This window comes from Brassica rapa, chromosome A09, assembly GCF_000309985.2.
Source record: "Brassica rapa cultivar Chiifu-401-42 chromosome A09, CAAS_Brap_v3.01, whole genome shotgun sequence".
NCBI classification, from domain to species: domain Eukaryota; kingdom Viridiplantae; phylum Streptophyta; class Magnoliopsida; order Brassicales; family Brassicaceae; genus Brassica; species Brassica rapa.
This window is the reverse complement of record NC_024803.2, coordinates 7,700,766-7,801,708: the sequence shown is the minus strand read 5'-3', so window position 1 is coordinate 7,801,708 and position 100,943 is coordinate 7,700,766. Positions and strand designations below refer to the sequence as shown.

The following is a 100,943-nucleotide window of genomic DNA, read 5'->3' as shown; positions in this document are numbered from 1 at the left end:
AAAAAGTGTTAAAAGCTGCGCTGTGATATCCAATGTCATCAAGCTCGGGTTATGCAGCGGAGTTAATCATAGTAGATAGCAAAAGAGTATGTAAAAGATAAATTAATTATAACTAGGGGTGTGTCCGCGCTACGCGCGGGAGGTCGTGCTTTAGTTTTATTTCATTTATGCTATAATTTTATTTCATGCAAATGTTTTATTTTAGTGCTTGTTAAAATTTTGGTTTGCTTAATTGGTGCTTACATAGTTATCTAATATAATATAATATAGATATTTTATTTGTTATATATTTGGTGGTTAGATAGTAATTAAATATATAAATCCCATTGTAAAGGTATAAGTGGTATAAGTGATTCTGATGGGTTGTTAAGAAACAAAGAAAGATCCAATGGTGACAATGTATCTGGATGTAGAAGATGGAGGCCATAGTTAAATTAGGGGTATGACTGGTTCTCCCGCTACCATCCGCAAATGCAGATTTTATGATTGGTAGCGGTTGTTGGCGTTTTGTAACAATCATTTAAATCGTTCTAAACCACTTCAAACCGCCCTAAATCTCATAAATTCAAAGCTCGTTTCAGCTAGCGTTTGTAGTTGCTGACGGTTGCAGAAGGATAATTTTTTTTTTCTAAAAACCAATATACATGCAAAAATAAAAATATGCAATAAAAATTTTAAATTGGAATGATAAAAATACTAAAATATATCTATTATATTTTAATTTAATATTATAAAATTTTAAAATAAAAATGTTTTCTATAATTTTAAAAAATTTAAAACTATAACTTTCTAAATATAGTTTTTATGTTTATTATAATATTATGATTTTTGATATTTTTATAATTATATAAAATGTAAATATTGTTAATTTATTATTTAACCACTGCCGCAAAACCAGTCGTACAAATCTTTTACAACCGTTAGAAACTACAACTATCTGCATCCGTAAACTCCCGTAACTGCAACCAGTGCGTTTGAACGAATCAGGCACTAAGTATTAGTTGGCTATTTGTGTTATTAGGTGCATTTTGGAACTAATTTTATGTTATGCAAACGTTATAAAGTACAGTTTTCTATTTTCCATTATTTAAATTTGTGCATGTCAAAGAAACTTTTATTATCAAGGAGGGTGTTTTGTTTGACGGTTGTCTATGTTTAAAAATCTTGGGCTAATGTGACGATATCTGAAGTATATAAATGTTCCATTATTTTGCTTGTATGGGAGCGTAGATTTTATTTAAGATTTTACTGTTTATGAAAGATATTTTTGGAGCTTAATTGGTGCTTATATATTTATTTAATATAATATAATATATATTATTGTTTATATAATCTGTGCTTAAATATTATTTAAATACGAAAAAACCATTGTTCAGAAATTAATGGATCTAGTGGGCATAATTTATTTGGAAGGAGATAAAGGAGGGCTATAATTAAAGGAAGAGTTAGTAAAGCAATTTTCTATGAGAAGCCCAAGGATTTGAGGCCCAGTTAATGTATTTCTCTGTTTGGCTCCCTTTGTGTGGTTAAACGACATTGACGATGGAGTGGAGAAGAGTATTTTGGAAACACGAAACAAAGCCAATCAAGACAGAGAAAGCTATAGCTTGATGGAGTTCTTGATTCTTCAGAGTTCTGGTGTTTGAAGGAGTAAACCCAGTATGTGATTTTTCTAGAAAAGAGAAAATAATATATTAAAGAGTAGAAGAATTTGGGATGCTTGTTGTTGGCTCAGGTGGTTTCGAGGAGTTGGAGCTGTTGGAGAGGCCGTGGGAAGGGAAAAAGACGACAGCGGTATTAGAAGAGGTTTGGACGGAGCTGGTTGTGATGAGCATGTAAGCCGTCCAATCTAAGTTCACCGACGCCAATTTGCTTGCTGAGTTCATCCCCTGCCCCGTCCTCTGCTTGCAGGAGGTAGTAAATAATTAGGACAGCGGCGTTGAAGACAAAGAAACCTGGATCTGGGCCTACCATCCCAAAACCCTTGGGTATTGAAAATATATAACCCCAACAAATGTTAAGTTATGCTTATATCGCAGAGCCCAAAACGACACATACACAAAACAAATGTCAAAGCCTAATGCATACAACCGTAAAGAAGAGAAGACACAGGAAAAGTGTGCTGACGTGTCGCGATTTGCCCTTCCTTCCTTGCTGACGTGGACGCACGAGGAGAGAGGCAAGTCAACTTTATTATATAAGACTAGGGATTAACCCGGCTACGCCTGGACATTTTTATTTTTTTTCTAATTTAAGTTGTTAAATTATTTATATTTAGGTTATGATATATATTTATATAAATGTTAAGATGCATGTCATAATTAAAATTTATTTTTAAATTTTAACACGTTAAATTAACATATTTTTTACTATTTAAATATTTTTTGTAATTTTGTTGGCTATCTAGTTATCATATTTAGCAAAACTATCTGTTGAGTGTTAACAAAAATGTTTTAGATATTAAATTAAACTGTTGAGTATTTTCGGATCGACCACATGCTCAACAATCAATCGATCCTTGGCCAGGTAAGTACAATTTTAGCAAAAATATCTTTGATTTTCAGATATTAAGTATATAACTATTCTTTTTTAATTGTATTTTTTGATTAAATTATTGTATTATAATGTTTATGTAAATATTGTGTTGTCCGTATACTTAACCTAGATGATATTGATGTTTAACAATTTATTGTTTTCTGGAAATAGAAAATAATGATATATCAAAACGTATCTAATACTTGTTAAATGATAGTATAATGTAAATTATATCCATTATTTGAAAATAACCATTTGTTGTTTTTTATTTTTTTTTTAAATCAGAAATTTTTTTTATTTAAAAACATTATTCATATATAATATAATAGTTTAAGTTTGGAAGATTAATCTATATATATAAATTATGTATATTTTTTAAAAAATAATTTAAGATATTATATATTGAGTAACTGAGTAAAAGCTGAATTTCTTATCTTGAAAATAAAATATTTATATTTTTGTCTTCATGTTATACTCACCAATCCATCATTGATATTTATAACTCAGTATGTTTTTAAAATAACTTAGTTTTAAGTAATAAACAAATTTAATAATTAAATTCATCACCTATAATGTTATATAAACTATATTTGAAAACTCTTTAAAATTATATTTTAAGCATAATATTACTATTATTTAATTTAAGTTATTTTAAGCATAATATATGCTAAACCAACTTAAATTATATTTACAATAGGACCATCCTAAACGTGTTAATAAACCAAAAACAATACTAAACCAACATGAACCAATACCTGATTCGGCGTGGAAGGAAGTGTTTCGGGATAAATGCTTGAATGGTTATTAACTGTAATAGTTTGATCATGAAATAGTTAGTATGAATATTAACAATAAAATGATGGATTAGATTAATTTAAATTTGTAAGAATACCTTTGAGTCTATGAAAAGCAATTCAATTCCCATGAATAAGTTTGGCTTTTGGAAGTTGCGGGTTTCCCAACAATGAATCCACCTAACAAAAAGTTCGTTGTTATAAAAAATCTCCTTCAAAGTCATTAAAGGTTTTTGGGACGGCAATAGTTGATGGTGGAACCATTTTTTTGCTCGAGTGCTTTGAAGTTTTCCTTGATAGTATGAGGTTGATGTTGATGGAATAATGAGTTTTGTATGGACTTTCTTGACTCCCTCTGTTTCAAAATACATGAAGTTTTAGGTTGGGACACAAATATTAAAACACTTGTTTTTTATCTAAAAGGTATCACTAAAATATAAATTAAAAATTATTCAACCAATCACAAAACATACTACAAAATATAATTGGTTACACAGTTTTTGATAAAGTTAAAAGATACCTTGAAATATGAAAACATCATCTATTTTGAAACATCAAAAACTCTCTAAAACATTATCTATTTTGAAACGGAGGGAGTACATTTTAATTTTTTTTTGTTTAATGTGGTATTTTCATTTTTATATAACTTACTACCATTTTAAGATATATGTACCTTTAAGATAGATGTTTAAATCTTAATGTATTTTTTCCATTTTTTTAAAATGTTTATTTCCATTTCTTATATTTTTTATTTACGTAATATCTATATTTTATATTTTAAAATAGATATTTAAATCTTAATGTACTTTTTCCTTTTTTTTTAAATTGTGTATTTACTTATATTATATATTTTACATTTTAAGATAGATGTTTAATGCTTAATGAACTTTTTCCATTTTTTAAAAAAAATTGTGTATTTACTTATTATTATATATATAATTCATATATTATAGATTTACATATTTACTTATTATATATTTTCCTGTATATGTATTTTCATTTCTTGTACTTTTTATTTACTTAATATCTCTATTTTACTTTTTAAGATAGATATTTAAATCTTAATGTACGTTTTCCATTTTTTTAAATTGTATATTTCTATTTGTTATACTTTCTATTTACGTAATATCTATATTTTAAATTTTAAGATATATTTTTAAATCTTAATGTAATGTTCCTTTTTTTTAATTGGGTATTTACTTATATTATATATTTAATTTTTATTTATATTGTGTATTTCTATTTCTTATACTTTCTATTTACTAACAATTTTATATTTTAAGATAGATTTACATTTTAAGATAGATGTTTAAATACTAATGTACTTTTTCTATTTTTTTAAATTGTATATTTCTTTTTCTTATACTTTCTATTTGCGTAATATCTATATTTTATATTTTAAGATAGATGTTTAAATCTTAATATAATTTTTTTCCATTGTTTTTAAGTTGTGTATTTCTTTTTCTTATACTTTCTATTTACTTCATATCTATATTTTACATTTTAAGATAGATGTTTAATATTTAATGTACTCTTTCCATTTTTTTTAAATTGTGCATTTACTTATTATTGTATATATAATTCGTATATTTATATATTTATAATATTTACTTATTATTTATTTTTCTATATATTGTGTATTTCTCTTTCTTATACTTTATATTTTATTAATATCTATTTTTTATATTTTAAGATAGATGTTTAAATATGAATGTATTTTTTCATTTTTAATGTAAAACGACAATGTTTTAAAGAAGAACTTGGACAAATAGTCAAATAGTTATATTTATGTTTTTTTTTCTTTTTTTTATAAAATGGTAATGTTACATTATGGAGATAAACTGTTTTTTTTTTAGTGAAAAATAGTAATTTTACATATGTTTAATGTAGTTTTTCCATTTTTTTCATGTTGTATGTTTACATATTATTGTTATTTTTAAATGTAAAATGGTAATCTTACATATGTTTAATGTAGTATTTCCTTTTTTTATGTTGTATGTTTACATATTATTTATTATTTTCAAAATTATATATAATGTTTTTTTTACAAAATAGTAATGTTACATTATGGAGATAAGATGTCTTTTTTTTAGTGAAAAATGGTAGTCTTACATATGTTTAATGTAGTTTTTCTATTTTTTATGTTGAAAGTTTACATATTATTTATTTAAAATAAAAATGTAAAATGGTAATCGTACATATGTTTAATGTAGTATTTCCATTTTTTATGTTGTATGTTTACATATATTTATTATTTTCCAAATTATATATAATGTTTTTTTTTTTATGAAACGGTAATGTTATATTATGGAGATAAGTCGTATCTTACATATGTTTAATGTAATATTTTCATTTTTTATATTGTATGTTTACATATTATTTATTATTTTCAAAATTATATATAATGTTGTTTTTACAAAATAGTAATGTTACATTATGGAGATAAGATGTCTTTTTTTAGTGAAAAATGGTAGTCTTACATATGTTTAATGTAGTTTTTCCATTTTTTTATGCTGTATGTTTACATATTATTTATAATTTTCGAAAATTAGTAATATTAAAATGTAAAACTATATTTTATGCCACGTGTCATCTTTCGGGAGAAGTTTTTTTTGCTGATGTGGACGCTCTATGGAGCCTCAAAAGGTCCCTTTTATTAGTAAGGATTTTTATGTTGTATGTTTACATATATTTATTATTTTCCAAATTATATATAATGTTTTTTTTTTATGAAACGGTAATGTTATATTATGGAGATAAGTCGTATCTTACATATGTTTAATGCAATATTTTCATTTTTTATATTGTATGTTTACATATTATTTATTATTTTCAAAATTATATATAATGTTGTTTTTACAAAATAGTAATGTTACATTATGGAGATAAGATGTCTTTTTTTTAGTGAAAAATGGTAGTCTTACATATGTTTAATGTAGTTTTTCCATTTTTTTTATGCTGTATGTTTACATATTATTTACAATTTTCGAAAATTAGTAATATTAAAATGTAAAACTATATTTTATGCCACGTGTCATCTTTCGGGAGAAGAGGATTTTTGCTGATGTGGACGCTCTATGGAGCCTCAAAAGGTCCCTTTTATTAGTAAGGATTTGAAACGTATCAACCTCAACTTCTTCTTCCTTTATTGATCAATACACACAAACATCAAAATGATTCAAAATCAAAAAAGAAACATGGTTTTCTTTTCTTTGGATCTTAAGAGCACAACAACACATGACAAATATAAAAGCAAATACAAATTATTTCAATCCAAAATCATCAAATGTGTTCACAAATTGACAAGCGCAAACACCAAAGCTGCCATCGTAATAACAATTCTCCCAAATATTTTGTTTCCTGTCACAAAAAAAAAAAAAATTAAAAAAAATATCATAAACATCATATAAAAAAAGAGAAAAAGACTAGGATAGCACCAAACCAAGTTTATGTTCACAAAGTAGCACTCAAGGTTCAAAGTCACAAAAATAGGTTTTATTAAAGAGGTAAATATACACTTATACCCCTTGGGTTAATTAATCCAAACCTTAGGGTTTAGAGTTAAGGGGTGGGGTTTTGGAATTAGAGTTTAAAATTTTATAAAAAAAAATATTAAAATAAAAAATAAAAATTTTAAAAACAGTTTTAAAAAGTATTTTTAAATTATAAAAAGAAAATTTGAAAAAAAAAATAAAAAAAAAATAATTTCGAAAAAAAAAAATTGTAAAAATTTTGAATCTGAAAACATATAATCTGAAACTATAAAAAAAAATCTTTTTTTCATTTTTTTAATTTTTATTTTATTTATTTTTATTTATTTTTGTTTGTTTATTTAATTTTAAACCAAGGATATTAGAGATATTTTACCCTTTAATGAATGTTATTTTTGTGACTTTCTACTTCTAGTGCTATTTTTGAGACATAAACTTCAAAAGGTGCTATTATTGACAATTGCCCTATAAAAAATAGGATAATCACCTTTAATAACGTTAGAAAACGACCCGCTAAGACTTGGAACGTCCTGTGGCCGCGTGAAAACCAGCGGCGGTGGTGGCGGTTGTGATAAAGTAGGAGGCGGGGAAAATAGAGCCGGTGACGGTGGAGGAGGCGGAGGCGATGGAGACAACGGTGGCGGTGATGACAAAGCAGAGGTTTGATACCTCAAAAGACATTTAGGAGTAAAGATCAGAGCCGAGCTTGGCGAACCGCAGCAAGTTGAAACTCTTAAGAGCGCAAATCTGAGACAAACGGTACAGTTAAACCGATCAAGACCAGGGCTACACTGAACCAATGACTCAAACTCATAAGAGCCCTCTGCTTGCGTCACACGTTCTTGATCTTCCACGAAATAAGGAACCAAAGATGACGAAGATACGTTGAGAATCAGTTGGTTGAATTTATCAGCTAGTGTTTCATTGAACGTATCCGAGTTTGGAGCGGAGCGAAGAGAGTAAAGAACGATGCTTGGTCTGACCTCAAGAACAGAGAAGAAGGAAACATTAGCGTACCGAACCATGCACTCTTCGTAGTATATGACCGCTGCTTTGTTAAGACTACAGTTTGTAGCGATCTCGACTGTAGCGGTTTGGACGCAGTCTGAGCAAGACGCTGCGGTGGTGTCTCCTCTACAGAGGAACATGCCATGGACTTTGTTGGGACTGCGACCGACTGTGGCGTTAGAATAGGTTCCGAGGGATGAACTGTCGCGGAGAGAGGAGAGTAAAAGGTCTCGGTTTGCTTGGTATGAACTGGTTTGTGTGAAGTTGTCGGAAGGGTTGCAGAAAGTAACCATGTGTTCGGGTTGTGACACGGTTTGGTGAGAGATCAGAGAGAGGATGAAGAAGAAAATCAGAGGAGTTGAGAGTGTAATTATGATTCTTGCCATTTTATTTGTGTGTGTGTGTGTGTGTTCTAAACAGAGATGATAGACAGACTTTATAGTAGAAAGAAGAGTTTTTGCTTGTTGAATTTATTCAAAATAATTACTAAATAAAGATGGTGTACTAATTATTCAGAGGAAGAATGTGCATGAAATATTATTGTTTCTATCAATGATTGGTGGATATCTTCACCAATTCAAAACCATCAAGTTGACACATTTGTTTAGTTAGTCAAATGTAGTAGAACAGAGACTTAGTCCTGCGATTTAGAAGACAAGCATTTGTTTACTGATCTTATACGAATTCAGAGAAAAAAAACTATTATCTAAATAATTATTGTAAACTTCCCACCATTGGTTTTTCTATTCATTCAAAATAATATCAAAATGATAATGTTGTAACAATCCAGAGAGAGAACAAGTAAAGTATGAAATCATCAGATGAAGAACAAAAAATCATTATGTCAACGCATTTGTTAACTTGGGTGTCTGAAAACCAAAAACAGAGGGTTAGGAATGGAGACTGTAGTAATGATTGATCCCACATTTTTTGTGTGTGTGTTCTTTGTTGTTTAAAAACAGAGGAGATAAATAGAATCTATGGTAGAAGGAAAAAGAGGTTTTAAGTTGTTGCATCTTTCGGGTCTATGTAACAAGGCACAAGCGGAGGGTTCCCTAAAAGGAATTAGTATAGCTCGAGGGAGTCCTCGACTAAACCACCTCCTCTTTGCCGATGATACAATGTTCTTTGTAAGAGCAAACAAGGAAAGCAGCGAAGCACTCGTGAGAGTCCTTAAATTATACGAAGAAGCATCTGGTCAATCAATAAATACCGAGAAGTCTGCAGTTACTTTTTCGCACCTGACCCCTTTGACGCTGCGTGCCACGGTCAAAGAGACCCTCTCGATTCAGAAGGAAGGCGGCACTGGCAAGTACCTCGGCCTACCTGAGCTCTTTGGAAGGAAAAAACGCGATCTGTTCTCATCTATTATTGACAGAATCCAACAAAAGGCAGCAGGATGGTCCAATAGATTCCTATCTACAGCTGGTAAGATGACGATGCTTAAAAGTGTACTCACTCCAATCCCGTCATTTGCAATGACGTGCTTTCAGCTCCCGGTCTCGCTGTGCATGAGAATTCAAGCAGCCTTGACCAGATTCTGGTGGGACAACATCGATGGCACCAACAAGATGGCATGGATAGCATGGTCAAAGATGATCCTCCCGAAAGATCAAGGAGGGCTAGACTTTCGTGATATTCAAAGCATCAATGATGCGTTCCTAACGAAACTCAGCTGGAGACTGATTCGTAACCCGACGAACCTGCTTGGGAGAACTTTACTTGGAAAATATTGCCCCTCGGGTGATTTCCTTACCTGTCCGGTAAGCAGCGCATGCTCTCACGGCTGGAGAGGCATTATGGTAGGCCGCGACTTAATAGTTGAAAACTCCGGTTGGGCTGTGGGAAATGGAGAATGCTTAAATGTATGGGAGTCTCCATGGCTTAGTCTCACAGCACAAGAGAGACCTATGGGCCCTGCCCCTGAAGCTCTTGTCAATCTCTCAGTTGCAGACTTGTTCTTACCGGAGAAAAGGGAATGGAACCTGGACCTGATACAACAAGTGCTCCCTTTTGAGGAACATAAGATTAGAATGTTGAAACCAAGTCTGATGGGTGCTCCGGACAAGCTTATGTGGCTTCTCTCTGAGTCTGGAGAATACACCACCAAAACTGGATACGCTGCTACAATCCCAAAGCACACTGATATCACTCTCATCCCGCAAGAAATCCTGGATTTCAACTGGAGAAAGAGTGTCTGGAACCTTCACACTGCCCCAAAAATCAAACTCTTCATTTGGAAACTGTTTCACAGAGCCTTGCCGGTTGGCGAGCAACTAAGAGCGCGACAGATTAAGGTAGATGGGAAGTGTAAACTATGTGGATTACCTGAGACGATTGACCATCTGTTCTTGCATTGTTCTTTTGCCAAACGTGTCTGGGCGTTGGTACCGGTTTGGCCAAGTATTGAATTTGCTGGAACCGCAGAGTTAAGGAGCGAATGGATTTGCATGTTGACTCGTCAGGCGCTCCCGCCGACGGGTATCGCAACAGGATCTCTAGCTCCATGGATCTTATGGCAGCTCTGGAAGGCAAGGAATAGCCTAGTGTTTAATGATAAAGGGTTCAATGCCACGGAAGTAATCACGCTGGCTTCAGCGGCTGCTAGAGAATGGAACCAAAGTCAAGCTCAAACCCTGACGAAGCAGAAGCACCCTCCAGTACGAGCATCTCTTCCGGAAGACTGTGTGGTTGTGAGGTCGGACGCAGCTTGGAACGAAGCTAAGAAAGTTGCAGGCCTCGGGTGGATCATTAAGTCGCAAAACAGAGCCTCTGTTTTCTCTGAGCCAGCTAGGTTCGTTGGATCTCCGCTGGTTGCGGAAGGTATGGCGTTAAGAGAAGCAGTTTTAAAATGTCGAGATCTTGGACTCCCAAGGCTCCGCTGTGAATCTGACTGTGCTCAACTTATCAAGGCTTTGACCTCGGATCAATCTTTCTCGGAACTCTACGGCATTGTGGAGGATATCAAGTCTGTTAGTTTTTCTTTTGATTTCATCTCTTTTGCTTGGATCTCGCGTGAGTTTAATAGGGAAGCAGATGAATTGGCAAAGAAGAAGCTGTCTTCTGAACTTGTATTAATGGCCACAACAAACTTTGGCTAACTTTTTAAATGCAATGAATGTGTTTCAAAAAAAAAAAAAAAAAAAAAAAAAAAAAAGTTGTTGCATCTTTAGTTAGTTAGCTACCCTTGTTTCCCTTTATGTAATCTTCCTACTTCAAAAAAAATCTTCCTACTTCAAACTCTTCATAACTTTTAATGTACATGAGAGTCGGAGATGTATGTGTCACGTCCCTCAAGTGTAGCTAGCTGCATAACGAGGACATAACGATGTCGAAGTTCTTTGTTGTTTACTAAAACACAGGCAGGAGAAGGAAAAAATTACAGTAGAAGGAAAAAGAGCTTTTTATTGACAAACTCAAAATACTTGATGTTTGACGAGACTTGTTTACATCCATGATTAGCTGAAAATCATAAAGTTGGGACGAGACTTGGTTTATGACTCTTTAAGGAAAAACAAAGACCTTAAGAACTAGCACAAGATAAAAGACACAACTTTGATGCAGAGCGAGGAGTAATTACTGCAGACTCATGGCCGCGAATGGAACACTTAAACCATGAACGGGAGGATAGGCTTGAGCTGCTGGAGTTATACCTTGAGCTCCAAGATTTGGTGTCCCAAACATCATAGGATAAGAAGGCTGAGCTGCTGGAGTTGTTGTAGCTTGAGTAACACCAAACATCGTAGGATAGGGCTGAACTGCTGGAGTTGCTGTTGTACCTTGAGCTCCCAGATTTGGTGTTCCAAACATCGTAGGATGCTGAACTGCTGGAGCTGTTGCTGAACCTTGAGCAGCTAGATTTTGTGTTCCAAACATCATCGGATAGGGCTGAGCTGCTGGAGTTGTTGTAATACCTTGAGCAGCAAGATTGTGTGTCCCAAACATCATAGGATAGGCTTGAACTGCTGGAGTTGTTGCTGTACCTTGAGCAGCTAGATTTGGTGTTCCAAACATCATAGGATAGAGCTGAACTGCTGGAGTTGCTGTTGCACCTTGAGGAGTAAATTTTGTACCAAATATCACAGCATAGGCTTGGACCGTTGGAGCAGTTGTTGCACCATAAGCTGCAATATTTGGTGTGCCAAACAGCAAAGGACAAGAACCATAGGTAGAATAGAACAACCCGGGAAGAGATGCTGCAGCTGATGGAGGATTTGTGGAGGTACCGTTCAAGCCCACGTGACCAGAAGGAGAGGAGCTACTCGTGGCTCCACACGCTGTGCATCCAAATGCTGGGGAAGAAACAGCAGCGGGTTCATGGGGTCTCTGAACAGAAGTGGGGAAGGTGTAGCCAAAAGGAAAACAAGTCATGTCTCCGTGCGGTTGAACAACAGTTCTCATCTGAGGACGACGATGAGGTATGCTTGGAGAAGCAAATAACGACGGTGATACCGTTGGTGAGGAAAAGGGAGATGTATGAGCAGCAGGAAACCAGCCAAACCCACCTGGAACATGAGAGTAGTCAATTAGAGAAACATCTAAAACAGAAAATGCTATACACTATGCATTAAAGATTTGAGTAGCGAGTTAGTTAGTGAGTTACCTTTGTCTCCCTTTTTGTAATCTTCCCACCTCAGTTCTTCATGACTTTTATGTCCATGTGAGTTGGAAGCAGATATGGACATCACCAGCTTGGCTGGACCTCCAGAAGAGTCAAAATCTGGTGTAGGTGCATAACGAGGATACCTACTACCTTGTTCAGTTTCTACACCAGTCCAAGATGGACTACGACCAGACACTGGTATAGTAGTTTGTGGGTTTGGTCCAAAAAGGTTAGAGGGATGTCTACCACCAAACGCTGGATGCAAATAGCTTCCGAATGGATTTTTTGGTGGAGAGACACCAACATCAGGTCTGGCAAAAGTAGGAGCTTGCATTGGCCCTAATGTAGATGGTCCGGAAGGAGCAACTGATGTAAAAGCAGGAGCAAACTGGAATGTGGTTGGTGAAGAAGAACTGTGAACTGGAGGAGATGAAGTTGAGGATGGAGCAGTGGTGGATGTAGTGGTTGTGCCTAGAGCTTGCACTGGTGCCGAACTAACCGATGTAACAGGAGGTGCGAAACTGAATGGTGAAGAACCGTTAACAGCGGAGGTGGAAGATGCACCGAATAAAGATGATCTGTGAGTAGCAAATGCACCAAAACCAAAAGCAGTGCCTTGCGTTGAACCGGAAGCTTGTGCTGGTTCGGAACTAACCGGTGTAACAGCAGGTGGGGACTTGGAGATGGTAGAGTCATCACACTGCGCTGGTTCAGGATTAACCGGTGTGGTGACAGGAGGAGGAGCGAGTGGAGTCTCTGTTTCGGAACTTTGGTCTGACGTGGAACCAAGAGCTTGCACTGGTCCGGAACTAACAGGAACTGGAGTAACGGATGAGACAATCACATTGCTCGGTTCGGTTTCTTGAGTATTGGACATGCATAAAGTCCGATGCTGGACACACGTGTCGCAACCGCATAGCACTGGCTCAGAGACATCAATCCTCATTCTTGCTTCTCGATCTTCAAACTGATAACCAACAAAGACGAAAATTATATTAAAACCAATCAACAGATCAGAAACAGTCTTATACAAAAAAAAAACTCAGAACCCTAATTACTTGCAACAGAGGCAACACAGATCGAATAAAGAAAAACTCAGAAACCCTAATTACGAAAAAAAAAAATCATCATCTAACCTAAACCCAAATCAAAGATCAGAACTTTAATTACGAATAAAAATCCATCAGTATTCACAAAATCAAAACTTTTTGGCGGAAAAGAAATCAAATTAAGAGATGGATAGATAAAGGGGCACTTACTTTGGTAACGATTCGGATTCTGAGAAACTGAAATCAAGCTTTAGGGTTTGTAGAGAGACTCTGTAAAGGGATGAGATGAAGAGGGATCTCTCTCTCTGCTTTCAGTTTATATAGGTGATGATTTCGTGATTTCCCCACGTCGCTTGTACGCTTTCTTAACTTTTTTTTTTTTTTTTCGTTCTTTCTTTCAGGCGTTGATTTCACGCCGGACGTTTCTTATAATCTTTCTTTTTTAATTTATTTGAAATAATAGCTAAATTAAGTGTCTAGTGGACTTGGGCCTTTGTGTGTTTGTTAATTATGGGCCTTACGGGCTGAACCTCCATCCAGTACTGAATAATAATGAAATGTTGTTTAATAAGATATTCGTTGTTTTAAAATAGATAATATTTTACTATTTTATATTATTTTTAACTTTATTGAAAACTGTGTAACCAATTAGTTTTGCAGTCATTTTTATAATTGGTTAAACGATTTTTAAATTATATTTTCAAAATTATTTTCTTAATTATTGAAAACTGTGTAACTTTCTTAATCTTTGTACATCAAGGTAAAACATTATTTTCCCGCCAAAACCGAAAAAATGTATTTTCCCGCCAAAACCAGAAAAAACGTATCTTTCCGCCAAAACCGGAAAAACGCATTTTCCCGCCAAAACCGGAAAACTGAATTTTCCCGCCAAAACCGGAAAAATGTATTTTCCCGCCAAAACGCTCCTTCACATTTACCATTTCTTCTCCTTACCTCTTGTTTTTTTTTGTGCTCAATTTTAATCTTTGTTTCATTAATACATTTGGTACAAAGCATTTAACCTCACCACACCAGAAATTATACCATATATACAATAATGTAGTTTAGTATCACTCTGGATCACTAAGTGGATCCAGTGCTACCTAATGCACACTATTGTATTTTCGACCATAGTGAAAGTGACTTCATCCCACTGCTCGGACATCTTTTAGACTCCTAATTTAACATTGTTAAACACAAAAGAACAATAACACTCGACCGATTCCTAATTCTAAGCAACCTATGGTCTTCTAATGATCCGAGTGTAGTATGTGTACCAAAGGTGTCATCACCAAAGGCACGTTTCGACCAAGCCTCATATACGCCACCAAAGACCTATAAAAGAAAGAGGACAAGTCAAGAATAGGGGATCTGATTTTCTCCATAACTAAACTATAGTCTCAATACATTCACTCTCTTGTCTTCATATACCCTTTGTAGTCATCGTTTACTCTCTATATTTTCATCAATAAAACATCTATTTTCCATAGTTGATCATAGCCCAAGCTTTCCCTTTTTAGATAACTCTTTTAACAAATCACCGAAAACTTACATTTCAACATTTTGGCACTAAAGAGAGAGGGAGATTCAGCATATAAAGTAAGCATTTGTAACTTGGGTGTCTGAAAAACAAAAAAATACAGAGGATTAGGAATGAAGAGTGTACAAATGATTCATGCCACATTTTTGTGTGTTCTTTGTTGTTTAACAAAACAGAGGAGATAAGAGAACATGTGGTAGAAGGAAAAGAGTTTTTTCTTCTTTTAAGTGTTGAATCTTTAGTTAGTCAACTATCTTTGTTTCCTTTTTATGTAATCTTCCTACTTCAAACGCTCCTTAACTTTTATGTCCATGAGAGTTGGAAGCAGATATATGTGTTACGTCCTCTCCAGTGTAGCTGCATAACGAGGACATATACTACCTTGTTCATATACAACCACCGAAGCTAAAGGATATGTGGAAGTGTTACTGCACTTTCTTGGACAGTAGCTTGCGTTGACAAGAAAATAGGTTCATGGATAATTATTTTCTCGGATTTCATTATACTTTTTTTTTGTTCAACTTCATGAAAAAAAAATCCTTCGTTAAAACCATTGTTTGTAGCAATCTCGATTGTTCGAACAAGATATGGTGTTGATGTCTCATTTACATAACATCTCATGGACTGACTGAACCGGGACTAAGAAAGATTGTGCAGCGGTTGGGATAGATCAGAGAATAGAGTTTTGCAGTTTGTTTTTGTTAAGTTTCTCAGTATGCATTGCAACATGTGTTCATGTTGAGGCATGGCTTAGTGAGAGATAACAAAGAATATGATTCTTGCCATTTTGTTCTTTTTTGTTTTATTAAAACAGAGGAGAAAGAAAAATTGCAGTTAGAAGGAAAAGGAGCTTTTATTGATAAACTCAAAATAATGATGTTTTTAAGAGACTTGTTTACATCCATGATTAGCTGAATCTTTAATTGGAAAAAAAAAATCATAAAGTTGGACGACACTTGATTTGTGACTCTTAAGCAAAACAAAGACCTAAGAACTAAAAGATAAAAGACACAACTTCGATGCAGAGCGATGAGCGATTACTGCAGACTCATGGCGCCGAATGGGAGAAGAGTCAAACCATGAACGGGACAGGCTTGAGCTGCTGGAGTTATACCTTGAGCTCCAAGATTCGGTGTTCCAAACATAATAATAGGATAGGGCTGAACTGCTGGAGTTGTTGTTGTACCTTGAGCAGCAAGACTTGGTGTTCCAAACATCGTAGGATAGGGCTGAGCTGCTGGAGTTGTTGTAGTAGCTTGAGCAGCAAGACTTGGTGTTCCAAACATAGTAAGATAAGACTGAGCTGCTGTCGTACCTTGAGCAGCAAGACTTGGTGTTCCAAACATAGTAGGATAAGGCTGAGCTGCTGTTGTACCTTGAGCAGCAAGATTTGGTGTTCCAAACATGGTAGGATAGGCTTGAACTGATGGAGTTGCTGTTGTACCTTGAGAAGTAAAATTTGGTGCTCCAAACATAATAGCATAGGCTGGGACTGGTGGAGTTGCTGTTGTACCATAAGCTGAAAGATTTGGTGTTGCAAACAGCAAAGGAAAAGAACCATAGGTGGAAAAGAACAACCCGGGAAGAGATGTCGCGGCTGATGGAGGATTTGTAGCAACATTAAAGCCCAAGTGACTAAAAGGAGAGGAGCTACTCGTGGCTCCACACGCTGTGCATCCAGATGCTGGGGAAGAAACACCAACGAGTTCATGTGGGCTCTGGAAAGCAGTAGGGGTGTTGTAGCCAAAAGGAAAACTACTCATGTCTCCGTGCGGTTGAACAATAGTTCTCATCTGAGGACGTCGATGAGGTATGCTTGGAAGAGCAAATAGCGACGGTGAATGATCAAACCCACCTGCAACATGAGAGTAGTCAATTAGAGAGAGATCTAAAACAGAAAATATGCTATTAAACATTTGAGTAGAGAGTTACCTTTGTCTCCATTTCTGTAATCTTCCCACCTCGATTCTTTACGAGGTTTGTGAGCATGAGGAGGAAACGACCCAACCGCACCTGCAACATGAGATTAGTCAATTACAGAGAGATCCAAAACAGAAAAAGCTATAATCAAATTATGTATATAAAGATTTGAGTTAGTGAGAGTAACCTTTTTTGTCTCCGTTTTTGTAATCTTCCCACCTCAACTCTTCATGACTTTTATGTCCATGTGAGTTGGAAGCAGATATGGACATCACCAGCTTGGCTGGACCTCCAGAAGAGTCAAAATCTGGTGTAGGTGCATAACGAGGATACTTACTACCTTGTTCAGTTCCACCATCAGACAGTAGTGTAGTAGTTTGTGGGTTTGGTCCAAAGGGACCTCTGGGCAAGTAATCAACACTAAATCCTGGGAATGGATCTTTTGGGGTAGTCCTTGAAGCGCAAACTCCAAAGTTATGTGTTGGTCCAAACGGTGAAGAAACGATTTGAGAGAGACCAGGTCTGGCTAAACCACCACCACCACCAGGGTAGCTAAACGGTGGAGGAAAAGCAGAAGCAGTGTTGGGTGCACTAGCTTGGACAGGAGCTTGCACTGATCCCCAGGGAGTAACTAATGAAGCTAAAGTTGAGGAAGTGGAAGCGGTTGAACTAAAAGGAGGAGCTTGCACTGGTGGTTCCCATCTAGATAGTCTAGAACCGACAAGGTTGGTGACAGAAGCTTGGCTTGACGAGGAGGATATAGATGGTCCGGAAGCAGGAAAGGGAGATGGAAAACCAATAAAAGGACCTGGCAATGAACCGGTGGGAACAAGATCTCGCGCTGGTTGGGAACTAACAACAGGAGGGAAACTGAATATGGTTTGAACTGGAGATGATTTCGAGGATGCATCGCCATGAGCATCATCAACAGACTGCGCTAGTTCAGGAGGAGGAGGAGCGAGTGGTGGAGTCTCTGTTCCGGAACTCTGATCTGAGGTGGAACCAAGAGCTTCAAATAGTCCGGAACTAACAAGAACCGATAAGCCATTCACTTTGCTCGGTTCGGTTTCTTGAGTAATGAAAGTGCGATGCTGGACACACGTGTCGCAACCGCATCGCTCTGGCTCAGAAACACCAATCTTCATTCTTGATCTTCAAACTGATAACAAAGACGAAATACATTAATGGATATTTTCAAACGTCAAGAGATTATCTATAGTCGACGAAAGCGTGCAAAACACGGATCTTAAAAAATAAGAACCCTAATTATGAAGCGAGAATTATCATCTAACAGAATCAAAGTGTTAAAAGACATAAAGAACCTTCGTCAAGTAATAGATAGAAAGAAGAACTTACTGAAGCAAACGATTTCGATTTTGAGAAACTGAAATTATAAAAGCTTTAGGTTTCAGTTTATGTAGGTAATGATTTCCTGATTTCTCACGTCGCTTATACGCTTCCTCTTAGATTTTTTTCTTTTTACAGGCGTTGTCTTCAAGCTGGATAGTATTTGATTTGGATTACCTTAAATTATTTGGACTCTTCTTTTCGGTATCTTCATATGTTTGTTACTTATGGGCCTTGCAGACTCAACCTCTGTCAATTAAATTTGTTGAATACTAATGAATACTTAATTTTTTAGGATCTAAAACAAAATAAATAAAGGTGTATTTAAAGTCTTGTTTGCATTTGTATTTCATGTATATATCTATTCTTAAAATAACTCTCATGATATCTAAGTTTCTCATGTATTGACTATTGACAATCTTATAAATTTCTATGTTGTTTATCATTAACATGTCTATATTATTGCTTATATAGAAACTGATTTTTGGATCAAATACTTTTTTGCTACATTTTCTTTACCAATATACATTTTGGATAGAATATCAAATTTCAATTAGTTAGTCAAATACAAAATGTAATTGTTTTAATTCAGCTCTCTCCTTATACAAAATTTTACAAGTATTTGTTTAATTTTGAACACATGGTGGTTATTTAAAAGACATATTTAGGTAATTATTATGTTCTTTCGGGTTATTCAGATAGTTTAAATATTCTAGATAAAAATATTCAAATCTTTTTGGATAGTTCAGATTATAACTAGTATTTTTGAAAATATTTGGTAATCTATAAATTATATAATTAATATTTGTGGGTACATCTATCTATACTATTATTTTGCGAAGTAAATTTTAGCAATAGAGCTCTCACATTAAAAGTTAGAGCGGTCAATATCTATATTACCCTTGATGAATTTATATATTAATTAACTATATAATCAAAAACGAATTTCTATTAATAATATTATTATTAATTTTTAAAAAGATAATTCATATATATTTTGTTGTTATCTTAAAACATATTTTTAATTATAAAATTTAAAACCCTTAATGAATTTTATATATAATTAATTACATACTTAAAAACGAATTTTTTTTATAATATTAGATGTTTTTAAATAAGATAATTCTTATATATTGTGTTGTTATCTTAATTTTTTTTTCAATTTTAAAAGTTAGGATAATAACATATAAACAATTCATAATTAAATATTAATCAACTAAATTTGTGTAAAGATATTTTTTACAATATTTCTAATATGTGACTGTTTTCTTTTAAAATTTTTATAATATATTTTAATTATTTACAATATATAATTTAATTAATTGTTTCGTCATATATATATATATATATATATAATTTGATGTTTGATTTACTTTTTGAAAACATAAATAATAAGTTATTTTTTAATTAATAAAAAAACTAAAAAAAAAAGTTAATCTAATAAATATTTGTAAAATGATTAAGTCCGCGTGTACGGGCAAAACACCTAGTAAACTATATTTTGGATACCTATTCGAGTTTTAGTTCCGTTTTGGTTCGGTTACGAATTTATATCTATGATGGTCTGGTCTCAAATTTGGTTAATTTGGATTTTGGTTCGCGCGTAATATACACGGGCTTTTACCAATCGAGATTGTGCTAATTTTTGCAAAGGTCCCATGCACAAGTGCAATTATCATAATTGTGCAAGTGTACCCGGAAGCCGGAAATCATAATTGTTGCTTAAAACTTCCTCCACGCATAATCAAATCTTAAAACGTTGGTTTTAAAATTCGTTTGCTTCTGGTTACCTTTTGCATTGGAATTTTATACACCAAAATAGTTCAAATTTGCCTCTTTGTTTGTCAACAATGTTTTCACATCATGGTCCACCGCTGTTTTTTTCAATCAAATTCACAGTTCACATAATTGCTACATAAGTAAATTAAAAATTGGTTATGTGTCTTCGAAACTCTTTTTAATATTAAAGTTTAATAAAACTATGTCAAAAAGATAAAGAAAACTAGACTGAGTTTAATTAAAATTCAGCAGTATTATATAAGACACTGGAGTGATATGAGATTCACAATTCCTCTATTTCAAATTAGAAAGAATCATTTAAAAGTTTTCGCACAAATAAAAAAGTACTAATGTTTTATTAATACAGATTTGATTTCAAAGCAAGTATGCATAACAATATCCTTGCTCTATAAGCTGAATTGACATGGACTAAGTTTAAATTTAGGTAAACGACTACATAGAGGATAGAAAAACAACAGTCTCTAAAGCGATACATATTATGAAACGGGTGATAGTGAGAGTATAAAAATTTGAAACAAACCGACTTCTTTGAGTCATAGAGGACAAAATAAGTACAAACATTTGTGCTGCTAACGTTCTAAACTTTTACTAATTCCATCTGCACTTGTATCACAGATTCTGGCTTTATAATTTTATTATAGGTATAGGTATAGTGTAGCTATATATGCACATAAGGAAGGAGGACGAAGATATTACGTTCTGATATGTTTTTAGACCCTTGAAATTGGAGAGAAAGTGACATTAGGCATGAAAGACGAAATGACTTCTTCGTTGATATCTCTGTTTACCGGAGTTGCCATGTCAATAAGCTCTCTAAGCGAACTGCATCTAGACAAAGAGTTGCTTCTTTCTCCTCTTGATACTTCAGTTCTGTGCAGCTCAGCCACACATACAGAGAATGCTTGTAAAGCTGAGAGCTTTGCATGGAAGTTTACCTCGTAATGACCTTCTCTGATGAATGCCATTGTCATTGCCATTGTCATCTCCTTCTCTCCCTGAAACATATTAGGAATAAAGTATTCCACATCAAGAATTTAAGAAAACATTATAATATATAAATAGTTATGGCCGATTCACTTATCACCAATTAATTTTTAGTTGGAAGTCCATCATAAAACCCGAATCTAACATCAGTTATTGTATATTTCAAGATCAAGAAAGACAAGTTGAATCATACTTTGTTTAAAAAAATCTTACCTCAATGAAAAGTTCCAGACCGTGGTGCTTGTTGATTAGTTCTAGTTCTTCTAAGACAAAAAGGTGACAACCCATGTCCCATCCGCTACAATCACACCCTCCACCTGATCTCCATCTATGCAGTATCGGTGTAGGACATGAGTTTTCAGCATCAGGCAAACCGTGGTTTCCTGTTGGAACTATAACTTTCATCTCACGTCTAGAGAGTTTACTGTTAGAAGAAGAGTCTCGAATAACAATTGCTGCAACCTCTAGACCTGGATGTAAATCCGTGGCCGGCCAAGGATCAGATGATGTTGCACTGTTCTCTGAATGTTTTGAGAAACTACGAGTCAATCCTCTGCTGAAACTGTTCTGCCTTTGAATATGCTTTGAGCCATCAGATACACTGTCATGCTTGGAACCACTTCTCCGTGCACGTGCAATGTCAAAAAGAACAAACTCTGACACGGTTGATTCCACAGGATCTTCGTATGGTTCTTCTTCTGCCTCTAAGGAGATTTGAGTTGAAACTTGCATCTGTCCTATAAGTGAAGATTCTATACCTGAAACATTCAACTTCTGCTCACTGTGGTTCCTGCTGCTTCTACCACCAATGTAGCGAAACGAATAGACGAACCTAGAGTCGTCATTATCATCCATCCATGTCCTGGCCATATACACATCACCCGGGTGGTCTAGGGAGAAGGTGAAAACAGGCATCCCAAGTTCATATTGTATACTGAGATGGGCATGTAGATGAACAGGTGAAGAAGACTTGTTTCTTGAGAGTGTTTCTACTCCACTGACCTTGATTTCGCCTGACTTTGGTATCAGTGGGTTTCGGTTTGAAAATGGATTAGACATTTTCTTGATACGGCTAAACCAGCTTGAAGAAGAAGACTGGTTGTTGCTTGGCTTTGAAGATTGCATAAAGGGGAGTTGCATCCTAGCAGAGAATGACTTTTGCAATTTCGGTTCCATGTTTCTATCTGGCCCTAAAGGCTTAGCTGATCGTTGTTGCTGTTGTTGTTGTTGTCTCCCGTTTGTGTTGAACCGTACCCCAAAGAAACCACTAGAAGAATATTGCTCCACAGAGAACTTTTCAGCATCTGATATATTTCTTCTTCTGCTTCTTCCCTGATTGAAGAAACCGTGACTCTCCTTTGTCTTGCTTCCAAGTTTTGTAGGTCTCGGTGGAATGGTCTTGCAAGAGGAGTTGAGGACCTGATGAAACATAAACTCATCCTCTTCCCCTGGCTTTTGGGAGTTGAAGAAATCACGTAGAGTAGGAATAACGTTTTCAGAACACTGTGCCATCTTTGCTGCTTTGGTAGAACTAACAAACCTCTATTACCATCAGACAAGGCCAAAACTTCTGCAGAGAATTTGATTTAAAGCATCAATCAGTATTGTAATGCCAGTTCCATGACGAAAACTAGAAGCCTTTGATCATCATGATACATAAGAGAAGAGATTCAAGAATGCAGCAAACATATAAAGAAGACGAATATAATGAAATGGGCCAAGACAATGATCACTTACCAATCACTCCTTCAAAATGATGGAAGAGCTAATGAGGATGAATAATCTGACTGCAACTTCTTGAGGAAACTATCACTGTTCATGAACCTTTTACTGAGAGAAGTTAAAATTGCAAATCTTGATAGATAAGTCAAGATTCAGCTACGCTCCTACAAGATCTAAAGGGTCAAGTAGCATAGGAATCAAGTAGTTGTGAATGTAATGAAAGCAACGGACAAAAGCTGTCTCAAAAATTATTTAAGAAAGACAGTTTTGGTTTCACTTGCATTCTAAGCCAATCATAGAAAGGGTGTGCTAAAAGACACAATCAAATACCAATTGATGGTTTCAGAGTAGTGTTCTTGAAGAGTAGTACCAAAAAAGCAGATGCAATCAGTAGCACAACTAAAAGCAAAAGGAGAAACAATATCCTGAGCAGAGGAGCCTCTGTAACTCTATTAAATTAAAAAAAAACAACTTTTCTGTGCATTCTTTCAAATATTTTCTATTAGAGATAAATAACAAGAGAACTTGTGTGATGTGTTTTTATAGATTTTAGCTACAGAACACCTCTAAGTTAATCCACCTCAGGTGTTTTTAAGTTAATCCACCTATGACTTCACTTTTCATTGCTACAGAACTTTTGGCTTTAATTTTTCCTTTTATCTCTCTCAAGGTAAGCAAGAGCATGGATTCCTCTGCACACAGCTATTCTACATGGTGCTTGAGATTATTAAATCTGTCATTAAGAGAAAGAATGGCAATTAAGCATCCAAGGGTCCATAGCTCAGTGGTAGAGCATTCCACAAGACTATTTAGCTTCTTATGGTGACTATTGATGCTTGTGGGGGCACAGAAACAAGAACATCTCTGCTCTGATACGCAAAATTCAAAAGATCATCCAAAGTCAAAAATACAAAGTTTACATACAAGTTATTTATTTATTACAAAACATTGATTACAAATCATAAAAACCATCAAAGCAAATCCACAATCACACCATTCCCAATCCATAATCAAATCTCCATCACAGATTCAAAAAAAGAGTCCAATTCGCGGTACAAGACCAAATGAATGCATCGTCCAGTATTTGAAAAAGAAAAAAAAGGGAACTACGAAACTGACCAATGATGATAATGATGAGGATGCACACGATATGAGAGCCTGTGTAGTGGCTCATATCTACTCTTATGAGGATGATGGTGGGTTTTGATCATATTCTGCAAAGCCTATGAGCTGTTTCGTCTTTTTTGTTTTTGTTATCACCATCATCATAGAGCGTTTCTTTTGCTTTCGAGCATTGATCCGTCTTTAAGAGCAGCGTGAGCTTCGTTCTCTTGTCCTAGAGCTGAGAGAGCTACAGCTTGAAGATAAGATGCGATATGCCAAGCAGGAGATATCACTTGGGCTTGCATTGCATCGTTCAATGCCTCTTGGGGCATATCATTCATCAGGTGACACAGACTTCTCCTTGCATACACAGTTGGTGAAACCATTGTCCCGCCCTCTATAAACTGTCAAAAGCAAAAAAAAAAATTAGCATCAAAAATTGTGATAGAATTGCCTATGATTTGCTCACTAACTTTTATCTGACAACATCAAAACATTCACCTGAGAATAGCATTCGGCAGCATTTGCAAAGTCTTTGTGCCTGAAAGCAACATCACCCTTTTTCTTGAAGTTCAGCGAGTCTTGCATCTGGTTGGTCCACATCTGGAACGAAAGCTGAACATTTTGCACAAAACAAAAACGTAATCAGATTACAATAAGAAACAAGGATTACAGTCTTGCCAAGGACTTGCAATGAGACAGTTACGAGTGTTAAGAAAGGAACCTCTGTGGCTGCTCCCTCATCATCTTTATATCCAAGTTTTTCAACAATCTCATGTATGGCAGTTAGATCAGTTCTTAGGCATGCTTCTCCAAGTGGTGAAAGAGGCGTTGTTGAGGCACTGCTTGGTATTCCCATCAGTTGATGTGAAGGAGTCTTTTACATGATTAAATGCACAAAACATATCAGCCAGACGATACAAGAGCTTGAGAAAGATAAAATAGAAGTGGTTGTAGCCTTTGTAGGAAAGTACCTCAAGGTCCTTCTGGAGAGGAATCATTGCAGTGACTAGAGATTTAGGGTTAGGCCGTTCTCGAGGCTCATACTGCAAGCATCTAGAAGCTAACCGTACCAGTTCAGTCCCGTCATCACTTGAAAATTGACCCTCCAAACATGAATCGATCAACATTTGAATGTTCCTGTCCCGTATGAGATCCAGCGCCTACAAATACAGAGAACAAGTGAAGTTTTAGTTAGAAAGATACACTCTTCTTTGAACAGACCTAACAGACATTCAGAAATAATTGTGGTAGAGAGTGACTGGTTTGATATCTTAAAGCATAAGGCTTACATGGCTTGGAGGAATGTGTTTTCCACTAAGAAGATCAAGCAACAGAGTTCCATAACTGTACATCACACTTTCTGGTGTCACGCGACCTTTAGAAACAAACATACGAAAAAAACTATTATGTAAAGAACAAAACTTCGTCATAGTCCAAATAAAGAAAGCTGGTACGCAAGTGTTCAAGTATTACCTGTTCTGAGATACTCGGGAGGAGTGAAAGCAAGGTTGGTACTATAACTCTTACCATCTCTACTGTTTTTCATCAGACCAAAGCAAGAAAGCCTTGGATTCGAGTCCTAAAACAAATAAAAACACCCATATGCTGAATCTTACATGCACAAATCAACAAGAACAGAAGTAAAAAACCTTTAACTTACATCATCAAAGAGAACTCTATAAGCATTAAGGTCATGGTAGAGTGAACGCCCTTTGCCGGTACAATATTCCAAAGCTTGAGCAATATGTAAAGCTACTCTTAGTCTCATTGCCCACTTCATCGGCTGTGACTCCCCTGAAACATATCAATAGTTAGAGACAACACAAGCTTGATGTAACCATACATAAGAAGGGAGCTTATATCTTTCTTACAGTGGAAAAGATGCTTAGCCAAGGTTTCATTAGGCATAAACTCAGCAACAAGAAGTCTCTCTTCACCTTCATAGCAACATCCAAGCAGATTCGCCATCCTATAGTTCCTTAACTGACCAACAGCTTTAGCTTCCTCCTATTGAAAATAAAGAAACCATAGAGATTCATAAGCCAAGAACTTTAAGAAATGCAAAAAAGGTAAGAGCTTTAAGATGGTTACCAGAAACTGACGAGAATCAGGCCAGGCTTTCCTGTTAAACCTTTTGACAGCAATACGTCTTTGGTTATCAAGCTTCCCTTTGTAGACAACATTAGGAGCTTTCTCACCATGCTCTGACACTATATTCTCTGTAGCAAAGCCTGATGTAGCGTTCCTTAGCGTCTCGATAGAGAATTCACGAAACTGAGGCAGATCGTTCCCTTCACCAATCCTATCATCACCACCTGAGAAGAAAAAAAAAAAGCAAATCCACGAGTTCAAAACAACAAAAGGGAGGAAAAATAGATCAAAGCTATTAAAGTGTTACCTAAGGCTGTGAGTCCACGATTGGATTCAGGTGGCTCTGAAAGGCAACAGAATGAACATAGCTTGGAAATTTCACAACCCATTTCAGTGTTTCAGTCAAACCATACAAAACCGCGTTGAATTTATAAAACAGATCAGACAAAACCCAATTGGTGATGTTCAGGGTCAAGATCGGTGAGAACTGAAGTAAAGCAGAGAAGAAGAAGAATAAATGCGAAAAAGGATGAAATGAGGAATCGAGAGACGCTCGTGTGGGTGTTTAGCTCGAGAGAGAAAGCTCAAGAACCTAAACTTTCTATCCTTTTTGTGGGAAGACAAAAGCAGACAACTTTGCCAGAAAGTTTTAAGAATTATAAGTTTTATTTATTTTTTATTTTGTGTGTGTTTTGGGGCTAATAAGTGTAAGAGAGAAACAGCAAAGCAAGCACAGGCCTCTCTCCTCACCAAGTCAACTCCACCAATGGGTCCGAATAAAACATAAGAACCAACTCATTTTTGCTATCATACACACCTTTAACAACCATTAATTTTTTTCAATTTCTTTCTTTTGTACGTTTTTTTCTTTTTAGCTTGTCAAAAAATGAATATATGCTTACATTTTATTTATATAAGAGTACTTTCTATATATATAGTTCATTCTACTCTTTTTTGACAAATATATATAGTTCATTCTAGCTCATATATTTCGACAAAAATATGGATTACACAACAGAAATATCACGCTGACAAGAACGATGTTGGTTACCTTAACCAACCAAAAACTTGCTCACATTTATTTCAATAAATAGCAATTATATTTAAGTTGGAGCTTGTAGACTAGAGACCAACATTTTTGCATCATAGGCTTTCAGAAAAAAAAAACATTTTTGCATTATCGATGTCGAATGGTTTATAAGACTGACCTAAGGGCTAATAACAAAATCCCTCTATATTTTCACAAATATATTATTATAATTATTTTTGTTATTCATAAATATTGTGATTTAAATTTATTATGCTGCATAATACTTTTAGAAGTCAGAACATTAGAGATTGCGTAGCAATGGTTTGTTGATGAGTTTTTCAACTAAAATTAATACTAAAATATTATAAAAAGAATAATTTATCAACTAAAAATAATACTATAATATTTTAAAAGGAGGAGAGAGGAAGATAAAACATGAGAAACGTATGGTCTTTGAGAAATGTTTACAGTTTTTAGAGACTAAAGTTTCATGTGTCATTTTGTGATTAATTTTTTGTTTTTTCATTTTAAATTTTAATTTCATAATAAATTTATATTAGTATTAAATGATTGAGGTATTATCTAGAGAAACTATACCACTAATGATGTTGTTAGCATTGGTAAATTTTCAATAAGAGTATCTTATCATTTACAAGTAGAAAATATAATAAAGAAGAGAGAATGTATCATCTAATAGACTCTAAAAAGTTGTTATAAAAATTCTCAACATATAGCAACTTCCAATCTCATTTTTTTAAAATACTAAATTATATTGGTGAAACCATAAGCTTTTCATTAATAATGATGCTTTTAGCCTCTCACTAGATCCGATGTCCGCGCTACGCGCGGAAAATGTTTGATGTTTAATGGTTTATGATAAAAAAGGGTGAAAATATATATATATATATATATATATTTTTGTTGGTCAGTTTAACTAACTTTTCATGGTGAGTCAAGGAAAAATAACTAATTGTACATGGAAAACTTTTTTGTATCCATAACTAATTATATATTATTTAAAAATTATTTAAAGCTTTTCTTTGATTTTTGAACAATATATTTAATGTTATTAGAATACTTAGCAAATTATAAAGTTTAACAATATTTTGGCTCTACACACAACCAAAATCAGTCGGGTAAGGTACACACATAAATATATGAACATAAATATAGATACACACATTTTTTTAATTAGAACAACATACAAATGCGAACAATACATATTTTAGTTAATAAATTATATTGTATGTTTTTCTTAAGTTGGATTAATCTTTGTGAATACTAATACAAACACGACGCCTATATACTACAAAAACTATGGTTTTATTTTCTCAACAATTGTAAACACAACCTTTATTTATCATACCAAAGCCAATGATCCCTTCGCTCTAATTCATTGGCTTCGTTCCCTCCATATATTGACTTAACGCTCCTTCTTTCTCACTCACTTCATCACATTCCTACTACAAATTTTCAGAGGCAGAAAGCACAAAAGAAACTATTCATTTTATGTTATTTGGTGGAACTCTATTTAAAAGACTTTATAAGCTGTCTTTTTAAAAAAATATAATCGTAAAGGTTTGTGCAAATAAACAATACAGAAACAACGAATAATATTTATACTTTATAAGGCCCTCTACATGTTTACATAAGCCTTTATAAGCATTGTTTATATTAAGTCTATGTTAATTTGCATGTAAATAAATAAAACATGGACGAAAGTCAATATCATTTAGTAATGATCAGTGATAAACATAAGTTCAAAAATAAGCAAAAGGTAAATAAAATCAAAATAGTCCAGAGCCAAGATAGCTCAAATGTTGAAAGCCAAAGTATGAAAATAAAACACAAAATAGTCTTTAAATAAAATGAAAACCAGTACTTAATCCGCAACATATTCTCCCAACATGTGAGAGTATAACTGGAGATCTAATTGCCAGACTTAGCACGTTTGGCTTCACCTGATTCAACCATTTCAGAACCTCTCTTCACCCTCCCATCCACAGGTTCCTCAGAGACAGTTTCTACCAAAGCTTTTACAGGTTCAGGAACATCAAGAGGGAGTACTTTTGTGACAGTCAGAGTGTGTATCTCGCCTTTAATATTGCGATCTGATACCTTGACAATGAACCTGTATGTCCGTCCGATGGTATCAACCAAGGTCTGTGGCACCGGGATTAAGTGATCATCGCCCATGCTCTCATTGGCCTATCATAAATTGGAATAGTTGTTAGAATAAATATACTAAGCTGTATTGACATAGAGGTTAGTAATCACCTCAAAGTAGCTCTCAACCAACTCAGATGCTTGTTTCCCAGTCAGCTCACGCCCAGCTTCACCAAGGATAACAAAAACCGCATGGTCATTGTTGTCATAAACAGACAGCTTTGTGAGGTACCTGCCATGGAAGAATATTAAAAGAATGCACAAAAGTATGACTGAAATATAAACTATGATACTTACTGTGGAACACCATCTACTTCATGTTTTCCACATTTCTTGCACATGAGTGATGTAGGCCCTTTGATTGCCTTAGTATGGCACACACCGCAGCCAATATAATACCAAGGAGAACCGTGGAAAACAGCATCAACAGTTGCTGTGCACTCAAACCAAGTAACCTGCCACAATGAAAATACTTCCATCACAATTCATCAGCAGGTACATTTTTAAACTGAGTCTTCTTGGTTACTTGAGTGTTTAGACAGAAATTCGAAATAAAGATGATGACTACTGCAAAGAACATGTTGAGATCAATATAAATGGATGAGACTTTACGCAGAATGGATGAGTCTTCTAGACAAATGAAATCATATACGGACATGTCAACAAAAAATAGAACTGGGAAAAGAAGTCTCAAACATACATCCCACACCAACCAAATAACCTTCTCATAATGCATTTGTAAAACGTGGGAAATATATTACCTTTGCTGCTTCCTGCTTGATATAGGAGAATAGCTCCCCTATCGTCATTGTTTCAGTCTTTGTGACCACATTTGCATCAACCCTATTAGCCACATCTAAATTTGAGTCCAACCTGAAGAAAATGTGAAACCAAAATGTAGTTAGACTGAAATTACACATTCAATTTCAACCAGAGGAATACCTACCAAGTGACATAATCACGGGTTGGTTGAACATCAAAGTCCAAAAACACCCGAGAGGATGACATTGAAGCAAGAGCAAGAGCACCTGTTGCATAACCTTTGTTAGTCATAAAATAACTATAAACCATTAAAAGACATTCAGTATGCTAACCTCCAAAACGTTTTGGGTTGACAGTGGTTACTAAAATAACCCTTGGAGTGCTTCCATGTGACTTGAATTTGGCACAAAAGTCTGCTGCAGCCTGGTCCCATAGGTAGAGCTTCATCACTGGTCCACTACAATTAAAATAAACCCAAGTGATTAGAGAAATAGTATACTAATAGATCTAAGACACTGTGAATGACTTACTCATGAGTTTGAACATGGAGCAAAACCCGCCGGGTCGAAGCTATTTCCTCTTCGTCAAGCACCACACTGTCATTCAGTGTCTGCCCATTCACCAGTTTCAAGTGCCCAACATAATCTGCAATAACAAATAATAGAAACTAATGCTGATTAGCTTTACTTAGACAAACATATTTATAACCAAAATCTCATCAGTATAACCAAAATCTCATCATATACTGCAACAGAATAAAAAAAAAGAACTTGGTACTCCACATCTAAAACTGACAATCAATACTTATAACCCAAAATCTCGGATGCTACCAAATAATTCTCTATCTACTAAATAAAAATAAAACATGATACTCTACAACTAAAATATACAAATTTACTTATATATACAGAGCCACAGATGTTACCAAATAGTACTTTATCTATTTAAATCTGAGGATATGCTAAATACAACTTAAATATTTAAGATCAAATCAAACAGTTATCAAAATCAATGTGAAGTCGATGAGTCTTACCGTAAAGATCACCTTTGAGGTCACATGCTGCCTCAAACTCTTCGTAACTATGGAAACGGAACCGATCATCAGGGAAATTAACCCGACTGTCCTCAAGATCAGAGAGAACAGAGTTCGAAGTGAAACTGATGACTACCCTAGGCTCAGCAACCCGGTACATGACTTTGCTGTTTGATCCGAAACACTTATTCAGTCTGTAGACAGATCCTGCTTTCATGTGTGGCAAGTAGGTATCAATCCTTGCTGATGGGATGAAACCTTGGATAACAGTTCTCTGTCAAACATGTAAAAACAACGATCAATTGAGTAAATATCAAGACCGTAAGAATATATAAACTTTTTAAAAAATTTCAGATCGAACCTGTTCATCAATGAGGAGCATCTCTAGACCAATAAGTGTTTTTGTAAGCACATTTCGAGCCTCCCAGAAATGGATGAGCCGAAACCTTAACTCCCCTTCTTGTATGCCAAATGAGACGTCTCTAAAAAACAACACCTTATCAACCTTGGCGGAGGAGCGAACCTGAAACAAAGGGAGCACAGAGAGGTTTTGATTAGACGCTGTAATGTGAGACAATTCGCATAGGTTTAAAGGGAAGACGTCTGCTAAAAGGCGAATGTGAAAAGAAAGCCAAAAAAAGAAATCGTATGCTCTCCCTTCCGCACGGACATCACCACTGACCAGAGAAAACTCGCAGTGATAGAGAGAGAGAGAGAGAGAGAGAGAGAGAGAGAGAGAGAGAGAGAGAGAGAGAGAGAGAGAGGTTTTGATATCAAGAACGAATTAGACGAAGAACAGTAGAAGAAAAACATCACCTTATCAACCTTGACGGAGGAGACGGCGGTTGATCCGCTTGGTTGGATCGGTACAGCGGAGGAGACAGCGGGCATAACCTTATGGACCTTGGCGGAGGAGACGGCCTTTTTACCGGTTGGTTGATCCAGAACGGTGGAGGAGACAACATCCTTGCCGTTTGGTTTCTTCACAATAGGATCGTCGGAGACTATGGCTTTCCCGTTCGACTTCATCGCGAGAACAAATTGAGAGAGTTTTGATTGAAAAAAAACATGAAAGAAGAGATTTATAAATAAATGGAGAGGAAGCCATCAATCAAACCAAAACGGACAATTGATTACTCTACAGTTTGGTTGCAGTGGAGATGGTGAGCCAAACGTCGTTCAATCGATGAAAATCTAGAGGAAGAAGGAAGATGAAAAGTAAGAAGGACTCGTGTAATGATCTAGGGTTTGATATTGGGCCTCAATGGGTTATTTTTTATTGCAAATATTATGTGACAAATTCAGAGCCCAAATAATTCTGATTACATGGCCAAATAATTTAATCTCATTGGCTGATTTTTTTTCTTACGTGGACACGCTCGCGAGGCTGCGTATCGAGCTTTTAGTATTGTTTTGATTCCAATTCCACGTTATATGATTTATAGCTGTTTGTAATAGTATACCAAATTTTATCCATACTTTCAAAGTGTGAGATTATATTTTAGTTAGCAAAACTATTAACTGTTTGTTAGTTTATAATATAAATGACAATTATATATGTTCAACTAGTTTTGTAAATATTTGTATATTAGATAGAATAGCCAGTGAAAATTGTACTCGTAAAAATGTTTACTTATCAATTATATATCAATTTAAGAAAATTGACTATATTTTAAATATTTGAATATTAGTTAAACTAACTAGAATTTATTTTAAAAATTATAGTTTTAAAAGCACATATATTAAGAGATTTATGTCATATTGATCTAGAAAATAACTATTTCATATGTTAAAATATTATGAGTAGGTGTAATATTTGTTAAATATTTTGTTTATATATTATAATTTTTTATATAAAGTACGAATTTGTGATTTTTATTTAAAATTGAAAATTAAAATGTGGCCATTTTAAATGATATATGTCAGCATATACATATATTTCCAAAATAAAGTAGAATAATTTTAATTTAATTTAAAATGTTAAAATTTATTAAAGTATCTCTAAAGTGGTAATTTTAATCTCGGGAATAATTCTTTTATCTTGTATTATTATAATATAAAGTAAAAATACTATAAGTATTGCATTTCTCTACTTGAAATCATATAAGGTTTTGGTATAAATCCAGGGGTATAAATATGCCTAAATCCAAAATGGATATGTTACTTATGGTGTGACATATTATATTTTTAAAAGTATATACAAGAGTAAGAGTAAGTTAGTGAAATTCGTAAAGTGCTTTTTGTCAGCCGTAAAGTGCATTTAAGATTACCATTTGGATTTTATAATATTTTTTATAAATTAAAATATATTGTAAAATCTATTTTTTGTGTTATTTTGTGTCTACATGTACTTTAATTTACTTTTATAATTTACAAAAAAAATTATCTAATTATTTTTACTATTTATTTTAATTTTAAAGATTGTGTAAATTTATATCATAAATTTTACATTGTGTATAAAGCTGAAACTGATACTAATATATATAAATAATAAATAAAATTATTTAATTATCGAGACGTTTATAAAACTTAGTGGGTTTTAAAATTTTGATAATTATATTTTTTGAAAGATATAGTAACATTATATTAGATACAGTCTTACAAATTTATATGAATATTAGTTTTTAAATATGAAATATATAATAATATGATGAGCCCATTTTTAAGAAATGTCAACAATTTATATCAGTAATTAAAAAAAAAATCTTTTAGTAATATAGATCAATATTTTTTTTATAACATTACTATATTTGCACATACATGTCTCCTATGTCGCATATAATATCGCTAAAAATTTAACCTTTTCTCCTAAAATGAAATATGAATTCAGAAGTATGATAAATTTGAGGTTTATCAAAATAATTGCCACCGACATAACGCTCCGATATTTGTTTGAACAGTATGAACGCCTTTTAACCGACCATCACATGTTTACCTGCGAGGCTGCGAGCAATATCGCAGTTTTTTACTGTTTTTATTTGTTTCTTCTTACCTTGAAAACACACAACTTTTCCTTATTTTCTTGAAATTTTTGTTGCTTCTATCCTACGAGACTATGACCATCTTACATGTAAATAAAATATAAAGGTTCATTTAAGAAATGTAGATAATTTGAAAATGTTGTTTTTTCAAAATTTTTATAGTTTAAGATTAATTATATAGTTACAACTTGCAACAAGATTTCATATGTTTCGTCAAAAAAAAAAAACAAGATTTCATATGTAAAGAACTTTGAATTTGCAACTTTAGCTTTTACTAGTAGTATTCCGGCGCTACGCGCCGGGTTCATATATTTCTTTTTTAAATGAATTTATAAAGCAGCCGCACAATGTTTATATTGTTTAAATACACAAATTGAATGGCTAATGGTTGGAGCATAAAATATAAAATTTTGTTGGATGGGTTTTATATGTAGAAAGGTATTTGATAATTAAGCCGTAATAGTTTGTAAGTGATGCAAATAGATGGTCCGCCAAGAGGTTAATGTTATGATTCCATACATATTGGATCCTTCCTTAAAGCAGTTAAAGTATTGGGCTTAGGCCACATCTAACTATCTACAGTTCCAATGTGGTTCTAGCGTAATTGTATTATGAAATCTTTTTGTCTCTTTTTTAAAAAAAATATCTTAAAATCAACCGTTTATCTTTATTTAATACTACTATTAATTTTTATCTTTTTAATAAGATTCTAATTGTTTATTACAGAATATTGATAGTGACTTTTTATAATCTTATTCATTTGGTTAACCAAAAAAAAGCATGACATAAATTATTTTTACCATATTTTAAAATTTTATGTTTAAGTTCTTTTAAACAAAATTATAACAATAATAATAGTATAATTTTAGTAGAACTATAATAATGTGGAATTTCAAAATAATTAAGACCACAATTTTATTTTGTTGCTTTAAGCTAGAAATACATATGAGCCATTATTGTTTCCTTGGATTTTTTTGTTACAGTAGTGGAGATTGAAAGAGTTTGGCATATTAATGCTGCACCAATAACATGTGTTGTTCCATTGCTTTAAGCTCCGCCACAATCACGCTCTCGATTGTCTGAACATCTCCGTACTTAGAACCACTTGAGGGGGCGTTGCCGTCAAGGCCACATAAGCTTGCAGTGGTTGATGTTTTGAACGTGCAAGCATCCTTCTTATGCGTAAGTTATTCTGACACAATCGATTCAGAAAAGACTTACTCATCGTACAATTGCTGGCTTGTTATGGTATCTTTGTCAAAGTTGAAGTCGGTTCCGTGTAACATTTAAAAATAAGAGAGCTGCAAAAGGTGGGCACATAAGTTGGAGATCATATTAGAAATATACCAAAAGTAGACATAGGCAGCAGTAGAAGTTAGAGATTCTTTACGACACATTTGGTTAACAGCCAAAATATAGCTAAGCAGATATTACCTCCTACAAGTTTTGGGTTTGTATTTGCTAATGCCTTAGTTGTTGGTGACTGCGGAACCAGAACATCCGTATTGGCATGAGATGAACACTAACAGTTATTTCAAACAAAGTTAGTCATCTAGGTGAAGCGGATGGCGACGGTGGAGTCGGTCAACTTGAAATGGTGGTTGGTCCTCCAGCATTGAACTCGCTAAACTTGTTGTGTCTTGTTTTTTTAAACACTGATGGGCCCTAAAACTCTGCAACCTTAGCACACACAAAAGAAAAACATTGTATCTATCAAGAGAAAGATAAGATGATGGATGTAACGAAATCACAGTGGCGTTAGCAAATTTAACCAATCATCGAGAGTATATGTCAACCTAGCGTTTGGATTCTCATTGACTTCCTTGTCAACCTCATTCTGGAAAAATATATCACCGATCTAACAATCTAAAAAGGGACGAAACAAATAAAACCTGAAGAATCTTTTTGCGAGATCAGCTTCGGTTCGGAACGATTTTCTGCTGCAGTTCCCTGTTTAAGAAAAAAACATCCTGAAGAGTCAAAACTACTGAATCTATCAAACATGCTAGCAGGATATGTTTCAGTTTTTAGTCTCATAATTTTATACCAAATATAAAGAAAATAAAGAAACAATATTTGCTACTGCTCAAGCTATAATTCACTTTACCAAAAACAAATGATGAAGGAAACCAATACGACCCTATACCAGATGCAGCTTATGATTTCCTTTTGTCGCAGTGGTGCAAGCTCGTGGTCAACATTAGATGAATATTAAAATAGGCATTAGAGCTACAAAAATCTCAAGCTTGAATCCTTTAGGCTTCTTCAGTCTAGGACCATTTAATATCTTTGACCTGACGTGAAGGACATCAAGCTAGAGTTATTTTCCATAGTAATGATTGGGAGTTACATATAAAATGAATACCACAACTGCATATAGTCTACCTTCAAAGAAGTAATATCATTGTTCTTCAAGGCCGTTAGCTAGAATATTGGAACTCCTTTGTCTGCGGTAGAACACATGGAAACATATTAAATTGTCTATCTTTCCAAATAGAAAGAAGAAGACACAATGTACCTGAAGTTACTCTCTGCAGTTTCTTCTTCTCCTTAGTCCATTTCTATATCTTCTGGAGTTGGTTCGACTTCAGTAGTTCTATTGACAAACTTATAGTCACTGTGCATTACAAGATACCAAGTTAGAATTCAAGAGAAAGTTTAAGAAAAATATAACACTGCTGGGAATAGTTAAGATAAAAAGAGTATACACAGATGACCATAGCTTTTCATTGCTTAGATTTATTTGTTTGGGTTTTAACAGATGGTATAAACACTATCTCACAGGAAACTCTCACTTATCACTCCCAAAATACAACTTTTCATATTTGGCTGTCAATAACAGTACAACTTCGTATTTTGCTAAACGATAAGGGGAGATGAAGCCTTGTAATCAGAGTGCCCTATGTGAATGCAATTAGTCAGGGTTTTTGATTCTTAAATGGAGAGAATATAGGAATAGTAAATAGAATCCTTAAATATTGTCGATGAATAACATCTCTATATCAATCCGGAGAGGTTTCCATAAAAGGATGAGCTTGGAGATGATCTTCGCCCTTCCCAACCCAGGAGGTAATGATGGAGGGTTCTGTCGCCGTTGATTTTAAATACTACAATTGTTGAAAATCACACCTCTCAAGTTCACAACTCTAAAGTAATCCTTAGGAAGAGCCGTAAGCAAACCTAAATATCAAACATATGAAGAGAAGAAACACACATTGGTCCATCTTTTGATTAAATAATGAAGCGAGCAAGAATATGAAACCTATAAGCTTCACAAAAATTGAAAGAAATTCTTAACATCACTAAGATTGTTGGTACGGCCAAACTTGCAACTGAGGTAATCAATGTCACGAAGTCTCTTCGCGTACATATGAGAAAGCTCTTCATTGCCAACCCAAAACTCTTAAATCAATCACTACAACAGAGGAATCAAAAACAAAGTCGAACATTGGTCAAAATCTATAAGGAGATTCGGGGAACAACCTGCAAACATTTGTCATATTTAAAACTTGAATATACAAATAACGATACAATACCATCATCTCCATGGAAGAGATTTCAAAGTATTCAGGTGAGGACGAAGTGGAAGAGCCGGGTGTTGTTTTGAAGTAATCCTCCACAAAGATATGGTATCAATTTATATATAAGAAGAAATAGAGGGAGGCAGAACGAATCATAAAGAAGAAAGGAGCAAGCAGTAACAGAGTTACAGAGCAATCAGGTGAATACGAAGTGGAAGAGTCGAAAGATGAACTCTCTACGCTTCAGAAGAAATTAGGGATTAGGCCAGACTGGGCTTGAATTGGGCCAGTTTCGAGCTTCACTTAGACATATGCGAATATGACCTGGCGATTTAAAGCTTCATGGTTGACTAATTATTTTTGGTGACGTGGCATTCTCAGGATACAGAATATGTTCCTTTTAGTATTGTGACTAGGGTCGGATCCGCCCTACGGGCGGGTAAGCAAATGAAAAAATATATTTAAAATTTACATGAAATTTTTGGTTTATTTTTAATTATAATTTTCACTATTTTTACTATATATTTGATTTTTTTATTTTAGAAATTATATATTTATTACTAAATGAAAATAAATATATTTATTTCACTGTGTTCAAAATATTTATTTTTTAAAAATTTAATAGATTTTTAATATAATTCTTCTTAAATTTTATAATTTAAACAATTAGAAGAAAATCCAATTTATTATATTTTCTTTATAAAAATAAGCAAGTAGCTTAAAATAAGATATTAATTGTTTCTGTTTAATATTTATAAATAACATGTTAGGTTATAATTTATGAATTATTATATTTGATTAAAAATATGTTAATTTTTTTTTTAAGTTTCTTCAAACTCACATCAATAAAAATTTGAAAAAAAGAATTCCGTAATTGTTTTTCTTTTTTTACCACCAAAATCTAGGCTAAACTAATAAAAAATAGAAAACACAAATAGTATTGGTAGCTACAAAGACAATTTAAGAAGCATTGATGTATTGCTAATAAATATAGTTCAAATGTAAAAAACATGTGAATTTTATTATAAATTTTAAAATTTACACTGATGTGTCATGTGTAATTAAGAAATGGATGTCTAATCCAAGAAAACAAAATTACCAAGAAAAGTATTACTTGATTAAATAGAGTAGTTTATTTTATTTTGTAGTAATTATATATCTCTCAAATTAAAACCAGATAATTAATGGTGGTGAAGTACTGAACAAACATGATGAACATCCACAACAAATATAGTTGGTCCTTGGAAAATAGAAAATGAATACTCAAAAATATCATAAAATAATACTTACAATTTACCAATATATTTTCTCAGAATTTGCATTAACTCTTTTTAATAGGTATAATATATGTTTTCAGTATTAGGAAAATATATACATACTAAATTATTTATTATCTAAAAATAAGTTTTATAATGTAAAACCTCCTAAAAGCTGATGTGTCTACAAATTCGAACCCATTAACAGAGAAGGTTGGTGTTCCCTAAACCCCTCTTATGATGTAAAAGTTTTAAATTGTAATATTTTTTAAAAAAAAATTGATGTACTGAAAGGGCAATGGTAAAAACCTACCAAGAAAGTTACTAACTCTTGACAATTTTTTCTATTCTGAAGTCCTTTTGTGGACCTCGCAGCATTTGTAAGAGACGTCATGAGGTGAACTCTCTCTAGTTCTCTCCACTCTCTTTTTCTGCAAAACACTTATGTCAGCGCTTCTCCTCCTAGTATTTTGCATGTGTATTTTGCAACGCTTCATCAATTAACTTCAGCTTAGGCTTCACTGACTTTTCTCAAATTCCTTCAAACAAAAAGAGAAAATGTTTGGTCAAGTGACCCATATAGATATTGCCGAAAGAGAGTAACATGCGAACATATTTTGAAATCCCTACGAAGTACCTGCAAACCTATCGAGATAAACACATGTGTGCCAATAGTAAGGTATGATGAGACTCTTCTCTCTTATTTCATAAGTTTAAATCATAATAATCACACACCACACCACAAACTTTTATAACAATTGTGAATCAAAGATTATGCGAGCAAACTGCATCTACGCAAAGCTCAAAACTGAAAATAATACAAACTCCTATGAGAAGCCATTTTCTGTCCCCTCATAAGCTTGTTCTGTCTGAGATGATCATCCCCGTTGGACACCATTTTTAGGTCGAATTCTTAATTAATTTTTTTTGAATATATATAATATATATATATATATATATATGTTAGAGTTATGTATTAAAATAAGTTAGTATACAAATTTTAAACTATTACTTTATTGTTTTCTGCCTAATAAATCTGAAAATTTTAGAACTTATAGTTTGTTGAGGGTTCTATAATATAACACTATGGAGATGATGGTATAAGTACGAAATTAATGGCCAGACATGAAAAATTCTCTAGCTAGATTGTTACTATAAAAATTGGTTAACATGATTTTAGTTTAACCAATAATTTAAGTGTTACTATTTATAAGGCAAGTTAAAATGACCAAAACAACTGAAAACTTTTGTCCACCAAACCAATTTATGGAAAGCCATTACAAATGAAAGGTTAGACAAAAATCAAACTAAATGACAAATTCTTAAGCAAATACCACCCAAAAGGCCAAAACTTTATATTTAATTCTTACAAATCAGGCCATGAAACGCAAACCAATTTTTTTTTAACTCTTGAGAAAATGGAAAGTGTCAAAAATACCATAAAGATTCAAAAAAGATTCAAAAGGAACCTCAACAACAATTGAAACTACACTAAAAACTAAAACTCCATCTTCTCTCCAAAAACACATAGCTTCACCATAGACTTTCAAACTCCACCATCATCTGTTACACACTGTTCCTCGTACTTTCCTCTGCAAGCAAACCATGTAACCAAGAAGGATTACCCTGGGCCACATAGGACTGAAGTCTCATCTCCTCTGTCACGCTTTGAGCAATCAAGAAAGCACCCCAGTTAGCCTCTCTTGTCACCATATTCACCTTCCAATCTGTAAGATTACTCAGCACTTCAGTTAACTCCAAACCATACGCTCGAAAGGCTGGCCAGGCACGTGGTCTATTAATTGATCCAACCAATTCTGAAGCTTCTAACTCAAAAATCACATGCTGCAACCTGGTGTATCGTCTCTGTTAGAGGCAAAACGCAAACCAATTCATATCTTTTCATTTCTTTATTCTTATTTATAAATAAGCTAAGCTTCTTCTACAGGGAAGAAAAATTCTCATTGCTGCTTATCCTATCCTTCTGGTTGAAGCTGAAAGCACAGAAGGTATAAACTCAATAAACTCGTGATGAATCTCTTATCTAACGGCATCCCAGGTTTACCTTGCTACAGCTTGCAGCTAACTTCAGAATCAATCTCTTGGACAACATCTTTAAACCCTTGTTTCAACCTTCAAATTTCAAACAGACCTCTAGATTTCTATACGAAAAAAAATCCAGATTCATGACAGGAACAAAAGTGTAAGCCATGAAGAACCCTATCACTGCAACACGACCTGCAAGACAAAAACTTCAAACTTCAAATTATGTTTAGCTGCAAAGTACGCAAGATATGGAAATCACCGTTAATTGAGGAGTTGATATTCTTGTTATTACAATCTTATAATTAAAAACTACAATCCCAGCAGATCCGGACTTAAACCAAAAAACACACACAACAGAGAAGAAACCATTCATGAGTTTCCATAATTAGACCCGAGAAAAGGATAAAAAGAGGAATCATACTTTTTTTTGCCCTTTGCTAGCTCAATAATCTAGGAAGAAACGATGGCTGCATGAAAAACAAAAAGACCATGAGTGAGAGAGACAACCAGTATCAGCTGAGCTAAAAGAATGATTCAGAGAGAGAGAGAGAGACACAATTGATTTACGTTGAAAAGAGAGCGAATGCGAAGAATGTTGTAGAGACGAACAGGTTTACAGTAGATCAAGAGATTCTCATCAGGTGGTGAAATCACCTCCTCCTCTTGTGACGATTTCGCACAACAATTCTGCCTACACATTCTCTTTCTGCTAAGCAATTCAGTAGCTACAATTAGATCGGCTCCTGGATAGAGTTTTCTGCAATTAGGATTATTCAATCAATGGAAGCAGATCTGGAAAAAAGAAGGCAACAACAGAAGTTTGAACCTAAAAAAAGAGCAAAGTGAAATCGAAGATCTCAAGAGCTATTAGCTACAAAGGGAGCTCTGGAACCTGATCGGAGAGGGTCGATGTGGCCTGGAGAAGAATAGGAGAGAGAGAGAGAGGCGGAGGCCGATGAAAGCCACTGAGTCAGAGGATAGCTTGGGGATCAGAGCGTAAATCCGCATCCATAGCTTGGGATCATAGGATCTAAGCTCTGTCTCTACAGATTCCGATACTTGATTCTCAACCGGAACCTAGCTCACCGAGGAAGATCCGCCGGCACCGCCACAGCCTAAGCAATTAAAAAATCAAAAATCAGATTCGAAAAAAAAAAACTTAGATTCGGTCGAGATATACAGATTCAATAGCGGATCTTAACCTTAGATGGCTTGGTAGGGCGTGGAGATGATGTTTCAAGGGATGATGAAGAAGAACAGAAACACTTGGAAGCCAAAGAGCTACCTCTCGTCTCAATTTTTTTTGTTAGTTCAGCGGAAAGCGAGATTATATGGTTTTTCATTTTAATGGAGCTTTAATAGTTGGAAGACAAAGTGGGAAATGGAAGAAAAAGAGGATTTGTAACTGGTGTCTTTATTCTTTAGGTTTTTCCGACGGAAGGAATAGCACAGAGACGAAAGGTCATTTGTCATGGTGCTGACATGTCATCTTATGATAAGTTGATTTAATTTGCATACGTGGATAGGCTGACTGATGCTCATATATCCCTTTTAGTATTAGTTAGATTGTCGGAAAACTAATTTAGCTTAATCATCGAGTTTGGGCCTTACAAGCCGCCAACTTTCAGGGCCCAGAAAAAAAAATCAATAGGAGGTAAAATGAAACTACACGTAGTACAGTTTATTTAAATATAAACGTCATGCAGTCATTCACAACAAAACCGACACAAAGTTCTCTTCCCATAAACACGAACCGAGAAGCGTCTAGCTTCCTTCTCCTCCGTTTCCGTAATATCCGTTACAACGAAAACCCAATTTTGGAAATTAAACAAGTGAGCTTTTATCAAAAAAGATTTTTATTAAAATTCCCAAATCTTCACAAACCAGAAAGATTCCTTGCACTTCGTCTCCTCTACTAGTTTCACGAGCTCGCTCGCTCTCTCTCTCTCTCTGTTTCCTCTCTCAAGGTAAATCGCTAAAACCCTAGAATTGGATTCACGCTCACTGTTCTTGGATAATTGCTCTAGGGTTTGTGATCAAATTGACTTTGTTCGTAGGTTATGATAGTGGATGTGTTTGGTAATGGGAAAAGGTAGAGCTAAGGCAGTAGAGAAAAGGGTTTTAGATCAGAAACTCAGAGGATCTCTCAATGTCCCGTCTGGACCTGTTTATTACCCGACCGAAGATGAATTCAAAGACCCGTTAGATTATATACACAAGATCAAGCCAGAGGCAGAGGCTTATGGGATCTGCAAGATCGTTCCTCCTAGTACTTGGAAACCTCCTTTTGGTTTGGATTTGGAGTCTGTCAAGTTTCCGACAAAGACGCAGGAGATTCACCGGTTGCAGTTCCGTCCTGCTTCTTGCAACTCTAAGACGTTTCAGCTGGAGTACAGTAGGTTTGTGGAGGAGCATTTAGGTAAGAAGCTGAAGAAGAGAGTGGTCTTTGAAGGGGATGATTTGGATCTGTGTAAGCTGTTTAACGCGGTGAAGAGGTTTGGGGGTTATGATAAGGTTGTCAAGGGGAAAAAATGGGGTGAGGTTTATCAGTTCATGAGCTCTGGTGAAAAGATCTCCAAGTGTGCTAAGCATGTTTTGTGTCAGTTGTATAAAGAGCATTTGCATGATTTTGAGAAATATCACAGTCTGATGAATGCAGATCCTGCAAAAAGTTGCAAAAGGAATCGACGGTGTACTGAGTTCTCGAGCTCGAAGAGAAGGAAAATAAAAGCTGACGTAAAGAATCCAAAGGTGGAAAACGAGGGAGAGGTTGATCAAGCGTGTGAGCAGTGCAAAAGTGACACACATGGTGAAGTGATGCTCTTGTGTGATAGTTGTAATAAAGGTTGGCATATATACTGTCTCTCGCCGCCGTTGAACCATATTCCACCTGGGAACTGGTATTGCCTTGATTGCTTGAACACTGATGAAGACACTTTTGGCTTTGTGCCCGGTAAATGCTTGTTACTTGAAGACTTTAAGCGTATTGCTGATCGCGCCAAAAGAAAGTGGTTTGGTGCAGGGCCGGTGTCTAGGACGCAGATTGAGAAAAAGTTTTGGGAAATAGTAGAAGGGTCAGGTGGTGAGGTTGAAGTTATGTATGGTAATGACTTGGATACTTCTGTTTATGGGAGTGGTTTTCCTAGAATAGGCGACCAAAGACCAGAATCAGTTGAGGCAAGTGTTTGGGATGAATATTGCCGTAGCCCTTGGAATCTCAATAACATGCCTAAGTTGAAAGGGTCTATGCTTCAGGCCATTCGGCATAACATCAATGGTGTTACAGTGCCTTGGCTGTATCTTGGAATGCTCTTCTCTTCTTTTTGTTGGCATTTTGAGGACCATTGTTTTTACTCTGTGAATTATCATCACTGGTATGTGTGGTCATGTTCTTCTTTTTTTCTACTGTAATTCGTCGTGATTCTGATGCATATAGAGTATTTAGTTATGTTTGAGTTCGTGGAAGTCGCAAATACACCTTGCTCTATACCTTATTTTGTCATAAAGAAGACATTTCACTCATAATAAGAGTCTCTTAATTGTTTTCTTTTTGATTCTACATTTCAGGGGAGAAGCAAAATGTTGGTATGGTGTTCCAGGCAGTGCTGCTAGTGCTTTTGAAAAGGTTTGTTTTCTTTTTTGGTGTACTCCAAATGATAATAATCTCTGGCTAGTTATTCACAGCCCAGTAGTATAAGTTCATTTTCCTTCGTTGGAATATATTTCTTCTTGCATACTACAATGTTTGCTTACTTTCAGAAAGAAAAGTTAAGGTGCTTGTGCTGCGTGATTTTTCTGTAGGTCATGCGGAAAACACTGCCTGATCTCTTTGATGCTCAGCCAGATTTGCTCTTTCAGCTGGTTACTATGTTGAGTCCGACTATCTTACAAGAAAATAAAGTCCCAGTTTACACAGTATTACAGGTTTGATATACAAGTATATAGTTCATTTGCTTGATAGCATTTCTAGTGCAAGTTTGGGAGATATTTGTGATTAATAATAACTTTGCTTCTAAAAGTATTCCAACATAAGTTATGTACTTGTTCTCACTGCTAGGAGCCTGGAAACTTTGTGATCACGTTTCCAAAATCCTTCCATGCGGGATTCAATTTCGGTACGCAAACTCTAATCTAAGTTATAATAGTCACGTGACTAGTTGCCTGTTAAAGGGTTCCCATCAATTGCATTAGGGAGTTTGGTTACCAATGTCATTATGCACTTTAAGATGAACTGCCATGTGCTGTCCTATCAGGTTTAAACTGTGCAGAGGCCGTCAACTTTGCCACTGCCGATTGGCTACCTTATGGTGGTTCTGGGGCGGAGCTGTATCGACTGTACCGTAAACCTGCAGTCATATCTCATGAAGAGCTTCTCTGTGTGGTCGCTAAGGTAAAGAGACAATATAAGTTTGTTGTTTTTGGTTGATTAATGGTCTATATCTTTTGCTTTTACGAAAGATAATTTCGTTCTAGAATTACTAAATATGGATGTATGTGCAGCCTCCGTGATTGTTTTAATTGTATTTACTTATAGGCAAACTGCTGCGATGGCAAAGGGTCAATACATTTGAAGAAAGAATTGCTCAGAATATATAGCAAGGAAAAAACTTGGAGAGAGCAGCTCTGGAAAAGTGGTATTTTGAGATCTTCTCCTATGTTTCTGCCTGAATGCCCTGATTCTGTGGGCATCGAAGAGGTTTTTTCTTTATGCAATCAGATACTGTTGGTTTTGATGTTAAGCTTGCCCACTCGTTCATGCTAGCTTTCATAAGACAATACTCTGATGTGTGGACATTTTATAACGATATTTGTAGGATACAACATGCATCATCTGCCAGCAGTTTCTCCATCTATCTGCTATCGTCTGCAACTGCAGGCCATCCGTTTTTGCATGCTTGGAGGTAAATATTTATATCAAACTACTTATAGAGCGATCAACTTGGCTAGCCTTTATTATAGATAGAACTGTTGAGGTTTCTAAAGGTGCATTACAGTAGGCAGATTTTCTTGATTTACCGTATGTTTTATAATTTTGAATTCAGCACTGGAAGCACCTCTGCGAATGTGAACCTACAAAACTGCGTCTAGTATATCGTTATACCCTTGCCGAGTTGCATGGAATGATACAAGAAGTTGAAAAGTCCGGTGACTGCAAAACTCAAGAAACCAAAAACTCACAGCGGCCGAGTTCAGGCACCAAACGATCAGCTGCTTCTAACAAAAAGGTAACTTATTACTCTTTGTTGGAATTTATATGAGCGGCAGCATAGCCATTCTTCATCCTTACCTTTTCGATTAAAGAATTTGATAAATTCTAGTATTAAAGAAAGTGAGCGCCTTCCTTTATATTGATGTCTATACAGGTCTCAAGTCTCAATCTAGACTTTTGAATATCTGGTTGCTTTGGCCTTGAATCTTATTACAGTTTATTAATTATTGCTGTCTTTTCTTTTACTAGCAGGAGGGAATGCAAGTCTGTCAGGCACGACCAGCTGAAGATTGGCTTGGTCGAGCATCAAAGGTTCTCCTCGATGTCTTTTCCAGTGTTGAATATGCCACTCTTTTGAAGGAAGCAGAACAGTTTCTTTGGGGTGGATCAGAAATGGACCGCGTGAGTTTTGAATATCTGTTAGAAAGCTTTTATATATATCTCTTTGTGGTAGATTCTGGAAAATAAACTTTTCTATATATGTCACACAGGTACGGGATGTTGCAAAAAGTTTGATCAAAGCAAAGATATGGGCTGAAGCTGTTGGCGACTGTCTTTCAAAAGTCGAAGGCAAAGCCAACAATGATCCAGATAAAGTTCACTTGGAGTTCATCGATGAGTTGCTGAGAGTTGACCCCGTTCCATGCTTTCAGTCTGGTTATCTTAAATTAAAGGTTAGTCTATGTACCTGAAAGGTCCCAGTTTTCCTTTAAATTATTAACGATGTTTGCCATTATGTTATTAATAGCGCATTTCCATTCTGTGTAGGACTATGCTGAAGAGGCTAGGAAGTTGTCTGAGAAAATCGATTGTTCACTGTCAAGTAGCCCAACGGTATGCTACTACAAAGCTTCCCGGCATAGTTTTTAAGAAAATGCCTTTTTGTTACATGAAAGTTCAACTGATGAAATCCAGTAAAATCATTCAAGTTCTGCTTTCTGATTAGTGTCACCTGTTTTTTCTTCTAGATCACCCAGCTGCAGCTGTTGCATTCCGAAGTCTCCAGTTCACCAATCTCCCTACAAAAGCACAAGATCTTGTCAAAGAAAATCTCTTCCGCAAAGGTAAACCATGGTTCAAACAGTCATATCCATAGTCATATTTTTCATCTAGCTCACAGTTTCTGTTATGGGGTGTTTGAGTTAAAAGGACTATATAAATATTGCATATTGGATTAAATATGATTCCATATCGAATAAAAATGAGATAAAGGGTATCTAGGCCGTATTTTTGTTAATACCTGCATATTCACGAAGGTCTTTGAGAGATTGACGCCATATTGAATCTAGATGTATTTGCCTCCTTTTTTTTTTTCCAAAGTTTACGATCATAATCCTAGTCTTGTGGTTTTAGTTTTCCAGGTTTTCTTTCACTTCTTGCCCTTTCTTGAATTTGATCATTTATTTTCCTCATGGGTGCAGATATTAGCTAAAAGGGCGAGATGCTATCTCGCCACTTCAAAACCTCCTGGAATTGAACTGGATGAACTTTTCAAGCTAAAGTCAGAGGTGACTATATCATCATTATTCTGAAAATGATAACTCTGTCACTTGTTCATCTGTTCTAATCGTTCTTTTCCCTTAATAGATATTGGAGCTTCAGGTGACACTTACAGAAACAGAAGGGATCCTGGATTTGCTAAAGAAATCAGAATTAGCCCGTGATAAATGTAGCAAAGTTTTGAGTGGTTCTATATCTCTCAAGGTTGGCTGTACTTTTGTTCTGTATCTTGAAGTGTCATTAAAACAAGTACTCTTGTCGAACCTTTCTGAAGTCATTCGTTTCTTATCTGCGCAGAATGTGGAAGAGTTGCTTCATGAATTTGATGGGTTTAGTAGCATTAACATTCCTGAGCTGAATATCCTGAGGCAGTACCATGTTGAGGCTTTGTCTTGGATTTCACGCTTTAATGATACAATGGTTGATGTTCGTGAAGGCAAGGACCAACAAAAGCTGATTAGTGACCTGAGTTCCCTTCTCCACGATGGAGCATCCTTAGGCATTCAAGGTCTTACTTTTATACCTAGGGTCCTAGACACTCTTTTACTGTCTCTTATCTGGTTCCCAACTGTTTTTTCGTTGCAATGCATAATCATAGCTTAACCCTAATCTAAGTTTCTGAAATAGTTGAAGGGCTCCCTCTTGTTGAGGTTGAACTGAAGAAGGCATCTTGTCGGGAAAAAGCGCTAACGGTAAATGTTTTCTCTGTTTTTAAAAAAAAAATTTGTATCACTTATTCGTCTCGAGCAATTATCAAGATATTCTGAATACAAGTTGTAATACTTCTTTGCATTGTTTCATTTGATATTGGACGTAAAATGCATGTAAATTTGTTTTATATTATGAAATAGCTTTAGGTTTCATGTTCCGAGTTCTCTTTCTGTGGTTATCTTTGATGGAGCTTTTTATATTGATGTAGGTTTATGCTGCAAGAACGTCTCTGGATTTTATTGAGCAGCTGCTCTCGGAAGCTGTTGCGTACGTTGTCAACTAATATAAATTGTAGAATCTGTTATATGCATTCCACTCTTTTTTTAGTTTCATGTCAAGACTTTCTATTTCCAGACTACAAATCGAGGAGGAGAAGCTGTTTGTTGAGATCTCCGGAACTTTGTCAACGGCGAGGTGCTGGGAGGAAAGAGCAAGCAGTATCCTTGCTAGTGAAACTCAGATGTACGACCTTAAAGAGCTCGTAAGGTATGTTTGCTTAACCCAGCGCATGCTTAGTATTTCTTAAGTCCTTTGTTCATCAATAATATGTTGTTCGTAGGATGTCTGTCAACATCGATGCTGTTTTGCCCTCTCTGAAGGGCATAGAGAACACAATTTCGTTGGCTGAAACTTGGCTTCAGAACTCTGAGCCTTTTCTATCTGCCGCTTCCTCTATGTCGTCATCTCCGTGTTCTCTGCTTGAACTTCCTTCATTAAAGGTTTGTCCGCCTCCTGTGCCTATTCTAGTTTTTGTTTTTCTGTAACATGTGACCATAGAGTATTCAATGCTTTAATATTTGCAGGACCTGGTCGCTCAGTCTAAATCGCTTAGTGTTCAACTTCAAGAGCCAAGGGTTCTTGAAACATTGCTGCTTAATTGCGAGAGGTGGCAGTGTGATAATCATCCGCTCGTGCAAGAAACTGAAGATTTGCTGGCCACTGCGAAAACAGATGATGGCAAGCATAGCACGATTCTTCCGAAGATTGTGGATTTAATGACCAGAGTGGACTCCGCTAGAACATCTGGTCTGTCCCTTGGTCTTAACTTGGAAGAACTTCCCAAACTTCAAACGGCAAGTTTAAAACTAGGATGGTGTTATAAGACCATTTTGTTAGGCTCTAGTTCACCTTCCCCTGAGGTACAAATAGGGCATTGACTTTTAATTGGTTTTGACACTTGTGTAGTTGTGGCTACGTACCTCTTTCTGATCGCTTAAGTTTGTCTTAAAAATGGCAGCTACCAGAAGATCTAGGAAAGCCCTCGTTACAGAAAATTCAGCAGCACTTAGAAGCGGTATGTTCTGATAGTATATCAACTTCCTACGCATACTGAGATGCCTAACTTCAATAAATAGTTTGACACCACACCACAATGATCTGGTTGATGAGTGTGGGTTATTTGCTTCTCTTGACAGGGACAAGCACTGAAAATATTACCTGAAGAGTATCACATAGGCAAGAGACTTGTGGAGCTAAATGACACTGGACAAGAGTGGGCAAAACGAGCTAGAAAAGTACACACGGTTTCTCAGTAAATTGCTTACTACCACTTTGGAATGCGTAACGAGAGCTATTGGTTTTGTCTGCAGGTGGTGACAGACTCGGGTGCTCTTGCCTTGGAAGAAGTATTCGAGCTTATCTCGGAGGGTGAAAATTTGCCTGTCATTGCAGAGGAAGAACTTCAGGTTAGCAAGAAAATGAATGTTAATAAGCACAACACAACCTTTACTGTCTATCTAAAACTGTTTGTATTATTATGGTTGATTTGATGCAGTCATTACGAGCTCGAAGTATGTTACACTGTGTTTGCCTAAAGCCATACAACTCGAGATCCATGGTTTCTTGTAGTCAATGCGGCGAATGGTATCACACCTATTGTGTTAAACTTCATTGGCGGCCTGAGGCTTATGTCTGCTCCGCTTGCTGTCCAGTGGCAGAATCCTCTCCAAAGATTGATCTCCCTAGGTTTGTTTCTTTGCTATCCAAACACATTGCCACAAACTTTTTAAGTTCACCTGTGATGTATGTATTAAGAACCCACTCTCTTGAAGCCTCTATAAATCACCATCAGAAGCCAAGGTCTTCCCATTTCTCTGAATCCATTTGTTTTGATTGATGTTTTAACAGATCAATGGAGCCAAAGACACCGTCACTGAACCATAGACGGGCAAGGAGGGCAGTAGCGACTGATGCAGCGGTTGGTGATTTGCAGTGGAAAAGCCGAAAACGCATCCAAAGGGTAGCTAAACGGAGTCCTCAGGTTCATATCCTTCCCTGGTTTTTCTCTCAAGAACCAAAATAAACTCTGAAATATATATAAATTTAATTTATTCATTCAATTTTAGATAGGTTTTCTCAGGTCATTCTTTTTTTTGTAATGTTTCCATTGGAATGGAGAACATAATGATCAAATCTAATGTACGCACCAGTCGAACCAATTATACAACAAATTTAAGGTTTTGAATAAACTGTTATTTTTGCTTTGGTAAAAATCTTGTTAGTTGTTGTCAGTCTGAACTTTTATATCCTGTAAACTCTTTTGCTGTTGTGACTCAAGATTTTTGTCACCAGTTAGTTGACCATTAATTGTTGTGAATATCGTTGGAATACTGGATTTAAGTTTTAACAGTTTTATTTATAAATGCAAAAAGAAAAAAGAAATCTTGAAAGAAAATATATACAAATTTCAATATATCATGGATTTGGTTGATATTTGTTGCACATTTCAAACTTTTAAAAAACTCAAGCAACACCTATACCAGCAGATATATCTCTTAGAATTTTGAAACTACTGGACCACAACAACTTGTGAAGAGAATCATCTCTCTTATCCCCACAAAATACATCAGAAGGAAAATATAAAAGCAACAGTTGAGATCACTTTCCTTGCAAGAAAGAGATTCACTTTTGATGACATCATGTTTCACAAACCCACGATTATAATCCATCATCTCTCTCTATGTATATATACATTCATGTCTAATGTGTATGCATGTTGTGAAGCATTATTAACTACGGCAATTTCATAGAAATAGAGCCTTGTTGTACCTTTGGCAGACACCGTCCTCAAAATGAAAGCCTCCTTCAACACTCTTCTTCCATTTTAGTAAATCTACATTTATTGTGATTGACACTCTTCTATAATTTTTTTTGGAGGACCTTCTTCTGTAGACTATATTTTTGTTCTTTTGAACTAACAAAAAAGTTTTGGGAGCACCGTAGCCTATTGGTTAAGGTTTAAAGGCTTCTACACTCAGGTCTGGAGTTCAAATCCCAGACTATGCAATTTATTGCAGATTACAGGAAATCCAGGTTTCAAGTCCCGGAAAAAACGGTTTATTAAACAATTATGCCAGACTACAGAGGAAAGACTTACAATGAATCTTCAACATGGTGCAAGTAAATCTGGTCAGGCGTAGATCTTCATAGGACAGCTCAGGTATGAAGGCAGATAGTATTGTCTGTTGTCGAATCGTCTATGTAATCTTTCTTATATCATAATTGTAAGATCGTAATAAATCAGCGTCAAAAAAAAAAACTAACAAAAAAGTTATATGGACAAATTTGAGTATATTTATAGCCATTTATGGAAAATATATTTAATTTTTTTTTGCCAAGTTCAGTAGTGGTAGCCTCAAGTATATTTATCCGATCTTTTCATCAAAATTGCTAGTTTATAAAAAGGACAAGTCACATTAATTTAGGTGAAAGTTACGCAAAAAAGGTGAAAAGTGAAAGTCAATTTTTTTTTCATTGTCAAATTAAATAGGTGTTGAAGCTGTGTAATTTGACACCATAACTTAGCCATAACTGACTGTAGGGATTGTTGACAAAATAAGTCAGTGTAAAGATTAAGGACCGAGTATTAATACTACTAGGGTCGGCCCGGGCTTTGCCCGGGTTTGTTGTTTTAAATTTATTTCAAAAAACATTGTTACAGTAAAATTTTTGTAAACTAATAATATTGAAACTGTGATAATATATTGATTTTAAAAATAATTAATTTGTAAAAAATATTTTAGAAGAAAAAAATTATGTATGGTACTATATATTAGTTTAATTTTATATATTTAATTAAATAATTTGATATATAAAATGTGTGTTTAATTTGATGATTGAATATAATTATCTTTTATCTGTAATTCAATGAAAATGTCAACTTGTTGAAATAAAAAACAAATTAAAGATGAATTTCTTTTTTTTAAATGAATTGTTTATGTTTATTTTAAAGTTATATATATAGTAGTTAGTTTTTTTATTTTATTAGATCATATATCTATATAAAAATTCTAAATTTTATTATTATTATTTTATCAAACTAAGTTATATTTCACATACGTCCAATTCAAGACCAGAAGAATTTATTAATTATCGTGTTTATTCATTTACCGAATATTAATTTATAGATTTTCTACTAAATATATATACATATAAATTATTTATTATTCATTATTTGTGTCGATATAATAAATCTCCACATTATCAGTTAAATATTTTTATTATCAAACATTATCTGCTAAAGCAAAAACTTCACTGATTGTACCATCTAATATTTTAAGAAAATACATTTCAAATCGAACATATAATCGAGTACAAAAACAAAACATATTGTTTCGTTTTAACTGGTTCGGTTTGGGTATTGATCTCAAGGCTATGTGTGAAAGAATTTCTGTTAAATGAATTAAAACCAAAATGTATTTATTTATTTCAAATGAAAACAAATCGAACAAACTGATTCAACCACATACTCCCGAATACTTTAAAGAAAATAAAATCTGAATTCCTTTTAGCGTATGAGCATCCGCATTACTATCGTTTAAAAAGTTGGTGAGCATAACATTCATACTTAAGAAGCTCTCTCACACCTAAAACCTATTAGTTGTTTGTGATGTTCTTACCTTTTTGTCTCAGAAAGTATGATATGTGCCTGGCTGAATGCTCCATAGGCTTGTTCCTTGGTGCGTACTCTAAAGTTTAATCAGTCTGACATCCACTAAGCTACATACACTTCTCTTTCTTTCTCACTACTTGTTTCCTAAAACCTTGGCCTGCACTTCTTACAGATTCATTATCTATATCCTTCACTTTTGGTGCTGCATCTTCTCAAAATGCATGTAAAAGAGTCCTTCATATATTTCCCAGCATATTGATTATGCTCTTCAGAGTTCTGTTTGCGAGATGGACAAAACAACATTGGGTTCCAGACGGAAGCTTTCTAGTCTTTTATGAAGTTCGATGGCAAGCCCATCAAACACACAAAGGCTAGCATCTACATCACTGCGAAGAGGAGTTGACGTTAGGCGGGATAATGGAGACAGTTATGCAGAGTTAGTTTTGCAAACTCCTCTTCAAGTTTTCAGTTATACATAGGATGGTACGTACAATGTATTTGTGATTTGTGGAAAGGGATCTAAGCGGAGTCTCTGGTTTCAGCATATCTCTCGTGAGAGTATATAACAATTCTATTATCTTTGAGACTGATCATCCACTTGTGGCACGTTGAAGTAGGGACATATAGATAGAAAGTAAAAACACACCTGTTTGGAAACAGAGGTGAACTCGTAAACAAAGCTTATTCGAAATTAATTGTTTTTGAGAAAATAAGTTTAATGTGAAGCAATTGACAAAGCACTGAAGCCTTTAAAAATGGTGAAATCCTTCTATAGACACCCCAACCAGTCACTGTGTTAGAAGAAATAGAAGAAGAACTATACCAAGATTATGCACGCTATGCGTGTCTAACAAAACCCATCCAATAAAAAACCATCCAAAATCCTCGCATAGACACTCACCAATATCTGAACCGTCGGCCACCGCCTGAGAAGACGACGACGGTGAATCACTAAAATAGAGAAGCTTCACAGCTTGTGCAGGCAGAATCTTAATCAACGACTTGAAACCACCGGCGTTCTCGGGAATTAGCTTTGTTAGTTGCTTAGTTGTTAGTTGCTGAAAGCTCACAACTTGCAACCAAGATATAAAAGACAGTGTAAAACATAGAAGTCAAGGTGCCAACATGATTTAATAATTAATCCAAAATTCAAGAGTTAGTATAATTCTGAATGATATCGCATGGTACGCACTTAGGGGTAAATGCACCAGAAGCATTTCATGATAAATGAACTGCTCAACTTCAGAAAGTTGAAAACTTAAAATTTGTTTTGAAAGGAACAAATAAACTCACATATTGACTTGAACTTCCTTTACAGAATTCACTAAATATTCAACGAACACAAAACACAACAAAAACATGAAAAAAACAGACAACAACAACAACAAACTTCTTCAAGAGCTTTCTCTCTCTATCTCTCAGATAACTTTAACACTTAGATCTCAATGTGTGCTTTCTCTAACTCTCGATCTTTATCTGCATCCCAATAGAAGAAAAAAACTAATAAATCAAGCAACCACCAATAACCAAAAAGATGCATAAAATTATAAATCAAATCGATGTGTAAAAGCAACTATAGATCGCGATAGAATATTTTCAAACCCTTATCTTTGTTCCCGTTTAAACATCGCAGTCGTTTTCACCGTTTTTGCCATGATGAGGGTTTGGATTTTAAGATCTGAGGTACGGGTATGGATTTTACGATCTGAGGTAAGGCTATAAATAGGGATGTAGATATCATCGAGACGGAGAGGGTATGTGGAAGGTCTTTGGGGATCATGGATGGAGGATTTATGAGAGCACATTGAAGTACCATCACTCTCATCGGAGGCGTTATGGAGGATGAGTTGGGGGAGAGGAAGAGAATCGCAGAACAAAGCGAGACGGCGTTTAGGTTAGGGGTGATGATTTCAGAGCAAGAGGAGGCTATAACCCGAACCTTAAGAGCTTAATGGGCTGAGACACAAAAGAGGCTGCGAGATGAGTGTATGACTGGGCCGGGATGATTTCGTTTTTTTTTTTAATTTGAAGCCCAATCCGCCAGTGACGTGGCACTTTGATTGGTCCTGATTATTTTGACAATGTGGATAGCCTTAGGAAGCTTAAAAATAGCTTCTTTTATATAGTGGGATATATATAGCAAAACAATATCTAAAGACTATATTGTACAAAATGTTGACAAATTGGATTGTATTGGTCGGATTCTTTAGCCACCGGATATTAAATGCATCATACAAACTTTCAAATTAGGTGGAACTTTCCTCAATATATTATTACACATATATAAATACTTTCTCGAATAAAAATTGAAAGATAAAAAAGAAAGTCAAATTAAAAAGGAGAAAATAAAAATTGAAAATAAATAAAGTTAGGAAAGGAGGCTCACTGTCCGAAGCAAAGAAAGAAATAGCAAAGTGATTCAGACATGTGAGAGAGAAAGAGAAGAGATATCCTCTCTCTTCTTGGCTCTTTTCAAGTAGGTCCCGTTCTCTCTCTCTCTCTTTTTTTTTTTTTCTCTTTTGTCAACGATACATCTTTTATTTTGTCATTAAATTAAAAACATAAAAATTTCTACAAAATCTAATAAGGAACCCATTTTTTCTCGAGTCATAAGAACATAATTATTAGTAATTTTTAGGATGAGATTTTTAGCGGAATATAAGAACATTTCCCTAAAAACTCCCCGATAATCATGTTCTTATAAGCAAAAAAGAACCACAATTTTTCTGGAACTTACGAAACCAAAACGATATAAAAAACAAGAAGATGGAACATTGAAATTTAAACCTGAAATTTTAAGAGAAAACTGAAGTGGATGTCGTCAAAATAGTGAATATTAGATAAGAGGGTACCAATATATATAAGCGTGATTCACTCGTGTTGTAACCTTTCTTATTACAAATATTTAAGAATATTACCATTGATTTATTTTATAAAAAATGAAATATTATCAGAAATATCGGCTTTATATTTTGCATATATATTAACTTTATGCTCATGATTTTTGTCAAAACAGGCGGATCAATTTATATCCATCCTACTGGTTTTAAAAATATTTTCAATTTGACCTAAACTCTTAATATATTAATTATACATTTGAATCATGCAATTAAATATGAAAGAAATGTCAATAAAAATTTGACCTGATATAGTATATTAATATATAGATCCAACTTTTTTCGTAGAACTACATAATTGATCCAACAAAAATCCAATAAAAAATATAACACAATATACTAACGAAATATTTAATCTGAACAATAAATTAAAGTAGCATAAATAAAACCATTAAATTGTTCTGTTTTATATATATACATATATATTATAAAATAGACTATTCACGTAGGTTCACGGCTCAAGCTCTAATATATAATTAACTTTCAAACTATAAGTTTGAAAAAAACAAGATTATAATTTTTAGTTTGGAAAAAATACATTTGCAATATTCAATTCGAAGAACTATAGAACGTCGCCCTTTATAAATTTTATCCGATAAATTTTTCTTTGATAAAATTTTTTAAAAGCATCATGTAATATAAGCTGAATATTCAAAAAACAATATTCACAATAATAAAATATAAATAATAATTATCCAGATCCATCAATATCTTATTAACAGACTCAAGCATATTTCATAATTTTATTTTCACTATAAATATGCATGTACTCCCTATGTTCATTAATTTCATCTAAATGAAAAACATAATATGATATATATATATATATATATACTTATATATTTTCATAATAATTTCTCGCAAAATAACATAATAATATATAAATACATATAGACATTTATTTTCATAAATCTTACCATATAAAATATTAAACATACAACAAAAATATTGTTATCGGAAATGAGCATTTTATTTTCATGAGAAAAAAAAACTTAAAAAGCATATAATTTATTTATACATGAAAGGCATTAAATTATTATATTTGACTAAACTTCATTTTCAGTCAGAGGTATATGAGAGACATTAAATTTTGTTATAAAAAGGAAAGTTCAAAAGCTTTTGAATAAAATTATTCTTAAACAAGCCAATTTAATACTATTATAAAAACCAAGTAGTTTATTTGAATAAAATAATTAAAAATATATATAGAAAAATAGTGGTCGTCACTCGTCAGTCTTCAGTCGTCAGTCTCTCTCCTCTTTTCTTCAGTCTTCTAACTTTCAGAGAAGACCTAAAATTTCATTGTTTCTCTCTTCACAATATTTATAAAAATTATAAATCTGTTGTTTCTCCCTCTTTTCTCTTCTCTTCTGTTCTGTCTCTTCTGTCATCTTCCCTTGTCTCCTCTCTGATGTACATTTGCGTTTTTTCATCTCGGAAGCCCTTGATTTCGAAATCAAATCTAACTTCTTCTTTCTCCTCTTGTCTTAACCTTTCGTAATTTCGAATCTGCTATTTTCTAAGTGAGCTCAAGATTTAGCTTTGCTTCTTTTCTAGGGTAGTGTGTACTCTGTTTTCTTCATAAAGTTTCAATCTTTCAACCAAAAGGGTCAAAACCCATTTGAAATCTCGGCGCAAAGACTTGTGATTCAAGGTTTTAGATGCATGGACGGGAGAGAAGCAATGTCATTTCCTTCTCACTACTATCTTCCAAGAGGAGCCTTCACGAATCTCTCACCTTCCCAGGTCGCGAGTGGACTCCACGCGCCGCCGCCGGGAATGAGGCCGATGTCTAACCCCAACGTTCATCACCCTCAGGCTAACAATCCGGGGCCTCATTTCTCCATGGCCGACCACAGACACTCTGATTTCGGACACGGCATTCACATGGGGATGGCTTCTTCTGCGGCGGTGCAGCCGCCTCCTCTGCCGCAGCAGCCACCTCCGATGGAGCAGCCGTTGGTTAAGAAGAAACGTGGAAGGCCGAGGAAGTATGCTCCTGATGGACAAGTCTCTTTAAGGCTTTCTCCTGTGGCTTGTTCTTCTGCTGGTAGTAATAAAGCTAAGGACTCTTCTGCAGTGACTGATCCTAATGCTCCTAAGCGAGCCAGAGGTCGTCCTCCTGGAACTGGAAGGAAGCAACGTTTAGCTAATCTTGGTGAGATCTTGAGTTTTTACATGTTACATTGTGATGAACTTGAGCTTAGATGTTATGATTATGTGAAAGTTCCGTGATGCTAGAAGCTGTAGATGATTCTATGGCCACATTAAGTTAGAGTATGTTGGTTTAGCTCTGCTGCTAGTGTGTGGTCTAATCTCTACTTGTGTTTAACTTAGTAATTAGTGAGAGATCTTAAGCTAGAACAAATTAGTTTGTTTTGAATTAGCTATGTTGTAGTTCCTACACAACGTTGCTTGTTAGATATTAAGCTGTGATTTGTGTCTAGATAAGTAATTGGTCATTGGAATGTGATTAGTCAATAGAAATTTTTATTAAGAGCAATCTTTTTACCTCTGTTGGTTACTTTAGGTGAGTGGATGAACACTTCAGCTGGATTTGCCTTTGCACCTCATGTCATCAGTGTTGGAGCAGGAGAAGTAAGCTCTCAAAAAAAAAAACTCCTTTCAGTCTATTGATTCTGTTTATTGACAATCTGAAAATTTCATAATGATTATTCATCTGCTTCCTCTATATTTTCTCGCAGGATATTGTTTCAAAAGTAATGTCATTTTCACAGCAAAGACCACGAGCTCTTTGTATAATGTCAGGCACTGGAACAGTTTCTTCAGTCACTCTACGTCAACCCGCTACAACAGAGCCTTCTTTGACATATGAGGTTTCAAAATCGTTCATTCTATTAACTGAATTAAAAAACATTTAAAACTAATGGTTTTCTTTGTGTGTGTGTTTGTAGGGACGTTTTGAGATACTAAGTTTAGGGGGATCTTATTTGGTGAATGAAGAAGGTGGATCCAAAAGTCGAACCGGCGGTTTGAGTGTGTCCCTTTCTGGTCCTGAAGGTCATGTTATTGGCGGTGGGATTGGAATGCTTATCGCAGCCAGCCTCGTTCAGGTTCTTGAATGCCTCTTCTCTAATGTTTAATAGAGTGAATCTAAAATCTTTTAAATTTTGTAATGTCTCTTAAAAAAACAAGACATTGTTTGTTATTTTGCAGGTGGTGGCTTGTAGTTTTGTATATGGTGGAGTCCCAAAGTCTAATAATAACAATAACAAGACCATCAAACAAGAAGGTGAACCAAAGGAAGAGCACAACGATAGTGAAATGGAGACAACACCGACTAATCCAGAAGCAGCAGCAGAACAGGTGGCTCAGCAGACGCCACAGAACTTCTCAGGTCAGGGAATGAGTGGATGGCCCGGTTCAGGGGAAGGTTCAGTCTCAGGCTCAGGCAGATCACTTGACTCTAGCAGAAACCTACTCACTGATATTGACTTGACTCGCGGATGATTCAGAACATTAATCTTTATTCCTATTTACTACACTACCTTCTTAGTTATTGAAGCAGCAGCAGCATGCAGAATGTGAGTGCTGTAAATATCTTTGTTGTTGTAGATTATTTATCAGGGAATGTTAAACTAGAAATCTCAGAGAACTGTGTTCCTTCTAACATTGTTATTGTAGCAAAACCCCTCCCTTGAGGTTATTTAAGGATATTTTTAACTATCTATACCCCATTAAAGCTCTCTTTCTGGTCATCGAGAACTTGGTTTCTTAAGCATTACCAAAGTGATCAGATAAAGTAGTTAGACCAGTCAGTACTTTGTGCACTGTCATCTCCTTCAGTGTAACCTTCAAGGTTTTGTTTCTTAAGACTACTTGTAGCAGCTGAAAAGTAGTTTATGGTAAAACGGAGGAAATGTATTTGATTTTAGAGAGAAGAACCCAAGTGAAACCAATTTTAGTATGGATTTTAATGAAACCAAAACATAACAAATTCAAACCAAAGGCAATGTGATTGCTTTATTACATGAGAAGTTTAAGATCAAAGTACAGTTATCAACAGAGGTGATTCAGTCAGACGTTCAGAAGCTTCTTGATGTCATGCTGCAGAGAATTAAGACATAACATAAGCACAAAGAGAAAAAAACAATTGTTTCTTTAGAGATAGAGATATAGATTGTTTGTTTACCTCGAGTGTAAGAGGAGAAGTGGTTGGGTAATAACGTTCTACAGCTTGACCATTCTTGTCCACAAGAAACTTAGCAAAGTTCCATTGAATCTCATCTCCGAAGATTCCCCATTTGCCTTTCTTTAGAAACTTATAAAGAGGAGAAGCATTCTCTCCATTCACTTCAATCTAAAACACAACGGGGGAAGATCAACATCAAGACATAGAACTTGTAATCAATTCGTCTAACTGGTATATACCTTGTTGAAAATGGGGAACTCAGATTTGAACTTAGTACAAACAAACTCTGTAATTTGGTCAGTAGTTCCAGGTTCCTCTTCACCAAACTGGTTACAGGGAAATGCTAGAATCTCCAGACCTTGCAGCAGAAACAACCATCAAACTAATCATGTGGAAGAAACAAGCGCCTTGAGACATTTTTTTTTTGGTTGAAACCAATTTACCTTTGTCTTTGTACTTGTTGTAAAGCTCATTCAATTCGGTGTAGTTTGAGTTTGTCATCCCACTGAGATCATCAGCGTATAAACATTTAGCACCAAAAATACAAAAAATGGAAGTAGGTCAGAAGGTGTATAAGAAAACTAAACCATTTGGAAGCAACATTGACAATTAGAAGAACTTTGTCTTTGTATTGACTGAGTTCTAAGCTGTTTCCATTTGCATCCTGTTCCAAAGCAGAAGAAGAAATGTAGCGATTGATAAAGGCTAAAAGAAGGTAACACAAGAATTCAATCAGATATCATAGAAAACAATCTGTGAGACACCAACACCAAATTCCAAAAGACAAAGCAGTGTTCAATCAACGGTCATGATCTAATTGATTTACCTAAGTTTCAGATTCTTCTGACAAAACAAAAGACCACTAAGCAAACGTAAACAAAACTCAAGTAATACAATTCCTTCAGTGAAGATCATTTGTCATATTGTTTTCCATCTTTAACAATCTTAGACCCAACAAAGAATCTTAATCTATCAGAACCAGAAATACATATTAAGTTCAAAAAAAAGTCTTTCTTGAGAAAATAAAGAACCTAAGCATTCATGGATCTCTTTTTATGCTCTAAAACCCCTAAACCAAAGGTCATTCTTTTTAGCAAAAATCACACATTTGTTGGTTGAAGTTAAGCAATCTTGTCACCTCAATGCTTATGTCGTAAACAGATACTGGTTCTTTCGTCGCCATAGAAGTAGAATTTGAGAAGCACGAGAAATGAGAGCAAGAGAGAGAGAGGAGTCAGCTGAGAGGACAGAAGAGAAAAAGCTAAAAAGCATGAAAAATGCAGTCTCGGCTCTGGCATATCCGTCTCACGCGCTATTAGTGCGAGTGGTTTTCAATGATGGGCCGTTGCGGTTGTTATTATTTCAGCTTGTTGGGCTTTCTATATTGCGAGTCACAACCGTTTATTTTATCGCAATTGTAAGGTATGAAAATAATCTCACAAAGTATGAATATTGCCTCTGATGCGTAAACTAAAGCATCGTCTTCAAACAAAACGCATCCAAGGACGAGTACATAACCGAATCTCGGACCATTTCTCAGCATCTTCCACCATAATCCACAAGTCAAATGTTTGTAGTAAACTTCCAAAGGCTAACGTTACTTTCCCTTGGCCATGTAGTAGAGCGTTTTTCTAGAGTCAAACGTCATGCATTTTCACTTTGTTTGTGACATTTCTTTTCAGGTTATCAGCCAGTATTCTAGAAGAAGATAAAGCATTATCTTTTGTGCTAAGTATTTATTATGATTTCTTATTATACTAACTTAGCAAATCTAACACACAAACCATGTAGATATTTATGGTACCGGTTGTTAGTTCATCAAATCACATAACCATTTAATCCGTTTGTATCGGTTGAGTTTGGTTTTCTAAACCCGCTCCACTTGAACCTCACGGATCGCCAGACTATCAAGCCTCTTAGGCCGCTTGTAGTTCTTCAACAAGAGAGAGCAACACACAACACTAACAGAAGAAGCAGCCATTGCAGCACCTGCAATCCACGGAGGCAACCTGAACCGAGTAGACGGGAAAAGCACCCCCGCAGCGATCGGTATGCCCATAAGGTTATACCCGAGAGCCCATACGTAGTTGAGACGGATCCTTGAGAACGTTTTCCTCGAAAGATCAATGGCTGTGATCACATCTTCCAAGTTGCTTTTCATCAGGACAATATCAGCTGCTTCTATTGCAATGTCGGTTCCTGCACCAATGGCCATTCCTACATCCGCTGCCACGAGAGCAGGTGAGTCATTGACTCCATCTCCAACCATCGCCACAACATGACCCGCAGCCTGCAAAAATCATTGCTTTTTATCATTTTCAATAGTACATTTCAAAGATATTTACTGTGGAGCTACAAACCTGTAGTTCCTTGACTTTCTCTGCTTTCTGCTCGGGTTTCGCTTCTGCTATAACAGAGTCAATACCAACTTCTCTAGCAATCGAATTAGCAGTTCCCCAGTTGTCACCAGTTACCATGATGCTTTTGATATTCATGGATTTTAAAATGGAGATGGCTTCTCGAGCACTCGGCTTTACAGGATCCGAAACAGCCAGAACTCCAGTTAACTCATTGTCTATAGACACTAAAATTCCTGTCTGAGCCATCTCTTCAGCTTCTGCTAGCAACTCCTCAGCATCAGCTGTAATAGTAATTTTATGACTAGACATGAGGTTCTTGTTTCCCACCATAATCTCTCTTCCATTAACGGTTGCTCTCACTCCGTTTCCAGTGATAGACACAAAATCACGGGCTTCAGGCCACGCAGGGTTCTCTTCTTCATCTCTGAATTTTTTGGCATACTCAACAATAGCCTTTGCTAACGGATGCTCACTGTTTACCTGACAGAAGAAGGATAGCGTTCAGTTTTGATGCACGAAATCAGTTTCAAAAACATAACCGTAAATATTTGCATGTGTGTTACAAAGAGATCACCTCAGTTGCAGCCACAAGTTCATAGAATTCTCGAAGCACCATGTTCTTCAGGAGTTTAGTTTTAACAACCACGGGTTTTCCCATCGTGAGAGTTCCGGTCTTGTCAAAGACAATGCAACTTACCTATGCGATCACTTATAGTGTTAAGTTTCATTTAACAATTGGTACCGAAAACCTTAAGCAAGAGAGCAAGTAATTTTACACTAACCTTGTGTGCTCTTTCTAGAGCTTGACCACCCTTGATCAGCACACCTTGAGATGCACCAACCCCAGTGCCAACCATAACAGCGGTTGGAGTAGCCAGCCCAAGAGCACATGGACAAGCTATGACCATGACAGAGATTCCGAACTGAAGAGCTAGCTCAAAGCTATCCATTGAGGAAGGTATCCATGCTTCAGGGTACCAATGCAGTTTCCCAGCTAAGAACCAGGCAAGCCAAGTTGAGAACGAGAGGAATATTACCTGCAACATTATAAATGATTTGAGTTTACGAAGGAGTTTTGCTTCTAAAAGACTAAACTTTCTGTTAATCAAAATGACAGATTACTCACCAAAGGAACAAAGAACTTGGAAATCCGATCAGCCAACTTCTGAACTGGAGCTTTGGCCAATTGTGCAGACTCAACGAGACGAACAATCTGTGCAAGAGCACTCTCTGAACCGACTCTTGTAACCTTAACATGCAGAACACCGTTCTCGTTCAAAGTGCCTCCTATAACAGTATCACCCTTTCTCTTTGCCACTGGCCTTGCCTCTCCAGTTATCATACTTTCATTCACATGACTTTGTCCCCAAATAACATAACCATCCGAAGCTACTTTAGCACCAGGAACGATCTTGATCACGTCATTCTTCTGTATCAGTCGACCATCAATCTCCTCTTCACCAGTCACATTCCCTTCCTCGTCCACAGCCAACAATATCGCAGTGTCTGGTGCCAAGTTCATAAGCTTCGCGATCGCTTGAGATGTTTTGCCTTTTGCCATAATCTCCAGATACTTTCCTAGTATGATAAACGAAATGAGCATGGCACTGGTCTCAAAGAAATCTACCCCCTTGAAATCAGGAGACGTTGCAGCTCTCAACACTGTGTATAACGAATAAAAGTAAGCTGCATTTGTTCCCAGAGCAATCAGAACATCCATGTTAGCCGATCCTCGGCGTAAAGCCTTGTAAGAGCCAACATAGAATCTCCAGCCGATGATAAACTGGACAGGAGTAGCCAAAAGCCACCTTGTGATCTCTCCAACGGTGAGCATATTGACGACCTTATACATCAGCAGATGTTTAATTCCAGGGATATACATAAAGACCATGGCTGTCAAAAACACTGGTACCGTAAACACCAAACTCCACAGAAACGACTTATAGTACTGCTTGATCTCCTCTTGCTTTTGAGACTCTCTGCCCACCCCTCCCTCGGAGAATACTGTTGCCTTGATGTGACCACTATGACCAAAGACAGTAGACTCTATCACACGAATGAAGTTCCTTGGCCCCGTCACATCGGGTTTGTACAAGACAGATATCTTATCACTTCCATGGCTGATCTCAACGCTCTGAACCCCGGGGAGTGCTTCAAGCGATTTTTCAATCATCATCATTGATTCATCGGTGAACTCGCCATCGATCTTCAAATCGATCTTGCTCACATCCTCGCCTGTGCTTATAAGAACCGCTTCAAATCCCGCATTATCTATTTCTTCCAGTAGTTTATCACAGCTGAGGAGCGTGGGATCATAATGAACTTCAGCTTCTTCAATTGCTAAGGCAACATGAGCTCTTTGTACACCATGAAGTGATTGCAGTACGCTTTCAATGGTTGAAGAACATGAGGTACAAGTCATACCGTTAATTCTTATCCTGCATACTTGTCTGGACCTCTCATTCGCCTCATTCTCTATCAGTGATGCTTCAAATCCAGCATCTTCAATAGTCTCACGAATTGTCTCCACCTACCAACCAGTACAACAATCCAGATGAAATATATAATGAAACCTATTATCCTAATTTCAAACATTAAATGAAACACATTATCAAGTAGCTTCAGGGAGTGCATCATCCAAGAAATACTCGATTCATTGTCAAAGAGAAGTACAATTGGGTTCTCGCAAAGCAAAAGCGTAATAAGGAGAGTATAATTAGGGTACTTACAAAAGCATAACTACGTACAGTTTTGAGTAGGAAAAAATCATTTGTGACAAGGTCTATTGCTAACATATTCACTCAAAGCAGATGTTGCATAAATAAAAAAGAAGCTTGGCTACGTCTATAGAATGTGAAGAGTTCTAGGGAGCAAAGAGATCTTCAAGTAAAACTTATTTAGATAAAGTTTGATGGCTGTTTCTCATGGAACAAGTTGGAAACCAACTCAATGGGTTTCATCAACAAACAACAATGAAAGCCTAGCACTGTATAAGTGGGAATCATTAAGTAGGATTGTCCGAGGAATTCAACAGATATATACTTCACAGAAGATCGGTATGACATCATATTGCAGTTCATAAGATTTATGAATGCAGGGAGGATAAACAAGATTGTGAAAATTGGATCAGCTTCCAACTGAGCTGATATCTACACTAAGGAGTTACATGTGAGCAAGCTTCAAGCAATTCTCAAAAGTAACTAACTACAGCCTGAGAAAATAAGGACTCGAGAATGGAATCCAATGAACATGACAAGGACTGTGAGCCAAATCAGAGGGTTTGATGTTAGTACAACTGTGAACGCAACAAAATTCTTAATGTGACTAAGATAAAGAGAGGGTCCCAAAGGGAAAAAATAAACAGACCCATGAGAAGATACATAGTATGGAAGAAGTGAAAGATTAATAGATGTGATCTGAAGGTGTAAGGCCGTGTGAACTCTCTCACCAAGTTGAACTTAAAGTACCACTTGTTGTTTGGCTATAAAGGGAACTTATATACAGTATTATGTTAAAAGTATCACAAGAGAGAGAGAGAGAGAGAGAGAGAGAGAGAGAGAGAGAGAGAGAGAGTTCTTAGTGAGAACTACTAAGACACAATAATGTAACCTCGTGCTCTAGTGGATCCGGTTTGGGAAAGTGAACTAGATAAATCTCTAATGCCATTAAATTCATTTTTTTCTTCTAATTTACTTGTTATGTATCTGATTTTTTTTCTTCTCAAACAGTTTCTGCAACTCTCTTGCGTGACTGTGACAGAACAAAGCTTGAGCTTTGAGTGGATAAAATCTCTACATCCTTTTTTTTTTTGAACAGAGGCTTTAAATTAAATCTCCACATCATGTGATCCTTCTTTTGCAGATAAGAAAAAAATAGATTAAAGCAATTCATAACAAATATCTTCAACCTGCTTGATCTTGTTAGAGTCTTAGAGATCAACATCCAAATGAAACTGTTTTTCAAAAAAAAAAACTATTCGCATGAATATACAGAAAACCCCTATATCCAAATTCAAATTCATCTCAGAAACAGCTCGATCGATTCAAATACAACAAGAAGAATCAGATATTGAAATTTCAATCGAAACTTACATTGACAGAGCTAGGGTAGAACTGGATTTGAGCCCGGTTGTTCAAGGCGTCGATGACCGCTTCGTGAATCCCGGGGAGACGCTTGATCTCTTTCTCGATAGATCCAGCGCACGCGGAGCACGTCATCCCGATAACGCGGAAAACCGCACTGGCAATCGCCTCCTCGTCGTCGATCTTAAGCACCGCCGTCTCCGACGGTGATCCATCGCCGCCGCCGCCGCCACGTGGCCTGTTTAGATTTTTCCATAACACAGGGTAACGCCCGCTGAATCTCTCTTTGCGAATGCATGTGAGAGACAAAAGCTTCGTCGCCATTAGTCGTCTCCAATTTTGATTCCTTTTACGTTTGTGGGAAATGTTTGTTTATACTTTCGAATGGGCTAAGCTTTTTAAATAGATCGGGAGAGAGGGAAAAAGGTCTCGCTTGGTAAATGACAAAATATGTGCGCCGATTCTATAAATACTCAAACTATTGGGTTCTTTCCGTAAATACTCTCTTCTGACTTTTAAAAGTTTTTTTAACCTTCCAGATTTTGTAATTTTGTTTTAATTAAGTAGTAACATAATATTGGTAACCACATATTTGTTAATGCAAAAATTGATAAATTCAATCGAATTAAATGTGGTTATACAACAAAATTTTATTGCTAAAAATATTTTATGATACAAATTAATATGATATTTTTTAAAATATAGTAATTATATAAATATAAATATTGGTGAGGAGAGATAAAATTTAATACATTAGATTATCATTTAACTATTTTAAATATATTTTATGCATAGATTAACTGTTTATATAAAAATTTTTATGCATAGATTAACTTAAAATAGGTATGCCCGTATGAGACTATGAGAAACTGTTTTCATGAAATATTTTAATTATATTAAAAAAATATTCAGTGGGTAACTGAGCAAAATCGTTTACTATGTTCTTTGTGTTTTCTGAACTGTATTCCATTAGTTAGTGGAAAATTTAAGTGTTTGCGGTGTTGTTATTTTTATAATTTAAAACTGCATTTTTAATATAAAAGGTTATGATTGGTGAATAGAAGTGGTTTTACAAATACCATTTTGAATTCTGTAGTATGGTTTTGACCATTCGGTGTCTAAATAATACTTTCTCCGTTTTTAAATATAAGATGTTTTAGGTAAACATACTTATTAAAAAAATTATTTTTTATTTAAAAATATTATTAAAATTACAAACTAAAAACTAAAGCTATCCAACCAATTATAAAATACAACTATTAAATTTGATTAGTTTCACAGATTTTGATAAAGTTAAAGCTGCCTATAAATATGAAAACATCTTACATATTAAAACATAATTTTTTTTGAACATCTTACATTTCGAACGGAGTGAATAAATAGGAAGTACCTTTATTATGTTCATTACAATAATTAATTGACTGATTAATTACATTGTCATTGTGTCACTGTTATGACATCACATTCTATGCCTTGATTTTTGTTTTACAAAAGTGTAACTTTTATAAATTTCACAAAGATTAAAAAATATATATAATAGACTATCTAGATAATCAATTAATATACCTTTTTATTTAATATATAATTAAATAAACAACACTAATTTAAATAAAAATTTATTGGCTATTCAAAAAGGTAAAAAATAGATTTGTAAAAATGATATTTTCTTGAAACAAAATAAAAATAAAAGTAAAACCCTTTATAAAACAGGAGTAATACATAGTAATAAGTCAAATTTTGAATTATAATATTTCAAAAATGAACGAAAGAGAACATAAAAGGATACGTAAACTGTATATAAACTACAGGGCGAAGTAGTTTTACTTGTTCTTGTTTCTATTTTTTTCTTTTGTCATCTATGAATATATTGAAATTTTAAGAGAACAGTTCTTGTTTTTTGTTTCATTTCTATATAATTTTGTCGTCCATTTCTAATGAATATTTACTTGTATTTTTTTGTTTATTTTCTTCTCCATTTGCAAGAAAAGGCAAGTAAAATTCCTTTCAAGTTACATATTCGGCTTGGCGTACTATGCAACCATTGCGTGCTATAAAATAAATGTATTATTTTAAAAAATTTCCTTTAACGTTAGAAAAAAATGTATTTAAATTTTTTCAACGGAAAATTTGGTAATCCATATCCAGTTTAAGTTTAAGGTAAGATGGAATCTATTATACATGTCTGTAGCTTTGATGGCACTCAACCTCGTAAGAGCACCTGTAATGGTGTTACCTAAAGAGAGCTTTTAGAAAAAGTGTATTTTAATTTTTTAAATATTATTTTTTTTTTCTTTTTTAGATTAAAAAATAAAAAATAATATCAACCAATCGCGGATCGCCACATATCGTGAGGACCCGCAAATAGTGTAAGGATTCACTAAAAAAGAATCCTTATTTAGAGATTTTAAAGATTGAGGGTCTGACTGGTTCAAACGCAGCGGTTGCGATTGCGGCTGCGGGCGTTTGCCGATGCGGGTGGTTGCGGTTTCTAGCGGTTTTAAGAGATTTGTACGACTGGTTCTGCGGTTAGAAATTGGTGCGTTTGCGGGATACTTATGACTGGTTAACTACCAAATACAGCAGCGGTTAAATAATAAATTAACAATATTTACATTTTATATAATTATAAAAATATCAAAAATCATAATATTATAATAAATATGTAAATTATATTTTCAAAGTTATAGTTTTAAATTTTTTAAATTATAGAAAATATTTTTATTTTAAAATTTTATAATATTAATTAAAATATAATAAATATATTTTAGTATTTTTATAATTCCATTTTAAAAATTTTATTTTTATTTTTATTTTTGTATTTATATGGTTTTTTAAAAAAAAGAAAAAAAAATTATCCTCCCGCAACCGCCCGCAACCGCAAACGCTAGCTGGAACCAGCTTTTGATTTTAAGAGGTTCGGAGCGGTTTGGAGCGGTTTGAAGCGATTTGTAGCGGTTTGTATGATTGTTTCGAAACGCTGTCAACCGCTACCAATCGCAAAAGCTGCGTTTGCGGGTGATAGCGGAAAAACCAATCAAGCTCTGAATCTTTAGCTTTTGGTAAAATCCACTGATTATTTAATTATTATTTTTTAATGACTTCTATTTAATGATTCTCATTGCGGGTGCTCTGAGAACAATTAAGTCGTATCGTATCGTACCAACCGTAAAATTGGCGGCTTTGTAGAAATAGTCAAAAGACTTTTATTAAGTTAAATCCCATACGACGTTTATGAAATATTAATTCATTCACCGTAAGTATAACATAAAAATAGCATCATAGTTCCAAAAAAAATTTCACTACAAACATACTTTAACATCTCATAGAATTTCCAAATTTTAAAATCTTTTACAAACTCTATGTTTCTCTCTTCCTTTACAAACACACTTTAACACACCCACCAAAACTAATCAAGAACAAAAGCAACACGTGATAAGAACTCAAACACACTCCTCAATATCAGAGAACAAAAGCAAACTTTAAAACGAGTCGACTGATTTACAGAGTTGGGGTGTTCCGGTTTCCAGTTAGCATTCATCATTCAACACTCTTCTCTCACCCACATCACGAGTCAAGCGCGAGCTCAGCCCAAGCCAAAGAAGATGATCTAAGCTCTGCGGAAATCGACAAACTGATTCTACTCTCCAACGTCTCACATAGCTCTTGCACTGATGGCTTGTTGTTATTGTTGCTGTTGTTGTTCGGATCCCTGTTCAAACATTGCCTCGCCACCTCACACACCGTTTCAAGCTCTTCTTGGTTAAAATGCTTCAGCTCCGGATCCACCAAACTCGCCATTGCCTCTGGTGTTTCAAGATACTCCTTTGCCTGCAACAATGTAACATGCCCAAAAAGTCAAAACCCATTTCGTTAAAATAGTAACAAGGTTTGAAGTTTTCTTCCTTTTTTTTCTTACCCATTCAATTAAGAAGCCTCTGTCTTTGCAGAAAGGAGGTCTTCCACTCACAATCTCCAGCAAAAGAACACCAAACGCATAGATATTACCAGATACATCGAGATATCTACTCTCCATTGCGTTTGGGAGCACGCATACCGCACCTTCACTATTGATATTCCTCAAATTCTTTTCTGATCTCGCAAGAATCGTCTTCCAGCACTCAAAATCAACCAGCTGCGCCAGAGAAAGCCAAGACAAAAACATAAGATAAACTGTACTGTTCAGATAACAAGCTGGTCTCACTTCACTATACCTTGGGAGTAAAGTCTTCTGTAAGATAGATCGCATTTGAGCTCAGCTCAGAGATTGTGAATGGAGGATCCAGTTCCATATGAAGGTACTTGAGACCACGTGCGATGCCTATGACAATTTTCATCCGTCTTGCCCATGATACCAAAGCGGCTTCCCCATCTGCGTCAAAACATTTATCACAACAATGTTATCTCTAGCCTAAACAGTATAGTATGATGCAACAAAAAGCTCTGAGGAAGTTAGTTATGATTTTTACAGTGGAGGTGCTCGTATAGTGTTCCGTTTGATGCATACTCAAAAACAAGCATTCTTGCAAACGGTGAAGTCTCTTTGCAGTATCCCAGTAATTTTCCAGCATTCTCGTGGTTCAGTCTAGCCAAATCTGCAACCTGAAACAGTGTGAAAATAGCTTTAGACGTCTCAGACACAAAAAGCAGCTTTTCTATGTAACATGATCAGGAGAAGCTACCTCTCTCTGGAAATAGAGCTCGAGGTACCCGGTCCAGTCTTCTTCTTTGACGCAAAGAGAGATCACAGCAATCTCAGGCCCACCTTTCATTGTTCCTTTATAGACCTGACTATCAGCAGACAAACCAATGATGTTGCTAAAGTCTTCACACGCCACCTCAAGCTCTTGCCTCGTGAATCTCGAGACATCCTTCAGCATTTCAGAATCTGCGAGTAAAAGAAAAAGAATTGAGAATTTTGTATTGGAATGTTGGAGAAATTTTGGGGAAAGATGATTCTAACCAACGTAGACTGCAAATTTTTCCTTAACGCTTGAAGATTTCTTCCAAGGAATGATGAGAGACGGCCTGTTTTTCCAGCGGTGAACTGCTGAGAAAAGTGCAACCAGGCAGAACAAACCGACCATTGATCCTGTGACTATCTCAAGCGCAAGAAGCCACTTTGGCCTTGATGTTTTACGATGCTTAGCCACGATATCAGCTGACTGGTGCTTAGGTGGGGAGCTGGGGGTTTCATGAGTTTTGACCAGCTGTGCATTACCTGTAACACAGATTACATTTTAGTAAACCAAGACTCATAAAATGCTTAAAATCGATGTCTCTTACCGCATTGGGAAGAAGGTCTATGCTTAAGATCCTTGTTTTGCATGCAGTTCCCTTGAAAGCTCGCCCTAGTGAGACCATTAAGCAAAATTTGAGATGTCTCAAACTCTGAAGCAAAACAACCTAGACGATACTAATACCTTGGAAGGTGCTCCAAACATTTGGGAATGTTTCCAACAAAGAAGTTGTATGAAAAGTCAGCTACTTTCAATAGCGAAGACTTGCACAAACCGGCATTATTCGCACTTGAATTTGAAGAAAACCTGCAGAGTTGAGTAAACCAAAAAAAAAACATTAAACATTGCAATTATAGACAGAAGTAGTCACAGAACTAATAGCTAAAACTTACAGTTTTGAAGGATAGCCAGATGGTCCAGCGGCAAGAAGACTTCCTTGAAGCCTATTCCTGTCGATGTGAAGTTCTTTAAGATACTTCAAGTTACCGAGCTCTGGAGGCAGCTTTCCAGTTAAACCATTGGACTGAAGGTTTCTGCAAAACGTGAAACAAAACAATCGTCTCAGCAACTCATCTTTTTAAAAAGGTATGGAAGAGGTTGAGTCTTTGTTACATGATCATAATGCTGGACAAACTCCCAATCTCAGCAGGGATAGGACCCATGAGATGATTGTTTCCCAAGTCCAAGATCTTGAGATTCTTCAACTTCCCAATCTCCTTTGGTATTGTCCCCAGTAGAAGGTTCCCATGTAAGATTCTACATAAGCATTCATTCAATGATGTCAAATCACAAACATCAAACTACATATAGTTGTGAGTATGAAAACCGTACAGCTCCTCAAGGTAGGTTATTTGACACAGCTCAGGCGCAAGAAACCCTTTTATCGATGAAGCTGATATATTTCTGCACCAAAACAAGATCCAATCACAAGCCAAACTCACACTAAACTACAAAGAGAGATTGTTACATCTTGATAACATGGTCTTTAGAGGGAGAGCAAGTGACGCCGGTCCAAGAGCAAGGATGTGAATTGGGGTCATTCCAGTTAGACATAACAAGCAAAGGGTCTTCATAGATAGCTTCCTTGAATCTTCTAAGAGCTCCAACTGTACACAGAGGATCCACAAATCTTATCAGATGGATTTGCATAATTTAAAGCTTTTAACTTCACAGATTCGACTTATTTTCTCCAAAAAGGGAAACTTTTCTTGAGGTCGGTCGATTGAGATTCTACGATTAAATCCAAAGAATCTGAGATCTGGGTTTAAGCAGATAAAGCTTCACATACCTTCGTTAGAGGCGAACCCATCGCAAGAGACGAAGAAGAGCCCAAGAACAAGAGACAGCCGTAGAGCTAAAGAACAACAGTTCGATCTCATTTTCTTTCTGAAGATTCACTCAAGTTCGACTCATTAAACCCAGGGAGAACCAACTGATATTCAGATTGAAAGACGACAACTTTTCCTCAACAAGTAAGTACTCTGAAGAAACGAGATGTTTAAGCTCAGGAAGAGACCAAGATTAGCAACGAGAGAGAGAGAATGAAATGCTAAAGATTATACACGATTTAGCTACTAGCAGCCTATCAAAGGAAACTAAAAAAAAGAAAGTAGGAGAATTAGCAGAGATGGCGAAGTGTGAGGAAGAGAGAGAGAGAGAGACTTGGATTCAAAGACAGGTCTTTTGTTTTATTGGATGGGAGAAAATGTCCTTTTAATTAGAAATTAAAATAAGTGGAAAAGGATATATAAATATTGCTATGAAAAAAAATATAACAAATATTTACAAGTCCATATAAAGGAAGAATGTTTTACCTTCCTCTTTTTTTTTTTTTTTACTTTAGAAAACTTTATGTGATTATGAGTCATTTTGGAATTTCTATACTTTGTGTGTTCTAACATGAATGTCTTTTGGTGATTTTCATTTTAGAATATTATGATATTAATAACAATTTATGTGACAAAAAAAAATAATCATACTGATCAGGATATATCCAAATATTTATATACCAGGAATTGATACAATTCGAATATCTGCAATTGTATACTTTTGCAAATCATTACAATATCTGTTAAATTGTCTTAGAAAATGATTTACTTCAAAGATTTATTACAACAACAAAAAATATATACACGCTAGCTTTTGATTCCAATCGAAAAAGTGTATCTAGAATAATGTTGGAAATTAACAAATTTCGTTGGATGATTCTTATATAGTATTGTTGCTAATCATTGAAGTAATAGCGCGTTAAATGATTTAAGTTAAATCATTAAGAGAATTTTTATGGTACGGTGTCTACGGTGATCTAGAGCTCTTGTTAGCTATTGGTGGGACATACAGTACTTCCGTAGACCGTATATGTCATCTATGAATTGTATTTTAATCAGACGTTGAACATATTATATACATGCAAGTTGCAACGCTATATAAAATAACTAGAGCGTTTTTACGATGTAATGATAAGTAGATTTATATGATTTTTTATAAAGGGAAGAAATAAAATCTATTCACCGTAAGAAAATACTGTAAGACTAATTTAAATATACGTTTTTTTGTGCAACAATATACGTTTCTTTACATATATTATTAGAAGATGAACATTCAATACTTGGATGAGTTGTGTTCCTATATACTCCTCCACCTCCGTTTCAGAAAAATCCACTCTCTAGAAAAAAAAATCGTTTCAAAAAGATATATTTTTTATATTTTCAATGTATTATTTAGCAAAAAATTGTAAATTTCAATAAAAAAAATGGTGTTTATTGAATTTCTATTGGATAAAAGTTATGGAAAATTGTTATTCACAAAAAACAATGCATTTACAATCAAGTTTTAATGTGTTTTCTTAAGTGTGAAAATTTTAAAATATGTATTTTTTTTGAAACGGAAAGAATATAATACTACTATTATAGTGTGAGGGGCAAAAGAGTCCGTCAGATTTTACGCCACCAATCGTGCGAGCTTATGCTTGGAGGTTTACACTGATCGAGATCTGTCACAAAGACATTGTTTCAAGTATTATTTGGATAATATAACCAGCTAGATTCACAATAGGAAAATGCATCAAAGGGGAGACAAAGTCAATTCAGGGAGGGATCGTCCAAGGAAATTTACCAAGTAGGTTTCACTTTTGACGTAAGTGTTGTGCTTTGTTGTCTTCTCTCCTTTTCTGTGTATTCTCTAGTTAAAAATGGATTGCATGATCGACTTGCCAATATTAGAATGATATCTCTTACCAGTAAAATTTGCTATATCTGCAAAAACATCATTAACAAATCGCATATGAAAAGTTTTCAACACTAACACGAACAAATCTATTTTTTTCCAAGCTAATTGTATTATCATATCCTAAAATAAATATATATTTTTTAAAGTTGCTTCGGAAATTTATTAGATTGGCTTTTTGTGTAATATTGAACTTGCGGTTTGATTAAATAAACATGTTACATTGAGTCGTGAAAAGTAGATACATATAAACAATTATGGGTTTATTTGCCGAATAACAAAAAAAAATGAAAAATTAGATTTTGAGAGAGAGAGTAGAGAGAGATAGGAAGAAAAAGTAAGAGAGAGGGGAAAATTTTGGTTAGTTAGTGTATTTATGTTTTTTTCATGTATATAGGGTGCAATTTTCCAACAATTAACACGTTTAGAAAGCAAAAAAAAAAAAAAAGAGGTACAAGTCTTAGAAAAGCTACAAACTCCACTGAACATGTTCTAAAAGAAATGCAAGGGTTTCTTGAAAATAAATCAAACTTAAATAAGAATAGTAGATAAAATATTATGCAAGTTAACACAACAAAGCTTGGAAATAAATAAATAAACGGTCTAGAAGAAATTCAACACTCAACAACCCTATCAATTTAATAATTATTATTTTTGATAAAAAATAATAACTATTAATTGCCAACAAAGTTACAGAACATATATTTCCAACGTTTGGTACAAAATGCCATACTATAAAGTTTAGATGGATCCAACAAACCCCTTGTTTATTTCTAGTACATTCTACGTTTCTTATTTAATTACAGTTCTTTTGTAATAATATATATATATATATATAATATAATTGGCCCTCCCTAACTGATTGTAACTTCATAAAATTGAGCAACAAACAAGATAATGGGACAAATTACCCATGCGTGTTCCATTTGTTTGGTTCTAATATTTCTCGTGTTAGATATATCAATGTTTAAACATACACATAAATGTTGGACAAATTCAGAATAAGGATTCGATGGATATTGCCTTTAAAATTTACTGTAGATAGTATTCACTTTACCAGCCAGAAAATATAGTAAATATTTCATTTGTGCGCTGATGAATATAAAAGTTGGCTAATGCCTAGTTAAATTTCGTGCCATTTGATGTTTCTATTATTTATGTGTTTAATCTATTCGTTTTTATTTTCTTTTCAGTTTTTAATCATGATTTTAGCTGAAATGATCTACTATAAATACTTTCTAACTAAACATAATATACATTTACAGATGACAAATAATAATTATGCTTATGTGTTTGGACATGAATTAGGTTCCAAGTCGTCACACGCAATGCTTACAAGCAAACATTGAGTATATGCTAAGGGAAATTGATAAGGACCATCATGAATACTCCACTTTGTTAAATGGGCAACTTATATACTAGGTAATACGGTATAATTTTTAGATATTTTTACACTATACACATTTTCGTCGAAGATATATCAAGCATAGTTTATAGTAAGTTTATAGTAAGTTTCAATCACTGAAAACAAAGTATGGAATCTGTATTATGTAAGGAAAATTATTTATTTTCCAACAACCTAGATATTATGTTTTTAACATTTTCTCTTTTAAAAAAACATTTTATTAAATCTTACGGACTCGCATGCTATCACTTTTTGTATGAGAGAAATCTGACTCAAAAATATTCACCGCCGTGCACGTGAGTAGGAACAACTATTTAATGAAAATGAACAAACTAACATTATTAATATTCATTAATAACGAGACAACCAATAATAATTACTACTCTGTTTGACACAAAAAAACATATATGATATTCAGTTGATAAAAATAATATATATATCATATTCGTCTATTACTTTTATCGATTTAAAAATGTATGTTTTGGAGTTTCTATCTATGTTATAAATATATTATTTTGTGATTAATTTCTTTTCATATTTTTAATCCAATCAAAATTTAATAAACATTCACAGATTTTTTTACAATTTACTATATTATCTAATAGAAAATAAAAATATAAAAAATAGTTTTGTTTGAAATAGTTTTGTTTAACATATAGAATATTTTAAAACGGAGAGATTATTTGTTTTTGATGTTTTAAAGTAATTACTTAAGTGGAAGCCCCCTTGGTCTAGTGTTTTGACTAGAGATTTATTAATGTTTCTACATCTGGAGGTGTGGGCTTCAAACCATAGAAAATATCAAATTATGCAGATTATGGAGAAATAGGTTACAAGAGATCTTCAGCTTGGTGCATGACGTACCATCGAACATGGATCTTATAGGACGATTCGGAGTGATGCAGTCATACGTATATTCTCACAAGGTGGTAGAATTATCGGCTGTAAAATCGTCTATATAACATTCTCATTATTATAATAATATAATTAATCAGACGTTAAAAAAAAACTAATTACTTATGCGCTAAGAGAGATACACGTTTGTTTGTTGCAACAAATTAAAAGGGTAGCCAAGTTGGTATCTAATGCCTTGTAAATATGCCTATCGTTATTTTTGAAATGCCAAGTTATGTGTGTAAAAAAAAAGACAAATGATTAGAACTTAGACTCTGGCTGATTCAAACGCAGCGGTTGCGGTTATGGTTATGAGAGTTTGCGGATGCGAATGATTATGGTTTCAAGTAGTTTTAAGAAATTTGTACGACTTATTATGCGGTTAGAAATTGATGTGTTTGCGAGATACTTATAACATGTTAAATACAAAATGCAGCAGCAATTAAATAATAAATTAACAATATTATATTTTATATAATTATAACAATATCAAAAATCATAATATTATAATAAATATAAAAATTATATTTACAAAATTTATAATTTTAAATTCTTAAAAATTATATAATTTTTATTTATTTTATAATATTAATTAAAATATAATAGATATATTTTAGTATTTTTATAATTTCAATTTTAAATTTTTATTGAATATTTTTATTGTATTTATTTTCTTTTTTTAAGAAAAAAAATATATTCTCCGGCAACCGCCCGCAACCGCAAACACTAGCTGAAACCATCTTTGAATTTATGAGGTTTAAAACGATTTAGAACGGTTTGTATGATTATTGCAAAACGCCAACAACCGCTACTAACCGCAAAAGCTGCGTTTGCGGATGGTAACGGGAAAACCAATCATACTCTTAGTAGATGATAAAACGCATAAGGTTATTACTTTGAGATGCTATTCTTAAAATCAAAAAGTTTCAATTGTTAAATAATTAATCATGCTTATAAGATTAATACTGAATGAACTTTGTATTCGTCAAAAAAAAACTTTGTATTCGTCAAGGCAGCAAAACAAACTTATTAACTAGAACTGTCCCATCTTTTAACTATTCACATGAAATTGATTATTAAGTTTCCCATCGTCAAACTATAATCATATCGCAATAGCCTCACATGCCCTCTTTATGCATGGGATTATTATCCGCTTCACATTCGCTCCGAAAATAGAATATCTGAAGTGTCTGAATCTGAATCCGAATCCGGATAGTAAAAATTTTGGATCCGTCAAAAGTGAATCCCGATCCAGATATCTTAATTTTTAGATCGAGATCCGTATTTTTAAAATATATTAAATTTTTAAATTTTATTGATATTTATATCTGATATTTTAATATTTATACATAAATTAGTTTTATAATATTACATTTTATTTTTTAAATATTATTCATATATATATATATATATTTATAAATCTTAAATAAATATTTGATTTAAGTATTATTTAAAAAATTAGTAATTTATATTAAAAAATATTTTTAATTATTTTTTCGGATCCGTATATCCACGGGTAATATAATATCTAGACGAATATCCGGAAGACACGAATCCGGATCCAGATATTAAAATTAACGAATCCGACAAATCCAAATCCGATACCCTAAATTTTTTGGATATCCAGATCCGTTCCATGCTTAGCCTTCTTACTCTCCAAGAACATCTAAATACATGAACTAGAATTATATAGCAAAACATAAATCCAATTTTGTAAATATCATAATGTACTACATATAAATAAAAGCTATTAACACACTATCTATTAGTTAAGCAGGTTTCAATGTGGACTCGATTTAGGTTTAGGAAATTGGTCAACCCATGCTAAGAATAAATGATATATTTCTCAAAATATCATAAATCTAACGTAATCCGATAAATAAAAGCTAAAATAAAATCATATCAAACTATTTGATAGTATCATTTTATTGAACGTTTTTCCAGTACGCATGCTCCCATTTCTCAACTTGCCGGATGAGATTCAATTTCTTCCTATGGAACTTCTCGAGACCGTTGGGATCAAAAGGAGGAGGCAGTGAACATGGGCCTGAAATGTGAGGTTCATCGACTAAAGAGCCCATCAAAAACTTCTTATTAGTCCCATTCGCATTTCCAGAAGGGCACACCATCGCTTCCGTGCAGATTTCAACACTGTTTTGGGAAACTTGAGGCTTGAACTTAAGAAGCTTTGAGTATTCATTCAGCAAATGGAACATGTAATCATACACGTTTTCCATTGATAGATCTCTTTGCATGAACTCACTTGCTCCCCTTCCAATCTCTTGAGCCTGCATTGCAACCAATTATAAATAAAGAGTATGCATACATAATTACGATCCAACTTTTCAAGTATTACGCAACATGTGTTTTTGGTACTTTATTAATCTAATCACAGTATTAACTTATAGGTGTAGACAACTATTTTATAGACTATATTCGAGAACTAAAATGAAAAACTTTCCTCACAAAACTGAAACTAATTGCTCGAGTATATACATTACATTAACATTTTGTAAACTAGGCGATCTATTGTTTTTTACTATAACCTAAATCCTTTTCAAGGTGTGGTTGGTGTCATCATGTAAGAAAGATTATCTAGACACAAAAAGATTTGACAATGATACCTTTTGAGTGTGATTATTAAGCCAGTCAACAGCAAATTTGATGGATCTACATTTATTCTTATCATTAATGGGCCAATAGTGTTGGAGAGGTTGAAGAGTTCTTGAGAAGAAATCATAGTAATAAGGTTTAACCATCAACGTGACTGAGTCACACGCTAATATGTATTTCTCACTCACTGACCATCCATACCCTTCTATATATATCTTGTACCTGCACAGCTTATTATCCCAATAATTAAATTCAACATATATATAAACCTTAAATTAGACATTGGTACTATATGAGGCAAAAAGTACAGACTAGTACTAAGTACTAACCTGTAAGTGCATTGATCTGCTACATTTGAATTCTCAAATCCTTTTTGCCCTTCTGATATCCAATCCTGTGTAAACACAAATAAAAAATTGCTCACAAATTCATTTTTATATACCTCATGGAAAGCTTAATAGATGAAATATGGTTATACGTACGAACATAAGCTTATAGAAGCATATATATATACCTATATATGTATACCTGAATGAAAATTCTAGCATTCCAATCATGTTGGGAGGATAAATTGCAAGTAAGAAGATCTTCTCTTGAAGGAGATGCAACAAAAGGATTCCCTTTCCAATATGCATAAGATTCTCTCTCCATAAACTTCTTCTTCTTCTTTCCTTCTTCCATTTCTTTCAACACTTTGCTCCATGGTTTTATGTTTATCTCTTGCCTTCATCCACCAATTTAATCCAATTAAATTTTATTTTTTTTAATTTGAAATTTATTAAATTTTCAACTATGCAAATAAATCATCAGTCGCAAACAAATATGATATCTGATACAAAAAAATATTTCAAAGTTTAATATGGAGTTACCAACGAGATTTTAGAACTATTCACTTCATGTTTTGCTGTAAAGATTGAATTATATAGAAACTAAAGTTACTTTAGCTAATCACTTATTCAAAGCATAAACGAGTGGAGAGTACTATCATTTAATTCTGACCTTTTCGAACACTTTAAATTACTATATACAAAAACTGGAGAACTAGGACTTTTTTTGCGGCATGTGATCAAGTGGGGACAAGTGTACGTTAACAACCATACACGCTTCAGACAAAGAAAACAAAAGAAGAAAAAGTGAGATAGTGTAGAGATATATTCCAGTACGTACCATCCCCAGAATGACCAGTCTGGAAACACGATATCCGCCGTCCATCTATCTCCGCCGTATCTAAATAACACAGGTGGTGCATTCTCAGCGGTAAGATTAGATTTATCGTAACCGTCCGATCTAATGACAGGCCGATCATCACAGTCAAACATGAGATCCACGTCAGGCAACTTCCCTGGATACTTTCTCAGCAGCTGAAGAATCCCCCACAGTGTGAACACGTCTCTAGTTTGTATCGACTTCTTGTAGTTTTCTACGAACACCTTGCCGTTTACTATGAGTAACCGGAAATGCGCTGTCGTTTGTCCTCGTTCCACCATTTCTCTTGTTATCCCCGTTTCTCTCCATGGCTTTAGATCCACGTGGATCCACTTGAAGTAATCAGGACATGCCCGGTTCGATTCGGTTTGGTCCTTATAACCGGGTTGAGCTGTTCTCGAGCAAGAACCGGACCGGTTTTGATTCAAGAAACTTGTGCAATCTACCGAGATTCTGGTTTTCTTCGTTGATTTCTTCTCTGGTACTGGTACAGGTGCGTGAACCGGTTTTGTTGTTATTATTGTCGGTGGATTATATGATTTTGTCTGTGGTAAACAATTAAAAATTCAATTAATTGAAAATAATTGAATTTTTAATTACGCAATGAAAAGATCTCAACAATAATTACCTTGTTTAGCCATAGAGATGTTCTTGAGCAAGAACCAGACCGGTTTTTGTTCAAAAAACTTGTGCAATTTACCAATACCCCGGTTTTCTGCGGTGATTCTAGCTCCGGTACCGGTTTTGTTGTGACTAATGTCGGTCGATCAAATTGTTTCGTCGTCTTTGATTAACAAAAAAAAGATTATGTCAATTTTCTTGATAACGTTATTCTTAAGGTTATTTTCTTAAATAATTATACCTTACTAAGCCATAGAGAGGAAGTGACGGCCACAGCGGCTGCTACAAGGAAGAGGAGAAGCGTCAAGGTGGCCACATGGAGTTTTCCGGTGATCGGACGGTATGTTTTAAAGTGGGAGACTAGAGAAGTGAGAGCTCGAGGTTTAGAGAAGAGAGATGTCATTGTTAATGATTTTTTTGGATATTAAGGGAATCTTTGGAGGCTAAGGAATCTTTTCTGTCTTCTTAATTTTTCTTGATCTCTCTCTCTTTCTTCCTTCCAGTCTCTCCTTTTTATTTGAACCTAAAAGAAAATTTAAGCAGGAAAAGAAGATGCATGTTTCAGTTACAAAAAAAAAAAAAAGAAGATGCATGTTACAAACTCACGACACAACACGACACTGATGATGATGATATTGATAATGGACTCGTTTTACTACATTCTTTGAAATATGGAATTTCATCTACTAAACTTATTACTCGATCGTGTAAATTACGTCAGTTTCGTATTATGATAATCATATACGACTATTCCACCGTGGTGTTATTGGTTACCGGCTAAACCGGGCGCACTTGTACGTATTTGGCTTTAATTGTTTTGTTGTTTTACTTTTCTTTTCCAGCTGTACATTTGAAAAAAAACAAAAGACCCCCAAAAACATTTTTTCCTAAAAAATTTTCATATTTTTTTTTTCGAAGTTATAGTTAAACGCAAATTAATAACAAAACAAAACAAGCCTAAAGACCCACTAAGTGGGCCCGGTTAGAATAAATAGCTAGTAAACCATAGCACCATTTCGTCTTGTCCTGGTACTTTTTCCGGGTTTATCACAAACTAGTATTATTGCCCATATTATGCATGGACAAAATCATTGTTAAAAGTATTCATACCAGAATGTTTGTTCAAAATGTGTCACTATAATAGAAAACATGCATTTCTATTTTCAAAGGAACAAAATAGTGTGATTTAGTGGCAATTCATTATTCATGGATCTGGTGATGAATTTAAAAAATATTGAACCACAATTTACGATCAAACTAAAGGCTAAAGACATTACATCAACTATAAATCTATAAAAAGAATTAAATACAATTTAAAAACTTTCAGATTTTATAATTGTTTGTCATTTTTCCTAAAGCAACAAAACGGTAAAAACTCTCGAAATAAATGAGAAATTTGAAAATATTCTTCAAAATAACTAGCAACAAAATATGTTGAAGTGATTACCTTACATGGTTGATATCTTGCATATTTCTATTGTTTTATCCATTCATCCATGTGCATTTTGATCATATAGATTAGGATTTAGCCATGTTTAGGTTGCATTTTGCATACATGAGTCCTTATCAGGTATTGGAGTACCACATGGAGTTCTTGGAAGCACTTGGAGGCATTTGGAGCTCAAAAAGGAGTGTTTAGAGTGGTCACTGGGCGAGCAAGGCATGGGAGCGACCAGTCCGGAGCGACACCACCAAGTCGCTCTGATCTTCCTACTGGAGCGACCTTACCAGAGCGACAGGGAGAAGTCGCTCGCGGTTTCATCACTCGGAGACGCGAGAACGAGCCCGGAGCGACCTCTCGCAGCGACACAACGAGGTCGCTCCCGAAGCCTGGAGCGACCTTACCAGAGCGACAGGGAGAAGTCGCTCGCGTTTTCATCACCCGGAGACGCGAGAACGAGCCCGGAGCGACCTCTCGCAGCGACACAGCGAGGTCGCTCCCGAAGCCTGGAGCGACTTGTCGGAGCGACGGGCTGAGGTCGCTGCGCGTTCTATTTCTGCTCGAACTTGTGATTTCTCAAGGGCCTTTTGGTCATTTCATTATGCACGTTTTTATTTTCTAAACCTATGTTTTAATACTCTAAGAGCCACCAAGAGGGGGATCATCTTTGTTCTTAGAAAAAACCACCAAAAACCTTTGGAAAGTCATCTTTTTGAATCAATTGATCAGTTTATTATTGAAATTCTGTGTTCTCATCTATTTCCTGTGTTTCTCTACATGATTAATCTGAAATCCAACATGGGTTTAAGAGGAATCATGGAGATTAGTGAGTAATCACCTTTTGAATTCATGGGTTAGGGAGATTGAGGGTGATTAGGTTAGAACTAGGATGTTTTAGTGTAGATCATTCATATTTCCTTGCTAGTAGAGTGAGCATAAAGCATCTTCTGAGTTGGCCACTCAGTAGTTGAACCTTAGGCATTTCCCCCCCGAAAGGTGTTCGAGGAAATGCCCGAGACAACTCTTCTTAGTTTTTAGCATACTTTGCCAAAGACATTTGTTGTTAGAGGTGCTATGATAGCCATTGGACTTGCTAGTTATGATTGCTTTCATATTATTCAACCAAAGAAATTTGATGTTTGAATTGTGTTAAGTAAATGAACATTCATCTAGACATAGAGTTTGTTTAGGATTGTGTCCAAGCTTAAGGTTAATAGATTGATTGATCGTTTGCCATCTTTAGTTCGAAACTTGATCACCCGAGGTCTAATCCCTATATCCATGAGTTCTCTTTTCCAATAGTTAAGAAAGTATCATTTAGTTATTTCTTTTAATTAGTCTTAGTTTAAAAACCCATTTAAATCATTGGTTGCACTTAGATTAAGTGATTACTTGCATTCTCGGTGCTTTGATATCTCTCAGAACTGGTTCGACAATCATTTATACTACAACATTTGTCTTAGGAGCCTTGAAAACTCCTAACATCAATGGTTGTATCCTTCTTGCATTGACCACACAACACATTCAAAAAACGATTCAAAACATTTGGCAGATCATTAAATGAAAAGAGTTTAGAACGGAGGTGGCATAAAAAAAATTAGCTGCCATTTTTATTTAGCAATTGCTTATAACTTAGAATTACCAGTTTATAGTTTATGCAGAAGCAAAAGAAAGGTGATGACCGTGAGAGAGTATAAAGAGAGAGATGGTTGTGTTAAAAAGAAACTAAAAATCTTTTTTTTTTCATTTATTCATTTGTTAACAAAAAATAAAATCATTAATTTTATTTTAAAATAGTAGAAGACACATGTCATACATAGAAATGTCAATTAATTTTTGTTTTATAATATAAAAGATAAAGTCAAGGAACCTTCTTTTCTGATGCATTTAAAGAAAGCTCTGTTCAGAAAATCGTTAAACGCTATGCGTGCGGCGACTTCGGGCCTAGCGAGTTATTGAAAATGCAGGAAGTACGCGGGGCAGAATTTTTCTTACTCATTTAATATTTGTAATGTAACATACCTTTAAAAATTATACATACAAGTAATAACGCAGTAAGTGCTGTATTCCAGTGGCTATTTAAAGTTTGATTGACTTCCCAGCCCGGGTTCGATGGCCAACAATGCAGTTTTTAATTTTTTCCATTAAAAAGGGCAAAATTGTAATTTCGTAGGCGTCTTCTTCCGTAACCTATTTTTACTAGGGGTAGACGTTCGGGTACCCGTTCGGGTTCGGATCGGGTATTTCGGATTTTCGGGTATTTTGGTATACGGATATAGAACCCGTTCGGGTATTTTTGTATTTGGGTCGGGTTCGGGTATTTTAGTTCGGGTTCGGTTATTTCGGATCGGGTTCGGATATTTAGATTTTGAAATAAAAAAATAATTTTTTCATTGTTTTAAGTTTCTTGCATTTTAAAATATAACTTTTACTTAACTGATTTTTGTATTTTTAATAGATTGACTGATTAATATATTTAGAGATAACATTGCAAAAATAAATAAACATTAATTTGGTCATTTTTAAAAAATTTGGATGAAACTTTTGTTAATACATAAAACAAAGAGCTTGACATGCATTCTAAGTGAGTATCAAATCATTTTATATGTACTTATATGTATATTATATGATTTTAAAGTATGTGTAACATCAATATAAATATTTTAAATAAAATAAAGATTTCAATTAAAAATATAAGGTTATATATACTTATGTTCGGTTATTTTCGGGTATCCATTCGGGTTTGGATATTACCCGTTCGGGTTCGGATATCCAATCTCTCGTAAATCAATATCCGTTCGGGTATTTTGCTACTTCGGTTTGGATTTCGGTTCGGGTTTTTCGGGTCGGGTTCGGATACAACTTCGGGTAAGCTTCGGGTATCAGGTAAAGTGCCCAGGCCTAATCTTTACAGGGATTATATTGCGGTCGTTTCCTATCATTCTTCATCGTGAATCATCATTTTTGGGTTGATTAGCTTCGATTCAACTTTGTTTCTTTGTTTATACAATTAAAATATGTCGATCTGTGGTATATTTATCGATTTCAGACTCGAAATCACCAAAACATGGATTAACTTCTTTTTTTACCGCGTTTTTGACCGAATATACCATAATCGCGGTGGAGCTCCGCCGCTGAGCGCTTCACCGGGGCGGAATCTGCCAATCCGGCCGCGTTTTCGAACAAGAGAGTAAGTATAGTATTTTTTTTATTATATGTAACCAGGGTTGACATTTTCTCTAGAAAAATCTCAAAGTCTGTAGGGGATGTCAATTTAAATAAGTCACTAAAATATTTTGCTGCCACCCCTTCCACCTCCGGTTACGAAATAACCCATTCACCATCATCATTATGTAAGCCAGTAACCTTGTTTCGGTATGTCTTTTGTTTCGTTAACGCTTGGTAAAATTTTGTATTCCTATCCCCTTTTAAATGCTACAGATTTCTGTTTTTCGTTCTAAGTATTGTTCTTCCTCATGATATACCTCTTTTAATTTTTTTAGTAATATTCGTAAATTTTTCGTGTGTTTTTTAATTAGCATTTTGGATTTTCTCCAAGGACTTGTAAATTATTCAATTTTTTCTTTTCCATATGGCAAATTCATCTTCCTCCAAACTGAGATCTCATGTCGACATTGCTGTATTTTGCCAACAATTTCTTGAATATCTCTTACTACCCCTTTCAAGCAACCTCTTGTTATGGAATCCATCACCCATCTTCATCAATCCATATTTTATCAAACCGAAATTATCTTTCATTCTTCACAATTGTGTCTTCTACCATAGCTACTAATGGTCGAGGACAAGATCCCACTATACCCAAATATTCGACAAAGGAACATGGAAAAATTCCATGTCATTATGTGTTTCCTAGTACTCGATCCAAACAACATCGTATAATTTGTCCTCCTCAACGCCCACTCCAAGATAAAGTATTACCAATAGTTGAAAACTTCGTAAGGCTGCAGTTCTCAATTATATTATTAAATTACAAAAGTTTGAAACATGTGTTTGGTAGCCATAGAGGCGGAAAGACATAAACTCCATGAGGCCAAAATGCTAACAGTGGAGCAGCATGGATTGAAAGAGATTATCATGGCAAAACCATCTTTCATAGCCGTAGAGCCTTTTCTAACTTAAAGACGGAAAGATAAGCTGATAGCCGTAGAGCCTTTTCTAACTTAAAGACGGAAAGAGAAGCTGGGATTGTCGTCTTAATTTGGGCGATAATGAATATGCTGAACACCTGCCATAAACCCCATGGAGTTTGTTGAGATCCAGCCCATAATGGGGGACATCAATAGGTTCTTACTGTCATTGCAAGAATGGAGTATCAATCATGTTATGCACGTCAAAAACCTCATTGTCCATGACTTAGCAAAGAGTGTCGTCTGTGACAATTGCTACCAATCAGGTAAACGACCTATTTCAGATTCTTATCAAGGAAATTTGTAACCCATGCATGTAGTACTATTATAAAAAGTATCTATCTGCAACCAATCCACCCCAATCTACATATGTTTGAAGAGAAAGAAAAAAAATGAAATAGCAAAATAGACATAAACAAAATGAAGTATTGTATGTTAAGAATTCCACACATACTTTTATACTCGTCCTAATTGCACACATTTTAAATATAAGAACCTATTTATCCTTATTTTCAAAGATTGAAACCCGAAGCCACACAAACAAATATTTAGCTTAATTTTAATAGTTTAGAACCTAAACCAATATCAAACCAATTAAACCGATACCAACTGGTTTGATATCAGTTTAACTGGTTTGATATCTGCTTAGATTATAAACCATTTAAACCAATATAAATGTTCTTCTGTGTGGCTAGTTTTAATCTTCGAAAATGGGGCTATATAGATTCGTATACATAATATATGTGTAATTAGAACGAGCATGAAAAATTATGTGAAATTGTTTATGTACAGTATTTCTGGTTAAATAGGTAGTTTAACCATTTATTTCAAGCAATAATGTTTGGAACTGAATTTAAAGCAAAAACTCTATTATAAGAGAATCATCGACATGGCCTCAAGACTTATTGTTGTCTTTATTATTACAGTGAAAGAACTCTGTAAATCTCCTCCGGTTTTGAGATCATCCAATTATTTAACTGCAACATCTTATCGTGATACTTAACCACTTTTTGTAAATCTCCAAAAGTTGTTCTTAAACCCACTCCAAAGTCATTCCCCATCCAATTCTTTAATTGCAACACAAGGCATTGCTTTTACTCTGACTGTATATATATATATATATATATATATATACATTTAGAGAATATATGGCTTGCATTACTTGCCTTCCCATCATTTCTTCTGGTTGTGCAAAACCTGAGATAAAGAATGAAGCTAAGCGAGTCAAGAGGCGAAGCAGAGAAGCACAAGCCACAACAACATTTCCGTCATGATCTCAAAAACATGATCTCCTCCGTAACCCAAATGGGAGCAGACAAGGCGGGACCAAGCCAATATGAAGAAGAGAAGGAGGAGGATGGCATCAGCGCTATCACTCTCGCTGGCTCAAACCTTGGAGCCACCATGAAGACCGAGCTTGACGATAACCAAGGAGACAGCTACAAAAACGGCGGCCAAGAGCTTGATTTTCTGACCACCTTCGTGAACAGCAACTTTCAGGCTGTGAACAACTCCATAATGATGGGCGCCAAGTACGAGACTCATGATCCAGGAGTCCATCTTGACATCTCAGGCGATGTGGAGAAACCTTTGATGAAGGCACCTGCGAGGAGGTTGAGGGAAAGGAAAGGGAAAACTCAAGCTAGAAGAGATCGTTGAGAATCTGAGCATACAGATTGATTCGTAACTTCAAGAACAAATCATTTTGACTTCTGTGTTAATTAATCTATTCTCTAAATAATCAGAAAAGTTGTGCATGCCAAAGCACTTTACTCGTTCTTCAAGGTTGTTTTTTTCGATTGCGCTTATCATTAAACACGTTTGATATGTAGACTACTCTCGATATAAATAAAATTCGTTATCACCTTGTATCTCTTAATATTTTGGAACTGTGCATGTGAAGCAGGGTGTGTTGGATTGTCTTAAGTACGATTACCTGGTTGATGATAACATAGTTTGAGCTGAGAACCAATGTTTCTTTATGCAGAAAATTATAAACCAAGTTGAGGATATGCTTCCTTGCCACTAGTTGACCTGCCTCACACCTGTAATATATGATCATAGATAAGAACTCTTATGTTGTAGACATGCATACCCCAACTGAATCTCATGGATACTAACAGTTATAGACATATGAGTTTAACTAAACAAGATAACATCACTACTTCAAGGTTATAAGGAAGAATATTTTCCATGTTACAACTAATATACCTGCATACAAACAAACAAAAAGGGGGGCTAGAAAGATTAAACACTAAACATCTTTTAACAACTGAACTCTTCTGGAAGGTGTGCTTCTTTAGTTCAGACCAATAATGCGTGAACAAGTGTATGGAATTTAATTGGAAGTAGTCAAATTTAATAAGCTCAGACAATAGACGTAGACGCATAAAAGGCTGTCATTAAAATAGCAGCAAAACAGCTCATTGACCACACAAATTTTCACTATGATCACTCTATTCAACACTTTGATCAAACATTAGTAGGGTATAAATGCAGCAACAAAAACAAATTGACATTGAAGCTCTGCTGCAAACAGTAGAAAATCTTTGATCACTCATCCCCCAAATGATGATCTTACAATGCAAAACCAAACCGATGGTTAATTCCAGAACATGTATCATCAATCTGAAGCTACACACAAAAGCATGTATACATTCTTCTTTATATTTAAAAATACATAGACTGAACAGAAACTTACATACCATACTCATCTGCAGATCCTCAAGCATTGCCACTGCCCTTTTTAGTTCCTCTTTACTCCATAAACCAGTCAGCATATTGCGAATAGTAATGGTATCAGGATACACCCCACTTTAAATCATCTCCTGGAAAATGTCTAGAGCTCCATTAATATTACCCACTTGACAAAACCCATGAATCAAGGTTCTGTAAGTAATTGCATTAGCAACTATTCCTCTTCTACCCATCTCGCAGAAAAGCTCCAGCCCATCACCAACCCTTCCTACCGTACAGTAGCCATTAATGAGTGTGTTAAATGTCACTACGTCGGGAGAGAAACCTTTGCTACCCATCGAATCAACCATTTGTGTAGCCTCATCTAGGCGGTTCTGCTTGCATAATCCATCGATCACTGAGTTATAGGTGGTAGTATCTGGGCCTATACTTCTGTGTGGCATCCCTCGTATAATTCCTCGGCCTCTAAAAACTTCCCTTCATTGATCAAGCCGCAGATCAATATATTGTAAGTTTGAACATAAGGTTCCACATCATTGAAGGGGTGACTAGCATCAAGATCCATCTTACTCTTCTGCATAGCCTTAAACATTTCCAATGCATCTTTTAGTTTCCCATTATCGCAGAGACCGTCCAGCAAAGTGTTACAAGTAACGACATCAGGGCACACACCACTAGAAATCATCTCCTGTAAAAGGTCTTGAGCAGCATTAAGATCGCCCACGTGACAGAACCCGTGAATAAGAGTGTTGTAAGTAATTGTGTCAGCAACTAATCCTGTTTCAGTCATCTCATGGAGAAGTTCCATTCCATCATCTACCCTCTTAGCTCCACAGTATCCGTCTATGAGAGTAGTGAAAGTGATTACGTTCGGAGAGCAGCCCTTGGTAGCCATCAAATAAAACATGTGCTCAGCCAGCATCAAGACGATTCTGTATGCAAAACCCATCGATCATTGAATTAAATGTGATTGTATCAGGGACTATTCCCCTTGGAAGCATCACATCGTATAAGGCCCTGTTCGTTTGTATATCTGGAAGATGCATCCAGATGGTCCATCTAAATGTCTTATCCAGATGCTCTATCTGGTGTTGTTTGTTTTTTCATTTCGTTCATGCATCTAGATGAATCATCTGAATGCAACTATGTTCGTTTGCTTTTCATGTGGACTTGTTAATAAAATGACTAAAATATAATTTTTTACGTTTTGGCGAAAAATAGCATTTTTACGGTTTTGGCCGAAAATATTTTTACAGTTTTTGAGAAAATATTTGTTTTTTGCGAAAAAATGCATTTTTATGGTTTTCGCGGAAAATACGTTTTATGGGTTTGGCGAAAAAATACGTTTTTGCGATTTGGACGGAAAAAAGTGTGTTTTGAAGTTTTAGCAGAAAAAGTGTTTTTGACGGGAAAAGTTTTTTTTCGCGATTTTGGCGGAAAAAGCATTTTTGGGTTTTGGCGGGAAAATACATTTTTTCCGGTTTTGGCGGGAAAATACTTTTTTTTTCCGGTTTTGGCAGGAAAATACATTTTTTCGGTTTTGGCAGGAAAATGCATTTTTCCGGTTTTGGCATGAAAATGCGTTTTTCCGGTTTTGGCAGGAAAATGCATTTTCCGGTTTTGGCGGGAAATGCGTTTTTCCGGTTTTGGCGGGAAAATGTGTTTTTCCGGTTTTATCGGGAAATGAGTTTTCCGGTTTTGGCGGGAAAATGCGTTTTCCGGTTTTGGCGGGAAAATTCCATTTTCCGGTTTTGGCGGTAAAATTGCGTTTTTCAGTTTTGGCAAAAAAGTATGTTTTTCCGGTTTTGGCAGGAAATTTTTTTTTTTTTTGGCAAGAAAATGAGTTTTTTTCCGGTTTTGGTGGGAAAATTGTGTATTCCGGTTTTGGCGAGAAAATGTGTTTTTTCGGTTTTGGTCGAAAAGTGCGGTTTTATTGGTTTAGCCGAAAAATGTGTTTTTTTATGAAAATGTGTGTTTTATATTTTTTTTGCGAAAAAATGCATCTTGCGGTTTTGGCGGGAAAGTGTGTTTTTTTAGTTTTTGCGAGAAAATGCATTTTTTTGGTTATAGCGGAAAAATGTATATGCAAAAAAATAGAATTTACGGTTTGAAAATAATATTTTGATTTTAAAAAGTCATTTTTGTCATTTATCATTTTGGACTGAACTAGATGCATTTGCATCCAGATGCACCATCATGACTCACCTTCATTTGAGTGAGAATTTGAAATGAGTTTTTTAAAAATTCAACTGGATGATCCATCTGGATGTAGCATTATAATGCACAAAACAAACATCAATTTGCATCTTCACCCAGATGGATCACCTGGGTGAGCAAACGAACATGGCCTAATTCTTCAGCCTCAAAGAACTTGCCTTCCTTGACCAATGCATTGATCAAAGCATTATAAGTTACAACATCAGGGCTGATCTTCCTTTCAAACATTTCTCGCAACAACCGCTGGGCTTCGCTCCATCTACCAGAGCTACAAAAACCATTGATCATACAGTTGTAGGTAAATAAATTGGGAAAGATTCCTTTCTCTTGCATTTCACTGAAAACATTTTGAGCATCGCCATGACGTCCGTCTTTCCAAAGACCGTTCATCAGCGTGGTGACTGTTACCACATCGGGTCTGCATTCCATTTGATGAAAAAAATGCAAGGCTTCACACACCCTGTCTTCCACACATAAACCATGGAGCAGGGTGTTGAAGGTAGCAACATCAGGAAGTGCGGATAGAAAGTGCCAGGATTCAACCGTCTTTCGTCGTTCACATAGATGTGGAATTACCGATGTGTTTTAGAGAGTCAATATGAATCCGTTTTTAAGTTGATGACAAAAAAAAATTATCATTGAATAAATATAAATTGTTATTATATATAAGTTATATATTATAAGAAATTACATAATTTCTATTGTGCAAATAAAAGTATAAATTTTCAAAATAGATATTTATATAACAGTCTTGTTTTTATAGGTTCATAACTCTAGTTCTTTTATCTCATCTGTTTTCCACCGTTCTTCCTTAACATAACGAAACTCGAGCCCGTAACGGTTTGGATTATTCGCGTGTTTCCATACGTCCTGGCAAATTGTGCAGTCCGAACAACACACCATAAACCTGACAAGCTTTTTAGTGCCGGCTTGTACAAGTTCGTCCCTAGGTTTCATTCCTATTATACACGACCTACCAGGTCCGGTATTTTCCGTAAAAATACAATGTGAAAGATTAAATATCTTTAGGTTTGGAAGGCCAATAATGAGCGCTATTGATGCTTCTACACATGCATAATTGCATCGAAAGCTCACTCGCTCGAGGCTCGGAAAATTGCATACAATTATATTGGCAAGGTCTTTGCTCAACATAGTAGTAAATTTTATGGTTGTAAGATTTCTACAGTTTTCTCCGATGGCTTGAAGCTCAACGCTGGAGACTTCACGTACCGTCGTCGTCATTGATATAAATGGGTGAATAATCAACGTTTGAAGATTCTGCCATTTACTAAAGGCTGACTGAATTGAATTTATATCTAGAGATGTCCACATTGGTAACGCAAGTTTTTGGATGTTCGGCATCCTTATAAAAAGGGAGAATAAGATTTATATCAGATTTTTATGCTATGTAAAGCTATCTCAAAAGTGAAGTGAAATACAAGAACTAGCATAGTTTTGCGTACCCATTAGAAATACAAGCTCCTCTTCTGCTACACTGCAATATACGTTGAAGAAAAAAGAATTCGGGACAGTACGGGCGAATTTGTTGATTTCAGTTAAGATCTTCCTGAGCTGGTATCGACTACCACTAGCCTGAAGATTAGGGCTCAAAGGGTTATCCAAAATGATTGAATCAAGATCGTTGAGTTTGATGGTGTTCCATATAGTTTTGTTGTGAGAGGCAAGGAACCATGTGATGCACACTCGTGATGCTCCCATGATAACGTCTACTACGTCGAGCTTCTTAAAAATGTTTGAAAGTATGTCTTTATCCATATTTTCCCACCTTGGAACATTTTCTGATCCGTCTTGATTTTCCATTAATTACAACGGAATAAGTGTATACAAAGAATATTTGACTCGAGATTACTATAGTCACTTACTTTTATCACAATTCTGAATTGTTGAAGGGTGTTTGATCCAACCAAATGATGTAGGATATTTATAGGGTCTGGGTACTTTAATTTATAAATAAATATAGACATTTAAAATCCAAACATCATTAATGCATATGATAATTGTGATAGTATTTTGTTTAGATATGCTAATTCAAAATCTCTAAATTATGTACTGTTGAAATTAGTTATATTTTTTATTGTTTTTTTTTTTGAAAATATTTAATACTAGGTGTTTTGCCCGCACATGCGGGCATAATTCTTTATAGATATTTAATAATAAATTTATTATTAAATTTAAAGATCTAAAATTTTAAATCAAACATTAAATTTATAATATTTTTATGAATCTTTCAATTAATTAATTTTTATCTTTTATTAATTAAAAAAAATTTTGAATAATAATGTCAATATTTATTATTTTAAAATAGTTTTTTATCTTTAAACAATTTTTTTATATTAATTCATAATCAATTACCAAAACTATAGAGTTTCAAAATAAATCAAAAGTAAAAAAAAATGTTCAACTTAACCCAAAAATACATATTATATTAATCAAAGAAAATAAAACATTGATATTGTATAATTATATTATGAAATATCTCTCATAATAATTGAATAAACACTCAAACAGACCAACCATGTTGACAAATAAAACATTAATATATAATGTATAAGATAAGAACATTTGTTATTTATTCTTATATTCAATTCTAAATGTTAAAATAGAGGAAAAAATATGATATAGTTAATCTCTATTTTTTTAATTTAAAACATAGACTGCTATTTTCTTCTAAATATAGATAATTAAAAAAATATTTCTTTATTATAAAATCATAATTTCTTATTTTCAAAATAGTATTTTAACTTTCAAACTATAATAATTATAACTAAAACAAATTATTTTAGAAAATGCAATTTTTATAAAAATAGAATCACATTTTTCTTTACATAATAGTCTTTTAAAGAAATTGTAATTTAACAAAGTTATAATTCTCTGAAATACTTGAAAAACATTAAAGGAATTAGAGTTAATTTTAAATTAAACTAGATCCGGTATCCGCGCTACGCGCGGATAACATGTTCAAATTAAGTAAATTTATACTTTTGATTGGTAGTTTTTTAGTTTAAGAAGTTGTTTGTTAATTTTGTGTGTTGTAGATTTAACCATAGAGTTTTGGTTTGAATGTGATGCGGTGATCATTTTCTCTTTTTTAAATAACAGTAAGTTTGAATAATATATTGTGTTGAGCAATCAATTTTCGTAGGATAAAAGAGTATTTTTGAGTATTTAGTGGTATCGTTAGCTATCAAGCTTAAAATAACAGTTTATTCCTCTTTTGTAAGCGTTGTATGATATCAATGTCGGTGTCGAAGTAAAAGCGCGATCCATGTGTGGTTGTAAGTGATAATTTCCCTGAAAAAGTAAATTATTTGTAAGCATTTATTTTGACATAAACTTTATGTTTAGTTTATTACCTTCATGTAACCGTGGAATAATACTTGTGATGATTACAATTTAGTTTTTCCTGGTAGATATGCGATTTAGCTCCCTGAAATTTTCTGCCTTGTTGTTCCAGATAGTTAGACGTACCATTTTGGATCTACAAATAATGATTGTATTATATATTTATTGCTTAAAATAAATATTATTTAATAAAGTGTTAGTACCTATGTAAACGCAATGCAATGATGATCTTTGTATCTGTGTTCTTGTTATATATATCACTTCCTTGGATGAGGCATATTGGCCAACAACATCTGTGATAATAATTTGTTTTTAGTGAGAAAAAAGAGAATTTATTTGTTTGCGAGACCGGGAATGGTTTTTTTTTACCTGGGAGAAAATTGGTTGCACTTGCTAAGCTAATCAACTGGGGGTAGCTTTGGGGCCGGAATATGCATGAAGGTATTGGTGGAATGTTTTCTTCAATCTGTGTAATAATTGTTGTCTCATTGATATTGATTATGTATGGTTGAACTGTAAGCATGTACCGTTGGTTATTGGAAAGGAGATTAAAATATCTAATGTGATAAATTTTCCTTTCTTCGAACCGTTGGTACATTTTTTGTTCCTAATGAGTGGTTTAAAGTTATCATTTCAAATGTAGTTGGAATAATAAAAACATAATATTTTTTAGACAAACCTGGATGTCAAGATAAATGAAAGGTGTTCCTAAGAAAGCATTTTGTTTTTGTGATTTGTGATGGGCCACATTCTAATGATCCTAATGATTATTGGTTGCGGTCCGAGGTTGTCGCTCCGGTTATTGTGATATTCGGCTGCATGATCTGCACACATAACAATGGGATTTATTTTTTTATTGCCCATCTTTTATATTTTTTTTATATTTTTTTGAAGTGAGCGTAGTTATAAACTTATAGTTTGTTTGTTTTTTTAAAAAAATTAGATTTCTTTCCTTTAATTTAATTTAATTAAAGAATATGTATTTGAAGTGAACAGAATTTAATTTAATTATAAAAAATTGGATTTTTGAAGTGAAGATAGTTTGTTTGTTTATTTTTTATTGCCAAACTTCCTTTTTTTTTAAAAAAAGGACGAAGCATGAGTATTTGGAAGTGTTAATTTTTTATTATTTTGGTGGGTTTGCTAGTAGGTTTCAATTTTCATCGAATTTTATAGTGTATGTGTGTGGAATTAGTATTTTATGATAGACAGTGTAAAATGGTCCATAATTCGTATTTTAAAATTAAAAACATCACTACTATATAAAAAGAAAACCTACATTTGCAAACAATTATAATGATGTGCTTTTATATTCGTTTTATGAGAAATTACCACAAATAACACATTCATAGTACAACTTTTCATGTTTACACATTTTTACTCTCACTTTTAATGAAGGATAAAAGATAATTATACCTTTAAAGTAAACTAATCTAGACTTAGGGTTTAGAGTTGAGGGGTGAGACATGGTTTTTGGAATTTGAAATTTAGGATTATAGTAAATATATAAATAAATACTTAAAAAATATATAAAATTTTTTTAAAAATAGTTTCAAACATAATTTTCTTTTTTCAAAAAGAAATTTGAAAAAAAAAATTTCAGAAAAATTTCGAATTTTTTTTTTTTAAAAAAAATTATATAAAAGTTCGAATTTGAAAAAGTATAATTCGAAAACATAAATATTTTTTTTACTTTTTCTATTGTTTTTAATTTTTTTAATTTTTTTTAACTTTTTTTAAATTTTTAAAATTTTTAAATTTTTAATTTTTAATTTTTATTTTTTTTATTTTTATTTAAATAATGATTTATTATGTATATAAATAACAATGACATAAGAGTATTTTGCCACTTAATGAAGAATATATTTTTGAAAATGTCTATTTAGTGGTGATAAAAATGAAAAGTGGTACCATGAAAATGGTAAACATGTAATTTTTTTTTTATTAGAGTTTTGGATTAGAGCATTAAATTAATATATCAATACTAATAATTGTTTGCAATTAGTTATTAAAAACGTCAATAGAAACGTCTCCATTATAATCTCCAGAGTGGTTGGCCCGTCCTATGGTGAAAAATTTGTATCAAATTTTTTTTAATGGTTTTATATAAATTTATGAAGCAATTTAAAATTGTTATAGAAAATGGTATTACATACAAACAAATAATGAATATAATTCCGAGATTATATTGTTATTTTTAATAAATATGTTTGGTTTGAATTAAAATTCAAAGATTTTAATAGGTAAAAGTGAAGATACGTCCTTTGTGAGAGAGTTTTTGATTGGAGAATTTGTCTTTGATTCTGGACTTTTGTGATTCACATGTGTGTTTTCCAACTGATTTGTATACAGAGCACTTATGATGTTTGTCAACATTATGTAAAATGAGTTATTTATTCATCTATATTTCTCTAAGTAATAATTTAGATTTTTTAATATTATTTAAGCATAAGAACTTATTTCTAAATCAGTCTAGACTGTTTTCAAAAAAAAAAAATCAGTCTAGTCTAATAATGTATTGTATTCAATATATACAGTAGTAGTATTCTTTAAGGTGGAGGCTGAGTGGATTCTTGAGACATAGCAAAGGGTCACGGGATGTGGGTTGAGTGATTTTCTAGGTATTTAGTGACACTTAGGAGTTGGACTAGCCCATGACAAAACTGTGGGCTGAGTGAGTTTATAGGTTTTTAGTGATACTCAGGAGTTGGACCAGCCCGTGACAAAACTCGGTTCCCATTTATTTGGTGAGGCCCAATCCGATAGTGACATGACTGAATGATTGGTGAAGATTTTTTTTGCCTATGTGGCAGTGTTTAGGGAGCTTTAATTTAGCCCCTTTTATATAGTAGGATTTTTAAAATTTTCTTTTTGGGAGGTAGATTTTTTGAAAATATTTTAAAAAGATAATTACATTCCCAATAAAAAAACATTTAGAAAAAAACATGAATAACAAACAAATATAAATCAATTTTTTGTTATTTTTATATAAACTTATTTTTAATATTTTAGTATAATGATAAATTTAATTATTATATGTATATATATATTACTAATTATTAAAGTTAGTGAATAAGAAAGAAAGATGTAGATAAACACAAAATAAATATATGAAATTATTTTTTCTTTTTTCAAAAACGTTTTCTATTTATTTTTTCGAGATAATTTTTATAATATTAATTTGTAATCAGATAATTAATGAATTATTGTTTAATTAAAATTATTTATTAAAACTATTGACTTAGCTTAAATTCATGGAGAATGTGATAAATAAGCAAATTCACTTTTCAAATAATAGTATAGATATGTTTGTATATAGGTATCTTCTAAGATATTTTCTAGGATTAGTTAAAAATCAATAACTTTTAAGAGATTTTGGTTATTTTAGTTTTGAATTCTATTTACTTTCAATTCTATTTAGTTTCATAACATTCGGTTTGATCCAAATTTTGTTGAAATTGTTTAATCAATGTTACCGTACGTGCCAGGTGGCACGCTCTCTTATTAGTGCTAGCACTATAACAAGCAGCACGTGAGGCACCTCCAATGCGTATGTTGCACAACTTCCGACTATTTGACTCGAGAATTTAAAATTTTCAGATCATGGAATGGGTAATGCTTTACTTTAACAAAAAAATTATATAGCCATTTAAAATCAAAACATCGATGATTACTGCACGAGACTTTTGATAGGGTTTGTATATGCTACTTTTTTTCTTCTTGTCAGCCGTAGATATGCGCTACTTAAAATCTTCAGATTATGTATTGTTTGAAACTAATTATATATTTCATATTTGCTTCTATTTTTAAAAATTAATAGATATGTTTGCACAAAGATACTGTGCAACATACGCATACGCATAGATATGTTTGACTCGAGGTGATTAATATATAAAAATTTATATAGTAGATTTGCCGTATGTATTAGTTTAAATGGAATTGGTAAAAGTTATACTGTGTACAAATATCTATATACTATTATTTGAAATTGAATTTGATGATTTTTCATAATCTCAACTTTTATATTTGTGATTATTTGTTATGTTTTTAATGATTTAACTAATGAGTCATTAATTTAAATTTATACTATTATTTGAAATTTATTAAATATGTAAAAATAAGGATTCAATAAATTAAATAAGTAAATATAAGAATTAGGATAAATACTATATTTTACTCAATCCAATCTTTAAAATCATATTTTTCTAGGATATGTAGCGTAGTATATATCAATCAATTTGTAAAATGTTTTAATTAGTGGAAACTCCATCATATATAAATACTAAAATTACTATGTGTTGACACTTTATACTATTCTTTAGTATTTTTCAAAGAAAAACTATATATTAATAATGAATTGGATATCATTGAATGACAAATTTTTTTTTTGGAAATCACTTTATTGATCCAAACTTTAACATCCTTATAATTCTCAAACAAATAAATATTACTAGATTTTATATAAATTTTGATTAACTTATTTTAACAAATAAATCTCACTCATGCCATCTTTCTTATTATATAAAGTTTGGTTCTTCAATATTGCTGCTAATTAACATGATTGCGACATGTACAATAAAATAATTAAGATTGTAACATGTGTCAAAAATCTAATTATATAAAATTTGATTCTTTGAAATTGCTAATTAATATGATTGTGAAATGTGTCAATAAAATAATTAAGATTGTGACATGTGTCAAAAATAAAATACAAATCTCTTTTGTTTAGGATTTAAAATTGATTTAGAAAAGGAAAATTACTATTACAAAAATATTTTTTTACAGTTTATTTTTAGGGTTTTAAAAACGGAAAATTGCTATTACATAATATTTTACAATTATATTTTGTTTAGGATTTAAGAAACATAAAATTAATATCAAATAATTATTTTCAATATTAAATAATTTTAAAAATTGATGTTTTTACAATTCGTTATTTTAACATCACTTCTTTTTTTCATTTTTTCTTTGTTAATTAAATTTGTTTTAGTGGTATATTTATCATCAAATTCTTAAAAGGAAAACTTACTATTAAATAAACTTTTACAATTCCCCTTGATCTTGATTTAAAAAGAAAATAAAATATAAATTTTCTTTTGGTTAGGATTTGAAAACCACAATACAAATCTCGTTTATTAAGATTTTCGAAAAAGAAAATTATTATCATATAGTTGTTTAAAAGTTTCTAATTAATATGATTGTGACACATGACAATATATATTTTAAGATTGTGACATGTGTTTAGTTTTTATCATAAATATATAGTTATTGTATTCAAAATGATTTA

At 34.2% G+C, this 100,943-nt stretch overlaps 14 protein-coding genes and 1 long non-coding RNA gene across 23 annotated transcripts; 3 read left to right on the top strand and 12 right to left on the bottom strand.

Moving 5' to 3' along the window:
- Positions 1-6,450: 6,450 nt before the first annotated feature.
- LOC103838267 (cysteine-rich repeat secretory protein 9-like) lies at positions 6,451-8,273 on the bottom strand. The gene is made up of 2 exons (XM_009114687.2): positions 7,308-8,273; positions 6,451-6,689 (listed from the first exon to the last, which is right to left on the bottom strand). Exons 1-2 carry the CDS (start codon positions 8,212-8,214, stop codon positions 6,622-6,624), a joined length of 975 nt encoding a protein of 324 aa, XP_009112935.1. The 5' UTR covers positions 8,215-8,273; the 3' UTR covers positions 6,451-6,621.
- Positions 8,274-11,213: 2,940 nt separating this feature from the next.
- On the bottom strand, positions 11,214-19,368 carry LOC103838269 (nuclear pore complex protein NUP98A). 3 transcript variants are annotated; one of them, XR_004451125.1, is made up of 5 exons: positions 18,297-19,368; positions 17,128-18,099; positions 16,953-17,033; positions 15,997-16,875; positions 11,214-11,343 (listed from the first exon to the last, which is right to left on the bottom strand). XR_004451125.1 is itself a non-coding variant. In XM_009114689.3 (3 exons), exons 2-3 carry the CDS (start codon positions 13,375-13,377, stop codon positions 11,405-11,407), a joined length of 1,875 nt encoding a protein of 624 aa, XP_009112937.1. In that variant the 5' UTR covers positions 13,378-13,398; positions 13,691-14,000; the 3' UTR covers positions 11,214-11,404. The 3 variants fall into 3 exon arrangements, 2 of the variants coding, with proteins under 2 accessions (XP_009112937.1, XP_033135336.1); XM_009114689.3 differs by lacking the exons at positions 15,997-16,875; positions 16,953-17,033; positions 17,128-18,099; positions 18,297-19,368 and adding exons at positions 12,432-13,398; positions 13,691-14,000 and having other exon boundaries at positions 11,214-12,333; XM_033279445.1 differs by lacking the exons at positions 15,997-16,875; positions 16,953-17,033; positions 17,128-18,099; positions 18,297-19,368 and adding an exon at positions 12,432-13,416 and having other exon boundaries at positions 11,214-12,333.
- Positions 19,369-20,403: 1,035 nt separating this feature from the next.
- Positions 20,404-23,174, bottom strand: LOC103838270. Its single transcript, XM_009114692.3, has 3 exons — positions 22,809-23,174; positions 21,285-22,641; positions 20,404-21,082 (listed from the first exon to the last, which is right to left on the bottom strand). The coding sequence occupies exons 2-3, from the start codon at positions 22,581-22,583 to the stop codon at positions 20,798-20,800; spliced, it is 1,584 nt and encodes a 527-aa protein (XP_009112940.1). The 5' UTR covers positions 22,584-22,641; positions 22,809-23,174; the 3' UTR covers positions 20,404-20,797.
- A 501-nt stretch (positions 23,175-23,675) lies between these two features.
- Positions 23,676-26,607, bottom strand: LOC103838271 (serine/threonine-protein kinase BSK7). Its single transcript, XM_009114693.2, has 10 exons — positions 26,299-26,607; positions 25,992-26,215; positions 25,772-25,907; positions 25,561-25,694; positions 25,374-25,479; positions 25,190-25,275; positions 24,872-25,060; positions 24,622-24,774; positions 24,399-24,512; positions 23,676-24,301 (listed from the first exon to the last, which is right to left on the bottom strand). The coding sequence occupies exons 1-10, from the start codon at positions 26,378-26,380 to the stop codon at positions 24,059-24,061; spliced, it is 1,467 nt and encodes a 488-aa protein (XP_009112941.1). The 5' UTR covers positions 26,381-26,607; the 3' UTR covers positions 23,676-24,058.
- A 2,099-nt stretch (positions 26,608-28,706) lies between these two features.
- LOC108869778 (replication protein A 70 kDa DNA-binding subunit A-like) lies at positions 28,707-39,661 on the bottom strand. The gene is made up of 15 exons (XM_033279451.1): positions 36,482-39,661; positions 36,349-36,410; positions 36,071-36,257; positions 35,856-35,913; positions 35,398-35,643; positions 31,799-35,264; positions 31,344-31,505; positions 30,983-31,256; positions 30,480-30,594; positions 30,282-30,406; positions 30,134-30,215; positions 29,949-30,060; positions 29,485-29,642; positions 29,299-29,419; positions 28,707-29,229 (listed from the first exon to the last, which is right to left on the bottom strand). The coding sequence occupies exons 6-15, from the start codon at positions 32,009-32,011 to the stop codon at positions 28,951-28,953; spliced, it is 1,641 nt and encodes a 546-aa protein (XP_033135342.1). The 5' UTR covers positions 32,012-35,264; positions 35,398-35,643; positions 35,856-35,913; positions 36,071-36,257; positions 36,349-36,410; positions 36,482-39,661; the 3' UTR covers positions 28,707-28,950.
- A 401-nt stretch (positions 39,662-40,062) lies between these two features.
- Positions 40,063-42,227, bottom strand: LOC103838272. 6 transcript variants are annotated; one of them, XR_004451152.1, is made up of 5 exons: positions 41,989-42,224; positions 41,354-41,901; positions 41,208-41,253; positions 40,806-40,978; positions 40,063-40,606 (listed from the first exon to the last, which is right to left on the bottom strand). XR_004451152.1 is itself a non-coding variant. In XM_033279501.1 (4 exons), the coding sequence occupies exons 2-4, from the start codon at positions 41,792-41,794 to the stop codon at positions 41,224-41,226; spliced, it is 336 nt and encodes a 111-aa protein (XP_033135392.1). In that variant the 5' UTR covers positions 41,795-41,901; positions 41,989-42,223; the 3' UTR covers positions 40,716-41,223. The 6 variants fall into 6 exon arrangements, 1 of the variants encoding a protein (XP_033135392.1); XR_001955928.2 differs by lacking the exon at positions 40,063-40,606 and having other exon boundaries at positions 40,716-40,978; positions 41,354-41,578; positions 41,679-41,901; XR_004451153.1 differs by lacking the exon at positions 40,063-40,606 and having other exon boundaries at positions 40,716-40,978; positions 41,046-41,253; positions 41,989-42,227.
- Positions 42,228-42,576: 349 nt separating this feature from the next.
- Positions 42,577-50,698, top strand: LOC103838273 (lysine-specific demethylase 5B). 2 transcript variants are annotated; one of them, XM_009114695.3, is made up of 26 exons: positions 42,577-42,753; positions 42,844-44,160; positions 44,354-44,411; positions 44,588-44,710; positions 44,844-44,901; positions 45,040-45,176; positions 45,321-45,482; positions 45,601-45,687; positions 45,829-46,011; positions 46,248-46,397; positions 46,487-46,669; positions 46,764-46,829; positions 46,964-47,059; positions 47,417-47,503; positions 47,583-47,699; positions 47,793-48,003; positions 48,123-48,187; positions 48,415-48,473; positions 48,561-48,692; positions 48,766-48,925; positions 49,010-49,345; positions 49,444-49,500; positions 49,622-49,720; positions 49,796-49,891; positions 49,981-50,171; positions 50,334-50,698. In XM_009114695.3, exons 2-26 carry the CDS (start codon positions 42,857-42,859, stop codon positions 50,506-50,508), a joined length of 4,392 nt encoding a protein of 1,463 aa, XP_009112943.1. In that variant the 5' UTR covers positions 42,577-42,753; positions 42,844-42,856; the 3' UTR covers positions 50,509-50,698. The 2 variants fall into 2 exon arrangements, with proteins under 2 accessions (XP_009112943.1, XP_009112942.1); XM_009114694.3 differs by having other exon boundaries at positions 46,245-46,397.
- A 2,166-nt stretch (positions 50,699-52,864) lies between these two features.
- Positions 52,865-57,672, bottom strand: LOC103852464. Its single transcript, XR_629933.2, has 2 exons — positions 54,700-57,672; positions 52,865-54,573 (listed from the first exon to the last, which is right to left on the bottom strand). It is a non-coding gene; the product is annotated as an uncharacterized LOC103852464 (long non-coding RNA).
- On the top strand, positions 57,660-59,685 carry LOC103838276 (AT-hook motif nuclear-localized protein 5). The gene is made up of 5 exons (XM_009114696.3): positions 57,660-58,152; positions 58,525-58,592; positions 58,700-58,831; positions 58,910-59,068; positions 59,172-59,685. Exons 1-5 carry the CDS (start codon positions 57,660-57,662, stop codon positions 59,463-59,465), a joined length of 1,146 nt encoding a protein of 381 aa, XP_009112944.1. The 3' UTR covers positions 59,466-59,685.
- A 176-nt stretch (positions 59,686-59,861) lies between these two features.
- On the bottom strand, positions 59,862-61,535 carry LOC103838277 (probable glutathione peroxidase 8). The gene is made up of 6 exons (XM_009114697.3): positions 61,286-61,535; positions 60,735-60,811; positions 60,591-60,652; positions 60,387-60,505; positions 60,148-60,315; positions 59,862-60,062 (listed from the first exon to the last, which is right to left on the bottom strand). The coding sequence occupies exons 1-6, from the start codon at positions 61,328-61,330 to the stop codon at positions 60,033-60,035; spliced, it is 501 nt and encodes a 166-aa protein (XP_009112945.1). The 5' UTR covers positions 61,331-61,535; the 3' UTR covers positions 59,862-60,032.
- Positions 61,536-61,856: 321 nt separating this feature from the next.
- LOC103838278 (probable copper-transporting ATPase HMA5) lies at positions 61,857-66,913 on the bottom strand. The gene is made up of 6 exons (XM_009114698.3): positions 66,599-66,913; positions 63,634-65,037; positions 63,290-63,544; positions 63,082-63,204; positions 62,508-62,987; positions 61,857-62,437 (listed from the first exon to the last, which is right to left on the bottom strand). Exons 1-6 carry the CDS (start codon positions 66,911-66,913, stop codon positions 62,015-62,017), a joined length of 3,000 nt encoding a protein of 999 aa, XP_009112946.1. The 3' UTR covers positions 61,857-62,014.
- Positions 66,914-69,868: 2,955 nt separating this feature from the next.
- Positions 69,869-73,512, bottom strand: LOC103838279 (probable LRR receptor-like serine/threonine-protein kinase At1g63430). Its single transcript, XM_009114699.3, has 13 exons — positions 73,115-73,512; positions 72,794-72,932; positions 72,658-72,729; positions 72,439-72,582; positions 72,219-72,359; positions 72,010-72,132; positions 71,873-71,937; positions 71,550-71,807; positions 71,269-71,474; positions 71,056-71,188; positions 70,801-70,958; positions 70,506-70,721; positions 69,869-70,417 (listed from the first exon to the last, which is right to left on the bottom strand). The coding sequence occupies exons 1-13, from the start codon at positions 73,203-73,205 to the stop codon at positions 70,154-70,156; spliced, it is 2,010 nt and encodes a 669-aa protein (XP_009112947.1). The 5' UTR covers positions 73,206-73,512; the 3' UTR covers positions 69,869-70,153.
- A 5,633-nt stretch (positions 73,513-79,145) lies between these two features.
- Positions 79,146-82,511, bottom strand: LOC103838280 (O-glucosyltransferase rumi homolog). Its single transcript, XM_033280461.1, has 8 exons — positions 82,397-82,511; positions 82,032-82,313; positions 81,798-81,953; positions 81,131-81,714; positions 80,492-80,687; positions 80,293-80,357; positions 79,975-80,185; positions 79,146-79,638 (listed from the first exon to the last, which is right to left on the bottom strand). Exons 2-8 carry the CDS (start codon positions 82,191-82,193, stop codon positions 79,276-79,278), a joined length of 1,737 nt encoding a protein of 578 aa, XP_033136352.1. The 5' UTR covers positions 82,194-82,313; positions 82,397-82,511; the 3' UTR covers positions 79,146-79,275.
- A 2,234-nt stretch (positions 82,512-84,745) lies between these two features.
- LOC103838281 lies at positions 84,746-89,254 on the top strand. Its single transcript, XM_009114701.3, has 2 exons — positions 84,746-86,421; positions 87,250-89,254. The coding sequence occupies exon 2, from the start codon at positions 88,589-88,591 to the stop codon at positions 89,036-89,038; it is 450 nt and encodes a 149-aa protein (XP_009112949.1). The 5' UTR covers positions 84,746-86,421; positions 87,250-88,588; the 3' UTR covers positions 89,039-89,254.
- Positions 89,255-90,442: 1,188 nt separating this feature from the next.
- Positions 90,443-91,083, bottom strand: LOC103838333 (pentatricopeptide repeat-containing protein At1g64100). Its single transcript, XM_033280472.1, is given in 2 exon segments — positions 90,443-90,992; positions 90,994-91,083. Coding segments are annotated over 2 exon segments (576 nt in total). The 5' UTR covers positions 91,078-91,083; the 3' UTR covers positions 90,443-90,500.
- Between the last annotated feature and the right edge of the window lie 9,860 nt (positions 91,084-100,943).

Excerpts from the sequence above, each read along its gene's own strand:
- LOC103838267 (XM_009114687.2), bottom strand. The coding sequence starts at position 8,214 with ATGGCAAGAATCATAATTACACTCTCAACTCCTCTGATTTTCTTCTTC. Across the intron at positions 6,690-7,307 it reads GTTTTCTAACGTTATTAAAG|GAAACAAAATATTTGGGAGA; the intron begins GTGATTATCCTA and ends TTTTTGTGACAG.
- LOC103838269 (XM_009114689.3), bottom strand. The coding sequence starts at position 13,377 with ATGAGGATTGATGTCTCTGAGCCAGTGCTATGCGGTTGCGACACGTGT. Across the intron at positions 12,334-12,431 it reads TTACAAAAAGGGAGACAAAG|GTGGGTTTGGCTGGTTTCCT; the intron begins GTAACTCACTAA and ends CTCATGTTCCAG.
- LOC103838270 (XM_009114692.3), bottom strand. The coding sequence starts at position 22,583 with ATGGCACAGTGTTCTGAAAACGTTATTCCTACTCTACGTGATTTCTTC. Across the intron at positions 21,083-21,284 it reads GTCTGGAACTTTTCATTGAG|GGAGAGAAGGAGATGACAAT; the intron begins GTAAGATTTTTT and ends AATATGTTTCAG.
- LOC103838271 (XM_009114693.2), bottom strand. The coding sequence starts at position 26,380 with ATGGGTTGTGAAATTTCCAAGCTATGTTCATTCTGTTGCCTTTCAGAG. Across the intron at positions 26,216-26,298 it reads TCGTGGACTCACAGCCTTAG|GTGGTGATGATAGGATTGGT; the intron begins GTAACACTTTAA and ends TTTTCTTCTCAG. Across the intron at positions 24,513-24,621 it reads ATGAGGGAGCAGCCACAGAG|CTTTCGTTCCAGATGTGGAC; the intron begins GTTCCTTTCTTA and ends CAAAATGTTCAG.
- LOC108869778 (XM_033279451.1), bottom strand. The coding sequence starts at position 32,011 with ATGAAGTCGAACGGGAAAGCCATAGTCTCCGACGATCCTATTGTGAAG. Across the intron at positions 30,407-30,479 it reads CTCCATGTTCAAACTCATGA|TGGACCAGTGATGAAGCTCT; the intron begins GTAAGTCATTCA and ends TTTTAATTGTAG. Across the intron at positions 29,420-29,484 it reads GAAGTAGATGGTGTTCCACA|GTACCTCACAAAGCTGTCTG; the intron begins GTAAGTATCATA and ends CTTCCATGGCAG.
- LOC103838272 (XM_033279501.1), bottom strand. The coding sequence starts at position 41,794 with ATGCGGATTTACGCTCTGATCCCCAAGCTATCCTCTGACTCAGTGGCT. Across the intron at positions 41,544-41,678 it reads CATCGACCCTCTCCGATCAG|AAAACTCTATCCAGGAGCCG; the intron begins GTTCCAGAGCTC and ends TCCTAATTGCAG. Across the intron at positions 41,254-41,353 it reads GCATTCGCTCTCTTTTCAAC|CCATCGTTTCTTCCTAGATT; the intron begins GTAAATCAATTG and ends TTTTTCATGCAG.
- LOC103838273 (XM_009114694.3), top strand. The coding sequence starts at position 42,857 with ATGTGTTTGGTAATGGGAAAAGGTAGAGCTAAGGCAGTAGAGAAAAGG. Across the intron at positions 45,177-45,320 it reads TTCTCTGTGTGGTCGCTAAG|GCAAACTGCTGCGATGGCAA; the intron begins GTAAAGAGACAA and ends ATTTACTTATAG. Across the intron at positions 47,700-47,792 it reads GTGGTTCTATATCTCTCAAG|AATGTGGAAGAGTTGCTTCA; the intron begins GTTGGCTGTACT and ends TTATCTGCGCAG.
- LOC103838276 (XM_009114696.3), top strand. The coding sequence starts at position 57,660 with ATGGACGGGAGAGAAGCAATGTCATTTCCTTCTCACTACTATCTTCCA. Across the intron at positions 58,153-58,524 it reads GCAACGTTTAGCTAATCTTG|GTGAGTGGATGAACACTTCA; the intron begins GTGAGATCTTGA and ends TGGTTACTTTAG. Across the intron at positions 58,593-58,699 it reads TCAGTGTTGGAGCAGGAGAA|GATATTGTTTCAAAAGTAAT; the intron begins GTAAGCTCTCAA and ends ATTTTCTCGCAG.
- LOC103838277 (XM_009114697.3), bottom strand. The coding sequence starts at position 61,330 with ATGGCGACGAAAGAACCAGTATCTGTTTACGACATAAGCATTGAG. Across the intron at positions 60,812-61,285 it reads TTTACGACATAAGCATTGAG|GATGCAAATGGAAACAGCTT; the intron begins GTGACAAGATTG and ends GCTTTGGAACAG. Across the intron at positions 60,653-60,734 it reads GTCAATGTTGCTTCCAAATG|TGGGATGACAAACTCAAACT; the intron begins GTTTAGTTTTCT and ends TGATGATCTCAG.
- LOC103838278 (XM_009114698.3), bottom strand. The coding sequence starts at position 66,913 with ATGGCGACGAAGCTTTTGTCTCTCACATGCATTCGCAAAGAGAGATTC. Across the intron at positions 65,038-66,598 it reads TCTACCCTAGCTCTGTCAAT|GTGGAGACAATTCGTGAGAC; the intron begins GTAAGTTTCGAT and ends ACTGGTTGGTAG. Across the intron at positions 63,545-63,633 it reads CCAAGTTCTTTGTTCCTTTG|GTAATATTCCTCTCGTTCTC; the intron begins GTGAGTAATCTG and ends ATAATGTTGCAG.
- LOC103838279 (XM_009114699.3), bottom strand. The coding sequence starts at position 73,205 with ATGAGATCGAACTGTTGTTCTTTAGCTCTACGGCTGTCTCTTGTTCTT. Across the intron at positions 72,360-72,438 it reads TTGTCCAGCATTATGATCAT|AAACCTTCAGTCCAATGGTT; the intron begins GTAACAAAGACT and ends CACGTTTTGCAG. Across the intron at positions 70,722-70,800 it reads CAGAAGACTTTACTCCCAAG|CTGGTTGATTTTGAGTGCTG; the intron begins GTATAGTGAAGT and ends TCTCTGGCGCAG.
- LOC103838280 (XM_033280461.1), bottom strand. The coding sequence starts at position 82,193 with ATGACATCTCTCTTCTCTAAACCTCGAGCTCTCACTTCTCTAGTCTCC. Across the intron at positions 80,186-80,292 it reads GCAGATCAATGCACTTACAG|GTACAAGATATATATAGAAG; the intron begins GTTAGTACTTAG and ends TAAGCTGTGCAG. Across the intron at positions 79,639-79,974 it reads TTAATAATCACACTCAAAAG|GCTCAAGAGATTGGAAGGGG; the intron begins GTATCATTGTCA and ends GTTGCAATGCAG.
- LOC103838281 (XM_009114701.3), top strand. The coding sequence starts at position 88,589 with ATGAAGCTAAGCGAGTCAAGAGGCGAAGCAGAGAAGCACAAGCCACAA.